This window comes from Ischnura elegans, chromosome 2, assembly GCF_921293095.1.
Source record: "Ischnura elegans chromosome 2, ioIscEleg1.1, whole genome shotgun sequence".
In the NCBI taxonomy this organism is placed as follows: domain Eukaryota; kingdom Metazoa; phylum Arthropoda; class Insecta; order Odonata; family Coenagrionidae; genus Ischnura; species Ischnura elegans.
Window position 1 is genome coordinate 119,484,566 of NC_060247.1, and position 122,820 is coordinate 119,607,385.

The 122,820-nt window shown below is 39.0% G+C and overlaps 4 protein-coding genes and 1 long non-coding RNA gene across 8 annotated transcripts; 1 reads left to right on the plus strand and 4 right to left on the minus strand.

Annotated features, from left to right (window-relative positions):
* Positions 1-2,194: 2,194 nt before the first annotated feature.
* LOC124154518 lies at positions 2,195-3,394 on the minus strand. Its single transcript, XM_046528312.1, has 2 exons — positions 2,872-3,394; positions 2,195-2,760 (listed from the first exon to the last, which is right to left on the minus strand). The coding sequence occupies exons 1-2, from the start codon at positions 2,892-2,894 to the stop codon at positions 2,346-2,348; spliced, it is 438 nt and encodes a 145-aa protein (XP_046384268.1). The 5' UTR covers positions 2,895-3,394; the 3' UTR covers positions 2,195-2,345.
* An 11,759-nt stretch (positions 3,395-15,153) lies between these two features.
* On the minus strand, positions 15,154-65,121 carry LOC124154516 (phospholipid scramblase 2-like). Of its 2 annotated transcripts, none has more exons than XM_046528309.1 (6): positions 64,813-65,121; positions 28,944-29,112; positions 23,520-23,737; positions 18,356-18,523; positions 16,571-16,732; positions 15,154-15,291 (listed from the first exon to the last, which is right to left on the minus strand). In XM_046528309.1, the coding sequence occupies exons 2-6, from the start codon at positions 29,101-29,103 to the stop codon at positions 15,262-15,264; spliced, it is 738 nt and encodes a 245-aa protein (XP_046384265.1). In that variant the 5' UTR covers positions 29,104-29,112; positions 64,813-65,121; the 3' UTR covers positions 15,154-15,261. The 2 variants fall into 2 exon arrangements, with proteins under 2 accessions (XP_046384265.1, XP_046384264.1); XM_046528308.1 differs by lacking the exon at positions 64,813-65,121 and adding an exon at positions 43,139-43,219.
* A 4,704-nt stretch (positions 65,122-69,825) lies between these two features.
* On the minus strand, positions 69,826-82,332 carry LOC124154517 (phospholipid scramblase 1-like). 2 transcript variants are annotated; one of them, XM_046528310.1, is made up of 7 exons: positions 82,249-82,332; positions 81,875-82,159; positions 79,498-79,667; positions 78,365-78,582; positions 75,961-76,128; positions 73,168-73,329; positions 69,826-70,039 (listed from the first exon to the last, which is right to left on the minus strand). In XM_046528310.1, the coding sequence occupies exons 3-7, from the start codon at positions 79,655-79,657 to the stop codon at positions 70,016-70,018; spliced, it is 732 nt and encodes a 243-aa protein (XP_046384266.1). In that variant the 5' UTR covers positions 79,658-79,667; positions 81,875-82,159; positions 82,249-82,332; the 3' UTR covers positions 69,826-70,015. The 2 variants fall into 2 exon arrangements, 1 of the variants encoding a protein (XP_046384266.1); XR_006863939.1 differs by lacking the exon at positions 79,498-79,667.
* Positions 76,392-83,175, plus strand: LOC124154521. 2 transcript variants are annotated; one of them, XR_006863943.1, is made up of 3 exons: positions 76,392-76,601; positions 76,688-76,841; positions 82,928-83,175. It is a non-coding gene; the product is annotated as an uncharacterized LOC124154521 (long non-coding RNA). The 2 variants fall into 2 exon arrangements; XR_006863942.1 differs by lacking the exons at positions 76,392-76,601; positions 76,688-76,841 and adding an exon at positions 82,336-82,624.
* A 3,514-nt stretch (positions 83,176-86,689) lies between these two features.
* On the minus strand, positions 86,690-103,382 carry LOC124153244. The gene is made up of 2 exons (XM_046526343.1): positions 101,719-103,382; positions 86,690-86,843 (listed from the first exon to the last, which is right to left on the minus strand). The coding sequence occupies exons 1-2, from the start codon at positions 103,380-103,382 to the stop codon at positions 86,690-86,692; spliced, it is 1,818 nt and encodes a 605-aa protein (XP_046382299.1).
* Positions 103,383-122,820: the final 19,438 nt, after the last annotated feature.

A 122,820-nucleotide genomic window follows, 5' to 3' on the forward strand; every position in this document is an offset into this window, starting at 1 on the left:
CGCTTATTGGCTGGGACTCAAACTAGGCGGGAAACCTTACACCGCCGCCACCAGCCCATTTGCGCACGCTCCCGCCGCGAACTCGGAGGCGCCAAATCCACGAGTTCACCAACCTATGCGACAGTGGCCGGAAGACAGAAAAGCTTCCCTCTCTTTCCATTTCTTCCTGGGAATGGTGTTTTTTTTTCTAATTATGGCCTTGACTACGGTTATTTAAACGCCACCAAAGTTCGTTTAGTGATCTATATCTCGCGACAGTGGCAATATGTGTTTTGCCTTTCTGGTCATTTGCATTTGACATTGAATTGGGTTTCTTCATGGCGTGATCATGCAAAGATTGCGTTGCCTTAAAATAATCCGCTCCTGGAAAGTACGTACGTAGTTATACAAACCGACTTTGGCACCCTTTAACCCATATTATCCCGGAACACATTTTTACCTATTTGGTAACTGATTTTTTGGTATGCTTCTCTATTTGTACTACTTGCTATGGGAAAAATAGTTAAAAAAATCAGAACGTCGTACTTTTGCTGGGAGAGCCCGTGTCTTTAAACACACGGTGGGATAAAGCCCAGATCAGACTTGCCTGCGATCAATGTGAGGGTAGAATGCAAAATAAAAAATACGTGAGTTCTCTACACAATTTTATTTCACAAACAACTAATAAGTCATTGTGTTTCACACTTATTATATGAGCCCATTTCTTTTTAAGCATCATAATTTGAAGTCATACTTTTTCATGCTCAATAAAAACTTACACATTGCACATTAGAATGCATTTCTATATTTTACAGTAGTACAAATTACAAAATTTTCCATTTATATTTCGAAAATTTTTTTGTGGCATATCACTAATTGGACTGATATTTTACATGGTACTCCTTGAAGCAACAATCAGGGTGTACGCCCACATTGCACTTTTCACAAATGAACTTTGAGCTTTTACCGCAGTGACCACACAGCCGATGGGTCTTAATTTTACTTATCCAGTGATTATAACCATCAAACCTTCCATCTTTTATAGCTTGTCTCATTGTTCTTGGTGCTACTAATTTAGGCTGAGTACCACTTGACAGTAGCCCGATAACAACCTCTCTCAAAAAATCAATTTGATTGTTTTTCCGATTGTTTATTCGGAAAATATGCCACAAATTAACAATGCTGCTGTTCAGACAAAATCTAAATAAAGGCCAGTACCACTTGTTTGACCTTATTTTCACACGATACACTGCGCGCTGTTGATCAAATAAATCTACACCTCCCATACCATGGCTATACATTTTCACAATTTGTGGCTGGCATAATTTCATATGTTTTTTATACTTTGAATTCCAACGGGTGCAGGAGCTAAGGCCGAATACAGTTTTTGAATCCATGTTTGTGGCAATAGTAACTTGTGCATTATCATGCCAGCGAATGAGTGAAATGGGACTGTTCTTATCAGTGATTGCGGAGAATGCACCGCGTTCCTCCTTGCTCACATCTACAACAGGGGCTCCTTCAATGAGGTCTTTTCTTATAGTTCCAATGCAGTTTATATTACTTTCTTTCAGTTTTTCTAGCAATGAAAGTGAGGTAAAAAAGTTGTCTACAAATAGCTTTGAACCAGGAGGAAGGAAATCTACACACATGGATTCTGTCACTTGGGCACCGAGAGAGATGCCTTTGGGTCTGTCTGTTTTTCCTGTGTAAACACTAAATTTAAGAAGGTATCCTTTTGAAGTTGTAAAACATCCGATTTTGTAACCAAAACGGATGGGCTCTCCTCTAATAAATTGCTTCATTGAATGACGCCCAAAGTATGGCTCCATACCCTCATCCAGAGAAAACTCACTATCGAAGCATTCTATGATCTCGGTAAATTTTTTATTCATGTGATCTACTACAGGTCTAACTTTGTAAATCCTATCAGTGCTATCTATCTGGGTGTTATCATTAAAATGAAGGCATTTGTGAATCAAATCAAATTTATTGTGGCTCATTGATCCAGCAACTAGAGAATGGAAAGTATCTCGTTTGGTTTCCCAATACATACGTCTGAATGGAACACAACAGTAGCCAGAAAGTAATAACACGCCAAGGTATTTGTACAAATCGTCCACAGAAAATTCGGCATTGGATAAACCTTTCTGAACAGCATACTTGTTTGTATCTATACATATCATATTCACAAAATTTTCGTCCCAATCCCTCTTGAACATTTCCAAAGGACTTTTATCTAATAACTCTGGTTTTGGCTGCATACGAACAGGCTCTAAAGGTGGCATGTTATTTGTTTTCAGAGTTAATTTTTTCCATGATCTATCTTTCTTACGGTAACTACCTGCCTCTAAATGGCTAAATTTTTAATGAGTGTTGGTGGCCGAGCAAACATTGATTGAACTCTTAGCTACTTTCCTTCTCTTGCTATGACAATTTTTCCCATTCTTTTCATTAGACATATCAAAATCAGATCCAACCTCATTATTGTTTGAGCTTGTTGAGGAACAGTCATCAGAAAAAAGTGGTAAATCAATTTTACCGTGATTAGTGTCAAGACGTACCTCACCTAATTGGGCTAGGACACCTTTGCCTAAATCCTTTATGCACTCTGGAGTCTCACATTCTTCAGGTGCATCATCTTCATCAGAGCAGTCACCATCCCTTGCTGGAAGAATAACCACATCTACAGTGTTTGCTCCATCAATTTCTCGCCCTCGTTCATCATTGTCATCCAAGTTGTGGAGTTCAAATAAGATGTCTTCTGTGTTGAGTTCTGACCTAAAAGAGATCGGACATTTTGATTCATAGTTTTAAACACAGCTTGAGATGGCGTAATGACACCTAAAGACTATTTTAATGAGGAAGTGAATAAATATTTGCAATTCTTACCGTTTTCTGTTGTTTGTCGACATTGCGAATGTGTTCTCAGGATCCACTGCGATGCACAGCTAACAAATGGATGAGCTAAAATAATTTAAACTTGGGAAATTTTTTGGGCAACTGAGAAGCACAGAACTTACGAACACTTGGTCTACAGCTGCCAAGCTTGCAAAACGCAATGGCAGGTACCCTTGGGTCGGTCCTTTATATATATAGTGTCTAGCCATGAGGAGCAAGAGTTACATTTTAGCGAGAATCTCAAACTAAGTACATGGATTATATTTTAGCTCTTCAACCTCATAATTATCTCAGGCATCAAGTTACAATGATTTTGAAATACATTGTGAGCAAAGAACAACTCATCTGAGACGTTTACAGACAGCTCAACAATGTAAGGCAATACCATAATTGGTTTAGGGAAGAGTAGCGGTTTATCCCACCGTGTGTTTAAACACACACAAAGTTTGCGCTTTCATTGAAGTGTTACAATTATCTTCACGGGAAATACATTACTAACATCATGTTTCCTCAACATTCGAATGTATAAAGGCAGGAAAAGTTTTATGTTCGCATCTGGTGTTCTCAAGAAGATGAAGGTGAAACAGTTTGCCTTTCAATTTACACATGCAGGGGTAATATTTTTTTTCAATGGTGGCCAACCTGGGGATAGTAGGCTGTAATACAAGAAGTAATGAGACTTCAGAAGTTTCAAAGAATGAGTCAAAGTATTTAGAAAATGGTTGCCTCTCAAGAGTGGCTAGAAATTATTTTTTTAATTTCCGCGTACTTGGCGTGTGTTTAAACACACGCTGGTAAAATATGCGCGTACTTGGCGTGTGTTTAAACACACGCTGGTAAAATATGGGAACCTATGGTTCGAAACGCTGGTTGTCATGATGGCTCGACGTTTAACTCGATGACCTTTGACCCCCATTATGACCCTCGAAGGTCAAAAAATCAACACTACGGATATATGAACTGCCTAACCGACTTTGGCACCCTTTAAAATCTATGGTTCGACACATTGGTGGTCACTATTGCTGGACGTTTACCTCAATGACCTTTGACCTCCGTATTAACCTTAGAGGTCAATTAGTGAAAAATACGATAATTTGGACAATACCAATGACTTGGGCTCCCTATAAAACCCATGGATCGACACCTTTGTTGTCATGCTATTCTTTTTTCCACCCTTATGACCTTGACGGTACCTTACTGGGTCAACAGTTAAATTTTCGTACATAAAAGTGTTATTTAAGGTTTCCTTGTGTCCAAAACCTAAGAATTGACGTCTTGGTCAATGAAATTCAGACTTTTTTCCATCTCGATTTTTTTAACATTGAAACCCTATAAGGCAAATTAAAATTTTTGGTTTGGATCCACATTGTGAGGTCAAAAGGTCAAAATTGTAAAATTTTGCTTACATTCAACAAAACTTAGGGCCTCTCCTCATAAGCATGCTATTTTTCATGAATATTGCTCGATGCAATGTTACTAAAATTACACACGACCTGGACGAAATGGTCAAAAATGACACACGACCTGTGGGACAGTCTGTATCAGTCTGGTCTGTATTTTGCCCGATCCCAGCCGCACGTGCCACCGCCGCGCCGGGTCGGAAGAGGGTTAATAGCCGCAACCGACAGAAATGTCGTCGGCACGTCCACGTCTGTATCAAACTCGTAGATCGGAGAACGCATCAACGTGCTCCTCCACCTCCCGGCTTACGTTGTTTACATTTACACAAGGCGGAGCTTGCGATTTTAGAATAGCTTTGTGGCGGAGAGCGATAGTGGCGAAACTTTTGGTGGAGCGCGGCAGTGATCGACTGTGATAGTGACAATGTAGATACGGCACGGCTCCGGTGGTTATAAGCGACAGCGCCCGGCAGGAGGCCGGACAGTCGGCGCCGCGTGAACCGGGACGCAGCGTGATCGTTCAGGTCTCACCTCGAGTGTGGAGAATGGGGAATAGGGTGGTTTCCTATTATTTTTTATCGCCTAAATCGAAAGATTATTGCTCCTGGAGTACGTATTTCACGCTTATAGATTTTTAAATGACGGTATCTATTTTTCGCGATTAAATGAAAAGTGAAAATTTTCAAGCGCACGAAAACGCGACGGGTAAGTATGAATGCCGGGAAAAACTCCGCGTGTCGTCGTTCTGGTTCCCGCTGCCGCAACTGAGGTGACCTTGGAGCGATGCTCTGAGCATATGTTAATATCTGAGCGCTGATACGACGCAGGATGCTAACAGGTAGCAGAGTAACATGCTAGCTGGTAGCGCTTGGCTTAAATAAGGGTTATTAATACCTTATCAAACGAAGAAAACTTTCCGACCTTAGCCAGTTTTAATAGGTGATTATTTATTAAGACATGTTTCCCTGAGCTCTGTGCCTCATGCATGCATTGGTAACCTCAGACGATGTAAAACTCCTATCTACTCGTATAGAAACTAGGTCACTGTGACGTCACGTGGAGTGCAACCGCATGGGCGCCAATCTGGTCTTTTTCAAATGAGGATAAAATTGACCCTTGCCATTCGTCTAAACCGGTATTTCTAAAACCAAATAATTTGTATATTATGAATACGATAATGGTGGGTAACGAATCGCAATCAATGCCTTTCGTTTTCTTTGATGAAAGAAACTACCCTATTGCACTGAAAATGGATGATTATGCGATAAAAAATATCCTTCGTGCTGGAAATAACATTGAAAGCAGCTCTTCTCTAACCTGTGTATTATTCGTAAAATTCCAATTTGAAAATTGTCTTCGAATCTTGCGCTCCAAAGGACCCATCGCCATGTTGGCTGAACGTGACGTCAGAGTCCAGTAAACAATACGTTTATGTGGTGTCAGTACAGAGTAGACTATTTTTCCCATTTTTAGAAAAACCTGTGTATCTCTCTGTACAATTTATTTTTTATGTCCTTTCCTTTGCTCGCGGTTCAGGTACTTCGCGGGCCCGTGCGCCAACTTACGGTATACACACTATAATTTAAGTTATGATGTCCAACCAGTTTCCTGAGGGTTGGCCAGCGCATATCCTTACGACCGACGTCCTGCATTTTTAAAATGCATTTTTCTATTACGTGTGTACATACGATAAGGCTGTTCACTGACAATGAGACGCGAGAATGCGATTCACCAAAGGAATTCAGAACATTAAGGAAAAGAAACATACGATTCGACGAAGAAAAAAAGTCTTCCCCTTTCAGTCCTTCTTTCATAACTTTAGTATTTAAAAAATATACGAAAGTCACTGCACACTTTTCATGAGTTGTGACGTCATAAAAGATGCGGTTTGTTAACTCATTACGAGAGAACCGCTCATTGTGGGAAGTTCACAACACTTTTGCTCACAACAGTGTAAACAACAGCAAACCACGAGAAACCGAAGCCCGATCCTAAGTAGTGGCGGAAAAGATGGGCTCTGGAGTTGGTGACGTCATTAACTTATTAGCAAAAGGGTGTAGGGGTCGTCGATTGTTCGCCGACAATGGCTCGAGTTGTAGGAGGCCAAAAAATACGGGTCTCTTTATTTTCTTTTTAAATCTAACGTAATCAAAAATGAAAAAAAATCGCGAAAAAGCCGATTCATGGTTTTATATGGGCTTTTATACAATATGCACCTCAGTTAGGTATGTCTAGGTTACATACCCATCCAGGATGATTGTTGATGGAGTTTAAACTCTAAATTCCAGTTTACGCAGCTGACGACTCTGAAGTGGTTAACCTCGAAAACTCAAGGGTAACAAAAACTTCTAAAAAATAACATCAAAAAATTCCTAACATTTTCATTGCATTATTGAATTGATTTAATAATTTCGAGAGTATTTATACTTTCGACAAAAGTTTACTGATCTGAACTGAAGTAAGATATTTTCTCTAAACGTTTTATTAACCTTATCTTTTAACTGTCTATGCTCACATATGTTAATATCCCACGTAACAAAAATATACAAGCATAAAAAATAATTGCTCTATTAAGACCTTCTGACGTCATTAACGTTTCAATGTTCGTTGTCGATGTAAGTATTACTTATCGATTCTCTTAGCTTCAAGCACGCCAAAAAATGGAAAGAGATCCGTTTGTCATCATCGAGATACGGTTGGATATCTGAAAGTACTATCTGGTAAAAAATACGCTGCTCAGTGGTTCAAAAATACCGAAAGTACGGCACAGTAATCAATGGAAATATTCGGTGGTTGTAACAATTCTCCTTGACGACAGGAGAAAACAAAGAAAGTCAAATAATGGCAAACAACAATTCTCATCGTGGGTAAACTTTTCTCGGGATTCCCATCGGGTTAATGTTTTTACATTCATTTTTTTTTCATTTCTTTTCATTCAGCCCTGAAGATGAGTGCCGAGACGGTACTTGAAACGTTGGACGATATAAAAACATTTACCCGGTGAGAATCCCGAGAAAAGTTTACCCACATTATTCGCCGGGAAAGCAGTAAATCATATTTAACAATTCTCATTGACGACGCGAAAATAAACAATTAAGGAGTCGTGAAATGGAAACAGTGGCGTTTGGTGGTACGTGTCATCCCTCCCGATTTTTCGTCCGGATTTATCAATTGTGTTCGCAAATTTGATTTGTGAAGTAATGGTTCGTGTCGTCGCACTCGATTTTGCTACCAATGTGAGTAATTACTCATTCACTAACTCATTAATTGTGAGAATTAATGAGTTAGTGAGTGAGTAATTTTTCATTTAATATGTGTTAATTTGTGAAATAGTTATACTTGCCGTTGCTCCCGATTTTTCTTCGTCAGTAATTACACAGGACAATTGCGTTTGTAGTTTGTGTTACTGAATTTGAGTTGTGTAACAAAGATAAAAGTTTCACGACATATGGGTTTTTCAAGGTGGCCGACAACGATTTTTTACTCTGAGCTTGAAAAAATACTATTTTCGCGATTATGTGCGCTAAGCATTCAGAAAAGTCGCACTTATATCGTAAATCATTACAAATGCTATGAAGGTATATATGTACTACGTTTGTTTTCTTGGCATTGTGAAGATATCGTCAAAAAAGTCCTCGCTGGTAAAGAAATTTCGATATTTTTCTCTCCACATTATGTACGTCGCGGAATCCGAATCTTAGGTATGTAATCAAATTTTCTTTTGCAAAATTGAAAAAAAATGCAAAATTTGGTTAAAATTTTTATTTTTCACGTTTTGCACATTACTGAAGTTATTAATTTTTCCCGATTAACTTCAAATTTTATATACCTATTTAAAATTTCGTACCAATTTTTTCCCCCTGAGTTCTGATCTCCGAAAAAACGTTTTGACTCCACACGGAAAAAAAGTTTAGTTAGAACTATCGAATTCTGATGAAATTTATCAAACTTTTGGGTTCATATGGCACATTGAAAAATTCAGTAATTATTACCAAACCAGTTTGATAAATTCTATCAAACTGATTTGGTAATTGTTACCGAAATGGCTACAGCAGTTCGATAAAAACTATCAAAATCGAAAGGGTAATAAAATCGACGTAGCGTGCACATGTGAAAGATTTTCAACCCAGAAAACAATATTATGATTGAAAATAATAAAATTAGGAGTTTGGCGTAAGTTTCTGCAAAAAAAAAAATACAAAAAAAAGTGGAAAAATAACAAACCTGCATGAAGCATTGAACGTGGGCCCTCCGCGTGGTAACAACGGACTCTAACAACTAGTCTAAATCGGTTGTCATAACAATTGTCAATTTAAACGCTATAATATATTATTATTGTAAGTATTTAACCTTTGTTTTGAAATATGAATAAGGTGTGACTACAGTTTCCCTTTGTATGCTTAAGAGGAATACTTGATGCACACAATTGCATTACGTATAGTAACTCCATATGAATATCTAGTGCAGATGCGCAAGAAAACTTTATTTGCAGGCTTATTACATTGATATAGAGATGGCTTTAACGTGCTGGGTGATATCCTTAGCATGGATTGGGTCTAGTATCACGGCTTTTATCACATGTTATTAAACATGATCGCGAATGATTATACCTCAGGAATACCTCTAATTAAAGTTTTAATGTGTCTAAATACACAAACATCTCCTTACAGCTTTAATATCTATGATAATATGCGATTCAATCAATGTCTTTGATGCACCAGCTAACGGGTAGTATTGCAATTTAAAGCAGGAAAAAAACGGAAAAATGAACGTAAACAAAATTAAAACGTTATCGCCATCACAAATTATGAAAACAAAATCATTTCTACCAACTTATCTTTTATGTAAGGCCTGTTTAAGAATCTTTCAACTGCAAATGTGCATTGGTATAAACATAAGAGGAACGATAGACCGTTCGATAGATTATGAATCACTTGGTAAATTCTATCAAACCAAATTTGCATAGCAATGTAGAGTTTGATAATTTTTACCAAACAAGCAATCACCTTCGTGAAATTAATCTTAACTTCGATAAAAGTTATCAAACTCAGAATCGTATTGAATTAATTCGGTTATTTTTACGAAACTCTTCCGTACAATTGACCAAATTATGCAATACCAAAATGTTTGATGAAATATATCAAGAGCTCACGCTAGCGTTTGGTAAAATAAATCAAGTGCTTAATAATTTGCATCAAAGTTTAAGTATATTTAACAAAAATACTCCCTATCACACCAGTTTGATAGTTTTAATCAAATCTTTTTTTTCCGTGCATCATCAGTCAAAAATTGGCGTGTCTAAGCCGTCTTCGCAATTAATTTAATAATGTACAATTGATTTGTTTTAAGTATATTTTCCAAAACTAACTGAAAATTCAATTTTCGTGCATTATTAAATTCATAAAATTTTAATTATGAAATAAATTCTGTCAAGGCTAAGAGGAACGCAAATTTCAATTTACGTTGTTCACACATCTATACATCTCTTGCTTCGCCGAACTGTAGCATCATGCCTCACTCAAGAGCCGTGTAAGCAGGCATTGGAAAAAGCGGAAGGAAGTTCGGTTTTAAAGATTCATATATTTTTTTCACAAGGATAATGTTTTGTAAACCACGAAAAACTCATGCTTAGGTTTCTGGTACGGAGGACCCTAGCAGATTTCTGCAAATGAAAAGTAGTCGATTTTTTGCACATGCATAAAACTTCATTTCGATCGTTTTGTGATGTGTTGACTCTTCGATACAAGGCCTGCCCATCATTTATTCCGTCTCTTTACCACCGACATTCAGTTAAAAGCCAAGCTTGGGGCTGAAATCGCTATTAGAGCCCATGCCTCATTCATTTCCCCATATTTCATTTAATTATTATGAGTATTATTATTATTTTGTTTGTAAAGCCTATTCTGAGAGTGAATAATAATGTGTGTTAATAATGAAAAACACTTTGTTACTTCCACAAAATTCAGAATTTCTATTTTATTACCGGTTTCGGCTATTACACCATTTTCAAATACATACAATATATGGTGGGGGCAGGTATATATATAGTGGTTGTTAATGTGGGGGTGGGGGAAAAGGTTTGGATTCAAGCTGGGATTGGTAATTCGTGAAAACGAATAGGGGGGGGGACACAGTTTGTCAGGTGGGTTGTTGGGGTGGAGGATTAGGGAGGGTGATGAGTAATAAGGGGGATGGGTTGGGAAAGGTTATGTCGTTAACCAGGTTTCCATTCATGACTATTTCTCGAATTTCCAAGGCGTCCATCCTTCTTCCTTTACTGGTAAAATGGAATATTTCGGGGTCGAGATTACTTCCGTGCCCCATTTTCAGGAGGTACCGGGCGAAAGCTGACTTTCGATTTGATAATGTGTGGTTAAATGAAAGATTTGTGTACGAGATGTTCATTTACTTCGAGGAGGCGAGGTTCCAAGTCAACCCCTGCCATGCCCTTTTCCCCGATTCCAGTGTGCAATACTACGGCAGTAAAGCTAGGGAACATGAACGATTTTGAAAATTCGGGAATCCCCCACTCGCGTATCCTCTCTTGAGGCGATTTTTTTTCCCTTATGTATGTTAGGTGGCGTGGTTTTTGTTCAGCGGTCTCGCGCGGGAGGATTTTCGTTTTTTTTAATTGTACTTGTGTCTCACGGCCCTAATTCAATCCGGGTGGGTCGCGAACCATTACAGTACCTAAATACTTTTTTTTTACTCCTCAAATTGAAAACTTGGCTTCAGAAATTTTGAAAACCAAGAATAGTGAACTTGCATATATTTCAAATATAATCAAGAGCCCCAAAATTATATAAAAGTTTATGTTTGCATACCACGGTGAAAGTTTTTTTATTATTTTATGACGTGGTTTTCGATGTATAATTCATCAAAGTTCACGAGAATTTTCAAATTCAAAGGAGAATCGAAAACGCCCGATGATTGGCTGGTAGAAAAGTGACGTCATTATTCAGTACGAGGAGGCACGGCCATGGTAGAGGTTGCATAGGTGAATACAAGCGACGGCGTGGTTATGATTCATTTCTTGAGGTGCAGACGTATCGGAGTTATTTATTGTGACTACAGGGCTATTATTTGATCTATTTTTCTTTCATTGAAAGCGATAGATTGCGTGAAGATGAAGGAATATGGTTATTCTTAGGCTGATCCTAGCAAGCTTCCTGTTACTGATTCCATCATGATATCAGGGTATTTTATTGAAACTGTAGACTTCGTCGGCGCCGAAAGTCGATGCCGAGAAATGGAAAGATTGCTGATGTGCATCTGAAATGTTTTATAGTTCACAACAAAGCGAGACTTGCATGAATTATTGGCGAAAGCGTATATTCATGTGAAATGTGTATTCTCTTGGCAGTCCGGTAGTCTTATGGTGAACTTATTTTCCGCCTCGAAACAGTCAATGATGGTTTCAACTTAAAAATACTTTGGATGGAAGGCGACAGGAAGCTCTTTACGACTGGAATCTGAGCAAGCGAAACTATTAATTGCTTAAATTTAGTAGCGATAATATGCACAAATTTCCAACACAATCTACCAGCTTGTGACTCAAAAACTCCGAAGCCACTTCTCCAGAAAGAATCAGTCAATCGCACTTCGATCAATATAATAAACACAACGTCTTCAGGTGTTAATAAGTTACTTTTTTATCTAAGGCCTTCCTAAAATAACATTAAAATATGAATATTTTCCAGACAGCATCCATTTTGGGAGCTTTTCTCACGATGTATCGGGAACCTACTCTCAATATGAGCACATCGTCATTGCGAGCGTTGCCACTTAAAAATTCCGTATCGGAAATTCTAGAGGGATATACTTTACCTGCACTCTCAACATCACTGGAATCCGTGGGGAAAATATCATCTCAATCCAATTTCTATTTAGTTTTAACTGGGGAAAGAGCAACATATATGAGAGAAGTGCACATTCTTTGGGCAACTTTGGGTTTGACTTTCCCTCAAACACCCCAAAAGCAAGCAACGGCGTAGAATAAAATAAAAGAATGCTACGATTCATTTTTTGTGACCACCTCTGGATTCCATTCTTTTTCCATCTACAACTTCCTTTATAACTCTGCACTGATGTTTGTAAATTATTAAGGAAGAAGAATGCTGTTGACGCAGTAGTTTTCCCTAGGTTGAGTTAAAAAGTTCATGAAGTTGACAAAACGGCTAATTTCACGGTGCGCGGAGTAAGTTATTGCACTGGTGTCTACATTTTTGAAGTTTTTGTAAAAAAATAAATTGGAATTTAGAATAAAATTTTCTTTAACATGATGTATTATTCATTATTAGAGCATGAACCAAGATATAAATTTGCAAAGTACAGCGGCACATCATTTTGACGGCGACAGTAGAAGAAAACGATGTCTTCTTGGCTGCCAGTGGAATGTATGAGGAACAGCGTTGCTCTTTATTTTCATATTTCCTCCCTTGATTTTAAAAATCATGGAATTTTCTATGTCCGCCCATAACTGAAATGGAACAAGAGCCCATCTTACCTATCGAGAAACAAGTATCTGGAAGTTTATATTATAAGGCAGCCGAATTATAGAAAAATCTCAGGTTCAAGTCATTCAGTCGATGAAATACCGAAATATTATTTATATTAAAGTTATCTTCGCACCCATAGCATACGGGTTTATCATTCCGTTTATTATACTCTTATTTTTCCGCAACGCTCATCCCGACGGACGGCATGCATCGAGGTTTTTCTTCTAATTTCCTCCGTGGGAATGCAAACGAAAATTTTTTCTGGGATGTTATTGCAGAGAGGAATAATGCACCGCTTGTATGTTTTCCTTATTTCAGCCAAGTTTTCTTTTAAACGAAACTTGGCTCTTCCAAACCTGCAGCTACGACGTTACTGGGCTTGGATCTTGGACTCGTACTGAATTATGACGTCACGGTGCAAGATTAGTGGGGGCGGTATTTTTTAGCCCGCGAAATTCGGGAGACTTTTGGGATTCATTTTCTAGTGTATAAACTGATTTTAAGCGGAAAAAAGTATATTGCGGTACTAAGTATTTACTGTAGTACGTCAGCATACTGTCTATAAAAAGTATGCAATTTCCCTATTGTAGGCATGCAAAGTGTGATGGTGAAGTTGGGTTGTAGGAACCACCTCTCCCTTGACGGGAAAGAGACACAGATATCATCACTTGGCTAGTGTTCTTTGTCTTCAATTTTTCCTCTTCTGTCAATAATTAATCAAATCATCTACAATACAAGGATTCCTTAGCCTATAAGGAGCTAAATTAGGCCAAATTTTAGACCAAATCCTCGTTTACATATGGAATACTTACCTTACTCATTTACTCCTGTTGTCATGTAAATCTGAGGTGGATTTTGGCCTCGCCAACGACCTGCATCCCCTCTCATCCGTCTGCCGTCATTTCTATTTCTGCTCCAAGTCTCCTTTCATCCTTCAGTGCTCGGTCTATCCAACGCAGTCATCGTCCTCCTATTATAGGAGTCTTCAGTCATTGGATCTACCACTACAAACCTGTTTTATCATGCTGATACTGTCCCTTTTCAATATGTGGCCCAGGCATCTTTTCTTTATAGTTTGCTTTTCATTGTAGCAATTATATCCGGTTCCGATATATATGAATCTCTCTCAGTTCTATTTTTCTAATTCTTCACAATCTTACTTCATGTATTGGTCCACATATTAGCACTTTGCTTTCAGAGGTTATGATTTTTTTCTCAATACTTATCTGATGACCAAACTTCGCATCCGCAGAGTTTTTTGGATGTATCTTAGTGAAATGTGATAAGTCCTGGTTTTGGTTTTATTTCTAGGTAATTCAATAAATATGATTACAAATGAAATGCATCAGTTTAATGAGTCATTCATAAAAATATTTATTTATTTATCAAAATTAATCACATAATAATAATAATCCTTTGAAAAAATTTCAGAACCAAGTAATGGATCGAAAGCAAACATTATCAATTAAGTCAGAGCTGCACAAGCAGCAGGATCAGCCGGTAAATATATTTAATTACTTTATCTATTCTTTCTCAGATTCACCCTTTTCGTTTCCTCCATGACAATTTTAACGAAGAAGTAGTAGATCACAGAGATTGTCCTGACATGGAGATAGCCCTTTAATTTCAGGACGTATGGAAAACAGAAAATGATTTGAAGAAGTCTTTGACAAATATGGAAAGGACAATGGCCTGATATCATCTGAAAATTAACAAAAAGAAAATTAAGATCTTAGTTTGCAGCAAAAGAGAGGAGGATAGGACAAACATTAGTCCAGGAAAACGAAAGCTTGAAGAGGAAAGAGTTTCTCCACCTAAGAAACCGAATTACCAACGATGGACGAAGCAAGAAAGAAGTAGTCAGTGGAGTAGGGGAAGAGAGCTTTCTACAAAAGGAGGAATCTTCTTACAGCTGAGAATACAAGCACAGAAATGAGGAAACAACTCATCGGATGCTTAACATGGAGCATATTTCTCTATGGGAGCGATGCTTGGACGTTGGCAGCAGCAGAGAAGTCAAGAGTGGAAGCATTCGAAATGTGGTTCTACAGAAGAATAATGAAGATGAAATAGATCGACCGTGTAAGTGACGAGGAAGTGCTAAGAAGAGTGAGATAAAAGAGAAATCAGAACCTTAAGCAGAAGACAGGACAATTTAGTTGGCCACATTATGAGGCACGATGGCCTGATGAAGGCAATCGTAAAAGGACAGGTGGAAGGGAAGAAGGGCAAGGGACGACACCGAATGAGTTACAAAGGACAGGTTATAAAGGATGTAAAAGAGAAGAAATTCATCGCTATGAAAAGGTTAGCGGATAGGAGAGAGGAATGGTGAGCTGCGTCAAACTAATCTTAGGGCTCTTTGCTAATGATGATGATGTCAATCAGTCGAATACTTAAATATCAGTGGTGATACATATTTCCTTTACGATATTCGTCTGGTTTGTGGGTAACCTATAGTCCTTATGGCTTGCTTTTTCGATTTAGTCCCGTCTTTCGAAGAACATGGAATTCTGCAAAGAAAAGAAAATAAATTGAAAATTGGAAGAGGAAATTTATTGATAAAATATTACTACAATCGCCGTATGTTGGCAGTTCATAGTATCACGGAGCATGCTTTATGGAAATGACCTGCCGTTATCGGCATTTGGTACAGGGTAAGTCTTTTTAGGCTGTATTTGGGTTAAGAATTAAGTAGTGTTCAGTTTGATCTTTTCTGCGAGAAGAGGAGCCTAAGGAGACTTAACCTGTATAATTTGACTGGATTGTGTCAACTAAGTTCCATAAAGTAAGCTTGTAAAATATTTACAATAGTCTTCCGTTGCTATTGTAGAATTGTTGAGGTAAAACGGTTGAAATTTTATGATTTCGGAGTTAGTGACATGGTTAAAATTAATTAATTATTTTTTTATTAATTTACTTAATTTAGTCAAACATGGTCGATTTGGCCTTTACATTGAATATAAAACTTTAAATATGAAGCATTAACAGAAATAAACGATAAAAAATGTAAGGAAGAATGATTTTTTTTAGATTTAGGAGCAGAAGGATTTTCGGAGCTGCCTATTGAATGTTCCGATGGCGTCGGTGGATCAAGGGAAGGCTATTCTATGTATGACTATTCTAAAATGCTTTAAAAACTTAAAACTCACTGCTCATAAAATTTCCCGGGGCAAGATCCCCGGTTTGGGCCCCCCCAATATTTTTTGTAAGTCGGCATCCCTGACAAACAGACATCCTCTTTTATATACACAGATGTTTGTGGCTAATGAATTGTCCATTATCTTAATTTACAATTGGAAATTTTAAAATAAAAAAAACTCCTCACGCCTCGACGCCTGTGCTTCAACAAAGTCCATTATTAGTGGTGGCCTGAAAAATGATGGCGGGCTGCAACGACTCTACTTCGTAGTTGTTACCAGTGGCGCAGCGAGGGGGGGAGGTTTTGGGGGATAAAATCCCCCCCAGAGCTCTCAGAAATTTTTAAGTTTAATCCATATTACTTAATTGGATAAGTATTACTTATAGAATAGTGTTAGGATTAATCAAATACCCCTCAGAAAGCCGTAGAACTCGCCATTTTGAATCATTATTCAAAAAACTTTTCTGGGAGAGGGCCCCCGCAATTCCTGCTTACCCTGGCGGGTATGCAATACCCACATACCCCTACGCATTAGTTGCGCCTAAAACCCCCCCCTAGCCATAATTCTTAGCTGCGCCCTTTGTTGTTACGAGGGAAAATAGAGGACTCCGCCTTGAGAGCGTTTGCCGCCCCCTTTTGTGTGTACTTACTATTAAAAACACCGCTCCTAATACGACGGCTTTCACGCGAACGTCCAAGTCCATGGGGAATTGAACTCCAAATCTGTCGGCATCGGTGAACAATTCCGTGACGACCCCACTGAACTGCTTCGATACGTGCCCGACTTCCGTTTCTCCGTCTGCTGACAGCACCTGTGATAAGAAATTGCTCAAATTAAAAGAGATAATCTTTATTCATATCTAGAAACAACCAGGTGTATTATTATTCCTCTTCCCTTTTCTAAAAAATAATAAGTCGACAGCCAATACTTTTGCCAAACCCCCTACTGTCACATTCAGATGACCTGCAAACCTTTCAGATTTATTCCGCTCAAAGAACCCCTTACATAAGTCACCCACTACTCCCAATGGTACACCTAAGCCCTGCGGTCGTCCTAGATGCAAGACCTGCCCAATTTTTACCCCTCCTTCTATCCCTAGTCATCTCGTATCCTGTCTACCACCACCCCCTGAGGCCTCTTGTACTTCCAAGAATGTAGTTTACCTCATTCATTGTCAACACTATCCCTCCTTTTATATAGGCAAATCCTCAACTCCCCTTAACCTAAGGATCAATCATGGCCCTTTTGAGATCAATAACCACAGGGCATCATGCACTTCCTCTCACTTTGCGTCCCTCCCGGTGGCGAAACATGTGGCCACTCATCGGCTTCAATTCAATGATTGTTACAATGTATCAGTTTTGGCCTCCCCTTCTCCCCACAGACCAACCACTCAAACTTAATTCCATCGAATTAATGTACATATTATAGCATATATATATTTAAAGCATTTCTTCCTCCCGGCTTAAATATCAACCGATAATCCCTTAATTGCCTCAGCACATTCCCCTTTGGACCCTACCTCCCCACTATTTCTCCTTCCCTCAGCTATCTTTCACCCTTTACCGACAGACTCCTACCTAACTCTGAGGAAAGTGGTAATCCGCCCCCGAAAATTTAGTACTGTGAGTGTTTTTTATCTTTTTTGTGTACTGTGATTCTACCCAACCTGGTTTTTTATATATTATTATCATTATATTACACAAATATAACCCAGGTTGGGTACGGACAGAACAGAGCACAATAAGAGATACAAAAGACTCACGGCTAACTTTTCGGTGGCACCACCACCTTCCTCGTAGTTAGGAACAAGAGTGTCTTTAAATTATTATATTTTAATATGAACTCTTGAGGTAATCCTTAAAAAAATAATTGCCGACGCGAAATGAACGAAATGAAACATTGCTCTTCAGTGCGACGAATTTATACAATGACTGAGGTTCTGAAACAACCAGCTTTTTACCCTCTTATTTTACTTTTTGTTTAAATTCAGTAATTTCATAGCGTTTAACTGTGAATTTATTTTTAATTTAAAAATTAAACTAATACAATGATCCCTACAGCTTTTATGGAGTGAGTGGTTCAAATAACAGTTTGCCCTTGTTCTTAAAAAATAATTCCATTGAAACATAATGCTTTAGTCTGTAATACACGAGGGTTTGAATCCCATGTTTTTTCCGAGTTTACTTCGTGAAATACAAATTTTTTCCCGCGTGAAGAATTCTCGGGAGCGGTATTCGGTTAGGAAGTAAGGAATAGAATTTAAAAAATCATAAATTTGGGCTTTTATATTAGGCTGGGCAACGTAGTAACTTCTTCACGTACTTCTACCCGGAAAAAAGAAAATTATTACGTTCTAAAATTCAAGTGTCAAACGTCTAAATTTAAAAGTTTTTTTTAACCTTTTTTTTGGACATTAAGTTATGAGACTTACATCAAATACCACATCCTGGCAGCAACAACTAGAGGTGATGCAGGGTCCTCGAAGCCTTAGAATAACATTTCCACTAATGTCTCGAATTGTGAACTTCGGTATGCAAATGCTCCACTCCTGTTCCACTGTTCCAAGAACAGCTCCGTCAGCTGACGACACTTCAATTTTCTGGAATGAAATCATAAAAAGTGTAATGTAGTGAAATATTTAGATGTAATATATAGTTTGAAATAGGTTTTGGAGCAGGTAGCAACTGCTCTGCCACTTATATTAATGTATTCTCTCCTTAATTGGCTCATAATGTACGTAGTACAGGCAATGTTCTTCGAAAGGGAGCAATTATTTCTTATGAAATTTTTGCTTTACAGAATTAAGATTTACTTTCATTGGAAGTCACGCAGATTTCCTCTTTATTTAAGTTAAAATGTTGATCTCTGTCTAACTATGCCTGTCATTTCGACCAGAAACCTATATAATTTTCATTATGCCATGAAAACTGCGATAAAAATAAAATGTACACACGTTACCGGGTTACTCTTTGTGTTGTTAGCAAATGAAGGCTGCATTGAAGTCTAATTGCTTTATTCACTAAATATCGCGGTCGGCATAAGTAGTTGGAAAAAGTATTCACTGAAAAATGTGAAGGTTGAAATATCCGCATTGTTTGTACCCTGGTATTGGTTTCTAACCTCGATGCCATCTACAGGGTGTGGCAACACAACTTCAGTTTTTTCTTTTAAAAATTAATAAAACCCATTGCATGAATCAGAAGTTAAATTGAAGGATTTGCATGACTGCTATTCTGGATAAGCGGTGTAATAAATAGTGGGTGCTATTCCGCAGGTCTTTATTACACCGACCCGGTATTCTGATTGAAGGGGAGTTATAATTTTCTTCGGTAAAGCACCGTGCTGTTTCTTGCGCAAGCTACCTATTTCGAAGCTCCTCGTCTTCCCGTATGAAAAACTTTCAGAACAGTTTTCGCACCAAGAGGGAGAGGAAGTTTTATACATTTATCTGTATTCTACGGAATATTGGCTTGCAAATATAAGTAATGGCTTTACTTACATTTCAAAGTTTTATTAAAACCTTGGATACATATTATACGCTTTAAAAATCTCATTCAGGAAATCAGCCGTTTAATGTTGCTGGTTTGGATAGATTTCACAATGGCTACGTACAGGTTTATTAGGTCATTATTGCATAGTAATAATGTTAACTTATTGGGAGTAAATAATGAACATGTTACCTATATAAGTTAGTCCGTCCTACGCAAGGTATATGCTATGCGAAGTAATCATTGAAAGCTAAATATGTTAAAATTTCTTCGTAATTGTGTTAGGCTTCGAAGTCGGTTTATTTTTTGCATGTCAAAATAAATATGTATCAACTTTTATTGTTTTAATTGTGACGATATAGTTTTACTGGATGAACCGGAAGCTTTCGTTTCTAATGTTAGTTTTATATTATATGACTCCCTTAATTTCAGTGTTTATTCTTTTTTTAAGAAATAAAGTAGGTTACGATGTCACAGCTGTTCTTTCAAGAATTATGATGGAATAATCGCGATATTTCAGCTGCAGATTTGGAAAAAGCAGAGGGAGGTGATGGTGAATTTGAGGATGGATGGAACAGCTGTGAACAAGTGAATCTAACACCAGTGAATCGTGTGGAAAGTGCTGTTGTGTCACTTTTTATTATTGTTTTCGTATAAGCTGATTTTAATATGCTCACTGAAAATTTAGATAGACCCTCAACTGTGACGTTAAACTGAATCTGTGAAAAACTATCTTGCTTATAGAGGCAACAATTTGTATAGAAGCCCACATGATAAATATTGCATTATGTTGTTCATGGATATTACATTAAACGACTGTGGTGAATCATATTTGTTCGGAAACTTAATTCATATTCGGAGGAATCGTTTGTTATCAAGCGAGCAATGGGGTAGTTTCCTTCATCAAAGAAAGCGAAAGGCAATGATTGTGATTCGTTATCCACCATTAGTGTATTCATAATATAAAAATTATTTGGTTTTAGAAATCCCAGTTCAGACGAATGGCAATGGTCAATTTTAACCGCATTTGAAAAAGGCCAGATTGGCGCCCCAGCGATGCCAATGCACGTGACGTCACAGGGACCTAGTTTCCATACGAGTAGATAGGAGTTTTACTTAGTCTGAGATTACCAATGCATGCATGAGGCACAGAGCTCAGGGAAACATGTCTTAATAATCACATATGAAAATTTCCTAAGGTCGGAAAGTTTCCTTCGTTTGATAGAGTATTAATAATCCTTATTTAAGCCAAGCGCTACCTGCTAGAAGCCTGCATCTCAGCGGCGCACACATCCTCGCCCCAAGGTCACCTCACTTTGCGACAACGGGAACCAGAAAGACGTCACACGGGGTTTTCCCAGCATTCACACTTAGCCGTCGCGTTTTCGCGCGCTTGAAAATTTTCACTTTTCATTTCATCGCGAAAAATAGATATCGCCATTTAAAAATATAAAAGCTTGAAATACGTACTCCAGGAGTAATAATCTTTCTAATCTATAATAATAAAAATAATAGGAAATCACCCTATTCAAGTCGACTGCCCGAGTTATAATTTAGTAAAATTCCAGTTGTAATTGTGGAAGGTAGCGAATAATGTGGGGAAAAGAATTTCGACTCGAAGCATGTATTTGTGTATAATGCCAAATTGAGCAAATGAACGGCTGATCAAAATATTGGTAAAATGGTATTATACGTTTTCATCGAAAGTTATAACTATCATTTCATTTGGTGAGTCAGTTGGTTGACACAAGCTTGAAAGAATTCAAGAATTGACGTGAGAGCCCACATTGACGATGTTTTCGTCGCACGTAAGGAATTGAAATAAAATTATGCACAGTAAATATGAATGCATTGCTGAAAATTTTAGCTATTTGTAGTAATTCTTTGCATTAATTATTATTGTTTACGTACTGTCGATGAACCAAGCTTGTGCTCTACATATTAAGCTCGAATGTTTATTTCTACACAATTCGCTTAACTAGTTAAATATTCATCACGTATGCTACGATTATTTAAACAAAATAAAGTAGATTTAATTTCATTTTTAGCCCTTATTCCATTTTTCAATACATGATTAGGTTACTTTAACCTCAGAAAAACAATTCAACATCGCAATGCGCGCGTTTTACGGGGTGAAATACCAAATAGCCCGAATCGGGAGACGGTGTAATAATATTATACCCCTACCGGGTGCTATTCAGTGCTCAGAATATATACTGAATTGCACCGGCGCTACAGATTTTTTGAGAAATACGCCTTCCTGTGTAATAGAAACACGGATTACACGCGTTCAGAATACCGTATTGTACCAGGGTTGTAATACGCAATATTATTACACATTCTGGTGCAATATCGGCGAATAGCACGGTGTAATTACGTCCAGAATATCAGCCCATAAGGTTCGCTGTACTTCCGTAAAGAAACATCAACTCGGAAAATAGGCCTCAACAACAAACGCACACTCCTCAGTGTTCCATGTCACGATGGCGATTTAACTTTGTGGGGACGAAACTTTACAGTCACGTCCCTCCGAACGAGCCCATCGCCTGATGATGCGCCCTCGTAACGGACGCGAAAGCTTGCACGACAAAGTGCAACACGCAGCTGCACCCGGAAGCCGTTAGCAAGGATGCGCAATTGTTTTATTTCATTGTTTTTAGCTTGATTTCCGTATTTTACCCGCCCCTTGTCAGCCTTTTAACTTCCCACCCCCCACTTTGCCCACCGAAGAGTACGGCCTTTCAACGATTCTTATCTGCCGTTTTTGAGATATTTGACGGTAAAATTAGGATAATTTAACATGGGCTCTTTTGGAGAAATACTAATTTTTTTCGAGCTTGAGAATCTGTTTGTGACAAGACGTTGTTGAGACGGCACTCATTAGGAGCAAAATTTTGTGATGAATCTAAATATGTACGGAAAGTATAAGTTCATGACAAAATAAGAAAGATATTCGCGAAAAACTTTCTGAAAATGGCAAGATGGCCGCCGGGATCTCTGCCACCAACATCGCAAAACGAAAACCACTACACCGACTTCGCCTAAATTACGCGAATATATTTAGTTTCCCGGATTATTACACACGTTTCACATATATTTTGTTTATAAATAAATATATTTATTAAGAATTTACCACTAAGATTGTGAATATTTGGCCAAAAGTATCGTCGACATTTCAGTGTGCAAAGGATCGAAGTGGTGTTAAAACTAGTCAAGTTGATTGCTGTAAATACCTTTTAAAAATCATTTTTGACGTTTAAATTATGCTGAGGTACAAAATTGCACTCACATTTCATTCCTAATGATGTTTTCTTTCATTTAAATTTTTATTGGCGACTCTTTTACGTACATAATAGATGGCCTGAGTACATCACGTGACTTCAACCGATGCCGCTCTAACTGCCAAAAATATTTATTCGCCCACTCGCTTCAGGAGAGAGGTGGAGAGGAAGGGAAAGGGTGCGCCCCCGCCTCGTGAGCCTGACGGCGCCTAGGGTTAGGTTAGGGATGGAAGAAACCCACGTCGCCATCAGGGCAACGTGGACTACCACCAACGAAACCATGATTACCTAAGTTTTCTTACAGAAATGAAAGCATATTCTATAATTGAGAATATTCCGCAGATTTTTTTCTGTAGATTATCTGTACTTTGGGCAGTGTGTAAAAGGAAAACGGACACAGGACTCAAGAAATCTTGAAATGTTGATAATTGCGTTAGCAGAGGAAGCGCTCATGAAAAGGAAGGAGCTGATGACAGGATGACTATGTAAGAAATTGAAGAGAAGACTCGTTAAGCCTTGATTCGGAGTGCGGAAACGTGGGAATTCTTTCCGTCACTAAGACAGGCATATTCCACCGGATGTTCTTGTTGTAAAAATGTTATAAACTTAAAAAAAGTTGAAATTTTAAAATTGTCGGCCTTGGTGGCGCCTGGTTGAAGTCCTCGTCGGCTAAATTCTTGGGTCGCGGGTTTGAGCCCCGCCTGAGTGGGATTTTCGCCGCAGTAAGAAAATCGAATTTGACTTGTCTCCTGCCCGTTATTTTCGATTATGCCGGAATGCTTTTATTCAGTGATAAATATGAAATAGAAATAATAATTATAAATACCTGAAGGTAGCAAGGGAAAAGACAGCTGTCACACGCCAGCCGCCTGTAAATGTGGATGATTCGATTTCCATGGTTATCCCTTACTTCCATTTCGTACGGTCGAATACGGCCGAAGCAAAATCGAATTAAACAATCGCTCTCCTCTTCCGCTTCGTAGATGATCTGCCCCAAATTGTTGACCAGCGTGAACTTATTGCGGGTCTCACATCCTGTGAAAACTGATGAGGGAAAAAACTCATTAAGTGCGGAAACGTGGGAATTCTTTCCGTCACCAAGACAGGCATATTCCGCCGGATGTTCTTGTTGTAAAAATGTTTCAAACCCATGGGTGAAACGGCTGGACAATAGCCCGAGCAGCATCGAAAGTCATTTTTAATTCTAAAAGATGTCAATTTTTATATCTCCAGTATTACCATAATTCGATAAGATTACAAATGTGCAAAAACAAAAAGTGATGCAAAAGAATAAAGTGCAGCAAAAATTGACGTCATGGATGCTCATTAAATAGTTAAACAAGTGAAATAACTTCCGGTCACACTTGGGCCAGTTAATATTTTTCATAGCAGCATACCAAAGTAGTTTTCAGGATTTGATGATTAAATTATTTCTTCCTTTTGGCGGAGAAATGGTACCTACCTAAATTGTAATGTTACCAGATTCGTACATTATTTTGGTTTAAAGTAAGAATAACAAAGTGCTTGCCATTTCAAACTAAAAAGATATATCTGTTAAATACCATTTTGTCGAAAAAATGTTATCATTTTCGTCGCCTTAAAATTTTCACCACCGATGTCTTTTCGACATTAAGTGGTATTGAAAAAGGTATAGTTATGCTGCTTGGGAGATATCATCCGAAGAGAAAACGACGAAAGAGAAAAATATGTGTAGTGAAATATGTGCCTCCTGAAAAATACGTATTAGGCTTTGAAAAGTGTGATGTTCGAGCAAACGCAGTATTTTTCGTATCATTGACGGCAGTGACGAAGCTAAAGGAATGCAAGAAGATTTATGTTTTAAGTTCTAAGAGGATTTAGATTAGTTTTGCAGAACTATACCAGGGAACTACCGCACTCAAGGTAGGTATTGACATTATTCTTTGCGAAACAATTTTTTTATTCAAGTGGTCTGGTCCAAATTAATTTTTAGAGTAATAGAAATAATTGACAGGATTTCTTTTTGACTTTTTAAATGCTCTTATTTTATTGTTTTCAATAAAAGTCCATTATTTGTAATATTATGCATGCTCAGGGCCGGATTTACCCAAAGTTGCGTATCTCCCACCTCTCCATTAAGCGACCCTCCTCACTTGAGTCCCCCCCCCGATTTTTATGATAAGGCATAGCCACTCGCATGAGGTAAGGTTCGGCAATAAGGAAATATACAGATATATGGCTGACAGCATAAGTTTATGCTTGAATTTTGTACGCAGGGAAAATATAGACGATTCATTATTAAAACAAGACATTGCAATATTTCCACTAAGTTTTATTACTACGCAACGCGTTTCGTCGTCACAAACGACTTTATCTAGTGTGAAACTTGATAATTATCAAGGGTCACACTTGATAATGTCGTTTGTGACGACGAAACGCGTTGTGTAGTAATAAAACTCAGTGGAAATATTGCAATGTCTTATTTTAATAATATTAAGAACTTCCACCATATCGTGCCCAGTAGGCCGGCCCTTATTTTTCAGAATTGCGAAAAGTTATGTTTTCCTGGTCTCAAAATGATCCAAATGAGGTCTATATTCACGTGTTAAAATTTGGTTACTTTAAAATAACGGCAACCCGTGTCCCAAGGACCCTAAGTACTGAGGACCCTCAATTGACATTTTTGGGGTCAAAAAGTGCTATTCCTATGTAAAACGTAAAAGTAAAGCCCTTTAGGGCCGATTTTCTGTTTGTTTTGACCTATCTCTAAGCGTTTAGGAGATATCGTCCATCGTAACGCAATCCCCCCCAGGGCGCCACCCCGCACCGCGGCACCGCTGAGGTACGGCCCGCACCACTTACTACAGACTTCCCCTCAACCCCCTCCCCTCCCTCAGCAAAGACTTTGCTCACACTGGCAAGATCTAGCCTCTGAAGAAATGTGCTTACCTTAGAAAGAATTTAATATCCATTACAATACTTCCAATCCAAGAGATCAATTTATTTTCACTCTGTCCAAGAATTTCGGTACATTAACCAAAATAAAATACATTTTCATTGTATTTCTAATTCTTCTGACACTGTTAGGTGCGGAGAACCTCACATTTTCCTTTCTTCTTGAATATATTGAAATCTATTCCACTAATAACTGCATTTCGTTCTCCTCTTTATTTGCGTAAGAACTTTATTTCTTCAACCCAAGCACATTTATGCGAGAGAATAACTGCACTTTCCTCCTCGTGCGTCAAAAATTCAGTGGTACCGCACCTTGCAATTTCAAACAAATCATCAAGTTTTGTTACGAAAGATTCTCTTCTCTTCATCTCCACTGTAGTTCGCGCTCTCTTTTTGTCGTTGCAAGTTCATCCATTCTTTGCGTCATTTTTCTAACTTTTCAATCGCCTTATTTACCGTAATAACAAGAATTCTAGTTTTGTACCTTGGTTGAGACGCATTTCTCACGGTTCTTCTCGCACTAAGTCTTACAAATTTCGAACCCATTAGGTGATAGAGAAAACACACAGTACTTCTCTCACTGTAGGTAAATTTGAGCCGATTATTTCTTCACTTTCTTTTCCAACCAGTTCAATGCCTGGATTTTGTCTTGATTACATGCCTTTCCTTGTTGGTCTATTCTTAAAATGAACGTCACGTTCATGATAAAGTATTTATTTCACCACTTTTCTCCTTACATCTTAAAAAACTTAGCACTTCCTATCCTTTGCACACTATACATAAGAACTATCTCTATCTATCCACAGTGATCTACATCCGTGAACTGACTGCCTCGTTTCTTCTTCCTTGAATATTTCTATCTACTGATGGAGCCCTGGAAGCCCTACTCATTCCCTTCATTCCTTTATTATTCATAGACACATTTGTAACACATGCTTATAATATTTTGTACATAAAAAGCACTTTGGAACAAATCCTGCTGGAATGGTTTGCGGCCGTATGGCGGCAAAAATCAAGGTTTAAGGGGTCGGTACCCAGTACATAGGACGGCGTTGAAGGGTTAAAATTGACATTATAGGCTTTAACAACATTAATCATGACACAAGAGGAACAACCTATTCAATACTGCACCACTAGCATGTAAATCTTGTCATCAGGAGCAAAGTCTTTGCCGAGGGAGGGGAGGGGGCTGAGGGGAAGTCTGTAGTAAGTGGTGCGGGCCGTACCTCAGCGGTGCCGCGGTGCGGGGTGGCGCCCTGGGGGGGATTGCATTACGACGGACGATATCTCCTAAGTGCTTAGAGATAGGTCAAAACTAACAGAAAATCGTCCCTAAAGTTCTTTACTTTTACGTTTTACATAGGAATAGCACTTTTTGACCCCAAAAATGTCAATTGAGGGTCCTCAGTACTTAGGGCCTTTGGGGCACGGGTTGCCGTTATTTTAAAGTAACCAAATTTTAACACGTGAATATAGACCTCATTTGGATCATTTTGAGACCAGGAAAACATAACTTTTCGCAATTCTGAAAAATAAGGGCCGGCCTAGTGCCCAGCATCATACTAGATAGACGATTCAATTAAAGAAAAACAGCTTGGAGTAAAACTACATGAAACAGTTGTACTTTTATGCAACTAAAACACTTCATGAATACCCTTTCCAAAAATATTGTCTAGCCTTAATTAATGTAACAAAAAAGACTTCAAAAATAAAAAACAGTACGTACTGCTGTAACTGAATGAACTGCCGCCCCTGAAGGCGCCCCTTGGACTGCGACGCCCCTAGGCACGTGCCTATTGTGCCTCACGGTAAATCCGGCCCTGTGCATGCTCAATCAAAGAGTTAATTATTTGTGCTCAGTGTTCAATGTGTGATATCTCTTGATACATTTCCCTTGATACGCTGATTGGGTGAGCTTTGTGATGACGATCTTAACTCGATGTTACAGCTGATGCACTAGGCCTGTCGAGCCAGCCTCGACGTTTGACAGCAACGGGTTAATCTGAGTAAAGTTTGAGTTGGTCAATGTCAATACCTATCGTGTGTTCGGCAGTTTGATGGTACAGTTCTGCAGAAGAATGACAAATGGCATCGAGAACGCGTTAATAAATAATTCTGTATACGCTACCAAGTGTGAAGCCAATTATTCGTGAAGTGCTGATTTTAATTTGCGAACTTATCTCTCCGCGATGTTTTGAATTGAAGAAAAATTATTGTATCGACAGTGGAGTTTTAGGCACTTAAGGTGGTTTAATCTGCCCTCTCAAACCTACAGCTCTTAATAATTTAACGCATTTTAACCGCCCTTGACTAAAGTATGGTTAGGTAGTATGGTGGTTTACGGTACAGCTAATAACTTCGAACATTTAGGCATACGGTCCCATGTAATGAACACAAGGGAACGTCATGATCTGATTCGCTCCGAAACCCTCTCATTGTATACCAATCCCGATCGATCTGAGTGAGACCGAACTCAGTTCGGTCGGTAAAGCCTGACTCACAAGATGATTTTTTTCGTCCCATGGGACAAGGCAGTGATGTCTTGACCCATCGTTTTGTGATTTATACGGTCATCCCGCTGTTCTATTTTCCATCGCCAATTTCGTCGCTTCTCCTATTTACAACCTTCACTCAGTTAAAAGCTAAGCATACTGCTATAATCCCTGTTAGTGGCCGTGCGTTCTGATTGGCTGAAAGACGGTACCAGTGATGGTTTCAGCTACGAATATTACAAAAGGGGATCCTCAAGCCGGCCTCTAAATGTGTTGTCATCCACCGCGCATTTAAATGTGTATACAAAAGTCGCCACTCGAGTCGCTTTCGGACAAAATGATCCAAGTTTCACGGGGAAACAAGGTATAATTATGGGGGTTAACTGAAATTTATGTACATGATGATGTCATCTATGAAATTCGTAGCTTTTCCATACTATCCCTTGATATTTAAAACATTATATTGCAAAATATTGTGGAAAAAAAGGATTGCATTCCACTCATCACCACGTCGCGGACATTTTCGAAAACCGATTAAAATGCGATCGTAGTGGCAACGGAAATCAGCCTTCTGCGCGATGGAATTGGGCCTCCTCTATGCAGTCCCCCTAGTTTCAGCGACGGAAAAAAGACGTGCAGAGAAATGAAAAAAGAAATGGGACTTCGCATCCCCCAAGCCATCGAGGAAAATGATTGCATGAAACGGTCTTTTTTTCCTCCATCATTGGAGCGATCACTGGAGTTATCGCTCGTAAGGGATGCAAAAAAATTATTCAACGATTCAGGTTTTAAGAAAGCTGTGACTGTCTGTTAAAATGTCTCACTTTTCAAGAGGCTCTTCTTCTGATAGATGGTGATTTGGTCGATAGTTGTAAGATATTCCAGTCCCGGTGGGCAGTTCGGAATCAGGGCCGGTCTAACCATCCATGCGACCCCAGACATCGGCTGATTAGTCACCACCGTGTGATGGCCGTGGCTCACCATTTCTGCAATCTAGAAACGTGAGAAAAAACTTGTAAAGGCCAGTTTATAAGGTAAAAAAAGAACACATACTACTGCCGGCGTCATAATCTAGCGATTCGATCGATGGATTTTTCTTCCTCATAGGAAAATCCTCTAAAATCGCTGGCACATTAATGGCTTTGCCTGGTTTCGCTAATTAGTAGGGCTCTCTTCGCTTTTATAGCGTTGGGGTGTTCTTCCCTCTCCCTTCCCTTCCGCACCTTTCGGCGGCGCCTCTTTCCTTTTTCCCTTCCTCTCCTCCCCCTCCCGGGTGATCGGGCGTATAAGCCACTGGCTTGGTTCCCGGCCCCGGTGTGTTGTATCTTCGAAGGGCTCCCCTGATCCCTCATCCGCTGCCGGCGTCAAAATGATGTGCCGCTGTACTTTGCAAATTTATATCTGAACCTCAGTGCATGCGAAGTACAGCGGCACATCATTTTGACGCCGACAGTAGTTAATGTGTGAATGCATGAACGATTTTGGTGGATCGGAACGGAACATATACGAATGCTTGTACCATGCATTGTCGTGTACTTTCACGCGTTCATAAATTTAGACATAAATTCATACATGTTTAATCGATATACATTAAAACCTAGTTAGTGTCTGTTTGCATGAATGATTTTTGTGGATCGGAATGGAACATATACGAATGCATGAACCAAATTAGAACAGGTTCTATTTTCTGTGCATACATTAGCACAAGTTGGGTGTTTACACGGTAAATTTTCGTATTTATTCACGCGTTCAAGCATTTAGACATTTGCTGTACGGTTTAATGTACTTGGCTTCACACAGGGCCGTTTTAAAGTCATCGTAGGCCCTAGGCACATTCAAAGTCGTAGGCCCTCCCCGACTTCATTTTTAATATTTTTCAAAAATGCACTCACACTTCCTTGCGATTTGAAATCAAAATGAACTTTCCGCATCGTTAATTATTCTATCCAGACTCTATGCAGTGATGATGTAGTAATTCCGGTGTTATATCATGCGCTTCGCATTCGTTGTATATTGTTATTCACATGCTTCTTTTTCTTAAAATTTTAAAAAAAGTTTTAAAGTAAGTTTCCTTTTCTAAACTCAAATTGATGAAAACGTATCTTCGGTCAACGACGGGACAAACACGACTATCCTCCCTGGCATTACTTTCAATTGAAAAGGATTTGATGAGGAAAATGACATTTGAGGACGCCATATGTGACTTTGCTAAGACAAAGAGCCGAAAAGTTTAAATACTGTAATTTACAGATCTACAGCACTGCAGCTTGACTTGCTTAGGTGCTCATCTCACACGGTTATATATAGTTACTTTAATACAAACATTATTAGATTTTAGTGACATTCTGAACTTGTTTTCACTTTATGTTCTCGCTTTCGTAGGCTCTTGTGCCTATAAAATTGATGGAAACACTTCTTATTTTATTTGCAATTTTTCTATGATCCATAATCTATAAAAATATTTATATTTGTGAATGTTAATAACTTCTATTAATGTCATGTTGCCAAATGGGGCTGCGCCGGGCCAGTGCCTGTTACCAGGAAGCAAAGTTTCACGCGCAAGACGTGGCAACGCAGCATTCGTTCGCTCCGGCGTATTTTTTTAGTGCCCATATATAATCTAAATGACATAAAAATCATGTATTTTCGGATCATAGAAAAATTGCAAATAAATGAAGAAGCGATTCCATCAATTTTATTTTTTCTTTTGGGGTAAACTGTAGGACTACTAGAATAGTAGGTAGTGTTTAAACCTTTTCATTATTTTACAACAAAATATGCGTTCTGTAAATACTTTAAAGGCATTTTATTAGTCTACATCAATGTTTGCAACTTATTGTGGAAGTTGAATCTTTTAGACGTAGTAGTTTTCCTTGGATTGAGTTACAAAATTCATGAAGTTGATAAAACGGCTAATTTTATGGTGCGCAGAGTCATTTATTGCACTCGGGTGTCTATATTTTTGAAATTTTCAGAAAACAAAAAATAAATTAGAATTAAGAATAAATGTTCCTTAAAAATGACGTATTATTCATTAGTATGGCATGCACTAAAGTCTAGATATAAATTTGCAAAGTACAACGGCACATCATTTTGACGCCGACAGTAATTGATGAAGCGGCCCTGGCTTCACCGACCAAGGTGTTGACGTCGGAAGTCCACACAGGGTGCACAGGACACGTAGGTCGTGCTTACTGAGTCACTATCGAAGAAATAAACCATACAATGTCCGCGACGGACGATTTCCAAAGGACTTCATAAAACAAGAAACTTTTTACGCAGTCACACGCGCGGTGCAAAATTATACGTATACCCCAGCATATGTACATGAATGACCTCAGCCAAGAAAAATCATTTGGCTTAGCTGGGATTCGAACTTGGACGTCAGCACATTTTTCGGTAAACCCAGTCTGAGAGTCACTCTGGAAAAAGATAATTTGCTCATGTAAATATCTTTATCTTTATTCATCCACGGCGAGGATTGGCCCTCGCGGATGTTGTATACAACACATTTATAAAAACATTCGATACAACGAAACATACAAAACATGTACATTGGATAAAAACATTAGAAACACATACATTACAAAGATTACATTTAAAATAAAAGAGAAGAAAAGTCCAGCTCAAAATATTCATGAATTGAGTACAGTGGATAATTGCACAGCCACTTTTCCAGCACATTTTTCAGTCTAGTGATGCTCACTGATCTGGCTTTGCTGGGTAATTTATTAAATAATTTTACTCCCAAATTGTCAGACTGGTTGTTGGTCTTAAACAGCCTACAGTAATTAATATTTAGGCTATTTTTAGCCCTAGTGTCATGAGAGTGGATGGTGGATCGTATGGGGTAGGTTTCTAAGTTATCTTTAATGTGCATAATGCTGCGAAACACAAAGAGGCTGTAGATGGTGAGGATATGAAAGTTTTTAAAAATTGGCCTGCAGTGGTCCCGGGGCCCAGCACCACTCAGAATCCTCACTGCTTTTTTTTTGCAGTTTTAGAATTTCTTTGGTTTCATTTGCATGTCCCCAGAGTCGAACACCATAGGCAGTAGAATTAAATAGTAAATGGCCTTCCAATTGGGGGATCGGGGTTAGAATCCCGGTAAAGTCAAATGATTTTTTCATGGCGAATTTCATCCTTAATGCATGAAATGTTACATCCGTGCGCGTGTCCTCGTAAAAAAGTTACTCGTTTCATGGAGTACGTCAGCATATTCACAACTATGTCGATAAAGGAGGAGATCAAAATTGATATTTTTGTCCCCTTGACCAATTCCAGATCATAGTCCACTGATGTGCCTCCTAGCCTGTGTGGCAAACTGGACTGCCATGTTAACAGTTAAATCACCGTAAAATTTCCTGAAAGCCTTCCAAAAAACAAATCCAGCGCTTCCAAATAACAATTCATCACACACCTGTATCTACGCAACGAAGAAGCACATCCACGTTTCCATGTTTTCTTCAAGTGTACAGAATGACCACAGTAATTGATACTTACATGCCACCATTGTTCAGCAGATCTGACTTCAAGAATCCTTAAGGATAAACAATGAACTGCCTCCAGTCATGGGGCAATATCGAAGTATTGATCTGACCTTACTTATATTCTTCATCACTTCAGTGAACTGAACACTCCTTTTAAGGAAAATATTGTGTGAATATCAAGCCCCTTTTTCTGTAAAATGTAACAGATATCCGGGTGCAAACATGTCTTTCACGAGGTTTTGACCCTACGAGCTTTGCTTTATCCTGAGTCAGTTCCAGATCACGGACGAAATCATTCAGATCTCTCTGGGTGAACAGAAGAAGTCTTTCATTAGCGCGTACTTCAAACTCAGTATTTCTAAACGTACGGTGTCGGGGGGTTATTTTGTGAAATTTCTTCATCATGGAAAAAAAGACAGACTTTGCGAATTTCACTCGGTAAGAATATTTATTGCGACCCGCAAGGGTCGATTAACCAACCATCAATCAGCCCGGAGAACGATGGAAAAGTATCCCATTGAAGCGATGGTAGATATGGAGGGACTGACGCGATCGGAAGTCCGAGAAAGATTTATTGCTCTAGTTTGCCGGGAAGACATCAAATCCTTCTTTACGATTTTATGTGTTTGGATATTCCTCGTCAGAATTTGGCCTAAGAAGAACATGCTCTCAGGAAGGACAGATAATGGCGGCACATAGACGAAAGACGGGAGATTGGAGTTAGTTTGGCCTGAGAAAATACGCTTTCTGCAAGCGTATGAAGTTGCATGAAATATCGTCTCTGGCTTTTTGGACGTTGTTTATCTTCTAGGTAGAAAATGGCCTTGAGTGGCCAAAACCCAGATTGGCCAACATGAAATGTACAGTGTGTTTTGTTGTATTTTTAACGTTAAAATATTCAATTAGTTGTAGGGATGGTCGGATCGGATACCTCGGATAAAAATATCCGCGGATATTGCCCTTCATTGGATACATCGGATCCAAAGTCGCGGAAGACATCGGATCTGGATCCGAAATTTAAATAATGGCTTCAGTGAATGCAACGCCCTATAATGGTGGAAAGAGTTCCGATTCTATCTTCGAATGCGCCATCGCATGCGATTCTTGTTCTACTCATGAACCGTTTCGTTTGAAAGAGGTTACGTAGTAGAATTTCAGCCATGGAAAATAAAAAAGGCAAAATACGACTGGCACATAGTGTGACTTTTCCCTAGAGATTGAACAATCATCGGGGAAATCTCAGCTTCAGGAATTTGAAAATGCATTTGGATCCGAAAATATCCGATCCGAAACCGGATCCGAAAAAAATCCTGGATCCGTCCATCCCTAATTATTTGTAATCTTACCAAGTTCTTCCAACTGAATTTATCAAATATTCCAAGAGGCAACAAAAAATGAGATTGCTCGTGCTGAATGGCATATGCTGCCAGGTATGTCGTTACTGGAGTGGGGATGGTGAAATCTTCTCGGGTTTCCACCGTGTAGACCGACAAACAAAACATCCGGTGAAAACCCCAAGAAGATTTTACCAGTATCATTCGCCGGGAAAGAACAAAATCGTATGAAGTGAGGACATCAAACACCCATTCTCATCTGTGTTTACCTCAAGTAAATTATGTCAACTAATGGGTTTCTCGAGTTGGTTACTGATCATCGTGTGATATATGAAAGATTAACTCACCACCTGTCCATGGATCCAAAATCTGTCCAAGAGGCTATCCAGATAGTGAGTCGGTGAGATCATACTTATCGCCAGCTTATTTACTGATTCATATACGATCTTCTTCCGTATTCCCATATTCTCTTTTCCTACCATTTCCTGAACAGTAACAGAAAATTGAGCGGCGTACAGTGGACTGAAACTGGCCAAAAATGTTTTTTTTTGTTCGCAGAAAAATTTGATGGAATTTTTTTGTGATAAAGTATTCTGATTTCGTTACATCTCTGGATGCTCTTTTTCAGGCCAGCCAGACGCCTTTGAAGTGAAGAGAGAAACTTTTGAAAATCCAAGTTGACTTCTTTCGCGACAGCATATTGAAAATTTACTCCAAAAGCATTTAAAATTAAGGTAGGTGTGATTTTTTTAATGAAGTACATACATTACAGTGAAATGTGCATTTAAAATTGATTATTTGTGCATATTTTGATTTTGTTACCGTTTTTCCATCACTTCCATTTTTAAAAACACAAAAAATGCACCTTTTCGTGTAAGTTTTCCAAATACTTGTCAGAAATATTATGCCAATTATATTTTTTTTCGATATGATAATTTTTTGGGTATCGAATTGAGGGATGTGCAAATTTTTATATGCTCAAATAAACATGATTGCTTGAGCGTGGGACAAATTTAGATACTTAACCGTTTTTGCGTTGAAAATATATTCTTTGGGTAAACAACGAGTCAGCCCTGTAAATGCCATGAGCTAGATTGAAGAAACCAGGAATATTGTACTTGGTGTGAATACTAATAGTGTGAGTGGGTGTAGTAAACGAGGTATTCGGGTCCAAAGCCATATTCTATGACATTCTGGCAAGTTTGTGGTTGCTATGCTACCGTAAAAGAGAGAATCACTCCAATATCGCCTAGGGCCGTTCCATTCAAATTCATGCAGGCCAAGATGGAAAGTGCGTGATCATGGATATTTTTCGAAGAAGAATATTTCGTAGACCTATATGAATAATTTTAAAACTCGGCCACTTTTGATATTCTCCGATAATTTTTCATAAAGTTACAGCCATTTACAAAAAGTGCAAAAATCGCCATTCTGGCGATGCGGAGGAAACAGTCAATAATTTAATTTAAGTTAAATATGATGTCTATTATTAGTTTTCATAATTTTATTATTCATAATATACATCTAGTCTATAATTTGAACAGTAATTATGCTAGAATCTGTTTATTTATTTGAAATATATTTTAATAATTGATTCTAATTAGTAGATCCGAAATTTAAAAAGAGTTAAAGGGGGAACGTTATGTATATTTCACAATTGTATAAAAATCACCAAATGCCTCAAATTTGGAATTTTTTTTACTGCCACCAGCTACGGAAAATGCTGCTGGAACAAACTTCAGAAAAAAATGTATTACTTACACATATTAAGGGTATGCATTAAAAATACATAAATACCTCCACTATTGTGATGCACACATATTAATTATTGTAACATGAACAATAAAAAAAATGAAATTTTTGGATTTAAATAGGTAACGGGCAATATCTCAAGAAATCCATCCATCTTCAAAAATTTCCGAAATTTTCTGAAGCATAACAGCAATAGAGAATATTTTTTCCATAAAAGCAGCGTGTAAAACATTTTTGTTGTTTATATTTTATCATTAAAAGTTTGCATGCAGCTCGCGTTGCCATATATGACTATTGACAATTCTAGTTGGAATTATTTTCAGATGTGGACTCTGTAACTCTTACTAGCTACTGAAAGACTCCTTATAGTCATGAATTTAATTTATTTTATAGCGAATTCTTTATCATTATTGGTTTATAATAATTATTTAAATGACCAGACTTCATATTTCATCGTCATTGAACGTGTTTATTTAGTGTTGGCGCAAGATGCTACGTTACCCTCGAGTAATTATTTATAATATTTTTTATAATTTTACAATGGTGTAGATATAGTTAGTGTTTATTTCGAATATTCGACTCAGATGATTTGATTCATGACAATAATCCGAGTCTTCCAATCAATCATGTCGAAAGAAATCATTATTTGGATTTATATGGATCCATTAGTCTATGACGCATGTGAAGTGGATCCTATAGTCACAGAGTAGATATATACAGAGGGGACATTAGGTGGCTGTACCATAGGTTTCTCTGTAATGAAAAATGCGCACGGCGGCCATATTGAAAATAAGTAAAATTATGCTGTAAATTCAAACCAAATAGTGCTAACGACTTACATTCCACCGAAAAAAGAGGGTTAAAAATTCAAAGTAGCCTAATTATTTCTTTACTAATAAAGGAAGAGCAAGGAACGCCAAATCGCACGGTTTGGCATTAAAATGTGAAGGAAACACAAAGTGATAATGATGTACTTTCATAAGTTGACAAATGCAGTGCACTTATTTTTCATGACTAACAAGATGGCTATGCAGTCGGTTTTTTCAAAACATTCCGGAACATAACCCCTTCAAAGTGGACACTACAAATCCGGCAGTTATTACGTAAATAACTGACAATCTTGTTTTCTAAATCCGACCGACGACATCGAATCACCCATTCCTTGGACCTGCGCCAACACCACAAGTTCATACTAAACTTTTTCGACAATATCATTACGCATGCAAAATAATACTCGAAAATAAATTTAGTTTCTTCGATCAGCAATGTAACTCAGAAAAAATATGATATTACTTGCCTCACAGGTTCTTTAGGGAAACTGAAGAAACTCAACTTTGCTTCCGTCATGCCCGTATTGTTTTTGCAGTTAATGGCTGAAAACCAAGCAAAACCTTTTCTTCTCGTCTTATTTTCCACTTCCTTCATTTTCCACGTTTCGTTAAAACACTAGCACATTTCGTGAAAGCATTGAAGAGTGGAGGAATAAAAAGAAATTTGTGCGACAACACTCCACGCCAAGCGCGAATGATAGCAACGATAGCAACCAAATAGCAACTCAAGCCACGTTTCCTTATTTAGAACATGGTGAAATGCGCAATGAGGTGATTACCGCCTTCAGCCGTTTTGTCCTCTCTGTATATCCCTACTCTGTGCTATAGTGCTTTTGATTTCATCACGAATGAAAGTTCAGTTAAGAATCAGTGTTTTTTTTTATTTCAATTAAAGTTGAATGAATACCGCACTAAGTAAAAATCAGTTCACGGTGATAAAAATAGATTCCTTTCGACAACCTTTCTCCATTTCCACCATCCAAAACCTTTTTTATAAATGGTAAACAAAGGTAAATCTCTGTTATCCCTTGTGATTCCCCGTCAATTGAAAAAAAATCCAAATCTACCTCATTATGAATTCGCTAAATATAAATCGTTCATCAACAACAATATATGCTCGGCGGATTCGGATTACTATGCATTACTCGTTTCGTTCATGAATGAATTGAACGATTTTGATCGAACTAACGAACATTTGAACTATTCATTCATGAAAGACACACCTCTTGTGTGTTCCTAAAAAAATGATATTAAGCGTAAAGTGCGTGTATTTCAAATTTTAGTCCCCTTGTTAATGAATGGACCCTGGTTTGAATAAGTGAAGGCAGAACAAAGCGGACTAAAGGCCGTTTTACTCGGGGCACATACTTGCACAATCTGACGTGTGTACGAAGGCACAGTCAAAATTGCGTCGTGTAAAGCAGTGAATTGCAAGAACACATGCGAGAATGCGTGGACGTGAGATGGAAAAACAGCCCGTTCCAATTTCGTTCTTGCATTCGCGCAATTCCACGCCATTTTAGAAATTAATGCAGTTCTAACCTGCGCAATTCCGCACCCCGTGTAAAATGGCCATAAGATGCAGGAGTGTGGATGTCAAAGTTTCATAGGTGTAAGCCGGTATTTCCGAATGAAACCTTACCACATAGTTATCTCAACACAAGATATCATCGGAATTCTTAAGATTACCACCGTAATGTCAATATTTAGGCACTATATCCAAGCTGAGGTGGATGCGGTGATAACAACTCCTGCAATTCGTCGAAAGCGTCCATTTCAACGTTAGGATTGGGAATGCAACTTTGAAAAATTTATCTTACAAGGAAATTGCGGATATAACTGGGGCGATTTGTTCCTTAGACTTACGTCTATTTGTGATCCTGCGTTTTTGCTTAATTTTTACTCGATTGCTTGCAGCCTTTAACTTGAACTGAATATGTTTTTACCTTTTCCGTCTATTTCATGCCACCCCTCGGAGGGGTTATTCTGTATTTCCGAATGAAAATGACCATAATCGATAAGAGATACACAGGATAAGAGGAGTTTGATCTTCAGTTGAATCGGTCAATGAGTCATGCATCGTTCGCGGCATAGGAACGCGTGAATTGGCAGCACTGTAATCGCTCTAATCCATCTTCGACGCACCGCACTCACGATGATAATGCCTCGTTCAGATTACGATCGTCCGAGCGATGTTGGAACTATCGTGCGTTCACCCAACGATGGTTAAAATCTGTGCTGCCCTCTAGTGCTGACATCTAAAGTGAACAAGAAATTGACGGTCAGCAAAGCTGTTTTTAGGTATGCAGAGTCAAGATATTACTGTGTTCAAATTTAATTTAACGAATAATTTTTCTTCCGTCCATATTCTTCCTTGCTTGGATAAATCCATGAAAAATGTAGAGCGAAGAGAGCTTCACGAACTTTTCGTCTTTATCTTGTCGCTTCCTCTACCGGTCCCTCAGCGCCTAACCATCAACGTTCGGAACTAAAGTAACTATTGTCCGGATATGCATTCACACTGCTAGTTCGGCCAACTATCGATAGGACGATCGCTCTGACAATCGTAACCTGAAAGAGGCATAACTCACAGGCGCGCCGGGCACGTTCGGGAGTCGCCACTACCGTAATTTACTTTGTATAGAATACTAGCTGACCCGGCGAACTTCGCACCGCCTAATAATCAAAGAAAACTTTAGTTACTCCATTAATCAATCAAGATCGGCAGTACTTATTTTAATAATCTTTTTCTTTTTTATAATATAATATGAAAATTATATTTAAGCAGATAGAATACTAAATTTAGGTGAATGCAGAGTACCAACGATTTGATCATGAATTACGAAGTCATCCGCATTTTTAGCCGCCAAAATTGCTCGTTCACAAAATCAGTTGTGATTTTTGTGGTTATCAATCATGTTCAATCATCATATCAATCATGAACACTTTGTTGAGTAGCTCATATTTCGATGCAATGAAATTGCTATTATTCCTGGGGATTGAAATCAATAACCTCGATTTGTCGACAGGACCACGGCCATAACTGATAGTCAACAACTGCTTGTTCATATAATCGGTAGTAACGTGTCTTTTTACGACTCAACTGGAGTTGGGCTTCGCTCGAATTAACTGATATAAATATTATTTTAATATTTTTAATAGGTTTAAATAATAAAATGTTTTGAATATTGCTACGTAGCTCAGTCATTAAATCGGTAAAAAACCTGTCCATTATATTTGACCGACTTGACACTTCTTGCATTGTTACAAACTCCTTAAAAATACCCCTGAGATCAAGATCAATTTTTTTCGCGAACTTTTACTGTTATTTAATGTTTATTCTATTATTTGGGGCTGACAATGAGACGAATCCAAAAAAACAAATATCATTAAAGTCGGTACAGCCGTTCTCGAGTTATGAATGGTGTAACACGATTTTTTACTTTGTTTCATGCATAGATTATTCGTAGTTTATAGTTTATATTATGTGCTACAATATAGCTTTTCGCGCAAAGGAGTTCTATGTTTAAGGCCTAAGTATTAAACAAGAGAAATGTACCGTAAAAAACAAGAGGTTAATCTTCTGTGAAAAATATTTCTTCTACTAGGTGTCCGAATCAAGCAGATGTTCCGATTAAACGTGTTATTTTTGGTAGTATAACTCCACTGTAATGAACAAAACGTTCCATGTTTCCGTAAATATAAGATTTAAGGCTAAGAGGTACTGCGTCAATTTGTATCAGCTCATTACTTCGTAGAAGTTCCGTAAAAAGTTTAACATTATGCTTTAACGAAAAGTCTGTTAGTCCTAAGTTACCAAAATATTCTCATCTAATTTACGTGAAAAATTAATGCATTTCTACGATTCACGTGGCCGTGCCAATTTGAAAATATGGACAGTGTGAATTCGAATTGTACATGAATAATATTTGCGATTTTGCGATGATGTTGGCGTTGGAAACTTTCGGAATGTGGTGTTAATATAAAAGAATAATGAGGATTAAACGGATAAATCGTGCGAGTAATGCGGAAGTTCTAAGAAGAGTGGGGGAAAGGTTTTTTGAAAATCTTGAGTTGAAGATAAGAAAATTCAATGGGTCACATCATGAGACACCAAAAAAATTATCTACCATAATTAATCTTAGGTTCGGACCTGCGGTTTACCTCTGTCAGCGATTATTTTCATTTTTATGTCATCTTTGCTTCGAAAACGACGGCCTATAGAAAGCTATTTCTAGTTCTTACAAGCGGACCGACTAAATCTTACTGTCACCCCTCGCTTCATCTCCTTACGCCCTCCAACCTCAGAACAGTCGGCAGGAGTGTTGCACGTCAAGAGACACCCTAATACACCGTCGGAAAATAATCTCGAAAGCGGAGTACCGCCAATCTCCACGACCTACAGCGAAGGGAATACATAATGGTATATGAAAACCATTTTGTTAAATATCTGATGCTTACGGGTGGTCGTATGGGAGGAAAGGTATCGAAGCTGAAAACAAGAAACGAGTAAAGGAATTTGTGACGAGAATAGTAGCTTGAGAAGGAAATGTAGAAATTATTCAATATTGTAGAACCCTACCCCGATACTTAGGATTACTTGTACAAGGAATGTGCCGAAATATCTTGCGCGGAATAACCAACCGAATCAAACAGATGATCACGGCGATTCCTCGTACTTATAATCTGCATTACATCTATCTAAACCAAAATTTCCTATGGCAGTGGCAAGATACCAATGGTGATACCATTAGAACATTATAAATTCATTTTCCTCGTTTTATTTTGTACGTAGCCCAGAAAAAAATTTAACAAAAACGGTGGCGCGGGGGGAAAAAAAAAAAACCGGCATTATGCAACCCGCATCACGTGTATATCCCGCTGTGCGGGTGACGTGATATCACGTCATAAAAAAAAAAATTCATAGCTAACAAATTAGAGCCAAGAATTTTTTTTATTATTTTTCCCAGCTCTATTGGCATCCATGCATGCAATTTGCATTAAAAAACTGAAGCCGCACGATTATGAGTTTTACATGGTCAGCATTGAAAGTGTTAAGGTTAAAGATATAGTTTTTCACCAAAAGGAGGAGTAAGCAATGGAGTGTGAGCCGAAAATCAACAAGGTCATAAAAACACGTCTAATCTCAGCGGCTACCTCATACAAAATAAACTATATATTTAGATAAAACTTTAATCATTCTTCAGGGGAATGTGAACTAAGATAATAAAAAATTGACAATCGGACTCTCCAAGCTCTCAAGAAATTAAAAAAAATCAGTTCCCGTTATTTTCTGAAGTCATGGAGAAATTGGAAACCCAAGCCTCCTCCCCCTAACTTCTTTCTACTGTATGACCAAGTTCTTTCCCCCTCCATCATCTCTGTTGATTAATCCGTTAAACCTAGTTACCGTCCTCCCTCCCCCTCCAAGCCTGGTATAAAATGATATGATGAACCTCGATAGAGTTCACCTGATGATGACGTCTAACGCTGAAACCATAGTCGTGTAAATGTGTGAATATTCGTGTGAAAGCACGAAGTTTCTTTTTTTTCGTCCGTAGAACCTTTGCGAGGCCAGCACTGTCACATGGCAGTGAAACCTGGCCTGTTTAGAGAGTCCACGAAAAGAGAATGGATGTGGCGCAGAATGCTGAAATGAACGATTGAAAAAAAGAAGAGATAGGATTAGGAATAAGAGAATAAGGGATATGGTAGGAGTGGCTGGTATCTTAATTAAGGTGTAAGAGGGAGGGATGCAATTGTTCGGTCGTATATTTTAAGAAGGGATGAAGAGCATGCGAGGAACAGAAATCAAAATGAATAATGTGGAAGGGAAGAAGAGAACGAGGGGAAGAGCAAAGAGAAGATTGTGTGGAGAATGATTTGAGGGAGTAGAGTTTCACTGAAAGGGATATTAGAGTGAGTCGGAGGCGACTAGTAAGGGACAGCGACTTCTTATGGGAATACGATGGTAGCTTTTTAAGTGTCGGGAATATAACGTTCCTTATCACCTAGCAACTATAAATGGTGTTTACAAACAACCTTTTGAGTTCGTTAATGACCATGCAAAGTTTCATTAAGATCGCCCTGACAGTTTTAAAACGGTGGCGTGTAAAAGTTCCCAAGTCGCTGTACGAGATGGAATTAAGTCATGAACAGTACCGCACCATAGTTTTCTATAACTTTCGACGAAGCCTCGCCCAGCAAGAATGCGTTACTGAACTTTTTGTTGTTTTTGGCGAAGAAGCACCATCAAAGACAACCGTTTATCAGTAAAGATCAACGACCCCTAATGGCAATAGCTGCAGAGGAAGAAGATGAAGTTATTTTCTGAACATACCTCGTACGTAGAACAGGTGGCAAAGGATGAAAAGAAGAAAATGATCTAGGCGTTAAGGGTTAGATGTTATTAGAATTGAGTGGAGACTTGTGTAAAACCAATCTTGGGATTGATGACGACGGTGAATATAATTCTAAGACTCATGTAACCTTGCGAATATGAAAATGTGGTCAGTTTGGATACGAAATGGACATGAATTTTAGTGGCGATTCAGCGATAATGGCGTTCGGTTATCAATCGTTAGGAATGAGTGAAGAAATCTCTTTTACGTACGTTTTCGAAGGCTTGTGTGAATTCCTGGGCTGTGGTGTGGGACGCCTTCCCTCGAGCACTCGGGATAATCTGTGTGCGGAGGCGGAGATGGCGTCCTGGGTTTACACCCTCGGCGCTGTGCTATCTCCTCAACTCCCACTCTTCCTTCCTATCACGTCACTCTCAAGGCGCACTCAAAACCGCCAATTTCTCTCTTCGTGCTGATAAGTCCAGTCGCCGAAAACACTCTGGCAAGCACGGAGCCACACGGGCCAAATATTTTCTCCGTTGGGAGACACGGTCGCGTTGTACTGATGGCAAAGCATTACTTGCAACATTCAGTGGCTTTCACCGAAGCAACATGTTAGAAGATGGTTAAATAAATACGTTAAATTGAAGGATCATGAAAATGTGAGGCACAGTAGCAGCACCAGACTATTAGTAGTTAAGTCGATGAAAAGGGTATAGCATTTTTCCGCAAAAGATTATTGAGTAAGTAAGACACGTTGTTTTCCACGCGCGGCGATATCTTTAGACTTCAAAAAGGCATTCTGTAAGGTTCCGCATTTAAAGCTGATTCAAAAGTTGGAAGCATGCGGAATAGATAAGCTCGTATTAGGTTGGATCAAGGATTTCTGAAACGATCGTGAACAGAGGGTTGTTTTGGATGGAGTTAAATCGGAGACTATTCAAGTTTCCTCAGCTGTACCACAAGGAAGTGTTATAGGTCCTATTTTTTTCCTTCGTTGCAATATTGACATTACCACCGCGATCACGAGCCAAATCCGCCTCTTCGCAGATGATGTAGTTGTGTACAGAGAAATATATGGTCATTGCGATGGATTGGTATTAGAAAAGGATCTCGCTGTCATAAACGAAGTACTGGAGTACGGTACGGTCAAGTATGGTAGAGTACTTGGAAGCTAGAGTTAAATCTAGCAAGATTTAAAATTTTTGACCGGTTTCGGCTGTTACACCATTATCAAGTATTATATTATTTTCTGTATTTGCAAAATGGTATAACAGCCATAACCGGTCACAATTAAAAAAATATATACATATTGTAGAATTAACAAAGTGTCTGTTATAGATAGCACTAGTACGAGGGTATAAAAAGCATAATAAATGGGAACCTTGTTTTGGCCTCATAATAACGTCACCAATTTGCATTACCCAAATATTTTCTCTGTGCGTAGACAGAGACAGGTTGTCATACCTTTGATACACCGCGAGACATTGTTTTAGGGTGAATGCCACGGAGATAAAAGCGATTAGTTGGGGGAGTGAGGCCGGCCACTCATCGAAAGAGCGAACTGTCTGAAGCAAGAGTCACGAGACACTTTTTTGGAAGCATTTAGACAGTTTGCTCCTCCAGTGTGCGGTAGCTTACGACAAAGAGACATTTTGAATCGAGTGGAGAAAAATAGCTAATTGCCCGTTCACCCTGTTTTTAAAGAAGATGAGTTCAGAAAAAGATCTTTTTGTTACCATGTGCTTATGGCGGTTAATCCAAATGTTGGATACGTCTCCAGAAGGGAAGCATTGGGTTCACCCCATTAGCGAAAAGAGGGATATTAAGCTGTAAAAAATATGTATATAGTTATAAATTTCGAGCCATAATAATTTAAGGTATATAATATTCATCACTATATTTGCGGTAAACTTCTTCGTATTTGCCGCCAAGCGGTGCATTTTGTTTTGCTTTTGTTTTTTGGTGTGTGTTCGCCGTAAGAGGGCAAGAGGTTCTCTTTTTTTTTGATCCTCGAGACGAGGAGACCGTTGTTGGCAGTAGTAAAAAGGAACGTCTATGTTTCGGACATCCAGGAGAACCTGCCTCAGAGATCACGCGCCAGCTCGCCATGGCATTGACGTCTCCAAATATTTTTAAAAGTACCATTCGGGGGCACTAAATTCCTATACAGCCCTTTTTTCACCTTTTGATTATTAATCACTATACAATAAACATATGTAATTATAAGTATGTGAAAAATATGATTTGATTTTCCTGACTTTACCTAATTATCCCTGAGAAAAAACATAGGGCTAAACATAAATAAGTTGAAACACTAACTGACTCGAAACATTCAACTCCTTGCCGATGTCCTGCCTTGCCTTTACAATCGCATCCTGATTGTGGTGATCTTTCCTCGACAGGTCCTACATCACCGGCCTTGCCTCAACCATTGCCAAAAGTTTTTCCGCATCGAGCAATTCGTCAATATCTCGTTGTGTTGACGTTTTTGAGGAACACATGTCATAAAACAAACGTACTCCGGCTGCAAAATGCTCGAAATGAAGATAGAAAAGCCGCCGTGCGCATGCGTGGACTTTATAGCTTCCGGCGGTGTTCGCGAGACATAAAATTTCCACTATGCGACCGACATTAGTGATAGGGAAAAACTTTCCTTAATTGATTAATCGTAGATATCATATGATAAAATTCAAGCATAATCAATTCAGGGAAAAAATCAGGTCTAAATAATCGATTACGAAGAGAATCGGTGAATAATCGAATTCTTGATAGAAACAAGCACACGATTCCTGAGACAATTATGAACCGATTATGATCATAAGATTATGAGCCAATTAATTGGTAAGCAAAATAATCGTTTGCTGAAGAACTTATGCTGCCGGTTCTTTTTTCCATTATCGTTATCGTTGACGCGGTGTTTCTGTGGGTGAGAAGATCGGCAAAGGATCATGTGATTCTTTTCCGAATCGTTACCGATTATTTGAGTGCAATGAAGCGATTCATTTTATGGTGTGGTGGAATTATCGTCTCATGGACGCGCTAAAGGTATCGGCGCGCACTGTCTCATTTGCATTCAAAGAAAAATTAAAGACAAAGGAATCGGTTTGAAAATCCTAATTTGAGGTAATCCTATTTTGAGGATGCTGCTTATGGTGGTACCTTTTAGGTGGGTGTCATGATGCGTGTCAAATAATTTAGTTCGTTTTTGAACTTGTGATATTTTATTTTATTCCTGACAACCTCAAATCCGAATGATGAGTGGTAGTATTGATGTAACTAATTTTTAGTCTTGTTTTTGATAGTCATATCGCCTATAGGTCTGTCATGCCAATATCGCAAATTGGCGTAAGCTTTCGGCTAAATTTCTTTAGGTAAATCCGTTACATTAAGTTTTCCAAGTCGCATTCCTAACGTTGAAATAGACGCTTCCGATGGATTGTGGGAGTTTTTATCTCTGTATTCCCCTCAACTTGGATATGGTACCTAAATATTGATATTACAGGGGGACTCTCAAGAATTCCGGCGATATCTTGTTTGAGATAACATTATTCTTTCACGTCATCGTTTGATGCAGTGGATAGGTTGGGAGTTGAGTCTCTATTTGACGTCCAAGCAGTGCAATGGGAAATGAATAGGGCGGTCATAATTTTTCGGACCAAATTCATAATGTAATGCAGAAATACAATACGCGGATAGAAAACTGTGTGTTCCGACTATTTTTTTCTCCTAATCCTAATCACTCATAAAGTATATTGCTTAAGGCCAGTAAGCAATAAGATTTAGCAATACATTTGCTAAACGGTTAAAAAAAATTAGCTTCGCAGCATTAGGAAGTTTATGACAAATTTAGAACAGCCTTGACGCCATTTATCGCTCTTCTGAAGAACTATCCGCGAACTGTCACACACATGATATTGGAGTAGTTTCTTGGCTCTCTCGGAGTTTTTATTCGAGTTTTGCATCCCATTTCGTATTATGTCCACCTTATTTTCAGTTCCGAGATGTTTTTTTCCATGACTCACGGTCTGAATTTTAAAAAATGTGGGAATAAAGTGCGTTAATCAAAATAAATTAATGACGACGATACTCTGCGCTCCAAAACTTTCACGCTACTATTCCGTTACATCGAAATCCAGCGCTGAAATCATCTGCAGGCTTTAGGTTTTCTATGAACGCCATCATAGACGTGTGGGTACCACAATCTTAATTCTCTCTTAATTGCTCCGTACTAATAATTTTTGTTCATAATTTCTTTTCACCGGATTGGAAATAAAGGAATAAAACTTTGTAAGGTTCACTATTATATTAATATGGACACGACCCGGATTTCGTAACGTAATTACATCTTCCGGCGACTGATCTTACATGCATCTTATATTTATACATACATAAGACAGTAAGGGAATCTATCGGAAGGGAATGGACTGGTTGAGAAGGCGGGGGTGGGGGTTAAGCAGGGAATGGAGGGGGGGAAGGGGCAGTCTTGATTTGGGACGAGGGTTTTTCCTGTGAGGATAGGTATCTGACCAGCGAGGGGAGGGCGGGGCTAAAGTGGGTGAGGAGACGAGAGCTAATGAAGGTAGCGGTGTTAGGGAAGACAGAGAGGATTAGAGGGGTACATTGAGTTATCCAAATCACAATAGTCTATGGTAGGGCATTGAGTCCGGCTGTGGATGGTGCGGGCATGGGTTAATGAATTCCCCGAAGGACATGGGTCACTTGGGGAATTTTAGTAGAAGCAATGATAAAAGTGAACCTTACAAAGTTTTATTCCTTTATTTCCAATATGGAGAGGTTTCACAAAGTAAAGCCTGAAGTTATCAGTTATCTTTACCCCGGATTTAAGAGCGGCCCCTGGAGCCTGAAGAAGAGCTTGCAGGTTCGGTGTGAGCGCGCCCAGAGTATTCGCTACTAACGGGTGTTTAAGTGATGAGGAAGTAATAAGACGTATGGGATAAAAGGGAGGCCCCCCTAAAAACTCTCTGAGAATAGAAGCATGGTAGTTAGAAGACATTTCATCAGATGCTACATAAGCAGCATGCTTATTTTTGGGAGCGAGGCTTGGGCGTTAGCAGCAGCGGAGAAGTCAAGGTTGGAGGCATTCGAAATGTGGTGAGGCCGAAGAATGATGAAGATAAAATGGACCGACCGAGTAAGTAGTGAGGAAGTGCTAAGCAGAGTGGGAGAACAGAGAATTTTCCTAAAAAAATCTTATGGAGAAGACGGAAAAATTTAGCCGGCCACAGTAAGCCATACAAAAGAGGCAATTAGATGAAAACAATCGTCGATGGACAGGTGGAAGGGAAGAAGGGCAAGGGACGAATAAGTTGCATATGACAGATTGTAAAGTATGTAAAAGAAAAGAAATATGCCCCAATGTAAAGACTAGCAGTGGGGAGAGTTGCGTCTAACCAATCTTAGGATTGTCGACTTACGTTAGTAATGATGTGTATTAGCAGATGTTGAAATATGTTGATTCGTTATGTGTAATTGGTCTTATTGCTGAAGGGATATTAGGAAAATGAATTATATGCTTACTTTTGCAGGGGAACCCGACGGTAGAAGTCATACAAAAGTAACAATCCGTGAGAAGACAGCGAGGATCAAAGCATGGTTACAGCAAATGGTAATGATTTACGCGTACCTTTGAGCCATTTGGTCGAACTACAAAGTCACAAGTGACAAGTAGTGCAGTAAACCCTCGGAGTCTAATTCTTGTCCTGATTGCCAAATTGGTAGCCAAAGTAAAATTTATAAATTAGCATATACAGTATGTCCACACCTGTAATTGCGAGCGCCAGCGTAGTAAAGCGAATCGTCCGAACTATTGCTACATATGTTAATTATTGCTGCCATATTATGAAGCAAAATATTTGTTTATTACTATTATTTCTTTTTGCTAAATATTTTCATCATTCGAGGAAGGATGAGGTAAAATGGAAGCTGTGAAATTTAGAAAATACGTGAAAAATTGCAAAAAAAGGAAAAATCGAAAATTTTAAATGCTTTTTTATACAATTTTCGGGGGCTAATGCCCCCTAAATCTACCTCCTTACCATAATTGCTTTAGAATTTTTCAACTTTGTAAACCCTTAGAAGGAATGTAAATGCGAAAATAATCCTCTTTTCATTTAGCAAAATTATCGAAAAACGATGAAAAATAGGAGGGGGGCTCCCCCAAAAATGGTGGGTGATGGGGAAAAATGGAGGTCATATTCGGATTCTGGAGGTCATTTTACACAGGAATTAGCAGGAATGGTATCAGGGCCGATTTTCATGCCGTCCAGTGTTTTTCTTAATCTGACCCATACATCCATGTCAAAAACGTTTCCGCTAATCGGCTTCTTTGGGAATAACCTTGGTCAGTTGGCAATAAAAATGGCCCAAACACATCCTCGCGATGAGTTTACCTCTAACGTGATGGTGGTATGGTATTTGGAGGAGGCGACCGACAGCTAAGGAAAGGAAGGGTGGAGAGAAACTGCAGCTTAACGACCCATCCTACGGACGGAGTGTTGCGCTTGAAATGTCCTCCACATAACATTCAAGCAGGGATCGGGTAGTCTCTGAAAACTTTCTGCCACCACCAGGATTTGAACCGGATCCCATAGGGTGGGAAGCCAACACTCTAGCTACCACACCGAACCGATCGCCATACCGCTAACGTAAGGAGTGAGAGTGATAATGGAAGTCATTAGCTATCAATAAAGTGTCTGCTATAAGTACAAATGCACGTAAAGTGTGATTGCAAAAACTGCCGCGGAAATAATTGCGGTAGACGTATGAAGCCAATATCGGAAATACATCGTAAGTGCCTCTATTCTTCTGAGTTTTATCTTTTCTGAGGAATATGGTTTTATCTTTCATACGGGCTCGCCCTCTTGTGTTAATTGAGATAAGATGAGCCAAGAGGAGATTGAGAGCAAGGATGTTGTAATATTCTTGGTTGATCTATTTTTGTTAATTTCGTTATAAGAAACTTTATCTCATGCACAGGGTATTTCGGGAATATATTCTTGATATATCTCAGTGGTTCAGAGTTCAAATTGGAGGTTGGCTTGGATTGTTATGGGTTATTATCATCCCTTAAGAACAGTGGCGGCTGGCCCATTAGGACTCTCGGACGCCGCCCCTCCCAAAGATTAAGAAAAAAATAAATAAATACCCATTCAATTATAATTATACCTCTAATTAGCCAAAGTATTTGTTTCAATCGAATACATCGAAAATGTAGGAAAAACACCAAAAAATAAAGCGAGAAGTTCGTATTTGTAGCCGTGGGGCGCTGGCCAGAACGTTCCAATCCAACACCATGCAGTTATATGAAGAGTGGTAGTGGTGGGGGCTGCAGGTGCAATGACGCGTCTAAAGGCCGCTTTACACGGTGAATGATCATTCGAAACATCTTTCGAATGATCTTTCGAATGATCTTTCGAATGAACTTTCGAATGATCATTCGAATGAAATTCATTCGCCGGTACCGCTATACGCGGTGAATGATTTCGGTGAATTTTCTGCGAAGAAATGATGCGCACTGGTGCGACTATCGATGATGTATTTCGATTCTAACATTATTTCCGGCCGTTTCTGACCACATGATTTGTTTTGAAAGTCGCAGACGACGGAATGCTTCGTTTACATGTGTGCTTCAATATACTTTTGTATTACTTTGACTTTCGGTGGGGTATGACGTACTAAGTAATGAGAGGAATTAGAACGGTACGATATGATAGCGGGAAACCACTTTAATAAATCGTGCGTAATATAATATAATCTTGGTGTTGCATTGTTGCAGAATACCTTGTTTTGGTGACCAGTTGATTTATTATGTGTAAATTGTTTTAATGTAAATAGGCCTAGTTGTAGTTTAGTTAATCGAGTTAGTGATTGTTTTGTGTATTAGTGAGTCATAATGGTCTCTAGATTGCCTCAAAAACTCACTAAAATACACAAAATGTTCAAAACGAAATGTGTTACGAAGTCGCTAAGCCAAAAATAGAAAGATGAAAGTAGGTAATCATTAAGGTGGCTCTTTGATACAAGTTTTTATTCCACGAGGTTATTTTACAATACTCAGAGATAATTGGAGAATAAGTAAAAGCCACTATGTAGTCTGTGAGCAGTCACATTTACGCTATGAGGCATTGAGGAGTTGCATACCATCAAGGGGCCACGGAAGTAGTGAAGTGCAAGTAAACTTCGGCAACGTATAAAAAAGGCAACGAATTTACGACGAAAGTATCGCAACTACTGAAAAACTGTCTCAACAAATCACTCTTCTATGAGTTAATCCTAATTATAAACCTCTTCCTAAGTTCAGGTATCTGAATAATTTAACATTGGAAAAAAAGTGGACAAAGGAAAAATAACATGCGATAATATCTTGAATCACAAATTTGCAAATTCAACTATAAACAAAACAAAAATAAAAGAAAAAGAAAAAAACACCAGCTCTGTATTACTAACGTTAAAAATAAGATATTGAAAAGAAAAAAAATCAATTAATAATAATCAAATGCCATTTTATAAATATTATTTAAACTGCAATTTATAAGTGTATCTAAATTTTATGCAAATTTATTATTGTTCAATTGTAGAGTTGTTAGATTTTAGTTTCCTTTTTTCGGACAAACCACACTTGACACCGACAACGCAAACATATGCGTAAAAAATCACGTTTATTTGTAAACTGGCGCAGTCGTTGTACCGGGAGTGCTAAGGAGAAAGATTAGAAGAGTTTTTAAGTGTAGGCACGTACTTGGAATTCAGTATTCACTCTCTTTCTGCTTGTGTACGAGCATTTTCTATGCATGTAATTGAGTACAAGGAAGGTTTTTGCGTGGATTTTATGTTTAAGAGGCTAGTGATGTATTTGCTTCAATTATAATGTCAAACTGAAACATTTCGCTGTGACCTGGCCATTTCTCTGCAAAAGGTAAATTTGATGCTTTGAAATATCTAGACCAAGTTGTCATGGATTTAAAGAGAAGACATACGTAAAGTAGACATTTAAAGAGTAGATGGTTAAATGTCGTGGTGAGTTGCGTTACACCAATCTTTTGTCAAATCAAATCAATCAAACATGCCATAATATGGCATTTATGAAAATTTTGCCACAAAATTACTAGAATTGTAGAAGGAAAAAAACATGTAGAGACCAATGTTTGATTGGACCTCTTCATCATTAATTTCTTCGAAATCCATCTGCCGTGGGCGAACAATTTCTGATCCAAGATAGGTGTTAGACCTATTGAGCCAATGCAGCGATTATGTCTTACGTGTCTCTATTTTTCTGAGTTTTATCTTTTCTCAGAACTATGATTGAAGAAACTAAAAAAAGAGCGTGCTATCTGAACGTGGGAAGATAATGAACAAGGGTGAGGTTATAAATTAGATTCTTCACTCTGAAAGGGGCCATCATCAGAGACTTTGTACAAATGGATAGCCCACGGATGGGAATGGTTCAGCACGAATGTTCCCTAAGCAAACGATATGTACAAGAAAATGAACAATTACCCTGGTATACGAAAGAAAAGAGACACAAAAAAACAAAAGAAAGGAAAAAATAGATCATTGAACAGGCAGTTTGGCCAGATTTGAGACTGGGCGTTTAAAATTACCAAACGCTGTTCGGACAGTGCAAACTCACACTCGTCCATCAGTTCCTTGATGAACGTCAATAATTCTGGCCAACGGCCATTGTAAAGGAGGGCTATTCTCCCTTTTAAGAATCACTAGATCTCCTCGTTCTAAATTTGGATTTTCCAAAATCCATTTTGACCTAGATTGTAATGTGGATAAATACTCGTTCGTCCATCGATTCCAGAAATGTTGAGACATTCGTTTCACAAGTTCCCATCGGGTTACTCTGTTGATTTTAACATCTAAAAGGCTTGGTTCGGGGATAGCCACTAATGGTGTGACAATCAAAAAATGTCCAGGTGTTAAAACTTCCAATTCGTTGGGATCCGATGGCAAAGAGACCAATGGTCTGGAGTTTAATATCGTTTCAATTTTGGCAAATACGGTTGATAGTTCCTGAAAAGTTAAAATTTGGCTACCCACTGTCCTTTTTAACAAACCTTTCGCCGACTTGATATTTGCTTCCTAGGTCCCTCCGAGGGATTCATATTCCATGTGATATTTGTGCCACAGTCAGTGTAAATATCTAAGCATAGACCTCTTCGAGATACAAATCTCTCAAAGGCCGCAATAAATGCCTCTGTTGAGAGACTAGATACAATTTCTATAGATGGCATGCCTTGGTTGCTAAACAAATGAACAAACACATATACGCCTTCTGTTGTTTTTAATTCCTTCTCAAGGATTCCTTCACTAAAAAAGGTCCTGCAAAGTCAATCCCTTTGTGTAAGAATGCACGCGCAGGTTGCACACGAGGAGAAGGCAAGTCTCCCATTAATGGTACTTTAGGGGCACAACGCAATTTGAAGCAAGGGATACATTTATAAATTCTCTGCCTGATTACACTTCGGACAGAGATAATCCAAAACTTAAAACTTAACAAATACTTTAAGGTAGCTGGCCCTACGTGTAAATACACCTTGTGATAATAGGCTATTATCAAGTGAGTCAAATGACTATTTTTGGGTAGCAACAATTGATGCTTCCGTTGATAAGACAAATTTGAGTTTTGAAGACGCCCACCCACCCTGAGACAACCATCTGAATCAAGGAAGGGATTTAAGCGTTGAATTCGAACTGAACAAGGTAGACCTCGATTCAACGGATACATGTCCTCTTTGAAGTGACATTGCTGAGTCATTCGAGTACAAAGTATCAATGCCGAATTGATTTCATTCAATTTCAGATATCCATTGATGCGATTATTTGATTTAACCCTTGTGTTGTTAATAAATCTCTGACAGTATGCCACAGTTCTCAACAAATTAGACCACGATGAGTGACGTCTGATAAATTCCAAATCGGGTACCAGAAATACTGTGAAGGCGGAATCTACAAGATGTTTACTTTCCGATAGTTGATTGAATTCAATTGGATGGAAAGAGCTGATTTTCCAATTAACAAAGGGTTCCGATAGCCAAGCGGGCCCATTCCACCACAAATGTCGATAAACTAGTTCACCGGGAAAACAACCCCGACTTCCTATATCTGCTGCATTATCTTGAGTTTTAATGTGATTCCAAGTAATACCGATCGCATTTTCCTTGATTTGCATGATACGATGTGCAACAAAGGTTTTCAAACGATGGAGTGGGGTGTCTAACCATGTTAGAACAGTGCTAGAGTCTGTCCAAGCAAATACGCGAGTTATTTTTACCATTCCCGAGATACTATAAAATACAAATTTTATAAGTTTGGATAACAGGACAGCTCCTAAAAGTTCCAAACGAGGGATTGATTGAGTCTTAATTGGTGCAACTCGTGTCTTAGAAAAAACTAAGTGAACACTTCCGTTTTCTGATAAATCACCCATTCGCACGTACACAGAAGCACTGTACCCTCGTTCAGAAGAATCACAAAATCCAAGTATTTGGGAAATGTAACATTCCATATTCAAAGTTGTGTCCTTTCCTATCCATCTTGGGATTTTGACTGCAACCAATGATGGCAATTGTTTCACCAGATCTTTACAAAGTTTCAAAGTAGAAAACGGAAGTTCATCGTCCCAACCCAGTTTTAATTTCCACAAATTCTGCATTAGATATTTTGCCCAGAAAACAACAGGGACAATCCCCCCATATGGATCGAATATCCGAGCGATTGTGGACAAAATGCCTCGTTTGGTATTGGGCGTTTCCCATTGTCGTACATGATAACAAAATGTGTCCGACTTGGTTTATCAATAGATGCCCAACAATTTGATTGAGGGAACTTGATCATAGTTAAAGTTCACTTCAATTTGGCAAAGATCTGACGGAAGCTCTTGCAGCACCTCTACTAAATTGGATGCCCACTTATGGACTTGAAATCCCCCCGCATTCATTAGATTATTTATTTCAATGATTAAACTCTTTGCTTTTTGGGGAGATGCGGTGCCAGTAACCAAATCATCTACATATAAATCCCGTGAAACAACATCTGTTGCACAAGGATATCGAAGAGCTTCATCTATACACAACTGTTTGATAGTGCGCATAGCTAAGTAAGGTGAAGAGGCGAGGCGAAAAGTTACCGTATTAAGTTCGTATTCTTGCAAATCAGATTCTAAATTTGGACGCCATATTATGTGTTGATACGCTCTCTCCTCAGGCCGAAGTTCAATCATTCTGTACATTTTACATATGTCACCTATTAAGGCCACCTTATGTAAACGAAAACGAATAATCAAGGCTGACATGTGTTGGTGAAGTTTGGGTCCCACCAGAAGCATATCATTAAGTGAAGTTCCTGTAGTGGTCTTGGTAGATGCATCAAAAACTACTCTCACTCGAGAAGTTGTACTAGATTATTTGTATACAGCATGGTGCGGTATATTGTATTTGCCGGTACCCCATCCGACCTGAGACATATGGCCTAATGAGATATATTCGGATAAAATACAGTTATATTCATCTCTGCCTTGCGGATTCTCATTCAATTTCCTCTCCAGCAACTTGTATCGCCTAATGGCTGTCGTCTTAGAATCTCTCAATGTCGCCAAATAATCTATTTCCTTAAGCAGTAAAGGAACAACATATCTGCCGCTAGGCTTTCGATAATGGCAATTAACAAACATTTCCTCTGCTAACTCATCCTACGGTGACACAATATGAGCCATAGGTGCTTCCTCTAATCTCCAAAAATTTTGTAGAGTTAAATCGAGATCAGATTCCGCAGATACAAGACTAGTAGAATTGTTAGATGAGTCACGAGTTGCAGAAGACACCGAGTTTAATGGTCCAATAAGCACATACCCAAAAATCGAAGGCCAGGCTGTGGGAAGTCCACTTGAACGAACCACTGGCTTATCCAACATAATATCGGAAAACATATCTGCTCCAAATAAAATATCAACTGGCCCTGGTTTATAATACTACGGATCGGCCAATTCTAAGAATCCAAAATGATGGCGTACTCTATCTGGGACTTGCTCCGTGGGTTGTGTTGAGCTTATCTTTGGTATAACAATGGCAATCACATTTTCCGAGTATGTTTCGATGAACTTTTGCAAAGAATACAGAGAATCATTCTTCAAACATGGATAATAATTAAACAACTTATCTAAATAATGAAACGCCAACTGGCGTTTACTCTCGTATTGTTGGATCAAAGTTTTCCACGCTATTTGATAGTTTTCAGCGATTAGCGGCAAACTAGTTACAAGCCTGTGGGCATTACCTCGTACGCTCGACACCAGATAATAGAATTTTTCAATGTCAGTTAATTTAGTGTTTAGGTGAACAAGACTATTGAACACATCAAAAAACGGTTAGAAATTCTCAATTTTCCCATCGAAGGAAGGCAGCGTAATTTTAGGTAAATGCACCGTTCTATCTTCGGATTCATTCGAAGAGGCTCTAGGTACCTCCCAAATCAGAACACGTCTTGCCACGGCTCGTATTTCGTGGTAGTAGCCTTCTACCTTATCGAATGCCTTTAACTGTGGTGCCTCTTCCTCATCTAAGTCTAATTCAATTGCCATTTCCCGCACTTGATCCGATAATTCAACGAAGGACTTATATTGATCATCGAGAAGCAAAAACCTACTCTCAAAAAGGTCTTTATCTTCCGCGTTGCCTTCGACCGTCATGGATTTCGTATAACTTTTCAATGATGCGCATGTTCTCTTCAAATTTACATTTAGTTAATCGAAATCTCCTCATTAACCTATTACTCTTCTCTTTATCGGCCATGATAAATCAACTTCACTCAAATGAATATGAAACAATGTTACACAAATGGAAATGCCTGACACAAATCCAGAAGAAAACGACCAAAGAATAGCAAAAATACCAATAAAACAACAAGGAACAAATATTTCCCCGAGCACTCGCCACGACAAATGATGATTTCAAATACGATAACCAACAAAATGATTACAATGTGGATTCACCAAATGGATCCTCCAACCAACAAAATGTGCGATTCGGTAAGCCAAAATCCGGCCCGAAGGACCAAAAAATGTTTAATATTCAAAAGGATGAAAAGTCTGTATTATAAATGTAATGCCGCCGAATGGTACTCACAGAAATTCGGAGGCTTCAATGCCTTGGCGAGCTGGCGCGTGATCTCTTAGGCAGGTTCTCCTCGATGACCGAAGCACACACGTTCCGTTTTCTTCCCAACAATTGACTTCAATTCAACAATTGAGAACCTTTTGCCCTCTTACGGTGAACACACAACAATGAACAAAAGAAAAACAAAATGCACCACTCGGCGGCAAGTACAGCAAAGGAAGTTTACCGAACAATGATTTTATCTTTCGCATGGACTTGCGGAAACAAACCTCTCCGTGAATTGAGATAAGACAAGGTGCGTTGAAATCAAGAAGGTTGGACTACTCCAACCTCCCTGATCGAAATTAATTAAGCTTGGAGAAAAGAGGCCGACTTTTTTTTGCTATTTAATCAGTCTCAAGAATCCGGACTGGTATTGGTTGATTTGTTGTTATCAATTTTGCTTTAAAAAAACTTCATCCCAAACAGAGTATTTCGGGAGGAAAATAAGATCGCAAAAGTGCGATGAGTTACAATTACCAGTTTTGTGGACATGGGCGTACCCAGCGAGGGGCAGGAGGGGGCAACTGCCAGCAAAAATCGCTTAAGTCTTTAAGGAAAATCGGACTGGATTGAATCGAAAATTTTCTTTAATATTAGTTTAAGACATGTAACTAAAATGTTTTTTAAGCAAATAATTTAAAAAACGAATAAAGCGCTGCTATAATTGTCTTAAAATGTTGGTTTCATTCACCTTTTCCATGCTAAAATGTTGCAGCTTGAACGACCATGGTTTGCCCCTAGTTTTGATCCTGGGTTCGCAAATGCTTCTCAGATTTACTCTCGTATTTCAGCCACCGAAATGGTAGAGATTCTGGAAGTTCTAGCCAGTAAAGTTCTGTCGATATTTTCATATCATTCTCAAGTGTGTTTCATTCCACGAAATTGAAAATGAGTTGCAGCCTTCGAAACCATAGTTCAGCGAATAAATTTTTTCAGCGGAACTAGCAAGTTCTCTTTCATTCATGATGGAACGGTCCTACCTCATCTCACCTGTAATTACGTTTAATTTTTGCTACCATTGAGAAACTACTAAGATGTAAAAATTTAGTAAGAAAGTGAGACTTCGCACAGGGAAGAATGAACATTTCTTCTCCGCTAAATAATTCCAGTTTCAATCATTGATTTGAGACAATACTGAGCCAGACGTTGCAATATAATGACCGCACATCATCTGTGTTTTTACAAAAATATGGAATTGTGAAAAATTTTTTTTGCCCACAAATATTTTCACAGGCACCAATAAAATATAAGTTAATGAATAAATATTTTTGCAGTGAGAAAAATGTTATCAATATGAGGTAATATGGCGAAATTTTCTGCATAAATTATTTCGTTCCTCAAAAAGTAATAGAAGCTACCGCTATTCATTCCACCCAGAATTAAATACCTGCTACGATGTTGTGGAACGGATTCATGTACTCTTATTAATGTCAAATCGGGTCTTATTAATCATGAGGTTAATTTGAGAAAAAGACTTTTCAAAGAAATGGTTCACATATCTAAATCAATTAACAGCCGTAATAAAAAAACAGACATTGAAAGCCTTAGCAAAATTTATTTTTATTTAATTAATCAAAATTAATGGTAACTAGGTTTGGTAATAGCTTAGTAACACAATGTCAATAAATTTGTGCAAAGCTAAGGTATTGTGGCGTTACGTCGTAAATCTAGTTGATTGTTCACGTAAGCCCAGACATAGGGAAAACTCCAACCGTCGGTCACAAACTGGATCAGGGAAAGACTCCACAAACAAGAAAAATCAGCTCACAAGAAAAAGGTTGCCAAAAAATTTATGAGTTATTATCGTTCGATATCTATTCAAAGTAGAGTATTCAAAATCAGAAGTATTACAGAAAACAATGATAATAATTCATGATCCCAAAGGAAACATTACCAGCTAAATACCAGCAGAATAATTGCTCTAAATTTGTCATGTCTCACTAGACATGCGTCCACGACCAGGCCACGAGCAGAAGAGAGCTTGCCTATTGCAAGACGAGACAGGATTTGAGGGGAGGGGTTTTTTCATGCAGCGGAGGGGGTACCCAAGGCGAATTCAACTGCTGCGCCACTGCCCCTGGTGACAAGCTGCTCCGCAAAACAACATCCCTGGGTTTGAGTGAACAGCATACCAGCCAGAATTCTCCCCTCAAACGTTTTTGGGGGGGTGGGGCACTAAAAATGCCACAGTGTGTCAAAATTTTTGTATATTCTCTTCTTATTTTTTTAAATTATATAATTGTAAAAAATTCTTTCGTGTCATTTATTTACGTAACAATATCATATATCATTGTATTTTATTTTGTTCTCATGTTTTCATTCATAGCCCTGATGATGGTTGTAAATAAACTGAAACGCTGGCTAACAACTTTTTTGCATCATATACATTTGACCTATACTCCAAGAATTATTTTATCACTTATTAATATCTCTTACCGCGGAAGTGGTATTAATCCAATGACGTGGTTTATCAAGAATTGTATGGGAAGCGTTCTCGTATTTCCCAATCGGCTCCAAGAGTTGAAGTCTTCCGACGTTTGAACACGTAATCGGCCATCGTCTTCAAGGTTAGAGTTCTGCTCTAGATAAGCGTCCTGATGCTGTTGGTTTCATCATACTTTTTTCAGCCTGGGTCAATTCCAAATATTGTATTTGAGATCTGTGGGCAGTTTTGTACTTTTAAGCAGTCTTCGAAATCAGGTAAAACTCTGCGATACTTTCGTGTCATGTTCGGTCTATTGATGGAAAAAATTTCGGTCTAAAATGATTTTAATCGAAATTAACAGCTCGAATTTTAAGCAAAAATCGAAATTTGGACCAAAAGTTCCATTTATCGAAAAAATCGACGGTTCTTTAAAAAAAAACAGTTTGAACAATAACAATGTTTTTATGTATTCGGAAAAACTCAAAATACGTATTACAGATTGAGAAAAAATCTACCTAGAACACTTGCGAGAATAATTATTGGCAAAAATTTTCAAATCAGCGCACATTAAAGTTTTAGGATTACCGCTTGGATCCATTTGTCTTCAATAAAATGTTTTAGAAAGATCAACTGATTACGATTCTTTCTTACTAAATTAGGGCGTGCTTTCCAATTTTACTGGCCTTTTGAGAAAATTCTTTCTCGAGGGACGGATTAATTTATCATAGGGCGTTAGTAACGCTGCTGAGATCAAACGAAATGGTCAAGATCGAATTTGAAAAATCGATTTGGATCGAAACTCGAAGATCAAGGTTCGATTTCCTCGACCTTTTTTTATTTAAAACTCGATTTCCGATTTTAGTCTAAATCGATTTTTCCAACCGTAGTTCGGTCGTGTACCTTCGTCGCGGCAATGAGGAAACCTGCTTATCTTTGCGATGCGGCGTTGAATAAGATTACGCGTGGCTCTGTGTGCTATTTAGTCTTCCATTTCAATTGAGTTCCTAAGTGTATTTTTCCCTTCTTTGGCATGGATGTCTTTGCAGGCAAACTTTCTCTTTTAGAATGAGATGCATTATAGTCATAAGTATCGCTTTTTTATCGCTTCAGATAGTTCCATCATGCCCGTTACAAAAGTTTCGTGTCAACTTACATAGTTGGCTTTTTATGTGATGTGAAAAAAGAAAATTCAAGCTGTGATGTATTACCTACTTTAATGTGGCTTGCTATTACTTTTGCCCCTAGAGATATATCTGTATTTATCCCAGGGGTTAATATTAATAAAACCTTGACTCCCCCATAAATGAATGCATGTGTCAGTCTCTTAATGCGACAGATACAGGATTGCCGCCTTTAGGGTAATTATTTTAATTTTTCGCCCTATAAATTTGTGACTGTAGGATAATTGTCCACCCTATTCCTAAACTTCTAGTCGTCCTCGTGAACTTCTCTTCCGAAAATGTATTTGCTAAATATTAGGGATGGATGGATCCAGCATTTTTATCGGATCCGGATTCGGATCGGATCCTTGATTTTCGGAGCCGGATCTTTCGGATCGGATATTTTCGGATCCAAATGCATTTTTAAATTCCAGACGCTGAGATTCCCCGATGATTATTCAATCTCTTGGGAAGAGTCACACTATGTGCCAGTCGTATTTTGCTATTTTTATTTTCCACGGCTGAAATTCTCCTACGTAACCTCTGCGAGAGCTTTAAAACAAAACGGCTCATGAGTAGGACAAGAATCGCATGCGACGGCGCATTCCAAGATAGAATCGGAACTCTTTTTACCCCTATGGGGTGTTCCATTAACTGAAGCTATTATTTAAAATTTCGGATCCAGATCCGATGTCTTCCGCGACTTTGTATCCGATGTATCCGATGAAGGGCAATATCCGCGGATATTTGGATCCGAGGTATCCGATCCGACCATCCCTACTAAATATTAATTCTATATATTATATTTAATGAAGGTAAACGGTGTTAAATGGTAGAATGTTGGGAAAACGAGGGAGAAAGAAGGTAAAGAATGGGCCTTTTTTTTTAGATAGAATGAAGGGGAGTAGGCGCTAGGAAGGATGACCTCCCCTTTAAGACTATCAAAAGCTCCGCTGGGCGGTGTCATGAAACGATCGTTTTCGCAGTAGAATCCTTGGGGTTCGGCATCGGAAAGTAAAAAAGGCATGAGGATCTCAGCTGGTGTCTTTCTGGGAGGTCTTTGTGCATGAGTTTCAGGAAAATGACTCACTTTATTGAGGGTTGAACGCTTTTAATAAAAGAATGGCCCCGATCGAATCCAAAGAAAATTAAAACGGATTCAATGAAGCGTTCACTTACCTCGGCCGAGAATTCTCTGTTGTCTTAACCATAGACTATTTGAAGATCGGCGTCTTGAAGCATAGCTTAAAAACGATGATCTCTGAACGTTAAAATCCTTACAGTTTCAATAAGCGTACTCCGTCGCGGGTAATTCAGCTCCTGATGTGCGGAGGCGAACTCCGCCGCGCAATCGAAAAATCAATTTAATTTCCGGCGTCGCAAACTTATTTCGAAGATAACTGCATATAAACCTTGAGAAATATTAAAATGATGCTCCGATGTAAGTTACCTTGCGTGAATTTGCCGGAAACTCATTTGAAACTCGTACTAAATGACAGTTTTTTTTCGAAAAACAGTGTCCGCAGTGAATTTTCCAAGAGGCACTTATGTTGAGGTAGATCACACGCATCGCTGTCAATCACATCAATTTTTTATAGGAACGTTCATTATTCGTTTCGTAGACCTATTTCTCATCCTGTTTAAATAGCTGTGCGAGAAAACTCTTTAAAAAATCTCGCAATATGGAGTAAATTTGATCTCTAAGCCCCCTTTGCTGCAACTTCAGTCAAAATTTGGACATAACGTTCTTTTTTTACAGCGAAAAAAAAACTTCTGTTGGCATTTAACAGAACGCTGTTAAGTATATTGATGGAAGTTTTAAAGGAACATCTTAAGAGAATTATTCATATACGCTATTGCTCACTCATGCATAAATTATTTCCGAAAATCCTACCGTCAGTAGCATCAAAATTTGTTTTTAAAAAAAGTTTTCAGTGTTTATCACTGAGGCAAGAACAAAATACCCGATATAACCTCCATTCACAGTAATTTAACATGGTGTCACTTCACTTATTATGAAGCAAACCAATAGTTAAAGTAGTCCACTTATCATTGATCATGCAGTTTTTTAGTCGTGATTTAAATGTAGAAGGCCTTTATTCGACTCTAGATCGGTAAAATTGTCATTCTTACCGCTCACTGATTTTGAGAGAAATGTGAGCTTTTAATGACTATTTTATCGAATCCGAGTTCCGCCGTTGAAAAATATTTTAAACCCAAAGGCCCTCTTTTTATTTTTCAGCTCTTTAGTCACTTCAATTTAATTCCCGTTTGAGGTAGGATAATTCAATCGTTACCGACTCAAATTTGTGGAATATCGTCTTATTATTGGTAGTAATTATAACTCAATAATTTTCAACAAAATGTTTACTCAGCCCAACCTATTTCTTTCTAAGGCTATTATGTAGATGAGTTTCGAAACCGGTTGGGTTAAATAAACGTTGTGTAAAATTAATATGTCGTTATTACCTTACGTTATTACTACTTCAGAGATGGTCACTGGCGAAGTGAAGTTTTTTTACGGAGTGGAACTGAATAATTATAGGGAAAAACCAATATTTTTAGTCATGCGTACAATTCATATCCAAGCTATATGTGCTGACGACTTTCGGAACGATAATACTGATGGCCAGGAGCCACGAGGTAATGACCAATTTTGGCGATTATTGAGATTACTGCATGTATCTAAATGAACTCCTGCACGCATAATCTCTTACCTTCTAACAGAAGTATTGGCTATAACCGAGCTATTTTTTTGCTGTTGCCAACCTTATTGCTATTTGCTATTTCATAATTATTGTATTTTTGAGCAGAATGTTTAATTGTATTTAGGTTTTTTGCTCTTATGGGTTTCCCAGAGCATCAAATAAATAAAGCATTCATTCATTCAACCTTACCTTTATTCGTACGCGTTTCAGCGCCTAGGCGGCGTCTTTATGAGGACAATTGAAGGTGCGAGAAGGCAAGTGATTTTGTTTTCTAAAAATAGTTAGGTAAAGAAATTAGGGAAAGAAAACTAATGAGATATACTAGTTGCTTTTGTAGTGCATTTGATTTTCCTCTCGATGGCAGCAAAAAACAGGCACTCACCCGTATACCTTGGCCACCAAGATTTTGCATACTTTATTATAAATTGCTGTATCTTACTCTGTTTATGAAAAAATCACTTGTTCCCCGTGGTTTTTCATTCCCTCAATTGACGAAACCCCCGAGGCAGTTATCCGGATGACGCGAGGAAACGCGTGGAAATAAAAGTAAAATTTCGAACAGTAAATACAATGGCTTCGTTAATAGGGTAGTTTCCTTCATCAAAGAAAACGATAGGCATTGATTGCGATTCCTTACCCACCATTAGTGTATTCATAATACACAAATTATTTGGTTTTTGAAATACAGGTTTAGACGAATGGCAAGGGTCAAATTTTATCCTCATTTGAAAAAGGCCAGATTGGCGCCCATGCGATTCCCCTCCGCGTGACGTCACAGGGACCTAGTTTCTACACGAGAGGATAGGAGTTATACATCGTCTGAGGTTACCAATGCATGCATGAGGCACAGAGCTCAGGGAAACATGTCTTAATAATCACCTATTAAAACTGGCTAAGGTCGGAAAGTTTTCTTCGTTTGATAAGGTATTAATAAACCTTTTTTAAGCCAAGCGCTACCATTCAGCAAGGTACTCAGCTATCCGCTAGCACCCTGCGTCCTATCAGCGCTCAGAGTCTCGATCAAGGTCACTTCACAAGGAGAGAGGGGGAACCAGAAATGCGTCGCACGGACTTTCCTACTTACGCGTCGCGTTTTTGCTCGCTTGAAATTTTTCACTTTTCATTTAATCGCGAAAAATAGATATCGTCATTTAAAAATCTAAAAGCGCGAAATACGTACTCCAGGAGTAATAATCTTTCGATTTAGGCAATAAAAAAATAATAGGAAACCACCCTATTATTATTATCACATTATATTCCATCCTGTATCGTCTGATACCGTGGAAATTCGGGTTTTTACTCAAGGTAATATTTTCCGTAGCCTCTTAAAACGTTTCGATGACGCCTGCCACACCTTACCACGTTTAACCATCAGGAGATTTGAAATACAAACAGCTGAGTGTCGGAAGGTAAGCCCCCAACTTGTTGGGTCTCAAGTAACGGAACCGTAAGAAATGAAATTAACCGTACCTTAATTTATCGCTGTGTGTCCTTCGTTCCGCTGGACTGCTATCCTGCTGGCAGCAATTCCTTGTTGTCTGGTCCCGCCCTACTGCTATTATTCTACTTTCCTGGCCGTAGGTTTGCGGAATCGAAAGTAAATGTATAGTTATCGCGACCGATCGACAAGTAGGTTCGGGCGAACTCGGGAAAGAAGTCGGCAAATGTAGATAGAAAGGCTTCTATGTAGTTTAACCTAGGCGGTCTTCTTTTGATGCCCAGTCTAAAACCTGGCACCTTCCGCTCTTAACCGACTGTCTCCGATGGGCGCTTTGTCTCCATTGCCAACCGCCGCTGGGAGGTGATAGATAAAGGAACTTCGTCGGAAGCCTTTATCTGAGGATATTGTTTCTTTATCGATCGGGTGGTAGATTAGGACCCGCGTGTGTTTGTGCGTCGCCGTAAGAGACGCCGACGCGACGTCTCGCGACGCTGCCATGAGATGAATTCCAGGAAAACGCTCTTCGTTTATCTGAGCTTCTACGTTTTCCTGGTTGGCAAGGGGAGAAAGCGTGCCTTGCTCCGCCATTTTCAATGCTCCGTATGTTTTCGTTGTTCGGAATGGTGAACGCATCTTTGAATTGGTAGTGATTCCATTGAATGGGCCTTAGCATGGCCGTTATTAATTAATTTTCATGCGGTACTTTTACGCTCCGAGAATCGTGAGCATTTTCTTTTCCATTATTTTCTCTAAGAGCAGCATGATGGCTGATATTGCTCCCCTTATACCAGGGGTCTTCAGCCTTTTTTTTAATGCAAGGACCAAAAATCGATTACGCATCGTCTGGAGGGCCGCAATGCTTCTCCTCACTTTACCACCACATCAATAGAGTAAAAATGAAATATTTCAAAGTTTCTGAATTTTTTCTGAAAAAGAAAACTTTCAAAGTGCAGTAATCTTTATTTGCTAAAAATTTCAATCAGTCAATGCGATTTTTGACATTGTTTTTGACGAGTGTGTCACTAAATATTTAATGTTGAGTGTCGCGATACAATATTTTCTTTAGCCTATTGGGGCCGCAAGTAATTAGTCGGCGTACCGCGGGTTTAAGATCCTTGCCTTATGCCTTAGCTGTTTTCTGAATCCGCATTTGGTCTTCATTCTCGTAGATATTTATTTACTCTTCGTCATATTCCTTCCTTTATAGATGATCCTTCTCATTGTCTTCGACGAATGTGTTGTCAGGCTTATGGTCAATAAATGTTCACTGTTCTCTGCTCTTTCTTATCTTTGGATTCAAATGTTCCTCTTTAGAAAAGACTCCAATTGGAATCCTTTGACATGTCACCTGTTGAATACTTATCACTTATGATATTGTGTCGCTGTTTCGACGTCTTTTCTCTTGCATTTTATTAAATCTACTGAAATATCTTCAATTCAAAATGCTTAATCTTATAATAATACTTAATAATTATACTTCGGGGCATCTCTGACTGCCATATCAAATTCTGATCTCGTCAAATGTATCCATTTTGCTTTTATTTTCGACAGCATTCGTTCTTAGGGTGTTTCCTTTTGTTTAACTTTTCCATATTGTCTATCAATCCCTTGTGTTCCTTTTAAATAATCAGTTCTCCATTTTTGTCCCTCAGGGTATTACATCTTACGCTCCTTTCCTAGAAGTGGTTCCTCGCAATCCTATGGGCGGCCTCTACTTTTCCATACGCAAGGTTACGCAAGGTACGTCCTTATAGATATTTTTCTTGCACGCTTTTCTAGCCTTCCTCGCTCTACGGCCTACCATGTTCTATTTCTCTACCATGTTCTTATTCTCTTCTAAAATTGCTGTTATTTCTCTGTTTTCGAAGTTAGTACCGTACTTTCTTCTTTATTCAATGAGATATAAGACTTTCTGTGGAATTCATGGTGTTTTCAAAGCGACTCTTCTTCTACCTAAAACTTCTTATGCTGCTGCCTGTAAAGCACTTCTAATGGTTTTCCAACTCTCTTCCACTGATTTGTTGGTCACATCCTTCCCTTATCTTTTTCAACCTGCGAAATGCTTTATTTAAGCAATGCTCGCTTTCATTATCTGCCCTGGGATAAGTAGTTTTTTAGTTTTTTTTACCATGTTTACTACTACAATGTAGCCGATTTGGAATCTTCTTAGATCTCCTGGCATTTTCCACTTGTATATTCTTCTGGCATTTTTGAATATTGTTTTGGCAACCGCTAGCCTTTGTTCATGGGAGAATCGAAGTACCCTCTCCCCTGTTTCATTTCGATTTCCTAATCCATATTTTCCGGTTATTATTCCGTCTCGGCCTTTGCCTTCGGCGATATAGTCACATAAAATAATAACTTTTTTCACCTCTTGCATGCTTGATTACTTCCGTGATATATTTATTGACGACTTTTACTTATTCATCTTCAAAATATTATGTAGGCATGTAAACCTGGACCACTAAAGTAGCCAGAGGTTTGGTTTCTATATTCACCATTACTATCCTTTCATTAAACTGCACTTAGCTTTTCACACGAATTCTTGTGCTTCTTCTAAGAATTATCCCCATTCCAGCGTAAAAATTAAGCATTCTATTCTGTATCATCATGTAGCTTCCACCCCAAAATTCTCCTTCTTGAGACCACTTCATTTCGCTGACTCCGAATACGGCTAGGTTCAATCTTTGCATCTATACCTAGAAGTTCTCTAGCGCACCGAAGATACGAGGCGATTTTACGTTCCGTATTTATATAATTGAAATTCTATAATATTACACCGATGTACCCTCTCGAGTAGTCCCCACCCGGAGATTAGAATCAGGAACCAGTCCATTCCCGGAATATTTTACTCGGGAGAATTTCAACATGCAATTATGTAGAAAAGGGTAGTTTCCTTCATCAAAGAAAACGGAAGGCATTGATTGCGACTCGTTGCCCACCATTACCACATTAGTGTATACATAATATACAAATTATTTGATTTTAGAAATCCCAGTTTAGACGAATGGCAATGGTGAATTTTAACCGCATTTGAAAAAGGCTAGATTGGCGCCCAAGCGATGCCACTCCACGTGACATTATAGGGGCCTAGATGCTGTACGAGTAGTCAGGAGTTTTACATCGTTTGATATTACCAATGCAGGCATGGGGCACAGAGCTCAGGGAAATGTCCATTAATAATCATCTATTAAAATTTCCTTAGGTCGGAAAGTTTCCTTCGTTTGATAAGGTATTAATAATCCTTATTAAAGCCTAGCGCTACCTGCTAGCAGGGTACTCCTACCTGCTAGCAGCCAGCATCGTATCAGCGCTCAAAGCCTCGCCCCAAGGTCACCTCACTTGCGACAGCGGGAACCAGAATGACGTCACACGGGCTTTTCCCAGCATTCATACTTAGCCGTCGCGTTTTCGCGCGCTTGAAATAGATATCGTCACTTAAAAATCTAAAAGTGTGAAATACGTACTCCAGGAGTAATAATCTTTCGATTTAGGCAATAAAAAAATAATAGAGAACCACCCTATTGAGTGGAAGAGTTGCAACTCCTCGGGCTAATGATGTGGTGGCTTCCCTTTGCCCTCTACATCGCAGGACTATAGCCCTTAAGGTAAATTTTGCAACCACCGTAATGAAATATTTGTCGCTGTACCGACCAAGATGGTCTCCACCCTCACACATTTGAAGAAGAGCTGCTGGATGATGAGAGTCATAATTGTTAGCGGCCTAAAATTGCAAAGTCACGGCATCTTCACAGGTTTCGGTATCAGTTCAATGGGTGAACTTACCTAAGGATTGTCCAATACCTCCTCAGAACGCCGCGCCATCACTACCGCTGCCAATACCGCCTCAGAACCCACGACTGCTTAATCGACGAGTGTACTCGCTGACCTATGTACCTATAGGTTGTTCAGCCATGTGCAACCCGTTGGACGCATTCGGAATGTTTAAAGTTGGGGCAATTCAGTGGCAAGGACCACCTCTCACATGACAATGAAGCAAAACAGGGAGTAGCCAGGGAGTTGTCATTTCCGTGCAGGGCGTATGAATGAGCGGCGGTAATTTCGGAGTAAAGATGCTATATTAAAAGTAATCGCTGAATTTTCTCGCGTGATCCTGAGGTTACCTACAAAGCTCCCTGTGTTCCCTCTTACACGAGCCAGAGAAAGTTCAGTTCACGCAAAGAGCGAGTGTGGCGATGTCTGCTGTTGCTGCTCGCTGGTATTCGGCTGTCTTCATCAGCAGGTCTCGCTGGCCGTATGTAACGCTGCGGCGATAATGATCACTGTAGTCTCTTGATTCCTTTACTTCCTCAGCGGATGGAGTAGACTTACTCGCCGAGTTACACGGATAGCCCGCTTTTAAAACTCGGAAAAAGAAGTTCGGGATGGTTCTCGAATGTGAGAGAGTAGGGACCGGAAGTTTATTTAGACCAAATTTAATATTCATATTTTGCACTACAATATCTTTCTTTGCTCCAGCATTGTACTGATGAGATTACTCCGTTGATATAATTTCCGACTGAATTTTCCTAATGGATCAAATCTATTATACTGACATGCCAGTCAAATTGTCCGACAAAATTTCTGTTGTCTCAGAAAACTCATAATTTAAATGACTCAGTCACACGTAATTAATGCTTTTATTTGTATTTTTAACGCCATAAATTAATTAACAAATTAGAGGGGCCAAAGGATAGGTACAACTCATGAATACTTATCATCAATCAAGAAACTGCTGGCCAAGTATTAGGGTTGGCACTCCATGAAAGCATCAATCTTTTTTGATTCCTACGTGGAAAGATTTTACAAAAAGGAGAACTGGACACGTATAAAGGTAGTCCCTTCATTCTTAGGAGAATGAAATTTGAAAGGACCGAGTATTAAAAACAATGAAACATGTTGGATATTATTGCTGATCTTCAACTGCCTTAGGCATCATTTTTGGGAATAGAATGATGACTTGAAGTAAATATAATTTTTTATGTTATCCATTCTTTTTAATGGTGAAAATTCGTTATATCCCTGATTTTTGACACATGGTGTCATTACCATAGGTCAAAACTTCCATTTTTTATGAAGAACTCAGCTTCGAAGCGTTGTAACTAATTTTCGAAGTTAAAATGAGTGGACGATAGATACATGTTTTATTAATCCAGTTTCCAATCTTCGTTTGGTTGATGATTGACTTCCATGGTGATTGCTCTCATTAATGCTTGCTTTTCACATTCAATACTAAACTTCGAAGTACATGGAATTCTGTAAGGAAAAGATAACAGTGTATCAGTGGAAACGGAAATTCAATTTAAGATATAATCCTACCGGAGCCGTACTGCACGAATTTCACAATACCGTGGAGCATTAAGCCTAGTTTATGCTTAGAGTCTACTCTAATGGTTAGCCCTGTTTAAAAGTTCCGAAAAGTGGTTTACGGTTGCCAACAACGGTAATATTCTATGCAGGTATAGCAGTCAGATTCCTTGGGTCTTCGGTCGGATGTTTACATTGAGGCTGGAGGCCATCTTGTATGCGACAGAGTATTTAAGCCTGAGTTTTTTTTACTGTTGATTAACCTTCTTTGCGGCTTTGAGCAGCGCAAATTATACGCAGTAATGATTATCGCTGGTACTAAACTGTGCTATAACTCTGATCCATATTCCGTTCTAACACTACCGACTTCGGAGGACGTCAGAATTAAAGACCGCCTCAGAATCTACTGGGCCATCCTATTACCACGCATGCTGTACGCATCGCCAATATGGTTCGGCACCATAACCAAAGGAGACCTGAGGAAGCTGGAAGTGGTTGCCCGGAGAATTCTACGAAACATCATGAAAACACCTCGCTCGCTTGGAAACGAATGCCTCTACGAGCTTGCAGACAAGCCCACCCTGTCCTGGAGGATGGCAGAGGCAGCAAAGGAGTTCTTTCAGAGAGCTGCTACCAGCGACGTCGACATCATTAAAAACTTCTCAAACATCGTCCCACGATGGTGGGACACCTACAGACGGCCAATTTCATCAACCGAATTGACCGAACGCCAACCCCCGAAAGAAAATTAACACCGGCGCGGGAAGCCGCGAAAACCAACAGCAACAACGGCTGAGAGCCCGACAGGGCGAATAGCCGAACCCGTTCCCCTGAGAACGGGAAAAAATCCACATCTGCAGGCTGTTGATTACCTCAGGGGAACGGAATATGGATCAGGGTTATAGCACAGTTTTAGAACCAGCGATAATCATTACTGCGTATAATTCACGGTGCTCAAAGCCGCAAAGAAAATTCGTGGTGTTTTCAATTTATTTATTTATTTATTTAGTCCAAAAACAGCACGAGGCCAATTACAGAGGACTACAATAACAGGAGAAATAATTACATAACATTAAGCAACGTAAACAACAAAAACAAAAAATATTCAACAGTATTTACAAATAATAACAAAGAATTGTCATCAGGTGGTGCGAGGAATAGGGGGAAAATTACGATAGTGATGGTGCAAGTTGGGTGAGGGATGAAAAAAAGGATCAAAATTTGGAACACATTTGGCATATGAGTTAATGGAAGAAGGAAGTCTGAATAGAAAAGAACGTTTAGAAACAGAAAGGCGGGGGGTGAAACAATGAAATAGGTCACTCGACCTCGTCGTGCGCGAAGGAACACGAAGCGGAAAAAAAGAAAGAAGGTCTGATGATCTGTATTTGCCATTAATGATATTTAAAAAGAGTCTCCGGTCATTGACCGGCATCGGAATTCTTTCGGCGAACTCGACCGTTTCTTCGCAGGAAAAAGGATGCCATTTACTTCCTCTTATCTAATTTCCAATTTTGAATGCAAGCATTACGATATCGTATTTCATGTTCCCACCGAAGGGACAGCACATGAAATCCGAAAACCGCATTGTGTACTGCGCATGCGCTTATGTGAAACCGTTAACATTTGGCGGTTAAAGTTTTCGGCTAACGGTTTTACGCAATCGTGCAACCGTCCTTAATCACCCATGTACTAAACACGAGTTTGAAGTTCAAGTTAACATCAATCGAAAACTCTGCTTTATTTGTGGTGGATAATGACGAACAGTGACTATCACCATCGGCTAGTTCAGGTTGTCTTTTGATATAGAGAGTTGCTTCAAGGTTAACGTGGTGGAATTCAAATTTAAATAATAATTAAAAAAATGAAAACATAGTGGCAATCTTTGGGGATCGTGGTGGCTTAGTGGGTAGATCAGGGGCGCAGCTAGGATTTAAGGCTAGGGGGGTTTCAGGCGCAACTAATACTGGGGGATTTGAGGGTGTGGTATACCCACCAGGGTAAGTGGGTGCCTTCCGCCAGAAAAAATAAGATAAATGGTTCAAGATGGTGAGTGTTACGGCCTTATGAGGGATATTTTGTTAATCCTCACACTATATTATTCGCTATGAAGTAAAATAGATGTAACTTACAAATTTCTCTGAGCTCTGGGGGGGGGGAGTTATCCCCCAAACCCCCCCCCCCCCTCGCTGCGCCATTGGGGTAGAGAACCTGTCTGCTGGCTCTTGGGTGCCAATCCAGGGCGAAACATCCTAAAATAATACTCGAGGTACGAGGTGGCCCTGGGAAAGCAACTGTCCTACACTACCCTGAATGTGTGAAGATCATACGCCTGTGGCCTATTCCGAGGTGAGGTCTACCCTCATATAACCAAACCAGCCCTTGGGTTGGAGTGAGTGAGTGGCAATTTTCCGCAAACACTTTCAGACGATCGTGCGGTGGTGACGATTACACGAAACGCATTGAGACCGGCGTGTGAAGAAAATGCTTACGGAAAATTACCACTAAGTTGTAGCTTATTTTAAGTCTTCTGAGGCTATTTATGTCTGTGTTAAAAAGGAAAGTGTTTTATTCGATACTTTTAGCTCTGAGAAGAGCCCAGGAAGACTCAAACTTTATATGTCGCCTAAAAACGTGAAATTAGTATGATAATTAAGGCCTATAAAATATTTCCAAGTTTTCATATTTGCGATTCAAGGATTGTTGGCGATTGATGGGTAAATTTTCAGGATTAGAGATTTTTTGAAATGCTAACATGATTACAATTAAACATTTTGGTTTTGCTCGTGCTTTGCGGTGGTGATGGCATCGATTTAAAGTAGGAACAAAAGTGGACTTTTAACACTTCCTTGGGTTACACCTGGAGTCACCTGTAGTATACGAGCTAACTCCTTCCGAAAAATCCCTCTGCTCGCTGTCATTTTAGAAATCCGACAGCCAATCATTGCCAAAAGATTCTAAGCCAATTACTGTCGAGATAAGTTTGAGTGATGTCCAGAGTTTTAGTCATATTCTTTCCATGAATTTTGGAAGAAGAAGAATATTTTTTTTCTTAATGACTCAAAGCGTGCACTTACTATTAAAAACGCCGCTGCTATTAAAATGGCTTTCATGCGTACGTCCAAGTTAATTGGAAAATAAATTCCAAATCTGTCGGCATTTGCAACCTTTTCTGTGGTAAACCCTCTATTCTCCTTCGATATCTGCCCAATTTTCGTTTTTCCATCTTCTAACAGCACCTGTGGAGAGAAATTGAGCATGTTATTAGTGATGATTTCTCAATTCACAACCAAATAAAGGATGTTTATGACTTTAACTTTTCCCTTTATGACAATTATTCTATGGTATTTATTCTCCATGACGTCTATTTTTTGACTCTCGTTCATTTCATGGTGTTTTAACTGAAAGTCTGACGTTTATTCAGATGTAAAGTTGGAATGAAGAATATAATCCGAGAAGTTTATGCGCAGTATGTGGTTATAAACATATCCATTGATCATGAAACGCACCATTATATTTACAACGGCATGCTGCTGGCTGTATTCGAGACCACTATGGCTTGAGTTTTTTTTCAGTTTCTGTTCAAAAGGGTCTTTGACCGTTCGGAACTTATTAATTCAATTATTTTTATTGAAACGGTTCGCAAAAGTAACATCCCACCAACTGCCAACGTAAACTTTGTTCGCCGTTCTTATCCTAAGCACCAACGACGGACAAATGATGAATCTTGTTTAGATGTGAAGTTAGAAATGGACCGTGTAAATTCAAATGCAAACAATGGCAAGCAATATCTGTCGCAGGGTTCACACGCAGCCTTTAAGACCTCAAAACCGTGAATACGCCGTGAATGTCGTATACCGTGAAAAAAAACCTGGAAAAAGCCGTGAATTTCGTCCTAAAGCCTTAAAATTTTCTTATACTTCATTTTACGACCGTAGAACTACGATTGACAGATTATAAGAAAAATGGATATTTCATTCATATTTCAAGGTGAGTCACGCGCAGACATGGCCACGGAGTTATCTGGACACGTATATTTGAAGCCCAATTATTGGTCCGCGTGCCATGATGAAATATTGACCTTAAGCCTATACCAAAGCAGGAAGACTTGTAACCAAAGTGCTCATTAACATTTAGGAAAATTCAGACACTTCTTATTTTTCCTGGCACCCTGGCCTCTCCATTTTCCCACTCACAACGTTTAGTATTTCTGATATTTTTCATTGGAAATTTACCCGCCTTGGACGATTCATTTTAGGCTCCGCGGAAGTACTACCTTCCTGACTTAACAGCAGGGCTTAACCTAAATCACCTTAGAGTGAACGTCCTTATGTTGAAGTCCTGCGGCTAAGACCGAGGGTAATACCATAGAGTAAGTATATATATACCATAGAGTAAGTAAGTATATATATAATATACTTACTCTATGGTGATACATATTTCCGGTGAGTGCGAATTGAATTGTCGAAGGAAGGTAAATTTCACAGTCCAAATGTCTATATGTTATCGTCTCTAATTCCACATTCAGACACTAGATTCTATACTCTTGATAAAGAGACGTATTACAATGTATAAACACAAGGTAGGAATGCGAAGAGAAAGACGGCAGATTCGCTAGGTGAAGATCGATATGTCAAATGCATGTCGGTAAACGCAAACCTCACTTTCTTTTTTTTTTGTTCGGTCTGAGGTCAGAGCGGTCAGTGCTCGGTTGGTAAACGTAATGATGGTCAGTGCTCACCCTTTTGTCTTAAGGCTTACGTCTGGCCAATCAGAACGCGCCCTGAACACGATTGCTTTCAGTGCAGCGTCTAGATGCCCGCAAGCGAACGCAAAAGCCGAACTCCCTGTGGTCGCGAATACCTCAGAAACCGAATTTCGATGAACTGATGTGGCCAGCCGCGTGACCGCCGAGAAGTTAATGGGCAGAATTACATTCGCTCCGGGTAAAAATCTCCTCGGAAGCTTTTTTTATATAATCATAATTTCATAATTTACGCCTGGAGATGATGATAATTCATCGGAAGCCGGGTCGCGCTATGTAAAAAGGCAGTGGTATAAGTAACTGTGTAATATCCAAGAAAACTTATAATGGAATACCATAAAGTTGATAATGAGTTGGTGAATATTTTTTTTCTCCTCGGAAGCCCTTATATTTGCTTTCACCCCAACGCTTCTCTCCCAAAGGGTTTCTTGTGGTAGTTAAGTCAGAGTCGCGAGAGAGAGAGAGAGAGTTAAGTCGAAGGAGCCTGAAAGGGTATTCGGGTATTGCGTTCACTTGCAGGCATCTAGAGTCTCGCCCAACCGGAAGTGAGCTGTAAGTAATTCAGTTGATCACAACCGTGTGTCCAAGCAATGCAAACTGCGGGAAATTCATGGCATTCCGAAAAAAAATTAATATCAGAGTGAATATCGTGTTTAAGCTTCAAAGAGTAAAATATTGCATATTTTGTTAATGAATGAATTTAGTTTGACGCTTCCTAGCTTACAAGAATAAAGGAAAATATCAACATAATGAGTGGCTAACTCCGACAATATTTTCGTCAAGTCGTTCTATGAGGATGAAAATATTTAAAAAAAATAGACACATAGTTATATAGAGCGTATATAATGTGATTTTCGAGCGTGAAATGATACATTTCCCAATTTACGGCCTTACAAACTTCAGTATAAAATACCTATAAAACACGAATATCGAATTCAAAACATGATATCGTTACTCAACGTTTGATTTTGATTTTTTGTCTTAAGTTTAACGTCTCGATTGGAGACAAGCAGTTTTTTCCGGCGCGCCGTGCGTACGAATTATGTCTTACGGCTTATATTTGCCTACCTCCCATTGTAGACCAGGCCTAAGACTAATGCGTTACCTTAAAATCCACATCGCTGCGATGCCAACAGAAGGTGATGTAAGGTCCTCTAATCCGTAGAATAACGTCTCCCGATATGTCCCGAATAATGAACTTGGGTATCCCTAGACTCCACTCTTGTTCCACTGTTCCAATTAACGTTCCTTTAGGCAACGACACCTCAATTTCCTAAAATAAAATCATAGAATCAGTATGGTCGAACGACTGGATTAGACCATTTGACCGTCAAAAAGACAGCCAATGAGAGAAGAGTTTAGATGCCTGTTGGATAAGGTGGGGTGAGGTACTGGAGGGGACCACTTATGAAATAAATATGGCGGCTTTTGCTTACACACGACTTGCTTTGAACACGGATAATATTCTGCATTACATTTTCATACGTAGGAATGCACGCACTTTCGATGGAAATTTTCTGTTTACTCTCTATGTATTCGTTTAAAATAAAATATGAGTATTAAAAAATCGCCACCAAAATCCGATGGCGGCGCTGTGATCTTTAAAATAAAGGAGTAGGATGGAAAGTCATGACAACAAATTGTTTATGCAAACAAAAGAAGCAGAAGTGAAATAGGAAAAGTGGAAAGAAAAGAAAGGATCGGAAACGAAAATATGAGAAAGGAAAGGTAGGATTTTAGTAACAGGTAGGAGTACATAGGAGAAAGGAAAGTATGAGAGTGATAAGTTATATAATTTACAATGTATTTATTGAACATCCAAATTCTTCAAGGGGTTTTACCATATGGACAAGAGTTTGTTTACATCAAAGGGATTTGAAAAATCGATTGAACTAAAATTTGCCAAGAAAAGAAGCAAAGTGAAATAAGAAAAGGACAAGTGGAAAAGAAGAAGAATGAGCTAAAAGCAAAGAGGAGAAAGATTAGGTAGGTGATTTTTGAATAGTCAAATATATTTATAACTTATTAGTAAAATTAGACAGCAGTATTTCCACTGAGTTTTATTATGGCACTACGCGTTTCGTCGTTACAAACAACATTATCAAGTGTGACATAAGTATTAAGACTTCCTCCTGATATATGTCTTGGTGCTTGAAGGGTGAGGATGGGGTGCTTGTAAGGTGGAGGATGGGGTTTGGGTGACGAGAAGTGGGGATATTAAGGTTGTGGGGGAGAAGGGTCGGCACCAGGACATATATAAGGAGGAACTCTTAAGACTTATGTCACACTCGATAATGTTGTTTGTAACGACGAAACGCGTAGTGTCTTAATAAAACTCAGTGGATATACTGCAATATCTAATTTTACTAATATTAAGAGCTTCCACCATATCGTGCCTCACATCATACAAGATACACTATATGACTTGTTTAAATTTGAACAAATTGAAAAAAATTGTTATTGTTATCGCTTCAAACTTAATATTTTCAAAATAACGTTTTTCAAAGAATCAAGTAATTATTCTATGAATACCAACCGTATTAGTCCCAGCCTATTTTGCTTGGTTTGCTGAAGAATTCCAGGGCTTTTTTATGGCGAATTTGTGGGTTTGCACTTGAAAATTTATATAAAATCTAATATGCATTTACAGAAATTTATTTTTTTTCATTTGCTTTCAATCCTTTAGGGCATGTTAAAACATGACAGATACTAAAAAATTATTACAAAAGCTACTTGAAGCACAACCAATTAAAGCGGTGAGTGTAAAAATAACGGCGATAGATCGGCCCTTGGCACTCTTCGCAAATACCCCCCGGACAAATGGATTGGCTCGCTGGAATTTGAAGGGTCAAATGCATAATAAAAATGGAAAATTATGGAAAGAGTTGGGGTTAAGATTTCACCGTTGGCTTTAGGCAATTAATGTCTCAGATGAGAGCGTATACCTCCTTAAATTCCATGATGTATCAATTTCGCTATTCCAATTTAATCTTAAGATGCTAACGTCATAGGCGTTCAGCTCAACCTGTTGATAGATTTGTCACTCCAAATGGCAGTAACACAGACATTATGATCTCATTGTCAGTTCCGATTGATAAGAAAATTTGTTTGATATCACTAGAAAGCACGGGTTTTCAAACCATGGGATAGGAACAATGTCTGTGTCCAAAAATATCGCCAATCTTCCCTTTTACAGTGGATTTTTTATTCTCTAGGAGGTTAATGTTCGTTTTCATTTACTCAAATTTTACTTAAGTGTAAACGGAGAATAACGAAAGACTACATAATATAATTTCAGGTTTTTGTAAACTAATTAATTAACTGGTTCATATGGCAATGGTAATATGGTCTGGAAATATGATAAAGGTTATATGGTTTGGCAACCTCATTAGACCAAAGGTAAATTTTACAACACCCCGCCACGTTTTGACAATTTTTGACGGACGTATTCCGCAGGTGGCACTAAGTGCTAAAATGCTTTGAACTCAATTGATGGGAAAAACCAATACCTGACGGTAGCAATGGCAGCAGTAGCAAGAAAAAGCAAAACGCCTGTAAATGTGAATGACTTCGTTTCCGTCTGTGTCCCTAATTTCCGTGTAATACGGCCGATTGAAGCCGAGGCCGCATCGCATCAGGACGTGGCTTTCTTCCTCTGCTCTGTAGATGACCTCTTCAGAAGCGTCGAACAATGTAAAAATGTTGAGGGTCTGAAATCCTGTAAAAACTGAAGGGAAAACTCTTTCAATCCTGATTTACACGATCATTTTTTCCGTCCCTCTGAGTGATAGCTTCGGAGATAGCTGGTCTACAACCGTCATCCCATTTAAATGCAAACGAGGCGTTGCAATTGCTGTTCGCGACCTTGCGTTTTGATTGAGCGAATGACGGTGCCAGCTGTGTTTTCAGCAAAGGAAAAAAACGTGCAGAGTATTGGAAAAAGAAATAAGACTTCGCATTCCTGGAGACATTGCGGAATATGATCACGTGAAACGCATGTATTTCCGCCATCATTGGAGGGATCGGTGGAGCTATCACTCAAAAGGGATGAAAAATGATTACATGATATTCTCTTAAGTCTTAACTTATCGTTGAAAGGATTAAACCTCATATATAGTACGAAATGTCTTATACAGATATTTATAACATCTTCCTACATTAGTGTTATTTAAATGCAAAAAAAATTGAAATGGGAGTAAACAACACGTAAACAAACTCGTCACCATTGGAAGCAAACAAATTGTCGGAGCAATCCAATCAGACCCACCAGAGATCACGTGATCTGGAGTCGTTCCATTTCAATCTCGATAATATCCGCAAAACCGGAAAAAAAGTTCGCTCGCTTTTGCATTTAGGTACTCGGAAAGTGTGACTTTGAGAACATCGCCACGTAAACATAACGACGAAATTGAACGAAAACAATGTGGTTGCCATGACATTAAAACGAAAAATGAAGGGGAATGAGAATCCAAGGGGCAGGGTGATATCATCTTTACGTTAAAAAGATACCACAAGTGGCAATGAATTTATTTGCGCATTGTGCGCAATTGATAAAGCAAAAAGCACTCCCTTCCAGGTACCATAGAGGTGGCTGGTGAGGAAGCAAGGATATGGATTGTCGGTATCAGTTAGAATGTCTAACTTTTCCGCATGCTCTTTCTCTGAAGGATGGTGATTCGGTCGATAGTTGTCAGATATTCCAATCCCGGTGGACAGTCAAGAAGTAGGTCCGCTATATCCCTCCAAGGGATGCCAGACTGCGGTTGATTGGCCACCACCGTCTCGTCGTCCTGTCTCTCCATTGTTGTAGTTCTAGAATCATGAAAATAGAGGCAATGGATTGATAAAGGCGTGGCGTCAAGAGATAGTTAAGTGACCATTTTTTTCGCCTGACAATCCTATTAGGTCTATATCAAAGCTTTCATTTAACGTTGAGTCATATTTTCTTATATTGACGGCGCATGTTTTTTCCTGACCAAACTGAAATGGTATTAGCACTCATGAAATTATTTTTTCAATTCTACTTTATAACTTTTAGGCAACATAAACCATGAAATTTAGCTTAAAATTTGAACGCAGGGCGGCAATGCTTGCTATAAGAGCCCGGAAATAAATATTTTTGTAGTACACATACATACTAATTTGCTGGTTCAGAATATACCGAGAGGACAAAAGAATTTCTAAACGTAGTAAATTGTAATTTACTATCGCAGCGTAATGTGATTGGTAACCGGTGCAAACGTTATCCGTACTCTATAATCTGTGTCTCTAGCAAATGCATTTGCAATCTAAGTATCGAAGCTTATTGTAGATCGCAATAATATCAGTTAATAAAACATACATCTGCATTCAGTTAGCAAAGATTAGTAAGTAAGATATTAACGATTTTCAATAAACGGAGAAAGGTATATAACATATGTTCATCATACAAAATAAGGACATCGTGTTATGATTGCCCTTTTATTTCAAGTATCTAGAGTGTATAAAGATGAGCGGAAGTCTTGCTGGTAAGTTAAGGAGATGGGGACTTACGGGTGGATTGTTTTTAGGATGGTACAACAAATACAAGGTAGCTCGTTGTGCTAAAGTTGACGTCGTTGGAGTGCATTTGAAATTTTGTATTACCAGGTGCCTATCAGCGGTTTGGTAGCCAGTGAGTGTTGCTGTCATCCAAGTTGTCCCGAGCAAGGAAACAGAACTCCTGCAATATGCACTCCACAATAAGATACGCGCATTTGGATTGCAGGAGGTTGCACGTTCAAAACCACACATACCATTTTCACACGCTCCTTATAGTACACACCGCCTTCAAAGGGATATGCAAGGAGGGAGAGTATGTCGGCATCTCGAATCCCTAAGAATCGCAGTCGGCACACGACACGGGACATAAAACATGTTTTCCATTTACCCCCCTACAGAGACGCACTCTTAGCAGTTCGTACCACGGCGTACTATTCACGCAGCACTCGCGAGGTCTCTTTATCCCAGATTGGAAAACGACATCTCAATCCCACAAGTCATTCGTTACAAATACAAACGGCAAAATTCTCACTGAATTAAATAACAGACAAACCGATTTAATTTTTATCACCCCTCTCGAATACTCGTTTTTCCACAGTGCGTCCGCATTGTGTTAATATTTTAGTTTTTGCATTCCATCCCATTTCAACTGTTCCTTCAGTTATGCATTCATTTACTTCAGATCACTTCCCAATTCTACTTCCCATTTTGCCTTTTAAATCCGTTTCCCCGACTAAATTATACGCTAACTGGCCCCGTTTTGACAATTTCCTTGAAAATCATTTAGACTCCATTCCCCTTCTATATTCTCCGTCATCTCCCGCGATGGACCAAATTGCTTCACCCATTGTGTCCATTTGTCACCCTCATCAAAGACTCGATCACGGAATTATTGTATAAAATAATGTCATATCACTTAGCTACTTGTTGATTCGATCATTTTGTCATCATATGTATGCCCCCCCCCCAGACATTAAAAAAATAGGCGAGATTATTAATACGGTAATCATTATGGTCGTTTAGTTTTGTTTATAATGGAGCCTCAATCATTTAATTTCATATTAAAAACTTTCAATAAAGGGAGTTTTTCTTACAGTGTAAGTTTCGTACAGTTTTATATTGTTTCTAATCGCAAATATGAGAAGACCGTTTCCTTGTCAGTGCCTTGTGCCCCCAACAGAAAAAATCCTGTATCCGACCTTGGTTGTCATATGTTATGGGCGCCGGAGTAAGTGACGTAAAATTCCCTCATTAAAATTACCATGCATAAAATTAATTTGAATCGTAGTCACAGCGCTTTCGTTCGATTGTTCTTAATGCCAATTAAGTGAAAAATCCTAAATTTGGCTAAAATCCGACCAAAATTGGCCATTCGATAAAGCTCGACCGTCATCATTTGTTATAGGAAAAAAGTAAGGAAATGTAATATATCAAGAAAATCCTTTTACTATCACTTATGGAGAAATTGTTTATAGAGGCAAGGAAGCTTGAATACTCACTCTAATTAATTTAGCTTTGGCACTTGCTTCGTGGATCTTTATAGTCAAAATTACATTCTTTCACTCTCTCGTAGATTTACCTTTTTTCATTTGCTTTTTCTTTCATTAGACATCCTCCTATATTTTACTTTGCATGTGGGTTTTCAATCTTCCCTCTTGCTTTCAATGAATCCTACGCTCGTCAATGATGCAGTGGTACTCTGGATAATGGATTCCCAATAAAGGGAGTCGTACCACAATAGCTGTCGTCAAAAATTCACCTTCAACTCTCCAGGTATTTTATTTCTGGGTGTTGTAGTGAATACAGAATTTAACTGTGACGTGCGTGAACAACACACGGTAGACTTACATAATGATCTAGTTAATCCACTTACCAAAGGCGTAAAAGGCGATACAATTTCTTTTCCAGCAGAAAACTGTCTCAAGCTCACTTATGATATATCCACTATGTGTTTTCAAAAAATTTGTTTACGCTGCATGGTAACATAGCAACAAGTGTTATTGTTTACTTTTCCCTCAAAGCGGAAGTGTACAGATTGGTATAGGTTGTGAAAGTGCATTTATTCGCATAAAATTTAAATTTTATTTTAATTGCCAGCTTTTTCCGTATACGGTGGACATATCGAATCTCCGTTAAGAGCAAGAAACATTACTATATTTGAATGTTGATGCTGATGTAGCGGGCAAGGAATAACATTTACCATCGGAGGAAATCAAAAAGAGTCGATTTCTATTGACAAGGCCGTTTGTGTTAGTCTAACTTGTTGAAAGTACTAATTTTAATTTTTTAGTTATAGTTTAAAACCGATATTGAAACCGATAGTAGATGTGGCCTAAAAATACATTAAATTTAAGTCATGACGATTTTTATTATGAAAGGGTACCTTTTAAGGAAGAATTTTTACTTTTACTTTCAAAACATACCTGGTTCTCTCCTTCAATCAAATTAATGTAAATTGTAGACAAATGTACTTATTTCATCATTATGTTTATCTTGGTATGGTCATTCATATTTTCTTGTTTATATCTATGACTTTCATTTACTTTTTTTAGCAATTGAAAACTGAAAAATATTGAAAAACTACATCAAGTTTCCTGAGGAAGGTTACAGCATCACTCTCTAAATTTGGATTTCTCGATGTATCTTTTAATAATTTCAATTATTTAGCGTCCAGTATTGCTGAATATCTCCTAAAAATTACATCATTAACATCGCGGACACGTTTGAGTTTATGCATTAAGCCGTTACTTCTTAATGATTGATGGATTTTCCCTTTAAAATAAAAGCATATCCTCTGGTATCTGTCATTACTTCTTACTAATTGATAGATTTTCCCTTTTAAATTCCAGAATATTCTCTGGTATCGATAATAATTTCAAAATCAAAATTTATCTTTGAGTCGATATTGTAATAGTAGGTGGACGGCATGATCAACATCGAAGAAACGACAGGTATGATCGGGTGAAGTCGCACTCTCACGAAATGAAGCCTGTATCATCAATTTCTACGGGGTTTCATCTGTGATTTCCCGTTGTCCGTCAAACGTATAGATTATATTTTTAGCGAGCGGAAAGTTGCATGGTGTTTCATTGATATACCTAACTATTACTTGGATTGAAAATCATTTGCAATAAACGTGTAGGGCCAGTCTTTTCAATGCGTGAAGCCGGATTAGTGTCATTTATGCCATAAGGAAAGAGGTTAAAACAATGTCAATGTATTGGTGACCAGCCATTTTTGAAGGCTTAAATTGATTTTCATATCAAATCGGTATCATATGTATTATTACAGATTGGTCTTTTTCTGTCGTTTCGTATATGCTCCGTTAAGACTGCACCTACATTGATAAATGAGGTATCATTTCAAATGTCAAATCACCGGCTTCTGACGAAAAATACAATCTCCATCTCAAATTACACTATTTACCCTTTCATTTGAATTAAAAGTTTCAATTTTTCATTTAGGTTACTCGCTCGAGGTATATCGACTCAGCATTCTAAAAAAAGGTTTAAAACCCGTTAAATCCATATCTAAATCAAAGAAACGTATAATATAAGTAGGAAAAAATATTAAAATAAAATCTAAGAAGTGTGAAGAAAGTTAAAAGCTCTCTAAAAGAGACATTGAGCGTAAGGAACTTAAAAGATATCGTGTATCACGAATTAATAAAAATATTGCGTTGAAAGTTTTCGAGAATTATTGTCAACGGGAATCGACAGCAAAAATTGAAAATAGTACGAAATGCTAAATTTAGTATTTTACAAGGGTTAATGGTACAAAATTGTTATATATCAGAGTGAGAGTTTATTTTGAAATTGTTTTATGAATTATAGAATAATATGAATGTACACAAAAAGTATGAGAATGTAGTCATGCGAAATTTTCGCACGAGTTACCTGGTTTTGTATTAATCAAAATTGTATTTATGAAAAATACTTGTACCAAGATGGACTCGGGTCCAGCCATATAGTCAAAAGAGCTGTCGAGAGGATATGGACGGCGAGACCCTCATGGACTCTATCTGACATTTAAAATAAATATGAATTTTATATTATAGCCAAACAACAATATAATATTTTATTAATTGATTTCTTAGGGAAACAATATTCTGAAGCAGTTGCAAATTGACTTTGAGGTGTTTTTGGTCCCTAGCATTTTAATTTTTCCGGATATGCAGCAAATGAACAACGAACTTAACCTGAAAAATGGTAGATACATGCAAATCTATCAGGTATATAGAAAAACGAACAAAAAAATTTAAGAATTAAAATTTAGTTTTAAATGGTATAAGTACTAAGTTTCAACAAAAAAAAAGGTTCTCATTTTCCGAAGGAAATATTTAAACCTCTTGCTGAAAATCCAATTTTTTCCAAGTTTTATCCTCAGTATACATTACTACGAAATTTAACGGCTCAAATTGACTGCTGTGCCTTGAGCAGGTAAAACAAAAGGGAAGACGAACACGAGGGGCATAGTGATTTTGATGTAATTTTACGTAAAAAAGATTTTACTACTGACATCTTCAAACCTTTCGAAAATTAAGATATAGTGAATCACTGAAGTACTCTTTAACATCTGCATCTTTTTGGTCTAAGATAGGAATCACTTGTTCATTTTGTGACCGATCTATGAAACCTGCTTTAGCACAGCACTATACTTTGTTGGTACTCTCTCTGATGGAATTTTTCTCAGGTCAATTATTGATGAAATCTATCATGCTTAGTCCCTTGGCGATATGCCAGTGAAATTATCCGACCAAATTCCTGTTGTCACAGAAGAGTCATAATATAAATAACTCAGTCGAACGAAATTAATTTAATTATTAGTATTTTAAACGCCGTAAATTAATTAACAAATTAGTTGGGGCTTAGGAATACCGCTAAAGAGTACATAGTATCAACCAAGATAAAATTGAACAAGGAGCAGGGATATGCATATCATAAAGACATCGATCATTTCTTAGATACAACCTTTTTCGCCCCTTTATTGATATTTTTTAATAAATGAATAACTGAAAACGTATTAAATTAGTCCATTCCTGGGAGGATAAAGTTGAAAGGACCGAGTATGAAAAAAATCGAACATGTTATATTTTCTACCCGACCTTCGACTATATTAGTCGTCACTTGGTGGAACGGAATGATGAATTAAAATAAATCATTTCTGTTGTACTATCTACTCTTTGTAATGGCAAACATTCGTTATTTCCTAGCGTCTCGACGCACAGAATCATCATTATAGGCCGAAATTATTTTCTTTATGATGAAACTCTGCTTCTAAAGGCGCTTTAAGTAACTAATTTTCGTAATTAAAAATCGTGGATGATATATTAAAGGTATTTTTTATACTCCAGTTTCCAGTCTTTGTTTTATTCACACTTCCATGGTGATTGTTCTCATTAATGCTTCCGTTTCACATTCGGTGCTAAAATTCGAAGTACATAGAGTTCTGCAAGGAAAAGAAAACAGTGCATCAATGGAGTCGTAAATTCAATTGAAGATATATTCCTATCTGATCCGTATGGACGCATTTCTCTCCACCATGGGGAATGAAGCCTAGTTAATGGTTAGTATCGACTTTAAACGTAAACCCTGTGTAAAATCTCCGAAAAGCTCTTTACGATTGCCGCCAACGGAAATCCTCTCTACAGCTTCACGGTCTCGCGGACAGCTTCCATAGACCTTCGACTGGATGTTTACATTGATACTGAAGGCTATCTTGTATGCGACAGAGTGTTTTAGCCTGAGTTTTTTTACTGTTGATTACACAGCACAGTTTTAGTATCTGTTATAATCAATGGTGCGTATAATTTTTGCTGTACAAGGTCGAGAAGAAGGTTCGCGGTGTGGCCAATTTACTAAAATCAGAAAGCTTTCGGGGAACCCAACCATTTCTTCGCAGAAATTAAATAAGGGCTTTTTTCCACAAGGATATTTTTTACACTTCCGAAGCCAACTATGGTGATGTCGTATTTCACGTGCCTAGGCAAGGGGAAACCGTGAACCGTTAATGTGGCGTTTAACTAAAGATTTGGATTTGCGGTATTGAACGCACAACTAAATATTTGGATTTTTCTCAAATAGCTGAATGATAGATTGTAGAAAAAACATTTAGCTTTCAACGTTAATGTCATAATGATCAAATAATGATCCTCCATGCTTACACGATTCCCTGGGTGCATCTAATAAATTTAAAATTCATGTTTCAATTAGCAACGTGCGCCATTGGTAAAGGAAAACACACTCCCATCCAGGCACCATAGAAGTGGCTGGTGAGATAGCCAGGATATGTATTATCAGTATCAGTTTCAATGTCTAATCTTCCTTTGAAGAATGATGATTTGGTCGACATTTGTCAGATATTCCAATCCTGGTGGACAGTCGACAAGTACATCCGCTACATTCCTTCGCTGCGGCTGATTGGCCACCCACCACCGTTTCGTCTTCATGGGCCTCCATTGGTTCAGACCTAGAATCATAAAAAATAGGCATTGAACTGTTAGAGTCGTGGCGACAGAGATCTCTTGGCGACCGTTTATTGTTCGCCATTCTAGCGAATGGTATTAACATTGACTGATTTGTGAGAGTGACTTGGGAATTAGTAATCTCATTGTTTCGTCAGAGAAGAACGAAGTGTTTTTTAATTTTGATAAATTTTGTATTATGACTTATTCATAAAATAGGATGATATTAATTTGCCTAAAAGTCTGCTTAATAAGAGGCAAAATTATTTTAAGGGAAAGAGACGTTTCAGATATAGGATATATATATTTCACCGATAAGGGATTTTCGTTCGCCTTGATAATCCATCTCTGCCAAAGAATTACTTGATTTCATGCGTCGTAATTCAGAATAAATGCCTGCACGGATGAACGAGAATTTAAATTCCATTTAATAATTCCGTGAATTTCATGGACGCATACGCAAATGCACGACCGCTAGATGTCATAATAAATTATAAGTAACTGGCAACTTTCAACAAATTAAATAACTTTGCGACCGGTAGCAATGCATTTTGTATTACCTTCAGAAAAATGTATTGAAGTCTGTCATGAAGTGAACTAAAATTATTGAGGACTATTGGCAGCAACTCTTGGTTAACTTGTTTGTTCAGATACCTACAGACTGTGCCGGAAACAAATCTGTATATACCTTTAGCCAGTCTCCTACTATTATTAGAAATCCTTTTTATTCCAGGAAAAAAGGTAATAGTTGTAATGATGAATCATTATTTTACTATCACGTATGCAGAAAATGTCTCTAGAGGCAAGTGGGCTAGAATACCCACTTAAATTAAATCAGCTTGAGCAATGGCTTCGTGGACCCTTATGATCACAGTTACGATCTTTTACTCTCTCGTAGATTTACCGTTTTTTCATTTGCTTACCCTTCCACTAGACAGCTTCCAACATTCTACTTCGCATGTGGGCCTGCAATTTTCCCTCTAGATTATAATGAGCCATACGATCGTCGCTGATGCACGCGTACTCGGGGTTGTAGATTCCCAATACAGGGAGTCATACCACAATTTCTCTCTTTATAAATTCAGCTGCAACTCTCGTGGTATAGGAGTTATTTCTAGGTGTCGTAGCGACCACAGAATGGGGAACACGCAGAATTTTTTTAAAGTACTGGAATAAAAAGGTCCATACCTCAAATATACTCGCCGAAATTTTCGCGGATTAACAATGTTTTTTAGCTGAGTTATGAGTCGTTGAAAATTAATCTTCATCGGCTGCTTGAAAACACGACGTCATCGGATCGTGACGTCAAGGCACGGTATCCACTGGTGACAGACTGAGGAAGTGGATAGAAAATCGGTCTATGCAGGTGCTCAAACGCAAATTTGGCGAAAATAATTGCTGTTTCGACGTCAAATAGAAGATTGTTGCCAAGGCGCTATTAAAACAAATGAAGGGGATTGTTTGGTGAGATTTGGGAGCAATCACTATTTTTCAGAAAATCAGCCGCCATGTGGAAGTCGACCAAAAGTAAACTGTCGTATTGTGCTTTCTTACATTCCTTTTTAGTCAATTTGTCCTCTGAGGAACTTCTACAAAGCTCGTTGATGATTTTTACTTCGATATCTTGCAATCAAGACTCTGCCCTTATACTCTCTTAGCCAATTGAATGGTGTACCGTGCGATGACGTCAGAAGGCGTTTCAGGTCACGTGACATCAAGCGATATTCTAGTACTTTTAATAAGCATTTGATGACGTTTGTGGAGGGCTAGGAGAGCTTTGACTTACATATTTGGACTCGTGATAAAATTGTCTATTCAATGAGACTTACTAGCATGATGAACAAATTTCATGCATGCTCCCCATTTTAACTGCTACGGCACACTAAATAACACACGGCAGACTTATATATAAAAACCTATTTAATCTAGTTAAACCACTTACTAAACACGTAAAAGGTGGGACAATTTTTTTCCCAGCGGAAAATACTCTCCGGGCTCACCTATGATAAGTCCACAATGGGTGCTTTCCATTCATGCGACTCACGCGTCGACTAGTGTCGACTCGTGGTAACTGTTTATAACTCTCCAATGCCTGCGTGTAATCGTTTGTTGACTTGTGTCACAACAGTCGGAGACACACACAGAATGGAGCACGAAAACCGCGACACAAGTCGACTTGTGTCGACGTGTGTCGATGAATGGAAAGCACCCATTGTGATCCAACCAATGTGTCTTCGTCAACTTTGTTTACGCAGCAAGGTAACATAGTAACAAGTGATGTTTGTTTTCCGGGTTAGTTCCGCGTCGACTCAGTTTTGGTGGACGAAAGTTTCGGGCGCGTTCCAGCTCCCGTATTCGGTTGCAAATGATCTGCAGAGCTGCAATTCTTTATGTATAAGGCTAGTCAGGCGCCCATTGATTTTCTCGGTTTGAATTCCATTGTTAGAAGAGCCATTTGAATGATGAAGCTAAAGGATAGCCGTCCTCCCGATTGAAGTTATTTTCATGATGCGCAATTTCTATCGCACCCCTTATCAGCCGAGGGATATATTTATTCTCTCTGGCGATGATTTTTGATTCTTTGAATAGTATGACGTGCCGAGGTGCCGACCATGCGTGCTCTGCAACTGCAGAAAGGCGAAAAAAAATTTTCGGTTGCCTTACGATGCTCATCTTTCGGAATTTGAGGGATCTAGATGTTTACCCGATATATGATTGGCCACATGAACACATTACATACTTCGTACACTCCTTCATAGATATCGGACGGGTGACGATCTTTTTCTCTCCCGATAAGGTCAGAGGTCTTCTTTAAGCTTTTGAATCTCGTCAAAACGTCCTGTTTAGAGAGAACTCTAGCGATTCTCTCCGAAGTTCCTGCAACGTATGGCAAGAGAGCAAGTGGCTTTGCCTTTATTTATTTAGTGTTTTATTATGGGCTGTCCGCATCCTCCCATTATGTTGCTATTTTTACAACATCAACGAATACACCATGTTACAAAATCAACGTTCATTTTTATTTATGTTCGCATTTTCTCTTTCGAAGCATTTGTCCTGCCACGTAGTGGCTCGAAGTAACTGCTGATATGATATTTTTTCGCGTCAACCTATTCACCGTCCTAGAATCTATTTTTTTAACTCAAAAACCCCTATTTCCATGAGCAAGCGTCATGCCATTATCGTGTGTGTTACCGGAGACAGATATGTTGTAAACGGCTTGAGATGGCAAGTCTGGTATAAGCCGTCACATGAAAGATGGCCAATGAAAGTGATAATATGGTCATAAATCCTTATATACATCACCATTTCATCATTATCGAGGCATGGTGCGGGGAATTCTGCTAAGTGATAGCTTTTAATCAGTCAATCCTTATAAAAGAGTGCCATGATGTTAGAAGTGCGCTCTGGCTTATCGGTCGACTTCTTCGACTTCAGAGAACCCGCTTTTGATGCCCGGAAAAGGCAAGCCTCTTTTTATATCGACACTTAATTTCCCCCTTCGCTTGCGATTGGGGAAGAGATTAATTGTCAGGAGACAGTTGAAGTCGCACGCGTCCCTCAAGGCAGCCGCCTGTCCCCGGTTCTTGACGATTGTAGCAAATGTTTCAATATTGTTCATTCACCACTCAAATGGAATCTCTGGTCATTCTGTCATGCACAGCAGTTGCACCTTCTAAAATTTGGCCGTCAAATCTACGTTACATGGAACTTACGTCTTTCCATAGACTGGAAACCCAAAGTGAACAAATCACTTAGCTCGCCCGTTTCTGCCAAGAAAGAAAGACTTCGCAAAATTTCTACGTGCTCGTCCTTTCTTCCGCTTCCGTAATCTCTCCAGTGCCTCGCTGCTAGGAAAGAAAGTCTCGTTGCCAAGGGGACTCCATTACAGGAAACTCACGAAGATAATGACTATGCCTTTAATTTGCTGCCGTTTCCAGCGCATGTTATTCGATCGCCAACATTGGCCGCATAGCGGCGCTGCTAGGCAATTTAACCTGCGTCAGTATGACTTTCGCCATCAAGCGTTGTGGAAATGCACTCGCATGCCTCGTCTTAAATCGGATTTTTGCAGTAATTATCGCAGTGAGGGTCGTAGATTCAGTTTTATTCGGCTTTCATAATGGGGCCTATCCGTCGTTGCTGTGTATCCGGGTGCAGAGGAGGCTGCGATAGTCGAGGCGTAATAAGGAGTTGGGAATACGCAGAAAAAGCCTCTTCCAAGTATGGGTAAGTCAATGATTATTACAGTCAAATAGGAGAGTAAAATCACCTTTTCAGGTAGATTTAGGTGAAATGCTCGTAAGTCTCATTGAAAAGACAATATTCTCTCGAGTCCACATATATAAGCCGGTACTGTCCTAGCACTCCACAAACGTCATCACATGCTAATTTCATGTTCTGAAATCTCGCCTGAAGACACTTGACCGGAAACACCTTCTGACGTCATCGCTCGGTACACTATTCACGTCGCTAAGAGATTAGAGCCTTGATTGAAAGAGATCGAAGTAAATAATCATCTTAGAGCTTTGTAGTAGTTTTTCTAAGGATAAAATGACTTAAGAGAGGTTTAAGAAGGCAAAATACGACAGTTTCCCTATGGTCTACTCCCTTATGGCAGCTAATTTCGTGAAAAACAGTGATTGCTTCGTCACTGCCGCGATGCGTGGAGTATAATCAAGAAGGTAAATAATCTATACGATTAATATAAATGATATTACGAACATTTTTAAATATTTATTTATTTATTGCCCAGTAGGATTTAATAGATTCATTGCTAGCTGAAAATCTATCTTACATATATTTACTTAGTAACCTTCCATGCGGAACTTAAATAGTTTTCTTCAGTCGGCCGAAATTGAGATCCAAATGATTGTTAAAAAGTGATAAAAAAGTATTTGATATACACAGAATTAAGTTTCAAGTGCTATTTACGCTGTATTTAGTCCAGTTCCTGCTTTTGAAACGAGACCTACAGCAAAAAAAACGAGTCGAAAGTTTAGGTTTTGCAAATGACATGCAGGAACGTTAAGGGTATCACAGTAATACACATTGACTTTACCTTGCCAAAAGCCTCATATTTCTCGTATAGTCCTTATTTTTCACCGTGTTTTAATCGTAATCAGTATTTATTCTCGTGAATAGCCACCCACCTATATATTTAATCCTATAATGGGCAGACTCATAAGTAAATTTCTAGAGTTGTTTGTAAAGTGAAATAAGTGATACATCCAAAATTTGGTGGCCATCCGAGAAAAACTGGCGATTCGATAAAACCCTCCGGTAACCCTGACTCAAGGGTGTACTTACGTGGAGAATATCCCGTTGAAAATATAGATAAAATATTTAACTCCATTCTGTAGGTCATCAACCATTTTCTCCTCTTATTTTTGTCCTAATGGACACAAGCAAAAGCCTTCCCCGGCGAGGAAATAGAGATAATTGAGCTACAGGGCACCATACACGATTTTATGGTTTTACACGAATATTTATTGAATATCCATGCTGCAATACACTTACTGCATTAAGCAAATAATGTAGGTGTGTAACGTAAATCACAATCTGCAATCAACTTATTTTCGTTTAATCTCTCCAAATCTCCCCAAAAAAAATCCCTTTTTTTATTTCAACAACGCCTCGGCAACCTAAAATATTCACAATTTGCAGTTTGACGTTAAAACAGCAATTATTTTCGCCAAATTTGCGTTTGAGCCCCAACATTGACAGATTTTCTATCGACTTCCTCAGTCTGTCATCAGTGGATACCGTGCCGTACGTCACGCGCGCACGCTCCGTTGAAGTTGTTTTCACGCAGTCGATGAGGATTAATTTTTAAAAACTCATTACTCATCGAAAAAACATTATTCAGCTGCGAAATTTTCGGCGAGTACATTTGAGGTGGGAACCTTCTTATCCTAGTTCTTTTCAGAAATCGTGCACGTTCCCCATTCTTTTAAATTAAAACAATTATTTATTACCGGACGCAAGGTTAACTCCCCGAGTCCAATGAGTAATTGTAACGTGAAGCTCTGGGTATAAATGCGCTGTTACGTTATATCTTGGCCATAGTGTGTAAATGACGATATTATTATGGTGTTCCTTTAAGACTTAACATTCAAATACTTTTCAAATGCAACAGGGGCGTAGCCAGGAATTTCGTTCGGGGGAGGGGGGGTCCAAAACCAGGGGGAAAAATTTTTGAAAAATAGGGTAAAAAGTAGAGGGTTCAAACTAATTCTAACACTTTTCATAATAAAAAAAAACTTAATTTGTTAAAGAAATATTTGGTAAATCAATATTTTGTTTTTTCTTTTAAATGAAGAAATGTAATTGTGTTTTTATGTTTCGGGGGGGGGGGGGTCCGGACCCCCAGAAACCTTCCTGGCTACGCCACTGAAATGCAAGGAAATTTGAGTTGTACCTATAAAAAATACGTCATTATAGTGTTCATCATCATCATCACTGGTCAACAATCCTAGGATTGGTTTATCATGCAGATTATGAGAAATTATCATGCTACGAACCATGTGGTCGAAATGCCGTCATTCGAGCTATGGAAATGGCGTCGTTGGTCGTGAAACATTGTGGCCAGATTATAATTACTTTTGGGCGTGTATTTCGGGGATATGTACTAATATAATATAATTGGAGCTGAAAATAAGCGATGAATTATTTTTTCAGAAAGATGCGTAGGTGCAGGAATGCCAAAGGCGCCGGGCAATTTCACGTTTGAACGGAGAGTTCTCTGAACGAGATTTTGTCGGTGAGGACCACTTTCCGGCGGGAACAATGTCGTGGCACACCGAAAATTCACTGAAGGACGGTTCTATCTTCAAGTGGGAGAGGGGGGTACCTTAGCTCAAGTCAGACGCCAGCCCGACGACATTCCCGATAGACCTCTCGAAGATTGAAATTGTGGCCTTTGGATGTGCCTTGGGAAACACTAGCCCCACCAGATTCTCTTTTTCCTTCTGCGATTTGCTGGTAGTGAAGGCTGCTCGGGTTCTCCACCGGGTTATCTCCTCCATGGCAGGCATCATAGGCGGATTTAGGGGAGGAGCATGGGGACACATGTCCCACCTCCAGGCGCTTAAAAAATAAACATGATTTTGAATACGATTATCATTGCGTTCGTTTTGTTTTGTGTCCTGCGGGGCCTCAATAATATAATTTTTTATCAATAACTTTCATGTTAAAATAAAGAGAATATTTCGTATAGTAATTTTCGTATGTTGTTTTTAATCTCAAATATGAGAAGACCATTGTGCCCCTCACCCCCAGAAAAATCCTGAATCACACTTGGCAGACATGTAAGAGATTACCCGGTGGAGCACCTGAACAGCCTTCATTACCGGATTCGGTGTATACCCAGCAGCGGATACAGAGAAAACTCAAGGGGGGGCGCAAAAGATATCTTGAGTTACCTTTAATTATATCGTAATAAAAAATAATTAAGTCACGTGCAGAGCTTCAGAAATTTTTATTTAAAGCGATGATACACATATTCAAGACAATGCCAATTGATGATATAAAAAGCTACAACTGTGGTTCTGAAATGTTTGGCAATACGGGTGACCCCGCAAAAGGGTTCCGTACGACCCCCATTTGTGTCCGCTACTGGCTATACCCCTTCCTTCGCCAAACTGGGCGACTGCAGTTGTCAGCAATATTGCCGTCTTCCTTAGTGTTGAGCTAAGGTTCCAGCGCAAAAAAAAACAGTTGTAATTCTAAGTGAGAGCAGCAACTTCCTGGAAGATAAGTGAAGTGCTTGTTGTTGTGTAGACTGAGATGCTAGTCATCTTAAAATAAAGAGAATATTTCGTATAGTAATTACGATTAAAAACTGAGCCACACGTTCGAAAAATCTATCTTAATTTCGGCGTCGCAGGTGGTCGCATTTCTCCTTTTGGTATCATACTCCATAGGTTTTTTTGTGTATGTGGTGTAAATATCTCGAGGTCTCTCAGTGATGCTTTTTTATAATCCAACACGTCCACCAAATTTCGACAGAAAACAAGGTCCACCATTTTGTAACGCATCGACGATAAATATCGCAAGAAAGTGAAGAAATTAGGTTGTATGAAATGGAAATGAAATGTAGTACTAAGATATTATAGCTTTTATACAATTAATCTGCTGTAAAAGATTCAAGGTCCAACATTTGTCGAGTACGATATTCCCCGTGGGTAACAGCGAGCTGCGAACTGTGCCGCACGTTCGAAAAATCGATCTCAATTTCGGCGTCGTCGGTGGTCGCAATTCTCCTTTTGGTATCATACTCTATAGGTTTTGTTGTATCTGTGGTTTAAATATCTTGAGGTAACTCGGTGATCCTTTTTTTATAATCCTACACGAACGGAAAATTTCGACGAAAAACAGGGTCCGCCATTTTGTATTGTATCAGCCACAAATAATGTAACATCGTCGTGAAAGTTGCCATGAATTAACAATTATAAACCGCATGATGATATTGTAAATTTTTATTTCTATTGAATGCTACAGAAGGTGTGGCATTAGTTTTAACATGCTGAATTTCGAAAAAAATTCAATGAGGGCAATTTTTGCGAAATTTGTTCAACTTTGAGGCTAAGTAATTTGTTTAAAAAATTTACCTATGAAAAACGGTTTATGTCAAAAAATTCACTGATTTAATGACAATAAATGTGCAAAGTTTCAATTTCCGAACTCAAAAAAATCGATTTTGAGATTTTGTCCAGCATTTTTCGATTTCAGCCCACTGTGCACCGTCCCAGTAAATGATAAATTGTGGCAAGGAATGGCAACTAAAAGGCATTTAACATGAATAAGAATGCATAAAATATATTACTTACGACATTATGACAGTTTAACACCAAAAATATTATTTGAAAAATCAGTAAATTCCCAGAAATGCCAAGGATTTGTCAACGTGGTTTCCAAGGGATTTGCTTGGTATCCTCGGAGCTTTACTTCGGAATTTGGCCTATAGTTGGCGTATTGCTTATCTGGATTCTCAGTCTACCTGCGCTCAGGAGCCTATTCCGTCAATGCGTTCAGTGTCGTTTAGCAGCATTCATTTGAACTTCATGCCCTTTTTCATCATCGTATATCTTCTCCAATGCACATCCTCCACATAAAACCACCACAAACATCCAAAAAAGCCACTGAGGGTAACACAATTTTTTCCCCGCTTAGGACTATCATTGATGTTTAAATGCCTGCGATTGGTACGACGTGAAAGTCTGGGCGTGAAGACGTTAGACCATATAGACGTTAGACCGGGGTCGTTCCGAATGGAGAAAACAGGCCCCTCCAACTCGGCTGCTTCGCCGCTGGTTGGCTGATACCCGTTTACACTACACACGTATCGATCACGGTCGGAACTACTGCGCGTTTACACGTCTAAAAGTTACCATCGTAACTCAGGGCTGCTCTCTTTGTGGAATTGTGTCATATAACAACTGACGACGAGACAGCGTGAGGAAATTAAAATCTAGGAAATTAAGTAGGGAAGGGTATTAACGTATTCATGTGCTAAAACTAAAACTAGACATTACTGTCTGTAAAACTTTAAAGAATGTAGGATTTATTTATTCAAACTTTCTTAAAGTTTGCAAATGACTTGATTATTTTTTATTACGATAAAAATAAAGGTAACTCGTGATATCTTTTGCGGTCCCCATTGACTTTTTTCTGTACCCGCTACTGAAGGTACCAGAGGGACATATTTACTGTCCTTGCAGCATGAATATTGTTGAATTTTCGACAAATTATGTTAATGTGATAATACTCACACACTCAATCACCTTATTATGATACAGACTCAATCCGGCTTGAACTTGTCCAGAATAAATTTCTCAAATTAAATAATTACGAATTAGGAATATCACTGTCTGATTTCAACACTTCATATCTTTAATCATTTGTCTATTCAAAACCCTTACACGACAGAAGATCCTTCAACGATGCCCTATTCCTCTACAACATTATTAATTCCTATTTAGATTGTTCCTATCTCCTTTCATTAGCAAATTTTAATGAACCCCGTTATTGTTAAAGAAATCCTCACCCTTGATCCTCACGCTTGTTGATAATTACCAATGAACAAATTATGCCTTCCCATCCCGCAGCCATCCAGAATGATGAGGTAAAACAAAAACTAGACCGAACTCTCTGCGGAGCCTTAAAAAATCTAGAATTAATCAAGATAATATGTTAAAAATTCAACAATATTCACGCATTAAGGACTGTACATATTGCTATTTATTATTAAACTAGATACAAGTTTTTATTTCTCCATGTCTTTATTTCAATTTATAAGGTATTTGTGGCAAAGTTGATCTTGCAATCCGGTATATAACGATTTCGATTGGTTTATTTTATATATCTTTTTGTTACTTTCCATCATTTGTGAAGTTTAATACAAGAACATGGATAATGGGTTAACCCGTAAATAAATAAATAAATGAATGAAACTGGTTTTGTGTGGCAAATCCACTATCAGTTACTAAATAGAGCATCAGGAAAAAATTTTCCCGCATGTCCCTCCATTACCTGATCAATACTTCCTTCAATCGCTGCCATAGATCTTTGATATACAAGATTTATTTATGAAATATCTATGATCGTGTCAAAACTGCAACGGCGCGAAAGAATAGTAAATGCATCGATCTTCATTTCCTTACTCTATTTTCTCGGCGCACCAGCGCTAACCTTCGTAAGTTGGCAGGGTTAGCTACTAACATAAGACCTACGATGGTTACTCTTCGCGTTTACACGACATTTTGAGGCTACATTGGTACGGTCGCTACTACCTTACCACGAAGGATTACAGTCCGTACCGTCGCGACGGTACGGACCCTGGTCGGTACGTGCGTAGTGTAAACAGGGTATGAGGCATGGGCATACCCAGCATGGGGCAGGAGCGGGGGCAGCTCCCCACCCCCCCCCCCCAGAAGCAAAAATCGCAAATGTATTTAAGTAAAATAATATTTTTTTAGGCAAATAATTTTAATAACTAATGAAGAGCTGTTACAGTTTCCTTAAAATGTTGATTTCATTCACCTTTTCCATGCTTAAATCTTACCTACATCTTGAACAACCATGGCTTGCCCCTCCCTAGTTTTGATCGTGGGTATGCCCATGGTATGAGGTTAACTCTTTATCTTATCGGAACGACTCATACTCCTGAAAGTTACCACCCCTACATTTGGAAAAACTCCCTTGAGTGGATTCTAGTCTTAACGAAGATCAATATGGCGAGTATAGCCGAAACGCGGACTTGAGGTGTTTCCCGTTTGTTCAGTGGTAAGAAGGCCTTCTGAAGGTTATATTTTCTGCCTGTATGAAACTGTGGGTAGTGGCACAAAAAGTGGTGCTATTAGCACAGAAAAGTCAGCGATGGTTCAGGAGTAGTGACTTATAGTAAATCCCGTGCCGTCGCTCGTTGTGGGATCCCGTTTACTTCCCTGTAAACACCATGGTTTACGACAGCAGATCGTGTATTGCGCCTGGTTTCAAGTCGGGGTACAAGGCTAAGGAGGAAGCAAATTCCAAATCGGACATTATCAACGCCCATTTTTTGAAGGCGGCGGTAAGTACACTGAAAGTTGCATAGAATTTTCGAATAAGTTGTTTCTAATGCAGAAGGGAATTCGTCTGGATCAGAGGTGGAATTCTGTATGCGTATGGGGGCCTTCATGTCCCGTATCACAGTTCGGAGTTACTTCGACGCCACGGGCGCGGTCCAAAGAAAGCTACATTCCTTAGCAGTCCTTAGGCGCAACGCTCGCTGCGAGAATTTCTTTTCGGACCGGTAAGGAGCGAAGTCAAAATGGCGGAAATGAACGAGGGCGGAAACTGTGATTATGAGACCAAAGAGACGCTTTTAATTGCGAATTGAGGGGAATATGGTTATTCAATATTAATGATTATGTTCGAATATCATTAAAATGAATTTTATTTTCCAATATCGAGGTTCCACAAAGTAAAGTAAGAAACTTTGGTCTCTATTTCTTACACCTACCCTCGCATACGCCTTCTAAATGAAACTCATTACCTTTGTAAAGTAAAAAATAGGTCCTCGACCGTCAACTCACTTGTAACGTATTCACTTATCATGGCTAACGACTATAATAAAACATTAGTCGATTACAATTTTTTATATCCTACTCTTCTTCTGATATTAATTTATGGCATGAGTTGATGTGTCGACATATGTCCTTACAATCGTTTCTTTTACTTTATGCCCGTTTTAATATTTTTTTGTTGCCTTCTGAATGTGGAAGCTGCTTCCGAACATTTGAATTCATTTTGGGGGATATACGAGAATGCCTACGGAGAGACAGTGTTTGCTATATATCAGAGGCGCCGACTTATAAAAAACGAGTCGATGGGCGCTTGAATTCATCAAGCGGGTAATTTGTGGGGTGGGAACATATTTGTGTCACTTGTGTTCAAGTATTGGGTGCATAAGTTGCTAAAAAAAGCGAAAACAAAATTCAAAATGTTATTGAAATGGGCCGAATGGGCGAACAACTCGCTCATTCGCCCTCAACAATACTTAAGGTCGTCTTAGTTACCACGGTGATATGAACGTTAGGAGAACGGTTTGAATTTAATATTTACGTAATGGAGAGAAATTTAAATTTAATTACGGATGTACTTGTGAAATATAGCCGATTTTCATATTTTAGCCCTTACCCTAGGATTGTAGCACCTCCATTTTTTGTTATGAGCGTTTGAACGCACCAAACTGAAACAAATTAAAAACATCATTTTTAGAAAATAAACTCACAGAGACTAATTCGGAAATTACTATCGGAATTAATATGTCTCGAATAATGAAGTAATGTTCGGATGTCACTGACGACGTATGTCTATTGATGCTGTCACCTTTTTATATCTGAGGAAGGTTTAAACAACGAAACGAATTGATCACAATAAATATATGAATACGGTTAAGAAACTTGAATTGGAGAAAGAATCAAAGAATTCTCAACTATCCCCGTAGATGTTAAATTCTATTGATAATAGCAGTTCGACATATTTAACGAAAACGCAGATTCAAAATGTGTCGAATGGGAGCGTAGTACGGAAATATATTTCAATAGTGCAGCATGAACAATGCTATGATGAACATATTTATAAAATATCTTCGGTCTCACATCATTAGTTATAAAGATACGCCAATTTGCATATTTGCTACCATAATCGTATCGAATTATCAAGTATACTGACACGTGCATTGAAAATTCGCAATCCTATTGATTTAACGTCCAGTCTTTGATCATCAACCCTAAAATTCCTGGTCAACTATGCCCTTGGTTGTAAAATCCTATATGTTAAAGCAGTTCGATATATTTGAAGAAAAAGCATATTCGATATATATCGAAGGTGAGACTACATACAAAACATATTTCCATTGAGCATTGTGAGGAATACCAAGATGTACACATTCGCCAAATTTCATTGGTTCAACGGATATACTATTCAAGTTATGCCAATTTGTGTATTTGCTATTATAATCGAATCGATTTTTCGATCATACTGACATCTGTACTGTGAAATACGCAATGCTATTGGTTTAAATTCCAGTCTATGGGTATCTACTATATAATTCCTGGTCAATTATGCCCTTGGATGAAAAATCCTGTGTTATAGGATTTCAATATATTTTAAGAAAAAGTAGATTCGATATATTTCGAACGTGAGACTATATACAAAACATATTTCCATTGGGCATTGTGAGGAATACCAAGATGTACCCTTTCACGAAATTTCTTTTGTCCAACGTATATACTAGAGCTGTGTCGTTCATGAATGAATCGTTCATTTTGAACGGTTCATTGGCATGAACCGAATGAATCGAAATACGCTCCTCGTTCAAAGGGTTCATAAAGAATCGTGTGGTTCATGAAGAATCGAAGAATCATTTAGAATCGAAGAATCATTTAGAATCGAAGAATCATTTAAGAATCGCAGATTCGTTTAAGAACCGAAGAATCATAAGAATTGAAGAATCATGTAAGAATCGAAGAATCATTTGAACAATCGTCGGAGTAATAGAAATATAAAGGTCTTGAATTACTTCGCGGGCCGCGGATGACAGTAGGTCTTTCTAGTCATTTAAGAGCAGTGGGGGATCCAGAGAGCCTCTAAATATTACCATTATATCTTGAGTTTTTTAATGCACCATTATATTTAGAGTTAAAGAAAATAATAATTTTGTTCAGTTGCCGGGGAAGGTTTACTCCCAATCCCCCCCACGTTGCCTACGTTACCCCAGGTAGGGTAGACCGGGGGTATTGCGCCACCTTAAGGGAAATTGAAATTTCATGCATAATTGTGTTAGAATTAATGTAAATTGTAATAAATATAGCATACTACAGTTCATTTCCTATCTTGTAGTGATTTTTTAAAATGTAAATCTTTAATAGAAACTGAAAAAAAATTTTTTTTTCTAAAAGCTTGCACAGTGGCGGAATTACCCCGGTGGCTGGGGTAATTCCGCCACACCACTGGGGTTATGCCACCACACCATCAAAACACAGCAAATCATCTATAATAATGGAAAAGGACGTAATAAAGCACAACATATAGCACTAAATTAGATTTAATTAAATTAAGAAATTAATTAAGAAGTTTAACAAAAATCATACATGTAGTTAATGGCTATTATTTAGCCTCTGCCATAGTCTTACTATTCTTAACAAAGTAAAATGTGTAGTAAATGACTATTAGTTAGTCTATGCCATACTATTCTTAAAAAAACATATGTAGGCCTAGTAACTGGCTATGAGGCCTAGTCTGTCATTCTAATCTGAGCAAAAATCACATGTATAGTTTTCTGGGGAATCGTAACCACTGCACTCTGAGTGTGCCCATTTTCCACATATTACACACCGATACCACATTTCAGAAGTAGGACCATACTCCCCACACACAAAACAGTTTTCAACGTCATCGTGAAACAAATCAAAAGTATCGTCGTCTTCATTGTCGTCACATATGTTTAATGGCACATCTTCCTCTGAAGAAGAGTAAAAGTGTATTTGACGTCTACAGGTGCCACGTTTTGTGTTCGTTTTCCTCCCAGGTTTTCTTGTTTCTTCTTTCTTAATTCGTAGTTTCTTTTTAGGCTGAAGGCCTATGTCGAACTTGCTTGTAGAAATTTTCAATAGTTTTGCTGCTGCCCTTTTGGCAGCATTTGATTTTTTCAAGTCTTTTTGTTTCCTTTTTTCTAAAGCTTCTTCAAGAGTTGCTTTCATTGGAGTTGATGTCAGAATTGATGACTGCCCTTTCCTCCTATCATTGCCCTTTAGCTGTTCAGCTGCCAAAGCTGGGAGTGGAGAAAACTTATTTATAACTGATGTAATCTTTCCACTGCTGTCAGAGGCTGTTTCTGAAGGGATTTTCTTTGACATTCCCGATGGACCTGGCAGGCCTAAGTAACCATCCTGCTTATTGATAGCAACTGTTGGTTCTCCAGCGACTTCATTTTGCTCTATCGTAGGTTCGTTGTTCACAGGTGTCTGAGATAGGTTGTTGTTAGACTTGGTTGGAGATTCTTCTTGAAGATTTTCCTCGCCATCTGGTTCCTCAATGACAGGTGCTCTTAAAAGGCGTTCAGACACGAAATCTTCTTCTTTAAACTTGTCTCGATTTACTGGATGAATGCCTGTGCTTTCAAAGCCTGATATGGCTTTTTCTATGGTTGCCACATTCATATAAGCTTGGTTGAAAATGTGAGCAATGTCGTAGGGTGTAATTTTCTGATAAGCATTAGCCCTCATAAACTTGTCGCACTCCTTATTGAAAGCGCTTTTCAGTGGAGCATAAAAGGACACATCTAGTGGCTGGATCTTGTGTGATGTGTGAGGAGGTATCGACAGAATGTGAATGTGATTCTTGCGGCAGAATGTGTAGCTGTCCAAGGAAATGTGGCTCCCATGGTTGTCCAGAATTAGGAGAACCGGTTCGTCTTCAGTTGGTTTGCAAAACCGCTTAAAATGTTGTAACCAGTCCAAAAAAAGATGCTCATTAGACCAGCCGTTGTGAGAGCAACCATAAATCGAACCGGGTGGTCCACCGTGTTCAAGAAGTGGCGTCATTCTTTTGCGAGGAAAAATAAACATCGGGGGTACATACTGGCCGGATGCACTGAAGGCACAGACTACGGTGATGTTTCGTCCTCTTTCCCAACTAGTTACCCCACCAACTTGTTTCTGGCCCTTTGGCGCTAGAATGTGGCCAGGCTTCTGAACTGATGAAATCCCCGTTTCATCCATGTTGAAGACTCGACTGGCTGGGAATTTGTATTTGTCCATTAGATTTTCAAGGTTCTTAAAAAATAAGTCTACTTCAGATTTGTTGAAGCCTATTACTCTGCTAAGACTTGTAGCAGATGGTTTCCGCAAACTGATGTGAGGATTTCTTTTTCGAAATCCTGCAACCCAATCCTCACCAGCCATCTGGGTTTCCTTATTAAATCTGTGGCTGATATTTAGCTCTTCTGCTACAGAAAACACCAACCGCCGCAAGTCTGTTATGGTAATTCCATAGAACATGTTAGCTAAATCGATAACTCTGGCTGTTAACTTCTTTTCCTGCTCTTCATTAAACACAGGCTTTCTCCCCATACAAGACTTGCACGTTTTTTTCTGATTTTAGTCTGTCCCGTAACGTTGACCTTGGAATGGCAAACTATACAGCTACACTTTTTACTGATTTTCCCTCTGAAACCAGCCGGACAGCTTGTTTTAATGTTTCTTCTGTCCATTTGGCCTTATCACTTATTCTTTTCCGGATACGTGGCATCTGGAAAGAAAACAGATAGGTTGTAGGACCAATATATGAAATCTCGATTTTATGGGGTTATGCCGCCACCCAGCCAAGGATGGCGGCATAACCCCAGAGTGATGTGGCGGCATAACCCCGGTAAGACAAAATGGCGTAGATGGCTTGTTTAGGGGAAGGTAGCAAGCCTAGCGTCCAAACTAACAACTTCAAAACATAGCCAAATAGTTGCTCTTTTCAACTATATATAACTGATTTATCTAACTTAAGGATGACAGTCACTTACCTCTTAGTTTCAGAAGACGCAAAATTAGATGACACTCACTGAAAATCGTATTTTTTGTTATAACTGTACACCAGCACAACGCACGGCCATAAGCGTCTCTACTACTGATTGTTGTGTTTCCCGCTAGGGGTCAGCACTCACAGCCCCCCTCTACACTCAACCGCTGGCGAGATACAAGGGGTGGCGGCATTACCCAGTGTGGCGCGATTCCCCCGGTCTCCCCTACCTAGCCCCCTTCTTGTCACAATCTTGAATCCACCTGCACTGGTTGAGAGTGAATATTCCATGAATTTCTCGCTTATTATATGGAACCTATGAAACATTTATTTTATTTTCTATGTCACTACGGTTTCATTTACTAATTTTTTGTAGCATAATTGATTTCATTGCGGTAGCATCATGATCATTCTCTTTTGATGCTAAAAGGTTAAAAGCCCTCTGAGAGACTGACGCATAATGCCAGGTGGCTCGGGCTTTAATTCTTTCTTTGAGTAGCTTAAGGTTCGTCGCTGAATTTTTCATAAAATCACACTTTTCCTAGAGGTAATATCGTTAATATGACAAATGTTATGCCGTTTTACCCGTATGTTGTAGGGGTCGCGTGCGCCATGATGCCTAACAATATTGCTAACACCGCTGTCAGAGGTGTTGCGTGAGTTACCCGGAATAATTTCATGACCAATTTCTTTATGGTGTAACGCCAATTAATAGAATCTAATTTAATAATGAATCACCGAATACGAAGGAAACATGTTTAGTCGTATATCTCGATTATTACCTTAAAATTTTATATGCATACAGGGGCGGATCCAGGATTTTTTTCTGGGAGGGGCACAAGCAAGGCCGTATCCAGGATTTTGTTCTGGGTGGGGCACAAGGATACCCCGTAATACAAAACGAATGCAATGATAATGGGAACGTATTAAAAATCTTGCTTATTTTTGATTTTTACGTGCCCCCCCCCTGGATCCGCCTATGTATGCATATATTCATGAAGATATTCTTACTAATAATTACATACATAATTATGTAAGTTCATGCGTACAGCCTTAAATTGTTTTCGGTGAACTCTGGATTATTTCGCTTCATTGCAATCATTTGATTCACATTGTTCGTTTAGCTCGCAGAGTTCATTGAGTTCACGTTGTTCATTTAGTTCGCAGAGTTCATTTAGTTCACGTTGTTCATTTAGTTCGCAGAGTTCATTAGGTTCACGTTGTTCATTTAGTTCGCAGAGTTCATTAGGTTCACGTTGTTCATTCGGTTCGCAGAGTTCATTAGGTTCACGTTGTTCATTCGGTTCATGTGATTCTTTATGAACGACATGAAAGAACAGTTCATTCACATGAATAGAACCGAATGAATCGAATCACGGAAATGAACCGAAAATCCCACCTCTAGTATATACTAATCAAGTTATTCCAATTCGCGCTCTACCGGCCGCAGTATCAACTACGTGCGCTGACCCAGTATTTTCCGTAAGTTGAGCTGCCTTTGGCTACGTTCAAATTTTACCCGACGGCAGCGCCAAAAACGGTTCATATCGGTACCTACTGCTTCCATTTTCAAATTTCCGTCATCACGTATGTAGCGCGCTCACTGGCGCTAATGAGTCGCTCCGAATGGATAATTAGTCAACCCTCCTGTATAATAGAGAAAGACAACATACAGAGATACATTCCCAAAATTCAATTGAGTCATTCCAAAATGCGAAGTTGTGTTAGTCGGTATATCTACTAATGGAAAATTCCTCTCTTGTGTTACTTGGAATTACGAAATTTAAAGTTATAGCTCAGTGTACCAAGTCGGTTGACTCTTTCTGGCGATTTGTTTCCATTTTCTATGAGGTAGCAATGGTATTTGTAGATCATAGTTGAGTCTACCATAAAGGTTGACTCTTTCATCTCGATGTTGTGGCATAGGGGAATTACTACCCATTTGTATTTGTAGTGTATTATCAACAATCCAGAGGACTCTGCTATCAGGTATACCGCAGAGTCCTCTGGACGGCAGTTCTCTACACTACTCCCTCATAGGCTAACTATGTAGCGTATTATCGACAATCCCGAGGACTCTGGTATACCGAACGAGACAGTGGCGGATAAATATGGGGGGCGCCCCCCCCCCTTTGTGTTGCCACCTTCCTTGCAGAAAATTGCAGAACCACAATTGTAAATTTTTATGTGGCATTGCCTTGTAAATGTGTATAGGTAATCAGTTCAAATAAAGCTTTATTAAACTTTGAATGTGGCTTGATTATTTTTCATTATGATAAAAGTATAGGTAGCTCAAAATATCTTTTGCGTCCCCCTTGAGTGTTTCCTTTATGCGCTATTGGAAGGAGATAACCTGACAAACCGCAGCGCGTGTCATATAACGATCATTTTCGCATTAAAATCCTGGGTGTTTGGGTAGGTACAGAGGGTCAAGAAGGTATCTCAGATGGTATCATTCTGGGAGGTCTTTGAGTATGAGTCTCAGGAAAACAACTCACTTTTTCGAAGTTTGAACGCTTCCACTAAAAGCTTGGTCCCCGATCGCATCAAAAGAAACCCAAAATAACTTCAATGAAGCGTGCATTTATCTCGGCTGAAAATCTTTCATTGGCTTCACCATAGACCCTTTGAGGATCGGTGTACATCTAGAAGTACACCTTAAAAACGGTGAATGCTGAGCGTTAAAATCCACACTGCTTCAATAACCTCACCACGTTCGGCTATTCCAGCCCACGTCACGCGGTAGCGAACCCTGCCGCGCGATCGAAAAATCAATTTGATTTCCGGCGTCGCAAACTTATTTCAAAGTTAACTGCATATACCCCTCGATAATTCTTCCACAAATGCTCTCATTTTTACCGTGATTTTGCCGAAAACCCATTTGAAACTCTTACTAAATGTAAAATTTTATCGAAAAACAGTGTCCGCCATTTTATTACTGCATGGCAAGATTTTATCGAAGATACTCGTTAAGATTACGAAAGTTAAGAGAAAAAACACCATTATAACAGGTTATATAGTATTTCATTCCGTAAGAATCCACCCTTAACTTCACCGACTACTTCATTTGGAAGATTTTCAGAGAAAATTGAAGACGGGCATTTTTATGGTAATTTGGTCACATTTGAGCCTCTTCATCTCGTTAACAGGAAAGAATCATGTCTAATAAGGTACGCTTGCATAAATTCTACTTATTTTGAGTTAACATGCGAAATTTAAAATGTATAACTCAAAAAAAGCCTTTTTGTAATTTTGTCCGGCTGTTTCCGATTTCCGCCCGCATTACGCCGTTGCTTAGAAATAAACTGAATGTTCTGATATTTTTATATGAACTGCGTCACAATATGATATGTTGTACTTGCCTTAATGATACTGGTTTCATTCGTTTATTGCGTCGAAAATAAATTGCAATATTATCATTATAAAATTCTGTGGAAACAATGTTACTTACAGCAATCTTAACACCGCGTCATTGAGGTTATTCGACAGAGTATAACATGAAATTGGCTGGGTTTTGAACGGAAATTGGGTATTACTGTTAAATTATAATCAGGTGAATCAGCTAATGTAAGTGACCATGGGGAAATGAATTTTGGGACTAAGTTTATTTTCCCAATATTCGAAGTCGAATTGAAAATTGACATTGCCTTGAATGCGTGAAAGTCGTCCATTTCTTGTCTGGAAGCGGTACGTAAGGAGTCTACTTCGAATTGACCACTGAATTTACACCTGGAATCCATCACACGAGGCAAATAATGTTTATTGTAATGCATATATTGCTAATTTATATCGTGATACGCTGTAAAAATCGTTTTTTCAATGGCATATTACCGTAGTAGCAATTGATATCTATACAATATCCATACAATATCTATAATATCCAACTATAATACCCAAACAACATACAAATTTCATCCAAGAATATTGTATGAATATCCACATAATATCGAAGTTGTCACCAAAAGCCATCCATAGAATATCCAACTTGGATATTAATCTGATATCTAATTCTTATCCATCATGGATATTAACCAGATTGGGGTCCCCATCCTCCTCATAGGGCAGGCGCGCACTAGCACGACCACGACATATCTCTGTCGCACACCTTCCGACCAGAGCACGACCACGATAGCAAAACACATTCACCACTTGCTCAGTAGGTATGGTCGGGTCGGAGTGAAGTCGGACTCAGTGTGCGGCGCACCATTACAACATGTGTGATTTCTGGCCGCCACGACCGCTGGGTCGGGGACGACCAAATTCAAAAAAATTCGACCTACGAGTCACACTTGGCCTAGTGCACGTCGCTCCATTTGTTGCAATGCTAAAACTGGTCGTGTGCCACAGGTCGTGGTCGCGCTAGTGCGCGCCTGCCCTTAGGAGAATTTGCAATCAGGATTAAAGCACGCAGTAACAGTACATGTGTTCGCTGGGCCAAATATTTTAATCCTTAGCTCTAAAGACCATGAGCAGGGTTGCCGACCTATAAAAAATATTGGGGACCCATACTGGGGGTCTTTTCCCCCTTATGAACTCCTCCTATTTGTGCAATCAATATTCAACCACACAAATTGTGCATACAATTGCTCTACCTAATTTTTAAAGTCTAAATTCTTTACAGAAGTGTGTAATGCATTTTCAAGAGGGAGATTGAAAATATATATTTCACTCTCTCACAGGAAATGCTGAGGACAGTAATTATATGCACATAATTTATATATGGTTTCATATTCAAATGGGATATTCACTAGAAATTAAGTAATGAACCCAATCAAGAGAATATAAAGATCAATTTCATTGAAGAAGTCATTAGGAACTGGCATGGTTAATTTTAGATGATTCATTTCATAGAAGAAGTTAGAAAAATCAATCATTAATCAAACTCATTTCGTTATTAACAGAAAAATTAATTCTAGTACTTTTATGCATTTCGTAAATCTCGAAAACCGCGATCACGGACATCGGATACTTTGATGCGTTGGATATCAGCTATTTCTCTACATTTGTTCTACGGAAGCTGACACATGGCCGATTTTCAATCTCCAAATCTTTCTCCGAAGGTCTTCTTCACCGCACTTTGCTGGTGAAGGACTCCTCGTCAGCGTAGGTTGGTCTGGCCCAGCCTTCACATCCACTTCACAACCATTTCATCACTTTAAAGATTTTTAAAGCTGTTAGGAGATGTTTGTGTATTTCGACGCATAAAAACCTTAATTAGAGGTATTCCTGAGGTATAATCATTCGCGATCATGTTGAATGACGTGATAAAAGTCGTCATACTAGACTCAATCCATGCTAAGGATATTACCCAGCACGTTAAAATCATCTCTACATCGATGTAAAAAAAAGTACAAATAAAGTTTTCTTGCGCATCTGCACTAGATATGGATATGGAGTAACTACGTAATGCAATTGTGTGCATCAAGTATTCCTCTTAAGCTTACAAAGGGAAAGTTTAATTACATCTTATTCTGCACATTTGAACACATGGGTTGATTATTTACATCTTGGCCGTCGAATTAGCCCGGTTGTTACTGCGCGTCGCTACCACGCGGCGGGACCACGTTCGATTCTGCTTGAAGACGGATATTTTTTAGCTTTTTTTGTATTTCTTTAGCATAAACTTACGCTTAACTATTAATTTTATGATTTTAAATCAGAAGAGTGTTTTCTGGATTGCAAATCTTTCACATGTGCACGCTACGTCGGTTTTATTATCTTTTGATTTTGATAGTTTTTATCGAACTGCTGTGGCCATTTCGGTATCAATTACCAAACCAGTTTGATGTAATTTATCAAACCAGTTTGATATAATTTATTCTATCTGTGGAAATCGACTACTGGTGGAATCGACTATCGACGGAATCCACAATCGATTGGTCGAAATCACGGGCGGGAGTCCAAATCTTGGCATTCAAAAAAATTAAGTTTCGCCTTATGACTTGAGGAATAAATTCCACTGAAAAATATCTTTTTTGTTTCATCGCCTCAGTAGATAAAAAAGCACGAATGAAATCACATTTCGAAGAGCATTTTTCTTTATGAAACGAGGGACTTTTCATGGCAGGATTTTTTACATCTTAAGAGAGTTGATTGATTATTTAATTGATCTGCATTTCTTAATAACCCAGGCGGACGGCGTTCTTGGGTGTTCCGAACAGAAATGATAAAACACTCTTGGTAGGCATTTTCTCGGGCGTTCACCTACGTTCCAACACAGCCCAGGTATACGTATACGCTTCAGGATACTGTTTATGTATACTTAGAATCTAAAACATGTATCCAGATTCTCAAGGAAACAGTATACACCTGGTATACTTACGGTATATGTATACCGTTACCAGTGTGCTGTCTGGGTTATGACCTGCCTTATTTTACTCCCGCATTGCGAACGAAGCAATCACTGTATTTCAGAAAATCAGCCGCCATATGGAAGTCGACCAAAAGTAAACTGAGGTATTGTGCTTTATTTAATTCCTCTTTAGCTAATTTGTCCTTTTAGGAACTACTACAAGCTCGACGTAGATTTTTAATTCGATGTCTTGCATTCAAAGATCTACCACTCTATTCTCTTAGTGAAATGAACAGTGTACCGTGCGATGACGTCAGAAGGCGTTTCAGGTCACGTGACTTCAAGCGATATTCGAGCATTTTTAATTAGCATTTATTGACGTTTGCGGAGTACTAGGAGAGTTTTGGAATGTATATTTGGACTCGTGAGAAAATTTTCTATTAAATGAGACTAACCAGCATGATGATCAAATTTCATGCATGCTCCCCATTGACAAAGCACTTTATTGATTGTTATAGCCTGAAAAACCAACGCCACGCTGTATTTTCTATCGTACCTGTAGGAGGGAAATTTAAATAACATTCCCACCTCCCGCAATATTTTTATTACAATTTCATTAAAGGAAAATGTATGCGGGTAATGTGCAATGTTTAATACTACGTGTAAAACATTGTCCTTGTGTTTCACATATAAATCTAATAATAATTTACCGTAACGAAGTCCAAAAAATATATAATTAGAATTAAATAAACTTACTTTAAACATTATGAGAAATTTCTGAGGAGTCAAAAATAACTATTTACTTCTAATTGCTTCAAACATATATTGTTGAACGAGTCGATAGGCGCTTGATTACATCAAGCGGGTTCGAGAGGGGGGTGGGAACATGTTTGTGTCACGCGTATTCGAGTATTGGGTCCATAAGTTGCTTAAAAACGGAAAGAAAATACTTACAATATCGTTTTAATAGATGAAATAGACGGAGGATACGCTCTTTCGCTCTCAACAATACTTAACGTTGTCCTAGTAACCACGATGATATAAGCGTTAAGACCGTTTTGAAAAGAATATTTACGTAATGGAGAGAAATATAAAATTAACGACGGATGCACTGGTGAAATATCGCCGATTTTTCGTATTTTGACCCTTGTCCTAGAATTGTAGCTTTTCTCTTTCTGATTATGAAGATTTGAACCCAACATACTTAAAAAAATATAACAGTTTTTTTTTTACTATCGGACTAAGACCAATTCAATGCACCAATACCCAGCCGATCAAGTTAATTTCGAAGACAGAAATCCAAAAAGCGCGGATCTATTAAATGTTACCACCTTTCAACCGAGAGAAGCTCAAACGCTCTGTCCTCAAAAATCCAGCATTCGCATATTCCTTGAGGTTTTTTATAAAAATTCGACAATTCATACACATCATAACTGTTCATCTATTCTTAAATATATGAGCGCGGAATAATGTGAAAGATAGCTATCGCCTGGCCTGTAAATTATTTTCACAATCAGCGATAAAATTAGCTATTCTAAAACCTTCTCTTATATGTGAGATGGGAGATGGCAATATGAACGCGAAATATCGGCACTCAAAAGTATCACCATGCACGATAGTATTTTTTTTATTAACAATACACATGAAAATAGATGTTCTAAAATATATTTTTATTATCACTGTATAGATGGTGCCACCAACGCAAATCAGCGTAACACGGCTTTCATAACAGGTCACGGGAGATTTTTTCATAATCATTACATATTCACAGCAAATTATCTTCGCCGAATTAACTCAATTTTTTGTTATGGCATTCATTTGTCGTGACGCCTTAAGCGAGCTTTATTAGATATCGATTCTTGACTACTTGAATCCCATATAATGTAAAACATTCTTAAACGATGAATTACGTGAGGGTGTAGTCTCCCTAACCCCAAATTTCAGCGTTGGTAAAGAAGTATGCGAAAGGCATAACATATAGACCCTACGTATGCTAGAAAACGTGAGTAAATATTTTAATAGCATACTATCCGTAATTTCGTGTGATTAAATAACCACGGGAAAAAGCAACCCTGGTATATAATGGTCAGTATTACCGGTTACTATGATTAAAATTATTCCGCACATTAGGCAATCAATACTGCGACTGAAATAATTTGATGAAAGAATGGGTAAGGATGCGCCTTGAATATTGAATTTTTCGTATTTCAATGATGCATAATGTAGTATGTAATTTTGGAAAGGAGATATATTATCAAAGGGAAATTAAAACTATTAAAAACAATCAAATGTAAAAAATACATATATACAGTTAAGCATTTTGAAATGTTGTAATGCATGCAAACGTCATTGAAAGTAAAAAAAATAAGTCAATGTTTAAACCAAAATAATGAATTGGTTACGCTTACCTGTAGTAGAGTTGGTTTACCAGACATCAACAATCACTTCCAGCCTTAGCAACCACTTCGAAATCCTGAATGAAATCGTACGTAAAAACGATATAAGTGTATTGCCATTTACTTTACATTGAAATTAAATGTCGATATAAAATGAAAACTATGGTTACCATGGAGCCCCAATTATAAATGAACATTTATATTGCCAGTCAGGTACTACCCTGAAAATTACGGACAGGTACGGTCAATAGCAAAGGAGAAAATGAGACCTATCGATATAAATTCATATCGATATATTTTCATAAGGAACAGTTACCCATCAAAATTATTTACATGTGTGCATACAGCTTTTCTTTCTTACCAAATTATTAAAATTTATATCCCCATAACTATATGAATAACTCAGAAAAAGGGATATATCGAATGCACACTTCCATTGATGATAACATCGGCTTTAATCATCGGATCGGCTTGATTTAACTTTTATCGGATAAAACACATTAGAAGTGGTATTGTGTATGATTTTCATATTCAAAACTTGATTAACACCAAAGTAATTAGCGATTTAAGCGTAACTAAGGAGATTAGTATCGATATAACTCGCACATGAATCGATCGAGTGAAATGGTCATCATTGCAAAAGTTGACCTTATTAATAAAAATATTACCCTGAAAATTTCATTCATCTAGCTTGAATGGTTGATAAGATATTCAAGATTGTATGCTCCACAAAAAAATGGCGACAATGATTTTTCGCGTGCAGGATATTTTTCGGAATTTTATTATGAATTAACAAAGATGGTTACGGGAAAAGTAAGGTAGATCGTGAGGGTACGAAGTACCCTCTACGGTTTTTCTAGGAGATTCCAAATTTTCATATGGCACATGTCTCAACGCCGAAATCCGAGTTTGAAAATTCGCCCTTCACGACAATGTAAAATCGAAATCGTTTATTCCTCGGAATTGTTTCGACATTTGAAAATTCCAAGATAGCCAAAAAATCAATCAAAAAATTTTCTACCCTTTAAGTCAAGGAAAATGTCGTACGATTATTGCAAGTTGGTCAAAAAAATTCCTAAACTTTTTCCGTAAGAAAAGCATAGAAAACGTTCAAAAAATACTAAATATCAATTTGTCGCTATGGCAATCATACCAAAAAATCAACCAAAAAATCTAGTTTACGTCCATTGAATATCATGTTCCTCAGACGTTTAAAAATACAAAATAAAAGCGAAAAAGTTCTCCTAGATATTTCACGGATTCAACAGTCTCTAAAGGCCGTTTTACACGTGGCACGGAATGGCGCAGGTTAGAGCTGCTTTAATTTCTAAAATGGCGTGGAATTGCGCGAATGCATGAACGAAATAGAACAGGGGCTATTTTGCCATCTCACGTCCACGCATTCTCGCATGTGTTCGAGCAATTCACCGCTTTATACGACGCAATTTTGACTGCGCCTTCGTACACACGTCAAATTGTGCAAGTACGTGCCCCATGTAAAACGGCCTTAAGAAGGTACCCCTAATGACATAGCTATGTTGTGGGATGTTATTTTTTCTAGAAATTCAATTTTACACATACTTTTCAAATTTAATTCAAACTGCCAGACATCGCATCACCGTATAACCGTGCGGCCATGGGACCGCCACAAGCGCCCCATCGCAAGCACGGACATAGCAGCCAACCTCCCACCAAGGAAGAGGCCAAGGCTGCTTCCTTAAGACGGCGCACGGCGCACACTGACACCGTGAGACCCACACCAGCGGAACGACGTGCCTTTGAAGCATGAATGCTGGCAAGGCAAATCAGACGCCCAGGACAGTTGGGAAACCTGGGCCACATGGACAGCAGTGATCGCATCACGATTATATAGCAGCTAGGTCGTTCGGTAGTTCATCCCTATCTTTACTGGAACGGATTACTCAGTTAAAGTGCACAGTGGCCCGGACCAAAGTTACGGTGCACAGTGGCCCGGATCGCAAAAACGTTGGACAAAAATCAGATTTTTGTCGGATCATTTTGAAAATTGCGCTGTATATGTTTTTACCGTACTGTTTTCATTACTGAAGTTAGTTTTTCAAAAGCACTATTATTTTAGAAGTTATTATGGAATTATAATTTATTGAGTGGCTAATAGATCTTTAAAATTATTAAATTTCCAAAAAAGGCTAAAAGTAAGGTTGTTTGGTGCACAGATTTACGTTGAAGATATTCGATCTTCAGAAATCTGACTTCGACTAAAGCGTACTTTTGAAATAAGATTTAAAATAGTAATGGACGGAAATTTAACTTCTTTATTTTCATTTAAGCGCGTTTAATGTCTTATACCCTTTAAAATTAATACAATTCAATATAGGATTCTTCGGAATCCCCCTCCTCTTCGCATTCGCTCTCTGAGTCCGGGGATTCATCCGGTCATTGTTAATTTCACAATCAGTCCCTTATATGAGGATCCGATGTCAGGTTCAGTCTCCTGAAAATATCCTCTTTCGGGTAAAGCAGAAATATTCTTCTAGTGAGATGCTCGCGTAATATTCTTACATCTATAATTCGCGATTACTAGGCCTCCTCCGACAGTTCTCCAATTGTAAGAAGAGCCAACTTGATCATATCTGCAGAATATATTGTATGTACTTTATGAATTAGGGTAGTCATTGTAGCTTTTTCAACAAGACACGCTTCTATTCTATGCTCTGCCTCTCTTAGCTTCATTGTTATGGCAACAGACAACTCTTCTGGGGAATTTCTTTAAAGCTAGTTTCTTTTCCCTTGCCATTTAGATTTTCGTCTCTATGAGCGGGTTGTGACATCGATTAATTCTTTACTTAGCCTACCCTTACTTTTATCCGAGCCAGGCATTAGAAAAGGTTATTAATATAACAAAAGCCAAAAGGACCCCATATTACCATGAGAATAATAGCGAAAGACAACATCAGGAACATCAAAAATTTAATCCAACCAAGTTTCATTCTCTTCTAAAAAAGGTTTTATCGCGAACAAGCTCGCCATATTCTCTCATAGGAATAAAAAATAAATACGAATTTAAGTATACCGGGACTAGCCACGGTGATAACTTTTACGGGAGTCACCCGCAATGCACAATTGTGCGAAATTGCGGGTGACTCCCGTAAAAGTTATCACCGTGGCTAGTCCCGGTATACTTAAATCCAAAGAGAGAACACCTATATGCGTTCAAAGTTCGGACTTTACTCTCCGGCTGTGACGCCGTGCGCACGATTTGGACTGCTCGTCGCATAATATGCTCAGCAGTCCATACCACCTTGTCCGGTATAGTCCACAAATTTCCACAGGGAAGAATGACGCCTCGGTAGCCTTCGTAGTCGGACGTGTTTCTACCGAGCTCTTGTTTAACGGGAACGCGAAAGCTCGACCGGCGAGCGAGACCTCGTTCGCCGGCACTCCTTCGGCTTCGGCCCCCGCTCAGGCGCCCAGTGCCAACCATGGCGACTGAAAGACGAAGCACCCTTCTTCTCACGACGGAGGAAAAGGACGATTTTCCCTCACCACTGGAGGTCTACATTTTCTTAACGGAAACGCTGGGCCTCGTGGATGAAGATATCTACGGAATCCAATTTGGTTTTAACAGAAGAATGCTTTTTGTGAAACTACATACCGAAGAAAGAATGCAGATAATCATGGAAGATGGACCGAGAAGTCTGCCCTTTCCATCAAGAGGAAACGAGAGAACAAAGTGCTCCATCGAGAGCACAGCCGGAACACCTGTCCAAGTAAAAATCATTGGTCTCCCCTTCGAGATTGGGTTGATGGAGATATCGAAGGAATTATCCCAATTTGGAAAGGTTCAAAGAATTTGGGAGAGTACATGGGGAAGCCACCGCATGCAAAGGTTCTACACAGGTACGAGATTAGCCCGCATGGTGATAGACAGCAACATACCTTCTTTTATTAAGGTTTGCGGACAACGTGCTCTCATAATATACGAGGGACAGAAGCGTACGTGCGCAAGATGCGGTCAAGTCGGCCACGAGAGAAAAAACTGCCCACGGAACACCAGCGGAAGAAGTTACGCAGAGGCAATGGCTGCCCCACTCTCCTCTGCACAGTTCCTGGATGAAAGGTCCTTGGAAGAGGCAGCACGAGGCCTTATCGCGCTTGAGACCGCACCGAGAGACGAATTTCCAGCCTTACCCATGAGGCCCCATTGGACCAGACAGTCCGAATCGGACCATGGATCCCCGGATCGGAAGCGACAAGCGCGTGAGGCTCGCTCGGCATTGCAGGACGCCCCCGAGATCTCGACACCCCCTCCTGCAGCTGTGGCCGACATTTCCCCCTCCCTCACTTCGACAACCCCTCCCGCCGCAGTCGACTGCTCCCCTGCCTCTCCCATGCCGGTAACGCAGCGCGAACGGGAAGAAGACGCCATGACGGAAAATAGTGGCGTAATTGTGGCCTCCGAACTCCCCCAAGTCACGATCATCAGCGAGGACCTATTCCGGACAATGGAGGAGAAGACCGCTAGCCAGCCTGCGGCATCACAGGACATTGATACTCTAACTCTCACACCTGAGGATACGGAAATCAATATTTCCGTTTCACTCTCCCCAATCAGCGACAACCCGACCATAGAAACCCTTTCTCTTCCATTACCACCTCCGACATCCTACTCCTTGTCCCCTACGCCTGAAGACATGTCCACTGAGCACCAACATGCGAACTCTGACTCCTCCCTGTTTTGCCCACCCGAGCTGAGACCAAGCGTCACCAGAAGCCGTTTCTTCATCCCTGTCTCCGAGACGACGTCGGAGACGAGTGCGGATGAGGAGACCTTGGATGGGACGCAGTTTAGACAAGAGACATCGGCACCGAAGAGCCCCAGGCGACCTGGGAAACGGCGAGGGGAAGCAGGCCGTCGGAAACCACGGCGCCAGGGCGACACAAGTGAAAAAAATAAAGAGAGTAAGTAACACCCCGCCTCACAACCACCATGCGCTGTCTGACTTTAAATATTGCCAGGATTTCAAACCCGATCAAAGTAAAACTCCTCTCGTCCTTTATCCAAAATTTGAAGCCTGATATCGTCTTGCTACAGGAGACGACTTTTGATTTTGTCTGGCCGGACCCAAACTTTCAGATATTTTCTAATAACCTAGGGACTAACCTAGGTGTTGTCACACTTGTCCACAATAATATCTCCTGTCACCACATTCGGCGTCACCCCTCAGGACGTATTTTATCACTCGTTGCCGCAGGAACCCATTTTATCAATGTTTATGCCCCATCCGGGGAAGGAAATAGACATGCACGTGACCGTTTTTTCGAAGACGATCTACTGTCATACTTAACAACCTTCACTGGGAAGGCTGTAATGGGGGGAGATTTTAATTCGATATACAGACGCGAAGACTCGGACACGAACCGCGAAAAAGTTACTTACCGGCCGAGCCGCTCTCTCGCGCGGCTCATCCAAAGCACGCGTGCCTCTGACGCCTCTCTCCTTCCCGACGCCCGCCCCGCCCCTTTCACGAGAGCAGGACGCAAGTCTCGCACTCGAATTGACTATTTCTTCCTTTCCTCTTCCATCAAACCCCTATTCATTTCTATCCAAACTCTACCTGTAAGCACCTCGGATCACTGCGCTCTAGTGCTCGACCTTAACCTCACTGATACGCCTTGCATTGCCCGGCATCCCCCCTCTCCATATTGGAGTATGGATGTAGGCATCCTTGGGGAAGAAAACATTCGATTAGCCATTGGAGATCGAATCACAGGCCTAATATCCTCCATCCGCCCCATGACAGACATCACGAATTGGTGGGAAAAGGTCTTCAAACCTAAAATAGCGAGTTACATAAAGATACTACAGAGGCAAAGGTCGAAGGAGATCAATTTCACACTTTTTTTTTATAGAAGTGCATTGAATGACCTGATGCAAGCACCAGAAAAACATGCTACCTTTCAAAAACTTGCTACGTCATTGAAAACTGCTATTTTTAATTTAGAACTAAGAAAATATGCCCCACGGTGCTGGCAGCGGGAATTAAACCCCGACACATGGGGTCCCCTTTACACTTGCTGACCTCCAACGCACTGTAAGATTACAACAAACCCAGACACACTCGCCTCGCCTCTCAAACAACAAAGATGGCCTTCTCCGGGAAGCCACCGCACACCTCACGAACACCTTCCAACGCTACCCCCCTTGGAGTGAGGCGGACATGCCCCTTTGCCAAATCTTCCAACCCTCCCGCTCGAAGCGCAAGTCACACTCACCGGCGGCATTGCGGAGGAGGAGCTCGATGCCGTAATAAAATCGGTACCAAAAGGAAAAGCGCCAGGTATGGATGGATTACCCTTTGAATTCTATGTAACTTTTTGGAATATACTAGGGAAAACATTAAAAAATGTTCTCAATCAGTCATTGACCGATGGAACGTTGACTCCGAGCCAAAGATGCGCCGTCATTAGCCTCCTTCCAAAGTCGGGGCGCCCAAAATCATTCCTCGACTACAGGCCGATAGCGCTACTCAACAGCGACTATAAAATATTGGCGCATGTGCTTAAAAACCGTATGATCGAAGTTACGGACCTTGTTTTGTCTCCGTTACAATTTGCTATCTCAAGGCAACGAAACATAATAGATGCCACCTTACTCATCCGAGACATAATTCTATCCGCATCCGAAATGGAAAAAGAACCTTGCTCCATACTTGCTGTAGACCTCAAGAAGGCCTTTGATTTTGTTCGCGTTCCATATATTATTGAAATAATGAAACGCATGCTTTTTCCTGATAAATTCATTGGGTTCATCAGCACCCTATATTCAAAAGTGAATGCCAGAATTAAAATAAACAATGCCCTCACCCCGGTTGTTGAAATAAGGAATTCCGTGAGACAGGGTTGTCCGCTATCTATGCTATTATTCGCCATTGCGATGGACCCAGTCATTCGCACACTAGAAGCAGCGAACATTGGCATCACGTGTGGAGGTTTTCGTCATACAGCTATTCTATATGCTGATGACATCAGCATATTTGTAAATTCAGACGAGCAGCTGGTGACTGCAAAAGAGATTATTCAAAGATATCAATCCGGCGGGTTAATCATCAATGAGAAAAAAATCAAAATTCCTCCATATCAGCGGGCCACGACCAGTATTGCCAGCACCCTGGGCGGAGGTGTCTCCATTTGTGAAGATATTAGGCCTATGGTGGGGCGCTAATCCAGAAGATATGCTCACTCGAAACTGGGAAGTGGTGGAGCGGGCCGTACGTCAAGGAGTGGGGATGTACACACTCAGTTCGCTGCCTCTCACGGGCCGTGTTCGCGCAGTTGAGCAGGTGATAACGCCCAAGATATGGTATACGGCTCACGTTTGGCCCCTCCCTAACAAGACTCATGCCATCATAGTAAAATCTACGAACGCTATGATTTGGTACAAACATATGCGGAAGGTCTCCCGCTCGCAGCTCTACGGTCCGTTTGATCGCGGAGGGCTAAAATTGACGGACGTAGCGTTAAAATGCGATATACTGCTAGCGAAGACACACGTACGAATTCTCGCGGGATCGGACAATCCGAGGAAAACCTTAATGAAAAATGCATGGGCAAAAGCTGATAATCTCATTACTTTCCGAAAAGCCTCTACAAACATTAAAAAGTTGGTTGAAATTCTTCGTGCGGGGGAATCATTTACTACGAAAATTATCTATGAGAGAGCATTGGGAATTAAATACCCGCACTTTACTCGTCCACCGTCTAATTCGTGGCGGAACTGGGCTGATAGTGGGAAAGATGCTAGACTCATTAGTACGATGTACTGCGTGATAGCCGACCTGTTGCCTATAAGACAACACCTCCACCGTATGCGTCTTGCCGCATCCCCAAACTGCCCACTTTGTGGGCAAGAGGACACCAACAGCCATCATATTCTTGGCTGCAATGAACCCCCTATGGAATGGCTAGTCTTAAGGAGAATCCTCAGAACTTGGGATACTTTCGGTGCCGGTCCAGATAGTGACGATAGGCTTATTTCCCTAAATTTTCGACTTTTCCCTTCCTATAAAAACAAAATCCTCTCCACATTGATATCCAAATTTGTTTATCTAAGACTGCATGGTGGGGATGTGGGCGGGGGTCTCTCAATGCTGCTCAGCAACCTTCCCCTCCGCGGCGCTCCACCGTCTACACGACCCTGGCTCCTAAGACTCTTGAAGGCGAGGGAGTGAGTGAAGTGACTGGACGTCGCCCTGATTGCTCGACGTACTCTTGATGTGGGAACACACCAGGGCAGTGACAGGTGTATGCAGAGAGGACCTTGAGCAATAGACTACCGAAAGGCAACAGCACTCTTCAAAATGTTCTAATTGTTCTAATGTTTTTTTAAATGTTTTTTTTGTCTTTAAAAATAACTAAATGAACTTTGAAATAACTCTGTACATCCATCTTGAAAATAAATGCAATTTAATCGTAGCTTAACTGGCTAAAGCACTCGGCCAGAAATCGAGGGATCCGGGTTCGAATCCCGGTCAAGGCGAATGATTTTTTCTCTGTGGATTTTTCGCACAAAAAATAAATAATTTTAACAAAATGAACACGTTCAAATTTTGCCTCCTAACCCCCTTTTAATGGAAAACAGCTCTCTTGAAGTTTGTTCAAATTGCTTTTTCGTGCGTCTACGTTTTTCCCTTTATCTTCTCCATTTTTCCTGAAATTCTCTCCAAGAAAATGTCAATGACATCATTGATAGGCAACAATTAAAAGCACTGGTTCGCAAAAAGCTATGCAACTGTCTACCCACTAGAAAGTTTACATTTTAAATGGAAGGAAAAACTTGAACAATTTTGTGTGGAACCTCATCGTAGACCAATTTTTACAAACAGTAACTAGAAACGGAAATAAATAAAGCCAAATGAAACTGTTGAATAATCTTTATTTCTGTGGTTATAAGGATTTAATGAATCACTGAATCACAAGGTTTTAAGTTATCAAAACACAAGAATTTCCTTGCGATATCACCACAAATCACGAAAACTATAGCTAATATAGGGCATGTCAATTAGTGGTGGGCATCGATAGATATTGAGTAACTGAAGAGTATCAAAAATTTTCGACCGAAACTTGGAAGGGTTAAAAAAAGAGGAATTGTCGTTACCCATAGTTGGTACCTAGGTTCTCTGACAATTTAACTTAATGACTGTCACTGCAGCACAGTAGATCGATAAATGCACTTCATCGAAAGCAAGGAAATTGGTTAGATGTTCTTCTAAAATGCTATTGACCTTGGCAAAAAATGGGACGACTTTTGTTATATTTATTAACACTGGTATATTTACCGAATAGTTGGATTAGTATTGTGATAGAATCCCAATGGGCTAAAGAATCTTTTAAATTCCTGTGTGTTTTCTAGGCGACGATTGGTATCTACCAGTGCGGGATTGCTTGTTGAAGTATTCGGATGGATATCTACGGGATGACTCTCATCAACATCTCCCATCGCGTCACACTGGCCCAGCTCAAACCCCACCTCTCGTCTCCTAGCTTCCAAATCCAGTTTTGATAGGTATCCCTTTCTCTGAATAACACTTCGCCGTTCAAGTATATTTAAATATATTATGCTCGGTAAGATTTAATTCTGGATACATCCGTGTAAACTCTCCGTGAAGAAGCTTTAATCGTGTCTTTAACCGGGGAGCGGATGATCGCCACACCTTTTCACTCGATAGAATGCTCTCATTACGACTTCATTCATTCCCCGAGTCCATTTTATGGTGGGTCACTTGGTGGGTGGGTGGCTTCGATTGGTATAAATTTACGAGCGGTATTTTTAACAAGTGCTATATAATCCCAAAATAACGCAGCTTCATATAGATGTGTTGGTTGGTTTAATGGTGAGCATCGCAGGTTCTCATTCAGGGGGCCAGCGTTCGAGGCTTCGTCAGTGTAGTATTATTTGTAATGATCATTTTCATCGTGCGGCGACAAGTATTTCAATATTTTTTTTAAATAAACGAAACATAAGCATTAGAAAATTTTTTTATCATCGTAACGGCGATTAGGTATTTAAGAAGTGTCATTTGAAACGCGGAGATATGAAGACGATACTTGCTACCATCCTCAAAAACATGCGGAAAGATTAACGGTGGGCAATGACAGTTGCTTTTTTTCGAAGAAATTACATTTGTAGGTAATCCTCTCGTTATTATGCTGGAGGGCTGCGAAAGATTTTGAGAAGCGGTGAGCACAAGACACATTTTG

What these genes read in the sequence shown, in the direction of transcription:
- LOC124154516 (XM_046528309.1), bottom strand. Translation starts at nt 29,103, where the DNA reads ATGGTGAGCCACGGCCATCACACGGTGGTGACTAATCAGCCGATGTCT. An exon ending in TTTTCCCTTGCTACCTTCAG is followed by an intron (nt 18,524 to 23,519) that starts GTATTTATAATT and finishes ATTTCATTCCAG; the next exon opens with AAAATTGAAGTGTCGTCAGC. An exon ending in GCCAGGATGTGGTATTTGAT is followed by an intron (nt 16,733 to 18,355) that starts GTAAGTCTCATA and finishes TTCTTATCACAG; the next exon opens with GTGCTGTCAGCAGACGGAGA.
- LOC124154517 (XM_046528310.1), bottom strand. Translation starts at nt 79,657, where the DNA reads ATGGAGAGACAGGACGACGAGACGGTGGTGGCCAATCAACCGCAGTCT. An exon ending in GCTGCCATTGCTACCGTCAG is followed by an intron (nt 76,129 to 78,364) that starts GTATTGGTTTTT and finishes ATTTTATTTTAG; the next exon opens with GAAATTGAGGTGTCGTTGCC. An exon ending in GCAGCGATGTGGATTTTAAG is followed by an intron (nt 73,330 to 75,960) that starts GTAACGCATTAG and finishes TTCTCTCCACAG; the next exon opens with GTGCTGTTAGAAGATGGAAA.
- LOC124154518 (XM_046528312.1), bottom strand. Translation starts at nt 2,894, where the DNA reads ATGTCGACAAACAACAGAAAACG. An exon ending in TCGACAAACAACAGAAAACG is followed by an intron (nt 2,761 to 2,871) that starts GTAAGAATTGCA and finishes GATCTCTTTTAG; the next exon opens with GTCAGAACTCAACACAGAAG.
- LOC124153244 (XM_046526343.1), bottom strand. Translation starts at nt 103,382, where the DNA reads ATGTTCTATGGAATTACCATAACAGACTTGCGGCGGTTGGTGTTTTCT. An exon ending in ACTTCTGAAATGTGGTATCG is followed by an intron (nt 86,844 to 101,718) that starts GTGTGTAATATG and finishes TTATGATTCTAG; the next exon opens with GTCTGAACCAATGGAGGCCC.